We start from the raw sequence: 144,179 nt of genomic DNA, 5'->3' as shown, positions 1-144,179 counted from the left end.
GAGGAAGTCATGTTGGTTCTTAGGGCCTGATTGAGTTTAATAGTTTCCTTTCTAACTTTGTTCCTTTACTCACTTCTGCTTTATTCTCCTCTCCTTTATTCCCCTCTACTTTACTCTCTTCCCCTTAATTCTCCTCTCCTTTATTCTCCTCTCCTTTATTCTCCTCTACTTTATTCTCTTCTCCTGTCAGCCGTTTTCTATCACTTTTGTCCCTCAGTTTTCTGCCTGCTTCTCCTGACCTGCTCTGTGCCGTCAGACGGCCTGTCCAACATCTAATGGTGGCTCCAACTGAACATTGGGAAGGCCGAAGATATCGCCTTGGCCCCTGCCGTGAACTCTGCTGCTTTTCTGCTGACTCCATCCTCCCTCCCTGGCCACTCGCTCGGGCTGAACTAGACCGAGTAAAAACTTGGTCTTCCGTCCAATCCAAAGCTGAGCCTTGAATCCCACTTCCTCCCCATCATCAAGATGTCTACCTCTGCAACGCTGCCCGTCTCTGCCCGAATCTCAAGCCCCAGCACAGTGGAATCCCTTAACCATCAACATGTCAACTCTTGACTCAATTTCTCCACTGTCCTGCTTGTTGGCTTCCCATACAGGGAAACTATTTCATCTGGTGAGGAATCCAGTACAAGGGGGGCACAATCTCAAAATTAGAGTCAGGCCGTTCAGGGGTGATGTCAGGAAACACTTTTTTTACCTAGAAATCTAGAACAATCTCCCCCAGTAGGCTGTGGATGCTGGGAGTCAATTGAAGTTTTCAATACTGAGATTGATAGATTTTTGTAGGGTAAGGGTATTGAGGTATGGGGCAACGGGGGGGTCAGTGGGTAAATGAAGAAGGCCCACCACCACCTTCTCAGGGCAACTAGTGATGGGCAATAAATGCCGGCCTTGCCAGCCAGCGACACCAACATCCTGAGAATGAATAAAGAATATTTCACTCTGGTTACGTGAGCAAAACAATTGGTGCTTTTAAAATATATCTGCCTGTCTGCAACAACAACAACTTGCATTTACAAAGCGGCTTTAACGTTGTAAACATCCCAAACCCCAATGCCAGTGATTGACAAGCCTAGTGACGATGTAACCTGCATCATCTGCAGAAGATGAGAGGAACACAAGGCTCTTGTCCCGCCTCTCTGCTCAGGCAGGGACACTGCCCCTTTAAGAGACGCAAAGGGAAGGTCCGATGGGGCCAGTTTTTTTTTTTTTGCGGAGGGATTGCCCTCTGATCTACCGCCTGCAGTCAGCTGGGGCTGTGATGACCTATCACCGCATCCCTGCCCCCCACCAGCGCTGCCATCCATTCTCCCTCTCCCCTTGCCCCCCACTGGCCATCCCTCCATCACCCCCTCCCCCACCTCAGCCCCCCGCTATGTGTAAATTAAGGCAAGGACTTGGGGGCCTGGAGCGTGCGGCAGGCTTGACCGACCAGGTGGACTTTTCCTGCCCGTCAATTTTGTATATTGGTACGTGAGTTGGGATGGGATGGGGCACGGTATTTTTACTCTGTATCAGAGAGAGATCAGGGGTCCTTATGCCCTCCCCACCGCTTTCAGTTGCCCTGGGTACTGGGACTGCAAGGTGAGCACGGGGGACCCATTCCTTTTAGGCTTCTTCAGACATTGCAGGTTTCATCGGAATTGATCACTTGGTCAAAGCTCTCGTTGCAGCTGACAGCAAGAGTCTCTGATAGGCTCCGTCTCAGTTAGTGATTAAATTTACAATCAAATTACAAGCAGCAGTTTAAGTATTAATATTAATAAACTGCCTGAGTGGAGGACTGTGCATCACCTCACCGTGTTCATCAGGAGCAAAGGAACAACGAATGGCCCTTCAGTCCATCAAATGCTGCTCCACATCTAACCCGTGCTGTACCTGCCCTGGGAGTGTTTGATGGGACAGTGTGGAGGGAGCTTTACTCTGTATCTAAACGGTGTTTGATGGGACAGTGTGGAGGGAGCTTTACTCTGTATCTAAACCGTGAGGTACCTGCCCTGGGAGTGTTTGATGGGACAGTGTAGAGGGAGCTTTACTCTGTATCTGAACGGTGTTTGATGGGACAGTGTGGAGGGAGCTTTACTCTGTATCTAAACCGTGTTTGATGGGACAGTGCAGAGGGAGCCTTACTCTGTATCTAAACCATGCTGTACCTGGCTCTGGGAGGTTTGATGAGACAGTGTAGAATTACATAGAACGTACAGCACAGAAACAGGCCATTCGGCCCAACAGATCCATGTGGTGTTTATGATCCACATGGACCTCCTTCCTCTTTACTTCATCTCACCATATCCTTCTATTCCTTTCTCCTGCATGTGTTTATCTAGCTTCCCCTTAAATGCATCAATACTATTCGCCTCAACTACTCCTTGTGGGAGCGAGTTCCACATTCTCACCACTCTCTGGGTAAAGAAGTTTCTCCTGAATTCTCTATTGGATTTATTAGTGACTATCTTATATTTATGGCCCCTCGTTCTGGTCTCCCCCACAAGTCGACCCTATCAAACCCTTTCATAATCTTAAAAACCTCGATCAGTTCACCCCTCGGTCTCCTCTTTTCGAGAGAAAGGAGCCCCAGCCTGGTCGATCATTCTTGTTAGGAATAAACTCTCAGTTCTGGTATCATCCTTGTAAATCTTTTTGCACCCTCTCTAATGCCTCGATATCTTTTTTATAATATGGAGACCAGAACTGTGCACACTATTCTAAGTGTGGTCTAACCAAGATTCTATACAAGTTTAAAATAACTTCCCTGCATTTCAATTCTATCCCTCTAGAAATGAATCCCAGTGGTTGATTTGCCTTTTATATGGCCTTATTAACCTGTGTCGCAAGTTTTAGTGATTTGTTATCTGTACCCCCAGATCTCTTTGCTCCTCTACCCCATTTAGACTCTTAGGGCTCGATTTTCGCACCAGCGATCGGGTGCATTGGTTTAATTTTATTATTCGTTCATGGGATGTGGGTGTCCCTGAAGAGGACGGCATTTATTGCCCATCCCTAATTGCCCTTGAGAAGGTGGTGGTGAGCCGCCTTCTTGAACTGCTGCAGTCTGTGTGGTGACGGTTCTCCCACAGTGCTGTTAGGAAGGGAGTTCCAGCATTTTGACCCAGCGACGATGAAAGAACGGCGATACATTTCCAAGTCGGGATGGTGTGTGACTTGGAGGGGAATGTGCAGGTGGTGTTGTTCCCATGTACCTGCTGCCCTTGTCCTTCTAGGTGGTAGAGGTCGCGGGTTTGGGAGGTGCTGTCGAAGAAGCCTTGGCGAGTTGCTGCAGTGCATCCTGTGGATGGTACACACTGCAGCCACAGTGTGCCGGTGGTGAAGGGAGTGAATTTTTAGGGTGGTGGATGGGGTGCCAATCAAGCGGGCTGCTTTATCTTGGATGGTGTCGAGCTTCTTGAGTGTTGTTGGAGCTGCACTCATCCAAGCAAGTGGAAAGTATTCCATCACACTCCTGACTTGTGCCTTGTAGATGGTGGAAAGGCTTTGGGGAGTCAGGAGGTGAGTCACTCGCCGCAGAATACCCAGCCTCTGACCTGCTCTCGTAGCCATAGTATTTATATGGCTGGTCCAGTTAAGTTTCTGGTCAATGGTGACCCCCAGGATGTTGATGGTGGAGGATTCTGCGATGGTAATGCCGTTGAATGTCAAGGGGAGGTGGTTAGACTCTCTCTTGTTGGAGATGGTCATTGCCTGGCACTTATCTGGCGCGAATGTTACTTGCCACTTATGAGCCCAAGCCTGGATGTTGTCCAGGTCTTGCTGCATGCGAGCTCGGACTGCTTCATTATTTGAGGGGTTGCGAACGGAACTGAACACTGTGCAATCATCAGCGAACATCCCCATTTCTGACCTTATGTTGGAGGGAAGGTCATTGATGAAGCAGCTGAAGATGGTTGGGCCTAGGACACTGCCCTGAGGAACTCCTGCAGCAATGTCCTGGGGCTGAGATGATTGGCCTCCAACAACCACTACCATCTTCCTTTGTGCTAGGTATGACTCCAGCCACTGGAGAGTTTTCCCCCTGATTCCCATTGACTTCAATTTTACTAGGGCTCCTTGGTGCCACACTCAGTCAAATGCTGCCTTGATGTCAAGGGCAGTCACTCTCACCTCACCTCTGGAATTCAGCTCTTTTGTCCATGTTTGGACCAAGGCTGTAATGAGGTCTGGAGCCGAATGGTCCTGGCAGAACCCAAACTGAGATCGGTGAGCAGGTTATTGGTGAGTAAGTGCCGCTTGATAGCACTGTCGATAACACCTTGCATCACTTTGCTGATGGTTGAGAGTGGACTGATGGGGCGGTAATTGGCCGGATTGGATTTGTCCTGCTTTTTGTGGACAGGACATATCTGGGCAATTTTCCACATTGTCGGGTAGATGCCAGTGTTGCAGCTGTACTGGAACAGCTTGGCTAGAGGCGCAGCTAGTTCTGGAGCACAAGTCTTCAGCACTACAGCTGGGATGTTGTCGGGGCCCATAGCCTTTGCTGTATCCAGTGCACTCAGCCGTTTCTTGATATCACGTGGAGTGAATCGAATTGGCTGAAGACTAGCTTCTGTGATAGTGGGGATATCGGGAGGAGGCCGAGATGGATCATCCACTCGGTACTTCTGGCTGAAGATTGTTGCAAACGCTTCAGCCTTGTCTTTTGCACTCATGTGCTGGACTCCGCCATTATTGAGGATGGGGATGTTTGCAGAGCCTCCTCCTCCTGTTAGTTGTTTAATTGTCCACCACCATTCACGACTGGATATGGCAGGACTGCAGAGCTTTAATCTGATCCGTTGGTTGTGGAATCGCTTAGCTCTGTCTATAGCATGTTGCTTCCAATGTTTAGCATGCATGTAGTCCTGAGTTGTTGCTTCACCGGGTTGGCACCTCATTTTTAGGTACGCCTGGTGCTGCTCCTGGCATGCTCTTCTACACTCCACATTGAACCAGGGTTGATCCCCTGGCTTGTTGGTAATGGTAGAGTGAGGAATATGCCAGGCCATGACGTTACAGATTGTGCTGGAATACAATTCTGCTGCTGCTGATGGCCCACAGCACCTCATGGATGCCCAGTTTTGACCTGCCAGATCTGTTCTGAATCTATTCCATTTAGCACGGTGGTAGTGCCACACAACACGTTTCATGGTGTACTCGGTGCAAAGACGGGACTTCGTCTCCACGAGGACTGTGCGGTGGTCACTCCTACCAATACTGTCATGGGTTGACTGGGCATTGGTGGCGGGGGGGCTGCGAAAATCGGGGATTCCCGGGGTGGGTCAGGAGCCCGGCTCCAACCCACCCACTTCCGGGTTTCCCACTGACGCATTCACATGCGTGCGCAGCCCCCGCATATGGGACTCCCGCCTGCAATTAAAGCCGGCGGGGTGCCACTTAAAGTAATTGGACAGGTCCTTCAGGTTGTTTACAGACCTGATTGACCTGTTATTTTAGCAGGGAAGGGATTTTGCAACTGACTGAGACTGTTTCCCGTACTGGGGGAAACATTCCCAGTTCAAATGGACGTGTTGCAGCCATCAGCCTGTGGCAGCTGCAAAGTCCATTTGACAGGTGGGGGGGAGACCCTCACTCATTGCAGGAGGCCACTCTGTCACTTTGGACAAAGTTTGGCCTCCACCACCCTCCTCCTAACAATAAAATTCACCAACTTGCACACTTACCCCGGTGTCCAGAGACATGTACCTACCTTGCGGACCCCCTAGATGTACATCTTCCGGATGGGGGCCACCGTAGCTGCAGTCATGACCTCCTCGGAGGGCGAACAGCATCACCAGCCTCGCCGGCCACACCGTCCACCTCTGACACGTGGAGCTCCACAACACAGTGCTGTGACACATCCACCTTCACAGCAGGAGGGAGGGCAACCGCAGAGAGAGATGCGTCGCAGAGGGCACTACCCTCGCCACAGGGTCCACAGACCGAGGCTCAGCTTCCTGGACCTCTCTGAGCAGCAGTGCACACAGAGGCTCAGAGTCACTCGACATGTAGTCGTGGACATCTGCAGCCTCCTTCATGCCGAGCTGCTCCCAGCTGGCCCGAGCACCATCTTCTTACCTGTCGCTGTCAAAGTCACCACTGCCCTCAACAACTTCTCCTCCGCATCCTTACAGGGTGCCACCGGGGACATCGCCGATGTCTCTCAGTCGTCTGCACAAAAGAGCCCTGAAAATACACCTACAGCCACTCTGCAGTGACACAATGGGTGGCATCAGGTGTGGGTCTTCATTGTGATCCTCAGGAAAGGGCATTATTGCACAAACCAGACAAGATTCGCAAAGACATGGCAGTAGTGGTGCCAATATAATATGTAATGTGAGTTGGTCAGAAATTCAATAGAAGTAAAAACCATGACAAACCCTCAGACACCCTTGTGCATCCCCTTCATGCTCACGACACGTTTACCTTACGCTGCCTACTGCACATATGTGATGCATGTCCTGTGGCTGCAGCACAGGTAGTGGCAGGTTGAGTGAAGCTGACTGTGAAAGAGATGCACGAGAGGGTGAGTATGAGATAGAGCCATGAGATTGTATGAGGATTGGGTTGAGTGGTAGTGGTGGGATGAGTACTGGCGAGGTGAGTAAGTGCAGGTAAGATGAGGATGAAGTTTGAGTGGGTATGAGGGGTGATGCAATAGAGTAGTGTTGGCAGCGCAGAAGGAGATGTGGGGTGGGGGCGGTGATGTGGCAGACGGAGTGTAGGGGAATGAGTAAGTGTACTCACTTTGGCTGACCGACTGAGGTCATTGGAGTGCCTCCTGTACTGTATGCAGATGGGCGATATGTTGGTGGTGCAGTTGACCGCCTCTGCCACCTCGAGCCAGGCCTTCTTGGTGGCAGAGGCAGGCCGCTTCCTCCCGCCCGCCGGGGGGATGATCTCTGTCCTCCCCCTCCTCCTCACCCCATCCAATAAGAGCTGGAGTGAGGCATCATTAAACTGGGAGCAGCCTTCCCCCTGGGCTGCTCCATGCTGTCATTTTTCCTATTTGTTGCAGCATCTGTCAGTGGAGGACTGCCCCTTTAAATAGAGCTCCTCCAGCTGACAGACCTTACTGCGCATGCGCAGCCCGCCCGACGCGCAGATCAGCAGCGGGGAACCCGGAAGACCAGGTAAGTGGATCCAATCAGCCTGCGATTGCGTGCGGAGCAGACTGATTTCACCGGGAGCGTTACCCACGCGCCCAATAGATCATCCCCCCCGCCGCGAACCAGCCGCCCTGGTAATATCGGGCCCTTATTTTACAAGCAGTATGTGGCCTCATTTTTCCTACCAAAATGCACCACCTCACATTTATCTATTTTGAAATTCATTTGCCAATTACACGCCCATTCTGTAAGTTTATCAATGTCTTCCTGGATTTTGTCACAGTCCTCCTCAGTATTAACTATACCACCCAATTTGGTGTCGCTCGCAAATTTTGAAATTGTACTTCCGATTCCCGAGTCCAAATTGTTTTGTAAATGGTGAACAACAGTGGTCCCAGCACCGATCCCTGTGGAACATCACTTCCCACCTTTTGCCAGTCTGAGTAACTACCTTTACCCCAAGAGGGAGCTTTACTCTAACCCGTGCTGTACCTGCCGTGGGAGTGTTTGATGGGACAGTGTAGAGGGAGCTTTACTCTGTATCTAACCCGTGCTGTACCTGCCCTGGGAGTGTTTGATGGGACAGTGTAGAGGGAGGTTTGCTCTGTATCTAACCCGTGCTGTACCTGCCCTGGGAGTGTTTGATGGGACAGTGTAGAGGGAGCTTTACTCTGTATCTAACCCATGCTGTACCTACCCTGGGAGTGTTTGATGGGACAGTGTAGAGGGAGGTTTGCTCTGTATCTAACCCGTGCTGTACCTGCCCTGGGAGTGTTTGATGGGACAGTGTAGAGGGAGCTTTACTCTGTATCTAACCCATGCTGTACCTACCCTGGGAGTGTTTGATGGGACAGTGTAGAGGGAGGTTTGCTCTGTATCTAACCCGTGCTGTACCTGCCCTGGGAGTGTTTGATGGGACAGTGTAGAGGGAGCTTTACTCTGTATCTAACCCGTGCGGTACCTGCCCCGGGAGTGTTTGATGGGACAGTGTAGAGGGAGCTTTACTCTGTATCAAACCCGTGCTGTACCTGCCCTGGGAGTGTTTGATGGGACAGTGTTGTTATGAGGGGAAACTGCCCATTGTTCCGCACTAACATCCCTCTCCTTAATGAGTTTAAAACCTGGGCAAAAAAAACAGTAAAGTTGCCAACCTGAGGACTCCCAAACTGTGACAGAGGCATCTTAGACGGCCTTTGCTACCAGATCACAGGAACATAGGAACAGGAGGCCATTCAGCCCCTCGAGCCTGTTCTGCCATTCAATGAGATCATGGCTGATCTGTAACTCAACATTTACCCACCTTTGCTCTATATCCCTCGATACCCTCACCCTACAAAAATCTATCGATCTCAGTATTGAAAATTTCAATTGACCCCCAGGATCCACAGCCTTTTGGAGGAGAGAGTTCCAGATTTCCACTCTCCTTTATGGGAAAATGTGCTTCCTGATTTCACTCCTGGCTCTAATTTTAAGATGATGTCCCTCCTGTTCTGGATGTCCCCCCACCAGAGGAAATAGTTTCTCCGTATCTGCAGATTTTAGCAACGAGTTTATTGCTGGATGAGGGCCAGCTGGCCGAATCAAAGGGATTACATCATTTGCCCATAAAATGCTTAATCTTTTAATAGCAGCTGAACTAAGGCTTCTGGAGAGAGAGAGATTGATGTGAGAAGCTGCAGAACTCTCGGAGGGAAACAGCAGCTTCCCTTTTCACCAACTCCCCTCCTGCCTGTCATCGCTTTTATCTAAAGGTCAATAATTCTTTTGGAGTTATATTTCAATGTGAATAAGCACGATTTTATGATTAATGAAGCCAAGCTACCCACAGCGAACCTGGAGCTCATTATACTCTAGGTGCTGTGCATGGCTCGACACTGAAAATAAACCAGTTTCCTTTCATGTTGTAGTGCTGAGGTAACCAGCTCCAGTTAGCTCGACGGTGAAGGAGCTGGCTGCAGAATTATAATTTGCCCAGAGATCTCCCTGATGTGTCGTACGCACAAATTCAGGAGCAATCTGACAGTGACTGAGCCGAGTCACAAAGTAATTAATCTCCTACTGCCTTGGCACTCCAGGAATACAGGTCCCGATTGAAATCATAGAATCTTACAGTGCAGAAGGAGGCCATTTGGCCCATTGTGCCTGTGCCGGCTCTTTGAAAGAACTGCTCAACTTGTCCCACTCCCACCTGCCTTTTCCCCGTAGCCCTGCAATTTTTCCCTTTTCAAGTATTTATCCAGTTCCCTTTTGAAAGCTATTATTGAATCTGCTTCCACCACCCTTTCAGGCAGCGCATTCCAGATCACAACAACTCAAATAATGAAGCAGTCCGAGCCCGCATGCAGCAAGACCTGGACAACATCCAGGCTTGGGCTGATAACTGGAAAGTAACATTCGTGCCAGGCAATGACCATCTCCAACAAGAGAGAGTCTAACCACCTCCCCTTGACATTCAACGGCATTACCATCGCTGAATCCCCCACCATCAACATCCTGGGGGTCACCATTGACCAGAAAATTAACTGGACCAGCCATATAAATACTGTGGCTACAAGAGCAGGTCAGAGGCTGGGTATTCTGCAGGGAGTGACTCACTTCCTGACTCCCCAAAGCCTTTCCACCATCTACAAGGCACAAGTCAGGAGTGTGATGGAATACTCTCCACTTGCCTGGATGAGTGCAGCTCCAACAACACTCAAGAAGCTTGACACCATCCAGGACAAAGCAGCCCGCTTGATTGGCACCCCATCCACCACCCTAAACATTCACTCCCTTCACCACCGGTGCACTGTGGCTGCAGTATGTACCATCCACAGGATGCACTGCAGCAACTCGCCAAGGATTCTTCAACAGCACCTCCCAAACCTGCAACCTCTACCACCTAGAAGGACAAGAGCAGCAGGCACATGGGAACAACACCACCTGCACGTTCCCCTCCAAGTGACACATCATCCCGACTTGGAAATATATCGGCCGTTCCTTCATCGTCGCTGGGTCAAAATCCTGGATCTCCCTACCTAACAGCACTGTGGGAGAACCTTCACCACATGGACTGCAGCGGTTCAAGAAGGCGGCTCACCACCATCTTCTCAAGGGCAATTAGGGATGGGCAATAAATGCCGTCCTCGCCAGCGACGCCCACATCCCATGAACGAATAATAAAAAAAAAACATCTTGCTGTGTAAAAAAAAAATCCCCTCATCTCACTGCTGGTTCTTTTGCCTATTATCTGAAATTTGTGTCCTCTGGTTACCGAACATCCCACCAGTGGAAGCAATCTCTCCTTACATACTCTATCAAAACCCTTCATGATTTTGAACACCTCTATTAAATCTCCCCTTAACCTTCTCTGCTCTAAGGAGAACAATCTCAGCTTCTCCAGTCTCTCTACATAACTGAAGTCTCTCATCCCTGGTATCATTCTAGTAAATCTCCTCCGCACCCTCTCCAAGGCCTTGACATCCTTCCTAAAGTGTCGTGCCTAGAATTGGACACAGTACTCCAGCTGAGACCTAACCATTGTTTTATGAAGCATAACTTGCTTGCTTTTGTACTCTATGCCTCTGTTTAGAAAGGCAAGGATCCTGGTATAACTACAGGAAATGCTGCCAGTCGGCAGGAAGCCCATCAGCATCCAGGCAGAGAAAACACAGGATTTGAGCTCATCCAGCTGCCCGTATCCTAACTCGCAAGAAGTCCCGTTCATCCAGCACCCCTGGGCTCACTGACCTACATTAGCACCGGGTCTGGCAAGCCCTACAACCCTCCGAGATTTCTGAGCTCTTCCAAATGTGGCCACTTGCACATCCCCGATTTCCATCGCTCCACCATTGGCGGCCGTGCCTTCAGCTGCCTGGGCCCTAAGCTCTGGAATTCCCTCCCTAAAGCTCTGCCTCCCCAGATCTCTCTTCTCCTTTAAGATGCTCCTTAAAACCTACCTCTTTCATGATAAGGGGTCGGCCATTTAGGACCGAGATGAGAAAAAAGTTCTTCACTCAGAGGGATGTGAATCTTTGGAATTCTCTACCCCAGAGGGCTGTGGATGCTCAGTCATTGAGTATATTCAAGACTGAGATCGATAGATTTTTGGACTCTGAGGGAATCAAGAGATATGGGGAGAGGGCGTGAAGGTGGTGTTGAGGTTGAAGATCAAACATGTTCTTATTGAATGGCGGAACAGGCTCGAGGGGCCGAATGGCCTACTCCTGCTCCTATTTCTTACGTAAAGGCACTATAATAAATGCAAGTTATTGTTGTTGATAATGTTTCTTTTAATCTGTTTGAGACAGGGAGCTGAGTGTGAAAGAGATATTGACAGCACTGGTTGGCTCTGAAAATCGGAAATGCTGGTCTCCCATCTCCCTACGTAACTTGGGCAGGAGACAGTGGAACCCCCAGGGAAATGGCAGGAGGTGGGGAGAACTCGCACAGAATTTCAGGGCCCCTATGTCTTCCCAGGAACCTAGACCCTCTTAAAGTAGGGAATCAATATGTATTGATCAGTGGGGGGTGGTCATGATTGGGTAATTATGCATAGACTGGAGTGGGATTGTTGAGCCAAATGGTTTTGCCTCTTTCGGGATGTGGGCGTCGGTGGCGAGGCCGGCATTTATTGCCCATCCCTAGTTGCCCCTTGAGATGGTGGTGGGGAGCCGCCTTCTTCTTGAACCGCTGCAGTCCGTGTGGTGAAGGTTCTCCCACAGTGCTGTTAGGTCAGGAGTTCCAGGATTTTGATGAAGGAACGGCCTATATTTGTCCCAGTCGGGATGGTGTGTGACTTGGAGGGGAACGTGCAGGTGGTGTTGTTCCCATGTACCTGCTGCCCTTGTCCTTCTAGGTGGCGGAGGTCGCAGGTTTGGGAGGTGCTGTCGAAGAAGCCTTGGCGAGTTGCTGCAGTGCATCCTGTAACCATTTAGCCTGAAGCTGGGAACCCTCAGGTGAGAGTGAACCATGAAAGGAACACACTGCAGCCACGGTGCGCTTCCTTATCATGTTTTAAGTTTACACCCTTTGTCGGAACTGAGCGACTGGAAAATTGTGCACCAGTTACAATCAAATGAGGTTTTTTTCTGCTATCCTCAAGGGGAGGAAGTAGTTAAGTTTCAAGTGGTAATTTGAAGTCCTCCATTTGATTATTAAATTGTATTGCAGCTGAGAACAGCAGGTAATACTCCACTCAATGAAATATGCATGAAAGCTACTCTGTAACAATTTGCTTCTTTTTGTAGAATTGATATTCGGTTTGCTTTCTAATGAGATGTCATGGATGTTTTCCCCTCAGCTGTGGCTCAGTGGGAAGCACTCTCTCCCCTCTGAGTCAGAACGTTGTGGGTTCAAGCCCCACTCCAGAGATTTGAGCACAAAATCCAGGCTGGTGTTCCCAGTGCCAGTACTGAGGGAGTGCTACACTATCGGAGGTGCCGTATTTCGAATGAGGTGTTACACTGAGGCCCCGTCTGCAGGTGGAGGTAAAAGATCCTAAGGCCAGTATTTCGAAGAAGAGCAGGGGAGTTCTCCGTGGCGTCTTGGACCAATATTTATCCCTCAACCAATGTCACTAAAAAAATGATGATCTGGTCATTTGTTTCATTGCTGTTTGTGGGATCTTGCTGTGCACAAATTGGCTGCTGTGTTTCCTACATTACAACAGTGACCATACTTCAAAAAGTACTTCATTGGCTGTAAAGTCATCCTGAGGTTGTGAAAGGCGTTATATAAATGCAAGTACTTCCTTTCTTCCTCCCCCCCTCCCCCGGCCCATGTGCACCCGTTCAGCTTCAGGCCACTTGCATTGCATGGGGCTTCACCCACCCTGTGCCTACACTCCAACATTGGGTGCGTGCCCAGTGGGAGGAGGCAATTTGGAATTACTTGTTTGGAAATTCGACCAAAATGACAAGTGGGGGGTGAGGGGAATTGGGACCCCCCATTTCAGTGACGAGGCATTGGAAGTATTGCTACGAGAAGCACAGCTTAGGAGGGACTTTGAATTTCCATGGGATGGTCTCTGACTCAGCAAGACTGTCTGTTCAATGAGCAGGGCCATGGAATTCTGGAAATTTCTCTCCCAAAAGGCTGTGGTTGCTGGGGGTCAATTGGAGCTTTCATGACTGAGATCGATAGATTTTTGTTGGGTAAGAGATATAAAGCTAAGGCAGGTAAATAGAGTTGAGGTACAGATCATCCATGATCTAATAGGATGGTGGAACAGGCTTGAGGGGCTGAATGGTCTTTCTGTTCCTGTGGCAGTAGGTGGTTGATGGTCCTCAGTATACAGAGCACCTGGTTTCAGTGCCACAAGAAATTGAACGGGTTCACCAGTAGGGGCAGCTTCCTGGAACTCCTTACCTGACACCATCATGGGGACATCATCACCACACAGACTGCAGCGGTTCAAGGAGAAGGCCCAGGACCACCTTCTCAGGGCAACTAGGGATGGGCAATAAATGCCGGTCTTGCTAGCAATGCCCACATCCTGAGAACAAATAAAGGAAAGGACACAAGAGAGACATTCTAACGCTGGAGGCAGTGCAGAGTGGAGCCACTGGGCTGATCCCCAGGGTCAGGGGTCTGAGTTATGAAAAAAAACTGGAGAAACTTGGGCTTTTCTGGCTTTAGAGGAGGCGTCTGAGAGGTGATCTTATCGAGGATAGTTAAGGGAATGGAGAAAGTAAACCGGAAGGTTACTTTAAATTAAATTGCGAGAGTCGGACATACAAACATACGAAAATGACGGGCAGGAAAAGACCAGCTGGTCCATTAAACCTGCCCCACACTCTTGCCTGGAGCATCATGACTAGACACTGCTTCACTCCACCTGCACCCACCACCCAACCCCCACCCCCCCCAAAACTCTCCCTCCCCCAGCCATGTAATCTCCTGGAAGAGGAAAAAAAACAGAAATAGAAACCTAGGGCCAATAAGGAAAAAAAAAAATTGGAAAATTCCTCTCCGACCCCCCTCGGGCGATGGAAACCAGTCCAGGAGATCACATGGACCAAGTGTTATCTGTAAAGACACTTATCTTCTATATGATGTGATCTCTGCCCCAGTCAGGAACCGATCCAGCTCCCTCTTGAAGGCAGAGAATCAGCACCCACCTCACCAGCTGGGCAACACATTCCAGAGGCTCACTGCTCTCTGGGGAAAGAGGAATCGCCCAACACCCAGTCTATTCCTACTCTTCCATAGTTTAAACTCGTGCCCGCTGGTCCTCCCCAAGGGACAAGTGAACATAGGTTCAAATTTAAGACTCAGTAGGAAATATTTGATGCAAACAATGACCAACACTTGGAATGGACTCCTAGCTAGAGGAGTGGAGGTGAAAACCATGGAATTATTTAAGAAACAATTAGATGCTGGTATGGGGGAGCTTGAGGACCTAGGCCTGGAGTTTAGAAGAAGGAGATGTGATCTCAATGAAACATATAAGATTCTGTGGGGACTTGACAGGGTAGATGCTGAGAGGCTGTTTCCCCCCTGGCTGGAGAGTCTAGAACTAGGGGGCATAGTCTCAGGATAAGGGGTCGATCATTTAAGACTGAGATGAGGAGGAATTTCTTCACTCAGAGGATTGTGAATCTTTGGAATTCTCTACCCCAGGAGGCTGTAGATGCTCAATTGTTAAGAATGGGATATGGGGTTTGGGCGGGAAAATGGAGATGAGATCGAAGATCAGCCATGATCTGATTGAATGGTGGAGCAGGCTCGAGGGGCCACAAAAGAACATAAGACACAGGAGCAGGAGTAGGCCATATGGCCCCTCGAGCCTGCTCCGCCATTCAATCAGATCATGGCTGATCTTCGACCTCAACTCTACTTTCCTGCCCAATCCCCATATCCCTTGATTCCCTACAGTCGAAAAATCTATCGATCTCAGCCTTGAATATATTCAATGACAGGCCTCTGGGGTAGAGTATTCCAAAGATTCACAACCCTCTGAGTGAAGAAATTCCTCCTCATCTCAGTCTTGAATGGCCGGCCCCTTATCCTGAGACTATGCCCCCTAGTTCTAGACTCTTTAGCCGGGGGAAACAGTCTCTCAGCATCTACCCTGTCAAGCCCCCTCATAATATTATATGTTTCAGTGAGATCACCTCGCATTCTTCTAAACTCCAGAGAGCATAGGCCCATTTTACTCAACCTCTCTTCATTGGACAACCCTCTCATCCCGGTAATTAATCTAGTGAATCTTGGTTGCACCGCCTCCAAGGCAAGTATATCCTTCCTTAAATAAGGAGAACAAAACTGAACGCAGTACTCCAGATGAAGTCTCACTAAACTGTAGCAAGACTTCCTTACTCTTGTACTCCAAACCCCTTGCAATAAAGGCCAAGATGCCATTTACTTTCCTAATTGCCTGCTGTACCTACATACTAACTGTTTGTGTTTTGTATGGTCTACTCCTGCTTCTATTTCTTATGTTCTTATGACCTTGCTGAATGAAGGAATTAAGATGGGCTGAATGGCTTTCATCATCCATAATTATCCTGTGAATGTTCAGTCTCTTCTCCCTCCAGAAACAACTGAATTGTCTCTTGACCACGTTTATACAGACTGGGTCAATGTCCTTCTCCAGTAACTTATTTCATAATTCGATTACACTTTGAGAGAGAAAGTTCCCGATTACTTCCCTCTTTGTTCCTAACTTCCTAATTTTTGTTTTATTCATTCATGGGATGTGGGCGTCACTGGCATTGCCTGGCCCTAGTTACCCTGAGAAGGTGGTGGTGGGCCTTCTTGAACCGCTGGTGGCAGTTTGATACAACTGATTGTCTTGCTGGGCCACTTCAGAGGGTAGTTAAGAGTAAACCACATTGGTGTGGGACTGGAGTCACATATAGGCCCAGACCGGGTAAGGACGGCAGGTTTCCTTCCCTAAAGGACATCAGTGAACCAGTTGGGTTTTTACGACAATCCGACAGCTTCATGGTCACTTTTACTGACACCAGATTTTTATTTCCATTTTTTAAAAACTGAATTCAAATTCTGAAACTGCCACGGTGGGATTTGAACTGGATTATTAGTCCAGTTTTCAAGATATTGCCTCATCAACCCTGACGATCGATCCTTTAATTTATTCTCAGGTCTCAATCCTTCTACCAGAACCAGTGATACTGAAGTATTGTGTGGTAGAGATGCAGATTTGATCAGTATTCTTGGTTATTTATATTTAATTACAAAGAGAAATTATTCCATGTATAGATGGACTTTCAAAAGGCGCTTTTCATCAGGTGCAGCAGGTAATCCGGAAGGCAAATGGAATATTGGCCTTTATTTCTAGGGGGATGGAGTATAAAAGCAGGGAAGTCATGCTACAACTGTACAGGGTGCTGGTGAGACCACACCTGGAGTACCGCGTACAGTTCTGGTGCCCTTATTTAAGGAAGGACATACTTGCATTGGAGGCAGTTCAGAGAAGGTTCACTAGGTTGATTCCGGGTATGGAAGGGTTGTCTTATGAGGAAAGATTGAACAGGTTGGGTCTATACTCATTGGAGTTTAGAAGAATGAGAGGAGACCTTATTGAAACATACAAGATTCTGAGGGGACTTGATAGGGTAGATGCTGAGAGGATGTTACCCCTCATGGGGGAATCCAAAACTAGGGGGCATAGTCTCAGAATAAGGGGTTGCCCGTTTAAGGCAGATATGAGGAGGAATTTCTTCTCCCAGAGGGTCCTGAATATTTGGAATTCTTTACCCCAAAAAGCTGTGGAGGCTGAGTCATTGAATACATTCAAGACTGAGTTTGACAAATTTTTGATCAGCGAGGGAGTCAAAGGATATGGGGAAAAGGCGGGAAAGTGGAGTTGAGGTAAAAATCAGATCAGCCATGACCTCATTAAATGGCGGAGCAGGCTCGAGGGGCCGAATGGCCTACTCCTGCTGCTATCTCTTATGGTCTTACGATCACTTAAATGAACAAGTTAAATTTAATATTCTATGCCTCTATTTATAAAGAAAAGGATCCCATAAGCCTTTTTAACAGCCTTCTCAACTTGTCCTGCCACCTTCAAAAACTTGTGTATGTGCACCCCCAGGTCTCTCTGTTCCTGCACCCCCTTTAAAGTTGTGCCATTTAGTTAATATTGCCTCTCCTCATTCTTCCGAACAAAATGTATCACTTTGCACTTCTCTGAGTTAAATTTCATCTGCCATGTGTCTGCCCATTTCACTAGCCTCTCTACGTTCTCCTGAAGTCTGTTATTATCCTCCTCATTGTTTACTACCTTCCCGAGTTTTGTGTCATCTGCAAACTTTGAAATTATACCCTCTATACCCAAATCCAGGTCATTAATATGTATCAAAAAGAGCAGTGGTCCTAATACTGACCCCTGGGGAACATCACTGTATACTTCCTTCCAGCCTGATAAACAACCGTTCACTACTACTCTCTGCTTTCTGTCCCTTAGCCAATTTTGTATCCATGCTGCCACTGTCCCTTTAATCCCATGGGCTTTAATTTTGCTAACAAGTCTATTGTGTGATACTTTATCAAATGCCTTTTGAAAGTCCATTTACACAACATTAACTGTACTACCCTCATCAACCCTCTCTGTTCCTTCATTAAAGAACTCAATCAAGTTAGTCAAACATGATTTGCCTTTAACTAATCCGTGCTGACTTTCATTTATTAAACCAGATTTCTGTCCCAGATTACTTTCTCTAAAGGTTTTCCCACCACTGACGTTAGGCCAACTGGCCTGTAATTGCTGGGTTTATCCCTCTCCCCTTTTTTGAACAGGGGTGTAACATTTGCAGTCCTCTGGCACCACCCCCATATCTAAGGACGATTGGAAGATTGTGGCCAGAGCCTCCTCAATTTCCACCCTTACTTCCCTCAGTAACCTACGATGCATCCCTTCCGAACCGGGTGACTTTTCTACTTTGAGTACTGCCAACTTTTTAAGTACCTCTTAAATACCTAAGTATCCTGTATGTAACACTGTGGCCTGTATACTATCCTGTATATAACATTGTGACCTGTATACGATCCTGTATATAACACTGTGGCCTGCATGCTATCCTGTACATAACGCTGCGGCCTGTTTACTATCCTGTATATAACACTGTAGCCTGTACACTATCCTATCTATAACATTGTGACCTGTATACGATCCTGAATATAACACTGTGGCCTGTATATTATCCTATATAATATTGTGGCCTGTATACTATCCATCCAACCCAACAACAACAATATGCATTTATATAGCGCCTTTAATGTAGTAAAATGTTCCAAGGTGTTTCACAGGAGCGATTATCAAACTAAATTTGACACCGAGCCGCATAAGGAGATCTGAGGTAAGTTTTAAGCAATGTCTTAAAGGGGGAGAGAGAGGTGGAGAGGTTTAGGGAGGGAATTCCAGAGCTTAGGGCCTAGGCAGCTGAAGGCACAGCCACCAATGGTGGAATGATTAAAATCGGGGATGCTCAAGAGGCCAGAGTTGGAGGAGCGCAGAGATCTCGGAGGGTTGCAGGGCTGGAGGAGGTTATAGAGATAGGGAGGGGCGAGGGCCACGGAGGGATTTGAAAACAGGGATGAGAATTTTAAATTCGAGGCATTGCCGGACCGGGAGCCAATGTAGGTCAGCGAGCACAGGGGGGTGATGGGTGAACGGGACTTGGTGCGAGGATACGGGCAGCAGAGTTTTGGATGAGCTCAAGTTTACGGAGGGCAGAAGGTGAGAGGCCGGCCAGCAGAGCATTGGAATAGTCGAGTCTGGAGGTAATGAAGGCGTGGATTGTGCCCAATTGTGTCCACACACAGGGACTTCCCAGCAGACTCCATGCTGCACAGTGATCTGGACTCTGGCTGATCGCCGCCTCGTTAACCCAAAGGCATTGATTCTCAGTGTAACAACCTCTTTAGTTGAGATCAGCTAATCCAACACAGGCTAGGGGAGGAGAGGGAGGATTGAACACGCGACCTACCTGTCGGCACTGCTCAGCTACTCACTGTATAAACCAACAGTTTGTGAGGCACAAAATGCCGTGTATCAGAGTATTCGATTATTATATATTATACCTTCGTTAGACAACCCTTGTGCACAGCTCTGGTCTCCATATTACAAAGAGGATATAGGGGCACTGGAGAAGGTGCAAAAAGGATTTACAAGGATGATACCAGAACTGAGAAATTATACCTATCAGGGAAGACTGAACAGGCTGGGGCTCTTTTCTCCAGAAAAGAGAAGGCTGAGGGGTGACATGATAGAGGTCTTTAAAATTATGAAGGGGTTCAATAGGGTAGACGCAGAGAAGATGTTTCCACATGTGGGGGGAGACCAAAACTAGGGGTCATAAATACAAGATAGTCATCAATAAATCCAATAAAGAATTCAGGAGAAACTTCTTTACCCAGAGAGTGGTTAGAATGTGGAACTCGCTACCGCAAGGAGTAGTTGAGGTGAATAGCATAGATGCATTTAAGGGGAAGCTAGATAAACACATGAGGGAGAAAGGAATAGAAGGATATGCTGATAGGGTGAGATGAAGTAGGGAGGGAGGAGGCTCATGTGGAGCATAAACACCGGCATGGACCAGTTGGGCCAAATGGCCTGTTCCTGTGCTGTAAATTATATGTCATTCTATGTAATATTGTCCTGTCAAAAAGAGAATGATTCCCTGACAGCCATCTCATCGCTGCCGGCTGTTAAGGGAGTTCCTCAGTTGCTTTGTGGGCAGTCATTAGGCTGCGCTGGTTCAGACCCTGTCGGCAATACATCAGGAGGGAGAGCTGCCTGGGATAAAAGCTTGAAGTAATCATCAGTTCCCAAAAACTATACATTTTAAAAGAAAAATATACTTAAAAAGAAAAAATTTGCGGGGCTATGGGGAAAGAGCAGGGGGGAGTGGGACTAATTGGAGAGCTCTTTCAAAGAGCCGGCACAGGCACGACGGGCCGAATGGCCTCCTCCTGCGCTGTTTGATTCTACGATTCTAACTCTAAAGAAAACAATCTTTAGCTGACCTGGTCTCTCCCGGGCTGTTCCTAAATTGGGATCCACTCGATCAGGGAGGGGGAAATCATTTAGGAATCCCACTCCTGATCACCATTCAGTGACTCTTGATGGAACACGGACCTGTTTGGGCATTGGCTAAGGATAAGATGATGTTTGGCTGTGCTGCCCCCATGGTGGAATAGCCTGCCAACACTCCCTGTTAGGCTGACAGAATAAAGAACTACCCTGGGTACGGTAGTGTAGTGTTACTAAACTAGTATAAACTAAAAAATGCGATTTCAAATCCCACTGCGGCAGTTTGTAGAACTTGAATTCAGTTTAAAAAAAATCTGGAAATAAAAGTCTGTTATCAGTAAACGTGACCATAAAGCAATGGATTGTCATAAAAATCCATGCCCCTTTAGGGAAGGAAACCTATGGTCTGGGCCTATATGTGACTCCAGTCCTACACCCTCTGACATGGCCCAGTAAGTTACTCAGTTGTATCAAAACCACTACCAGTGGTTCAAGAAGGCAGCCCACCACCACCGTCTCATGGCAACTAGGGATGGATGATAAATGCTGACCTTGCCAATGACACCCACTTTCTGAATCTAAAAATAAAGATATTAATCAGTGTTCAGTCATAGGAGGGGGGATTGGGTGATGAGATAGTAGGAGGCCACACCACCTGCATTCTCCATCACAGCATGCCCAATCTTGGGGAGGATGAAGTGACCAGGCCTTTAACTCACCAAGAGGAAGGAATATTAGGAAGAGCCTTCCAAAGATCTCCGTCATACTTTCATTTATTTAAGTGCTCTTGGACACCTTCCATTTGCCCCCTGTGCCATAAGTACTCTAACATGCCAGTCATCATTACATTATTGTCCTCCAATATCTCCTTGAACTCCTTTTGGCGATGAAGGCCGTTGAGGGAAAAAGATTGATTAAAATTTCTGTCTAAATATTTACAACTTCATCAACATCACGCTCCTTTATCGCGGATTCTATTGGTTGTTTAACACATCATGATTACTACAGGTGTCAGCCTGTGGCTCCGTGGGTAGCACTCTCGCCTCTGAGTCATAAGCGTCGTGGGCTCAAGTCCCACTCCAGAGACTTGAGTATAAAATCCAGGCTGAGACTCCCAGTACAGTACTGAAGGAGTGTTGGACGTGTTGCCTTTTGGATGCAAAGTTAAACCATAGCCCTGCCTGCCCTCTCAGGTGGACATAAAAAATCCCATGGCTGCTATTCGGAACATAGGAACAGGAGTAGGCCATTCAGCCCCTTGTGTCTCCTCTGCCATTCGATCAGATCATGGCTGATCTGTGATCTAACTCCATATATCTGCCTTTGGCCCATATCCCTTAATACCTTTGGTTGCCAAAAAACTATCTATGAAGAAGAGCAAGGGAGTTCTCCCCAGTGTTGTGGGCCAATATTTATTCCTTAACCAACGTCACTAAACACAGATTAGCTGGTCGTTTTCTCATTGTTGTTTGTGGGATCTTGCTGTGCACAAATTGGTTGCCAAAGTGACTACATTTCAAAAGTACTTCATTGGCTGTAAAGCACTTTAGGGAGTCCTGAGGTGGTGAAAGGCGCTATATAAATGCAAGTCCGTTCTTCTTTTCTTTCAAGAGCAGGCTGAGGGAGTTTCGAAAGAAAGCTTTTGCGTTTCAGTAGGAAACTGTAAAAGAAAACCTGTAAATGCTGGAAATCTGAAATAATAACAGAAATTTAACGTGTGCGCATCCGGAAAGAAGGAAATGTTTTAGGTTTCAACCTTTGTCAGGAGGCGGTGGGGTGAGTCCGGGCCTCGGATTCTCCTCCCAGCGGTGGGTGTTCTGGTGGGAGGGGAACGTCCACCTACTACCGCAATCTCTCCGTGACCCAAACCCCTTTTCCTGGGTCGGGGAGGGGAGGTGGGTCATTTGGCATTCAGGGTGGTCTCTAGGGGAAGACCACCATCACTGAAAGGGAGCAGCACCAGAAGAGGCGGGAGTGGTGTTAAAGTGGGGGGGGGGGAATCATGGATTGAAAGGGATGTCCCACTGAAGGCCTCGGCCAGGGCTGGGTCTGCAGGGAGTAGATTTTTGGGGAGAACTAGGGGGAGAGGAGGCCGCTGCAAGGTTCTCCCCCCCCCTCTCCATGGTTGAGGAAGAGGGGACCTCAGGGCTGTTATCCCAGTTCTGGAAGAGGGGGGAGAGCTGCCACTACATCCTCCCTGGGGGTCCCGGGAAGCGGTGGTAATAGTGGGGGGATGGGCTGATGAGAGAGAAGACAGCTCATCCATAGTTCATTTCAGAGACGCTGGTAGCAATGAGGTGACATTGGCTCCCAGTCCAGCAACGCCTCGATTGTAAAATTCTCATCCTTGTGTTCCAATCCTTCCATGGCCTCGCCCCCTCCCAATCTCTGTAACCTCCTCCAGACCTACAACCCTCCGAGATCTCTGCACTCCTCTAATTCTGGCCTCTTGTGCATTCCCGATTTTTATCACTCCAACATTGGCGGCCGTGCCTTCAGATGCCTGGGCCCTAAGCTCTGGAACTCTCTCCCTAAACCTCTCCACCTCTCTCTCCTCCTTTAAGATGCTCCTTAAAACCTACCTCTTTGACTAAGCTTTTGGTCACCTGTCCTAATATCTCATGTGGCTCGGTGTCAATTTTTGCTTGATTACGCTTGTGTGAAGCGCCTTGGGACGTTTTCCTACATTGAAGGCACTATATAAATGCAGGTTGTCATTGTTTTATGGAACCGACCTCCTCCTGACCTGAATCCGAAATCAAATGATCGTCATCCGATCGTGTTCACTTGCATGAAGTAAAGCAGACTCCTAAACAGTGTAATTGTGCAATGATTAAGTGTTTACTAAAGTGCAGCTTTCGAACCAAAGAGCTATGAGCAGGGCACAAGCTGTTAAATCTTTGGCACCTCTGCCCTGTTATCAGACCTGCCTGTCAATTTCAACTCAGTTTCACTAATTCTAAATTGAAGGGGAGCTCAATTCTGTTGTTCAAACTGATGAACTGATTCCTGTCTGATGTTCTTGAACTGTCTGGGGACTGTCTGCACTGGAGGTGGGGGGCAGGGGGAGGGTGAAAAATGAATCTCTCATCACTGAAACCTCTCCTCAATTTGGGCCATGACGTTTTGTCTCTGTCTCCGCACTGCGGACTGGTTTTCCGGGAGATGCGTCTGTTTTTTTCCCTCTATTTCCCCCTGACTCGTCCCTGTTTCCTTCCCTTCTCACTAAGTCTCACTAGGGTCCAAACACCAGTACCAGAAAACAAACTCTTTGTTCAAGAGCCTAGGTCATCGGCGTCAACAGGATATTCGACCATAGGGATTATCATGATCCTCACCCCAATAGTGGGACCTGAGCACCATGTCAGTGGCACTGGCACAGAGGTCAGGTTACTTGACCAATTACAGGAGACCTGCAGATACATATACTGGGGGTCTTGGTAGAAAGACTTGCATTTATATAGCACCTTTCATGACCTCAGGATGTCCCAAAGCACCTCACAGCCAATGAAGTATTTTTAAAGTGTAGTCACTGTTGTAATGTAGGCAACGTGGCAGCCAATTTGTGCACAGCAAGATCCCACGAACAGCAATGCGAGAATGACCAGATCATCTGTTTCATTTAGTGATGTTGGTTGAGGGATAAATATTGGCCCAGGACACCGGGGAGAACTCCCCTGCTCTTCTTCAAAATAGTGGCCGTGGGATCTTTTACATCCACGTGAGAGGCAGATGGGCCCTCGGTTTAACGTCTCACCTGAAAGACGGCACCTCCGACAGTGCAGCACTCCCTCAGTACTGCATCTCGGGCAATTAAAAAAAAGAACAGCAAATTCTCAAAAGCAACCGATATTTGTACAGGAGCCTGATACACACACACATACACATATACACACCAGCACATACACATATACACACATACACACAAACAGACAGAAACACATGCAGATACAGTAACACGTATACACACAGAAACACATGCACACGCAGAAACACACACACATTTATATACACCTATACAAACACACATATACACACGTATAGCCACAAACATACACACAGAAACACACATATATGCAACACACATATAGATGCATATATACATACAGAAACAAACATACGCATACTCACAGAAACACACATACCTACACAAACACACACAGAAACACACATATACACACATACATATACCTATACAAATACAGACACACACAAAGGATCGGCCTAGTTCTCTTACTGGTCCGACCCACCAGCATATATCAGCATTGTGTAACAGTAACCGATATTACCAACTGTTTGCTATTAGATGCGGGCCTCCTTTAAATGAAAAGAACAGCTGAAATCCAAGACATCGGTTTTAGTTTTACACAAAGCACCGCAGTTTGCTTTAACCTCACTTCGCCCTGTTGTTGCAGAGTCGGACCGAGGAGACTGGCAGTAGATATACTGTACGTGTCTTGCTCTCTAACCTCGATGCGTTGGGTGGCCATTGACGCAGAACTGCCGATGGAGCTGGGATTTAAATAATGAATTGGGAGGGGAATCACGTGAGCCCTGAGTCTGAAAAATTCAACGTGTTTGCGAGATCAGGTCGCCTTCCCCAATCTCTCCAGCTTCAAAACCGACCCCGGCCAGTCCAGAAATGGGGCTTTTTGCTGGAATAAACCTGGGCCAGTGACTTTGGGGGTGAGTGTCAAAGGAATTTCCAAAACCATTATCATTTCGCTGTATTTCTGTTTCATTTGTGGATTACGACTCGGGCGAGCTGAACTCCGTCTGTTTTTTTAAAAAGAGCTTAAATTGTTATTGTAGAATATTGAAATGTCATTTGTTGGACGCCGTTGCATTGGTTCGGGGGATAAACAGCCCCGGTTTGGATTTACCTGCCGCCTTGTTATTGATCACGTAGATTTTCTCTGCGTGAATTGAACGAGGCTGCAACAAAAACCCTTTCAGTCCCACAGTAATATGTCGTCATGTTTTTTTCTAGCCATATTGCAGTTTCCAGCAATACTTCCAAAAAGATGGTTATAATTCTTCAATTATTGGGAAGAATTGAAAGATAATTTCATTAGAAAGCAGACAAAATAACATTTGGGGAATGTAATTGACGAGGCGAACACGATATTGCTAAGTTTGCAGTTACATTAGCAAATTGTTTCACTCGTCAGAAAATGTGGCGATTGATGAGGCTCCGTCCTGCACTCACTTTCTCTGATGAAGGGAGTCAGTCTCCCTACAGAGGGTATCATCTTCGGTGACATTTAGACTGGTCCGAACCTGTTTAAAGGCCCTCTTTGGGCGAATAAGGCTGCGGAGACTGGGCACACAAACACCTGGTTACTCCGGACCGATTACTGGGCGATTCCCCCCCGCCCTCACGCTCCATCGGCCAAGCGCTGTCCTTGGTGCTGAACGACGGAACGCCAATTAACTTTACTTGGACAAGAAATTGTTGGGGAGAGGAGGGTCCATCTATAATACCCGGTAGGACGCTAAGGTATTTCAATTTCTTTTAAAATTTTCTTTTACGAAGTGTTTTTGTTTTGAGTTTGCGTCTCATGGACCACACTGCGATATATGAACAGTAAAGGATGTTAATACCGCGAGTCTCCCCGGGATCTATTGCAGCCTCTCTCTATCTCTCTCTGTACTTTCTTCAATAATCACCCTCACTGTCATTCTAAATCTTTATCAACTGAATGGCCTCCTGTGATCCGGGGGAGAATAGTGTCTAAATGTTTGAAGATTGAGTCTGTTGATTTCTCCAAGGACTAAACTATGAACTGTCTCAGGTACTGAACCCTTGCACTGAACTAATTACAGACATAAAAGCCTTCCTTTGTAGCTATTCTGTATAAACCCAAACTCTATAAGAATATATATGTATATACATACATATATATGCACATACATATACACATATATGTATATATACACATATATACATACATATATATTTTTATAGAGTTTGGGTTTATACACAATAGCTACAAGGCAAGGCTCTATGTCTGTAGTTAGTTCAGTGCAAGGATTCAATGCCTGAGACCGTTCATTATATATATATATATATATATATATATGTGTATCCCCTCCTTTTACATTAAGGCTCTCTGATAGATACACATAGCCCATCAGTTTGCAAATGGAGCTGGAATTCTGTGTGAATGAAACATTTGAATTATAGGTTTGCGCCAGGCTAGATTATGTTTGTATTTTCCCTGCCTACTTCTCTCTCCGCATTATTCCCGAGTACTGATCGTATTTAGATCACTCATACTCTCTCAGTATCTCTTTTGCTCTCCCCCTTGCCCCCTGTATCTCACTAATGCCATCTTTATGCTGCATGAATCTGGATCACTTCATGTATCCCTCTTCCTGCCTTGATGCTTCAGAATCTCTTGTGGTTTTCAATGCAGATTATATTTTTAAAAGACTCTCTCCAGATCTTCTGACTAATCTCCATCAATTATCTCAGACATACTCTCCCTTATATGTATGGGAATTACTTTCACCCACCATGTATATATCCAGAGTGACCTGGCTTAGTGCTAGGTGACAGGTTTTATCCTTATGTGCCTGTTTCGTCTCTCTCCAGAATGCTACACCATCCCCCCCCCCAAACGAGCCTACCCATTATCAATGGGTGCTGATCCTGAATCTTGGTTCCATCCCATTGGGGATCACTTTACTGAACTGCCCCTTGGCTATTAAAGAAAGTTGGCACACAAGTCACAAGTCATCAATAACCACTTCAAACTAACTCGCATGTTCATTTGGGCGTGTCAATGCTTTTGGATATCTGTTGCAGTCAGTGACATAATCATGATTAGAAACATGTAACTCCTGATGAAGCAGAGAAAGTATTTGACACGCTTGTAAGTTTCCAGATTTTCTAATTGAAAATAGTTTCCATTTTTTTTTAAGTAGAGAAGGGCAGTAGGCTCACTTACTGATGGGCAAAGGGAGCAATGAAATTTCTGTTTCTGTTTTTTTAACCTCTCTCAGGAGATTCCATTGTTGTGTTGGGAGGGTGGGGGTGCTGCCCATCATTTTTGTATGTTCACGTTCCAAACAATTAAATGATAAGAACTGCAGAGGATCAGGTCCCTATTCTCTTTGAAGGGAAGAGTCTTTTGCAGCTGTACCTATGGATGAAGACCTATTATAGCTTCTATTGAAGCCCCCATCAGGCTTCAAAACTGACTGTTGGAAATGATCAAACTTTCTTGTTAGTTCTTGAGTTCTCTTTACCCCTTCCCTGATTTATTTCTGAATTTATTCAGTTGTTAATTATAGTTTTCTCCCTCTTTTGGGGGAATCAAGAGCAAGAGGGGCATAATCTTAAAATTGGAGCTAGGCCATTTAGGAGGGAAATCCGGAAGCACTTTTTCACACAAAGGTTTGCAGAAATCTGGAATTCTCTCCCCCAAAAGGCTGTGGATGCTGGGAGTCAAATTGAGCTTTCAAGACTGAGATTGAGATTTTTGTTAGGTGAGCATATCAAGGGATATGGAGCTAAGGTGTGTAAATACAGTTGAGAATCAGATCAGCCATGATCTAATTGAATGGCGGAGCAGGCTTGAGGGGCTGAATGGCCTCCGCCTGATCCTATTGTTACTATGTTCTTTATTCCTCTGAAGGTGTGAACGTTTACTTGGGGTATAGTTTCATGGGCAGAAGCAGTCCTCAGTTACCTTGCTTGAATGATCTTTCTTCATGCGTGATCTGGACAGTAAGCGGCAGGGAGTTACTTGGCCAAGGTTGGCAGTCCAGTCCCACTCACTCATTTTTCAGCAAGAGTTTCTGGATACCAATCAGGAGTGGGAATTCTGGCTTACTTTTTCCCACTTCCTAGGAGGATAGGAGATTATTTTGTTTCCCTATTTATTCTTGGACATGGGCAATGCTGGCAAGGCTGTATTTATTGTCCATCCCTAGCTGCCCTGAGAAGGTGGTAGTGACACCTCTTGAAGTACCGTAGTCCTTGTGCTGATGCTGCTTCCACTCAATGATGTTAGGTACACACTGCAGACACAGTACCCCAGTGATGGAGGGGGTGGATATTGTGACCAGCGGCAGGGGCGCCAATCAAGTTAACTGCTCTGTCTTGGATGGTGTCAAAACTTCTTGAGTACTATTGCAGCTTCACCCATTCAGGTGAGTGGTGAATATCCCAACACACCCCTGACCTCAGCCTTGCAGATGGTGAAGAGGTGTTGTAGGCTCGGGAGGTGAGCTACGCATCACAGAGCACCCAGCCTCTGCCCTGCTCTTGTAGCCAAAATGTTGATTTGGCTGGTCCAGTTAAGCTTCTAGTCAATGGTGACCCCCAAGTTTTGCTGGTGAGGGCTCATTGATGGTGATTTCTCTGTTAGAGGTGGTCATTACCTGGTGATTTTGTGGTGCGCATGCTACCTACCTTGTCGGGCCAAGTCTGCGTATTATCCAGATCCTGCTGTAGGCTGGTGTGGGCTGCTTCATTATTGGAGGAATTGTGAATGGAGCTGAACAGTTGTCAGCGAACAGCTCTACTCCTGACTTATGATCAAGGGAAGGTCATTGATGAAGCAGCTGAAGACGGTTGGGCCTTGGATGCTTCCCTAAGGAACTCCTGCAGCAATGTCCTGGGGCTCAGATGATTGGTCTCCAACAACTACAACCATCTTCCTTTGTGCCAGGTGTAACTCCAACCACTGACCCCTATTGCCCTCAGTTTTGCAAGGGATCCTTGGTGTCATACCTGGTCGAATGCTGCCTTGTTATCGAGGGCAGTTACTTTCACCTCTCCTCTGGCATTCAGCTATTGCACCCAGGCCTGGATCAAGGCTGCCAAGAGGTCTGGAGTCAAGTGGTTCTGGTGGAACCCAAACTGAGCATCAGTGAGAAGGTTATTGGTGAATAGGTATTGCTTAATGGCACTATTGATGATCCCTTCCATCACTTTATTGATGATTGGGTGGAGGTTGATAGGGCAGTCATTGGCCAAGTTAGATTTATGGATAGGACATACCTGGACAATCTTCGACATTGTGGGTTGGATGCCAGTGTCGTAGTTGTTCTGGAACAACTTGTCTAGAGGATTGGCCATCTCTGGCACACAGATCTTCAGCATTACAGCCAAGATGTTGTCAGAGCCCATTTCATACCAATCATTGGCCCCCATTCACCGCCATAGCTCCAATCAACTAACCTGGCACAGATCAGGAATTGGACTTTTAATCTTTTGGTCTCTCTGGATGCTGAAGGAAGGTAGATGATAGAGTTTTAATGATTTTTCTATTAAAACATAGTGGGCAGCTGAAGATAATGGGACATCAGTAATATTTGCAGCTGGCCTCATGAGGATGTTTAAAATGCTTCATTTTATTATATTACCTTTGTTTCATTACAGACTAATGATGCTTCACATAAACCATCCCATAACTTGTTTAAGGTCTGTACTAAAATGGAATTCATTTTTATAAATCTTGCATTTACCACAGACAACAAGAGAGTACAGGTTTATTTTAGAAGCATACAGCACAGAAGGAGGCCATTTGGCCCATCATGCCTGTGTCTGCTCTTTGAAAGAACAATCAAATTAATCCTACTCCCCCGCTCTTTCCCCATAGCCTTGCAAATTTTTCCTTTTCAAGTATATATCTAATTCCCTTCTTACTTGCATTTTGAAAAATAATTACAGTCTGGATATGTTGCTGTGCAATGTTAAGGTATAATTCCGTTCCCTGCCATTGATTCTATCCCCCTCCCTTACCAGTGTCTCAGGCTGAACCGGACTGTTCACAACCTTGACTCCGAGCTGAGATTCGGACCGCATATCCTCCCCATCATAAAGACCACCTACTTCCACCACCGTAATATCACCTGTTTCCACCCTGCCTCAGCCTACCTGATGCTGAAAACCTCATCCATACCTTTTTTACCTCTAGATTCGACTATTCCAATGCTCTCCTGGCCGGCCTCCTGCCTTGCATCCTCTGTGAACTTCACCTCATCCAAAACTCTGCTGCCCGTATCCTAACTCACACCAAGTCCTGTTCACCCATCACTCCCTGTGCTCGCTGACCTACATTGGTTCCCCGTCCACCAATGGCTAGATTTTAAAATTCTCATCCTTGTATTCAAATCCCTCCATGGCCTCGCCCCTCCCTATCTTTGTAACCTCCTTCAGCCTTACAACCCTCCAAGATCTCTGCACCACTCCAACTGTGGCCTCTTTTGCTTCCCCCGCTGCCTTCACCCCACCGTTGGTGGCCGAGCCTTCAGCCGTCTTGGTCCTAAACTCTGGAATTCCCTCCCCAAACCTCTCCGTTTCTCTACCTCTCTCTCTTCCTTTAAGAAGCTTCTTAAAGCCCAACTCTTTGACTGAGCTTTTGGCCACCTGTTCTAATATCTTCTTATGTGGCTCAGTGTCAAATTTTGTCTGATTACACTCCTACGTAGTGCCTTGGGACATTTTACTACATTAAACGCACTATGTAAATGCATGTTATTGAATTCTTAACATATTCGTATCAAATCTCTTTATCTACTGTTTTGAGGTAAATGGGTTAACATTTCCATTAAAAAATATCACACAGTAGTTCTAGGTTTAAATATAGTGTGATTCTGAGCTCCCAGTCGGGGAATTGGCCTCACAGGGAGTGTGGATCGGAGTTAAGGACACTATATCATGGCCCTGATTCTCTGACGCGGTCACCCAGTGAGAGCGGCTCCTCACTGAGAGCAGAGGAGTGCAAGAATCAATCCCCTCCTTTTAACTCTGCCTCTGTCCATCTCTTTCTGTTTGGTTATAATCCTGGACATTTTTTTTGGCGGGGGCCGGGGGATGGGGGGATAACTCTGCCCCATTGCGTGTTATTTGCAAGCCTTCACTTTCACCTCGATCGAGCCACTCTCCCTGGTGCTGAAACTGCTGCAGTCAATGTGCGACACTCCCAGTCCAGTACTGAGGGAGTGCTTCACTGTCAGAGGTGCTGTCTTGTGGACGGGACGTTAAACCGAGGCCCTGTCTGCCCTCTCGGGTGGACGATAAAGATCCCACGGCACGGAGTTCTCCCCGGTGTCCAGGTCCAATTTTTATCACTCAACCAACATCACTAAAACAGATGATCTGGCCATTATCAGATTGCTGTTTGTGGGAGCTTGCTGTGCATAAATTGGCTGCCGCGTTTCCTACATTACAACAGTGATTATACTTCAAATATGCTTCATTGTCTGTAAAGCGCTTTGGGATGTCCTGAGGTCGTGAATGACGCAATAGAAATGCAAGTTCTTTCTTTCTTTTCTTTCTTGACATGCAGCAAAGAAAACACAATCATTAAATATCAGGTTCAGACTCCAGCAAAAAACCTAATCCAGTGACAACACCAAACATGATCGGAAATTTAAAGCACATGCAATGTCCCATCTCCGCTCTATAAAAAAACAGAAAGGCAGGCAGGTCATGAGCAATATTTAACACATTGACAAAACCTGCCATAATTACACGTTTAAAGACCCAGAACCTAGGTGCAGTGTCACTTTATTGTAAACTGGCAAGCTGAGAATATTTGAATGACGCCATTATGTTCGGTATCTACAAATGCTTCGAAAGTGTATGCTGTTAGCTTCATGTCAACAACCACCCTGTTTTAGAAAGAAACAATACGCAATGGATTAACCGTGAGGGTTGAACTAGAAATATATCTTTAATCAGATTAATATGGGCAACTGGTTACAGATGAAGTGCTTTCAGCAATAGGTTTCTTGTAATTATATTTAAGAACATAAGACCATAAGAAGTAGGAGCTGTAGTAGGGTCCCTCGAGCCTGCTCCTCCATTCAATGAGATCATGGCTGATCTTCGACCTTATCTGTGGAACAATTAGAAACTGAATTCTCTGCCCCTCTTCGAGGGCAGTTTTTTTTTACAGTGGGGCAGATTTTCAACTTGCTTCCCCTGAGTAAAACTGGCATTCCGGATCAGCCGCCCGCTATAGAAACCATCTGATTTTCACTTCCAAATGGAAAGGACGGCCAATCCATAACGTAAGTTATACACCCAGGCAGCACGTTGGAAATCTACTCCAAAGTTTCCCAGGTGGTGACTGAGGGTTAAATCTATTTAGTGAGAGCATGAGTGAGCAGTACCCAGGTAATAATATCCCTTTGGAGAAGGTGCAGAGGAGCCTCACCAGAATGGTACCTGTTATGAGGGACTTCAGTTACAAGAAGTGACTGGAGATGCTGAGTTGTTCTCCTTAGAGCAGAGAAGGTTAAGGGGAGATTTAATAGACGTGTTCAAAAATATTAAGGGTTTTGATAGAGTAGTTAGGGAGAAACTGTTTCTACTGGCAGGAGGGTTGGTAACCAGAGGACACAGATTTCAGATAATTGGCAAAAGAGCTAGAGGGAAAATGAGGAGAATTTTTTTATGCAGCGAGTTGTTGTGATCTGGAACGCGCTGCCTGAAAGGGCGGTGGAAGCAGATTCAATAATAACTTTCAAAAGGGAATAAGATATATACTTGAAAAGGGGAAATTTGCAGGGCTATGGGGAAAGAGCAGGGAAGTGCAACTAATTGGATAGTTCTTTCAAAGAGCTGACACAAACAAGATGGGCCAAATGGCCTTCTTCTGTGCTGTAAGATTCTATGACTATAGACTCCATCTGGAGTACTGCATTCAGTTCTGGGCACCGCACCTCAGGAAGGATATATTGGCCTTGGAGTGGGTGCAGTGCAGATTCACCAGAATGATACTGGGGCTAAAAGGGTTAAATTATGAGGACAGGTTGCATAGTCTGGGCTGTTGAGTTTTATTCAAAACTAGGTTTGTATTCGCTTGAATATAGAAGATTAAGGAGTGATCTGATTGAGGCTCTTAAAATGATGAAAGGATTTGATAGGGTGGATAGAGAGAAACTATTTCCTCTGGTGGGGGGAGTCCAGAACAAGGGGGCATAACCTTAAAATTAGAGCTAGGCCGTTCAGGGTGATGTCAGGAAGCACTTCTTCACACAAAGGGGAGTTGAAATCTGGAACTCTCTCCCCCAAAAAGCAGTGAGTCTGTGGGTCAATTGAAAATGTCAAAACTGAGACTGATAGACTTTTGTTAGGCAAGGGTATTTGTTAGCCAAGGCGGGTAGATGGATTTAAGATACAAGATCAGCCAGGATCTAATTGGATGGTGGAACAGACTCGAGGGACTGAATGGCCTACTCCTGTTCCTGTGTTCCTATGAAATATACCTCAGGCAAACCACGTGTGTACTTGAATGGATAACAATGGTGTTACCCTCAGTGTCTTCTGAATTATGGTGAAACTTTTAATGTGGAAGGGTTCTTTACTGTAGCTTTTTGAGAATCCAATCAGGTCAGGTGTTAACCAGTCAGGTCATGTGTTAAACCTGTTACCGTAACAACAGTAGACGGTGCTACCTGTGATTGGTCAATGCTGTGTGGTTGGAGGTCGTTACATAAACCGGCTTCCTCCAGAAAGAGCCAAAGGCTTTAGGCGAATGAGAATCTAGAGTTGGGTCAGTGGGACCCTTGATGGAGGAAATGCCATCAAAAGGAAGATGAGCTAATCCTTGAATTAGTCAACGACATCCCCACAACCTACAAACTGTGACCCAGGTACAGTACAGAACGAATCAATGTAAGAGTGTCCATGAACAGTCCCAAAGTTTGTCAATGGAATAATTTATGAGAAATTTAGTTGGTCAGGCCATTTGTAGAAGTAACATCTCTGATTAATTGTTCATTACTTGCTGACAAAAGCCTGCCCCTCCTCACCTTGTGTTCCTCAAATTTGTGCATTGATTTTCAAGGGTTTTTTTCAAAACGTAAATTTTATTTACTTATTTAATTGAAGCTATTGGATCGCTCACATCAAAAACTGAGCCAACTGAGAGACTCCAGCCAACTTCATTGCACTCTCCAGTTCCCCCTCCCTAAATCCCTCCCTCTCTCTGCTTCTCCCTTCATCTTTAAAAACGTATCTTTTTGACCGTGGTTTCAGTCACCCTTCCTAACTCCCCTGCTGTAACTCAGTGTCTGTTTCTTTATCTATTTAATTTAGTTGAATTTTCTTTTTTTTTCTTTTCGCCCAACCTCCACCTCTCTCTGTAAAGTGGCCCAGGATGTTTTCTACATTAAAGGCACTATATAATTGCCAGTTTCTGTTGTTTAAAAAAATTTCTTTGAAACACTCGTTGTCATAAGAGTCTATTTTCTGAATTCAAGCTCCCGGTGTGGAGCATTGCTCACTGGGGGCATACATCAGGAGCTTAGTCATCATTTTCCAAAGGTCTCCAGTGCCTTTGGAATAGAAAATTGTAAATGTCACTCCATTATTTAAAAAAGGAGGAAGGGAGAAACCAGAAAACTACAGACCTGTCAGCTTAGCATCAGTTGTGGGGAAATTACTGGAATCTTACATCAGGGACAAAGTGACTGAGCACTTGAACAAATAAGAGCTAGTCAAAGAGAGTCAGCATGGATTTGGGAAGGATAAGTTGTGTCTGACTAATTTGGTTGCATTTTTTGAGGAGGTCGCTAGCATGGTTGATAGGGGACTGTCTATGGATATGCCCATATGGACTTCCAAAATGCATTTGATAAGGTTCCTTACAAGAACCTTATCATTAGCAAATGATTATTATTAGCAAAAATGAGAGTACACAGAATTGGAGGTAACCTTATGACATAAGTTGGTAATTGATTGTGCGGTAGGAGACAGTGAATAGGGATAAAGGGTTCATTCTCTGATTGGTGATATGTGACAAATGGTGTTCCCCAGTCTGTACTGGGGCCTCAACTTTTCACCATATATATCAATGATGAAGGAATAGAGTTGTATATCCAAGTTTGCTGTCGACACTAAGTTAGAGGCACAGTAGGTTGTGTAGATGGGTGCAGGAAGTTGCAACGGGATATAGACAGCCAAATGAATGGACCAAACTGTGGCAGATGGAGTTCAATGTGGGGAAATGTAAGGTCATCCACTTTGGATCCTAGAAACATAAATCAGAATATTTTCTTCATCGTGGCAGACTAGGAGCTATGGAGGAGCAAAGGGATTTGTGTGTCCTGGTACACAATTTAAAAAAAATTATTCTCATGATATGGGTTATCATGGCAAGGCTGGCATTTATTGCTCATCTGCAGTTGCCCTGAGTAACCGTACAACGGAGTGGCTTGCTAGGCCACTTCAGGGGGCAGATAAGAATCAACCATGTTGGTGTGGGACTGGAGTCATATACAGGCCAGACCGAGTAAGGACGGCAGGTTTCCTTCCCTAAAGGACATTAGTGAACCAGTTGGGTTTTTATGACAATCCAACAATCGGACACAATGGGCCGAATGGCCCCCTTCTGTGCTGTATCTTTTCTATGGTTCTATCAATTGATACCCACTTTTCATTTCCAATTTTTAAACTGAATTCAAATTCTCAAACTGCCATGGTGGGATTTGAACTCAGGTTTTGCATGGATTAAATCATCCTAGATCTTTGAATTAATAATCCAGTAACATAACTGCTACACTACTATACCCAGCAAAAAAAATCATTAAATCGCTAGTGCACAGGTACTAAAAGTAATTAAAAAAGCTAATGGAATGTTGGCCTTTATCTCAAAGGGGTTGTAATACAAAAGTGAGGAAGTGATGTTTCAGATATACACAGCCTTGGTCAGACCCCATCTGGATACTGGGTTCAGTTCTGGACACTGAATCTCAGGAAGGATATATTGGCCTCGGAGGGGGTGCAGCGCAGATTCACCAGCATGATACCGTGACTTAGAGGGTTCAATTATGAGGATAGGTTGTATAAACTTGGTTTGTATTCCCTCGAGTTTAGAAGGTTGAGGGATGATCTAATCGAGGTGTTTAAAATGATAAAGGGATTCAATAGGGTGGATATAGAGAAACATTATTTCCTCTGGTGGGGGAATTCAGAAAAAGGGGGCACAATCTTAAAATTAAAGCTAGGCCGTTCAGGAGTGAAATCAGGAAGCAATTTTTCACAGGAAGGTTAGTGGAAATCTGGGATCTTCTCCCCCAAAAGGCTGTGGAAGCTGGGGGTCAATTGGAATTTGGAAGACTGAGATCAATAGATTTTTGTTAGGTAAGGGTATCAAGGGATATGGAGCAACGATGGGTAAATGGAGTTGAGATACAGATCAGCACAGGAGGTGGAGGCACTTTGGGGAGTCAGGAGGTGAGGCACTTGCTGCAGAATACCCAGCCTCTGACCTGCCCTAGGCCCTAGTAGCCACGCCATTTACGTGGCTGGCCCAGTTGAATTTTTAGTCAATGGTGACCCCAGGATGTTGATGGTGGGGGAATTGGGTGATGGTAATGCCATTGAATGTTAAGGACAGGTGGTTAGGCTGACCCTGAATGACCTACTCCTGCTCCTATATTCCTGCTCCTGGGTGCTATCCAGTAGCCCAGATTGTGATTTTGTGTATGTGTGTGTGTGTATATATGTGTTGAAGTTGGGTGAGGCCTGGATCAGGCTTGACCATAACTCCCCACCCACCCCATTAATTACCAGGCCATGTTGCCCAGTTCCGTGCAGGGCAGAGAAGGTATAAACTTATAGAAAGTTGTCTGTGACTCATGATCGTGCTCTGCTCCAACACAGTTCCCAATGTAGCCATCAAATTGCAGTTGGGCTTTAGGAGACCGAGAGTACATGTTTTGATAAGGTTGTCACACACGCCAGCTATTAATAGGAGAATCCCAGGTTGTCCAATGTTATCTCAGATGATTATATTTAGTTAATTAATTCTGATATTCCAGCTCCCAGTGTACCTGTAGCTTTGTGCTAACACTGAATCTTTTCTGGGCCACGATCCTTGTGACTGAAGACTATTCATATAAAACTTTGTTGCTGCTATTTGTTTCTCTCAGTTCTCTTTCCGTATGTTTTTGGTTTTTGGTTCGTTCCTCCTCAGCTTCTGGAAAAATGTATTTTCTCCTCTGCGTTCCCCGAGGTGGGACTGAGCCCCGCAGAGCAAGGAAGCCCCGGGTCCCATTCCCAGTCTGTACTGACTCAACTCCACTCAGCCAGTCTCAGCACGTCTGCATCGGGGAAAGGGAAAGTCAGCCAGGGCTCATACTCCTGGTCGCTGTCCAATGACTCCAGCTGGAAGGTGCTCGTGTGAATATTGGTTGAAGTCAGGATTGGGCTCGGTTGTGATGGCCTCCATAGTCAAACAGCTCGCTGACAGTCACTGTCGAGGGTCACATGTGAAGACTGGTCACTTTGATGATGTACTGCAGGCCTGCCAGTGACTGAGCAACAATGGGGTGAATTCCATGATCTGGTATTCCTGGGGAGAAATGGGGCTTGGGGGGGTGGGTGGTGAGGGGAAGAAGTGGGGCTCGGGGGGAAATGTAGGGATTGGGGAGAGAAAGTGGGGCTCGGGAGGAGCTTAACTGGAGGGTAAGGGAGACAATTATTAAAACATGTTTGTTTTCCCTCCTTTCCATTCCTTAAAGGGCAGGCACCTGATTCTCCCCTTTGAAAATTGCTTCTAGGAATTCCAATCAAACAGTCCCAGAGTTCCTTCTCTCTCATTCCTTGCCCTGTGGCTATAAGAGGATAGTCCTATAGCTGAGGTCAGGAGCCTGGTATCAGTGTTTGGGGATCTTACAATTCCATAGCAGCCCCCAGAGTCTGTGTCAGCATCAGGACCCCTTAAGAAAGAGATTCTGACCATCAAAACCCTTTTAAAAAAGGGAACATCTCATCAAGTTCCCATAAGAAGGGAAGTATTAACATCACAAACTCAGTAGGGAAGGAATCTTCACATCAAGGTCCCTTTGAAAGAGTCAATCTTCTATTGACTGATGCTGAGAGTCTGCTTATAAAAGAGGTGATGATGGTGAGACAAAAGGTTCTGACGAAAGGTCTTTGACCTGAAACGTTAACTCTGTTTCTTTCTCCACAGACGCTGCCTCACTTGCTGAGCTTCTCCAGCATTTTCTGTTTTTATTTCAGATTTCCAGCATCCGCAGTATTTTGCTTTTGATGCTGGTGAGATCTCTCTGCTCTTTATAGTGCAGTGAATGGATATGATCACAATATGCACTCCCACACCCTCAGTGAGCATTGACACAATACACAAAGGCTCTCTGCCAGTGCCCATGGTTAATGTGCAGTCAATCACAACAAGAACTTGAGTCACTCAAGGGTGGGCTGCAGTGAATCCTCTGAATGCTCACACAAAAGCAGAGAGGCTGGTGACTCATGTAACTAACGCACACACAAACGCAAAAAGGCACATACATACACACAAACGCAAGTAGGCACACACATTCACAAACGCAAAAACGCACACGCACAAATGCACAAATACATGTCAAAAATGCGTACACAAACACACACAAAAGCAAAAACGCATACAAAGACAAACACAAAAATGCATATCCACAAATGCAAAAACATGCACACAAACACAAAAACACAAACACACACATATGCAAAAATGCACACACAAACAAACACAAATGCAAAAACACACACAAAGACAAACGCATAACCACAAATGCAAAAACATTCATGCAAACATAAAAATACATACACATAAAAACGTAAAAACCTAAAAACAAATACATATACACGCGCAAACGCAAAAATGCACACACAAATACACACAAATGTGTACACACAAGCGCAAATGCAAACGTGCACATGCACACACACACATACACATGCAGTGCACATAAATACACAGACTCATATGCACACACATAAACACAAGTAGTGTGGTACACACAGGATAAAGTGCAGTCTGAAGTGTGGTACACACAGGTACATGGGCTGCATCTTATTGTAATATATGACTCTTCTCTTTCTATAGGTTCCCTGAAGAAGTTGCAGGCCTAAAGAGCAGATCCAAAACCAACACATCACAGGACCCAGCATCACTCAGTCCATCGGTGGGGACTGTAGAGAGCACGAGCACAGGTACCTGCCCTGGGGCAGTTAGGGAGGCAGCACGAGCTCAGATCACTGGGTGAAGTTCAGAGTATGAGTGAGCAAGAAAGAAGAAAAAAAGAACTTGCTTTTATAATGCACCTTTCATGTCCTCAGGATGTCCTAAAGTGCTTCACAGTCAAAGAATTACTTTATGAAATCTGGTCAATGTTGTAATTTAGGCAAACGCGGCAGCCAATTTGCACACAGCAAGTTCCTACAGACAGCAATGAGATGAATGACTAGTAAATCTGATTGAGGGATGAATATTGGCCCCAGGACCCTGGGAAAACTCCCCTTCTCTTCTTCGAATAGTGTCATGGGATAGTTTACATCCACCTGAACAGGCGTACAGCTCCTTTATAATCATAGAATCACAGAATCATACAGCACTGAAGGAGGCCATTCGGCCCATCTTGCCTCTTTGAAAGAGCTATCCAATTTGCCCCATTCCCCTGCTTTTTCCCCATAGCGCTCCAATTTTTCCTTTTCAAGTATACCATCCAACTTCCTTTACTGTTGAATCTGCTTCCACCGCCCTTTCAGGCAGTGCGTTCCAGAGCATAACGACTCACTGTGTAAAAACATTTCTCCTCACCTCCCCTCTGGTTCTTTTGACAATTACCCTTAAATCTACGTCCTCTGGTTACCGACCCTCCTGCCAGTGGGAACTGTTTCTCCTGTTGTTATCTGGAGCGCGCTGCCTGAAAGGGTGGTGGAAGCAGATTCAATAAGAACTTTCAAAAAGGAATTGGATAAATACTTGAAGGAGAAAAATTTGCAGGGCTATGGGGAAAGGACGAGGGAGTGGGACTAATTGGGTAATTCTTTCAAAGAGCAAGCACAGGTGTGAAGGGCTGAATGGCCTCCTGTGCTAAATCATTCCATGATTCTATGTTATGAGATATGAGATCACGAGTAACAGCAGATGAACTCAGTTTATCTCAGGGGAATTCTCACCAGCCTGGCATCCATCCTTTAAGAACATAAGAACATAAGAAATAGGAGCAGGAGTAGGCCAATCGGCCCCTCGAGCCTGCTCCGCCATTTAATAAGATCATGGCTGATCTGATCCTAACCTCAAATCTAAATTCATGTCCAATTTCCTGCCTGCTCCCCATAACCCCTAATTCCCTTTACTTCTAGGAAACTGTCTATTTCTGTTTTAAATTTATTTAATGATGTAGCTTCCACAGCTTCCTGGGGCAGCAAATTCCACAGACCTACTACCCTCTGAGTGAAGAAGTTTCTCCTCATCTCAGTTTTGAAAGAGCAGCCCCTTATTCTAAGATTATGCCCCCTAGTTCTAGTTTCACCCATCCTTGGGAACATCCTTACTGCATCCACCCGATCAAGCCCCTTCACAATCTTATATGTTTCAATAAGATCGCCTCTCATTCTTCTGAACTCCAATGAGTAGAGTCCCAATCTACTCAACCTCTCCTCATATGTCCACCCCCTCATCCCCGGGATTAACCGAGTGAGCCTTCTTTGTACTGCCTCGAGAGCAAGTATGTCTTTTCTTAAGTATGGAGACCAAAACTGTATGCATTATTCCAGGTGCGGTCTCACCAATACCTTTCCTCCTCCTCTTCTTTGAAATAATAGAAAAATAATGGATTTCCCATTGGAATGCCCACATTGTAAATTCTAGGTGGCACAACTGAAAATATCTCAGCCAAAACTCTTGCCCCAGAACCTAGAAATATAACCAGACACAAAGAGAGCAGTGGAAATCCCCTGAGCCACAAACGCTTCTCAATTTACATCAGATTCCAACACCCACAGGTTATGGGTCTCCCTGTCAGAACATAAGAAATAGGAGCAGGAGTAGGCCATACGGCCCCTAGAGCCTCCGCTGCCATTCAAAAAAATCATGGCTGATCTTCTACCTCAACTCCACTTTTCCGCCCTCTCCACATATCCCTCGATTCCCTTAGTGTCCAAAAATCTATCGCTCTCAATCTTGAATATACTCAATGACTGAGCATCCACAGCCCTCTGGGGTAGAGAATTCCAAAGACTCACAACCCTCAGCGCTGAGTTGTTGTGCCTTTGAGGCCTGCTTGAATCTGGTTGGACTGATGCACTCCTGGTGAAAATCATGAGAGATTGTGCTTACAATTAGCTGCATGTCATTGATGTTGATGTGAATAATGTAATGAAGTGCTGGTCTGTTTTAATTGAGAGCTCCATTGGCCCGCACTCCATTGGTGTGACCCTGGTACATTATAAGTGAAGACTCAGTGCTCAGGTGCTGTGCCCACTATTCTAACCCCTCCTTCCCACCCCCCCCCCCCCGCCAAAAACAACTGCCCATCTCATGTCACCATAACCAGCGGTGGTGATTGGGATATACATAACACTGCTGAGTTGAACCCTTACCAAATACTGTGATAATGATGCTTAGATATCATCGGGTGTCAGCCGTGGCTCAGTGGGTAGCATGCTGGCCTCTGAGTCAGAATATCGTGGCTTCAAGCCCCACTCCAGAGACTTGAGCCCATAATCCAGGCTGACAATTCAGTGCAGTACTGAGGGAGTGCTGCACTGTTGGAGGTGCCGTCTTTCGGATGAGTCCCCATCTGCTCTCTCAGGTGGATGTAAATGATCCCATGGCCACTGAGTTGTCTCCGGTGTCCTGGGCCAATATTTATCCCTCAACTAACATCACTAAAATAGATTATCTGGTCATTTATCTCACTACTGTTTTGGGATCTTGCTGTGCACAAATTGACTGCCGCGTTTCCCTATGTTACAAGAGTGACTATTCAAAAGTACTTCATTGGCTGTAAAGCACTTTGGGATGTCCTGAAGTCGTGAAAGGAGCTATATAAATGTAAATCTTTAACTGCTCACCATTCCCACTTTCTACTCACCGTTGTGTACAATGCTGGTCTGGGAACTTTGGGATTAAGCAATGACATTGTACCATGTGACTTGTTGTGACTTGATGCAGGAAATGATCTGTCCGAAAACATGGGAATATCAGAGCCTTTATATAATTACAGAGCAGTTGCACAGGGCTCTAGTCTGACCTCCACGTGAGGACTGCGTCCAATTCTGGTCAGCAAGACACAAGGGAGACATTCAAGCACTGGAAGCAGTGCAGAGAGGAGCCACAAGGCTGATCCTCGGTGTCAGGGATCTGAGTTAAGAGGAAAGACTGGAGAAACTCGGGCATTTCAGTGTTTGAGAGGTGATCTTACAGAGGTATATAAGATGCTTGGCCAACCCTACTGAATTCTTTGAAGAAGTAACAGAAAGGGTAAACAAGAGTAATGTAGTAGATGTAATATATTTGGATTTTCAAAAGGCCTTCGATAAGGTACTGCATTGCAGACTCATGACTAAGGTCAGAGCATGTGGAGTCGGGACAGGTAGCAGAATGGATAGCAAGCTGGCTACAAAACAGAAACCAGAGAGTAGGGGTTAAGGGTAGCTACTCAGACTGGCAAAAAGTGGAAGTGGTGTTCCACAGGGATCAGTGCTGGGACCACTGCTGTTCACCATTTACATAAACGATTTGGACTCAGGATTCAGAAGTACAATTTCAAAATTTGTGGACGACACCAAATTGGGAGTATAGTTAATACTGAGGAAGAATGCGTTAAGATTTAAGAAGACATTAATAAACTTGCAGAATGGGTGTGAAATTGGCAAATGCATTTCAATGTAGATAAGTGTGAGGTGGTACATTTTGGTAGTAACAATAAGGAGGACACATACTGCTTGGATAATAAGAATCTAAATGGGGTTGAGGAGCAAAGGGATCTGGGGGTACAGATACACAAATCACTAAAAGTAGCGACGCAGGTTAATAAGGTCATAAAAAAAGCAAACCAAGCACTGGGGTTCATTTCTAGAAGGATAACATTGAAAAGCAGAGAAGTTATGTTAAAATTATATAGAACCTTGGTTAGACCACACTTGGAGTATTGAGAACAGTTCTGGTCTACGTATTATCAAAAGAATATTGAGGCATTAGAGAAGGTGCAAAACAGATTCACAAGGATAATAACAGAATTGAGAGGATATACGTATCAGGAAAGGCTGAACAGGCTGGGGCTCTTTTCTCTAGAAACGAGAAGACCGAGGAGTGACCTGATCGAGGTCTTTAAGATAATGTAAGGGTTTGATAGGGTAGACGTAGAGAAAATGTTTCCACTTGTGGGGTAAAACTAGAGGTCATCAATATAAAATAGTCACTAATAAATCCAATAGGGAATTCAGGAAAAACTTCTTTACCCAGAAAGTGGTGAGAACTTGGAACCACAACGAGTAGTTGAGGCAAATAGCATAGATGAATTTTAGGGGAAGCTGGATAAACACATGAGGGAGAAAGGAATAGAAGGCTGTACAGATAGTATTAGTTGAAATAGGGAGGGAGGAGGCTCGTGTGGAGAATAAATGCCAGCATGGACCAGTTGAGACCTGTTGAGCCGAATGGCCTGCTTCTGTGCTCTGGACTCAGTGTAAGTCAATATAAGGTAGGGGAAAAAGTTAACCCAGAACATTACTTTAGATGAAACTTTTGAAGTAGAACAAGGAGGTAAATACAGGTTCGAAGTTGCAAAAGTAACCTTAGGACTGATATCAGACGATTCCTCTTCATACACAAGGATCAACACATGGAATAGATTCCCAGATAAATTAATTGGAGGCAAAAATCGTGGAATCATTTAGGAAAGAAATGGATGCTGCAATGAGGGGCCTATAGGATCCCCCTGGATGGATGAACAAAGATGGGCCAAATGGAACATAGGAACAGGAGGAGGCAATTCAGCCCCTCAAACCTGTTCTGCCATTCTATTAGATCATAGCTGATCTGTATCTTAACTCCATTTACCTGCTTTTGCTCCATTAGCCTTAATGCCCTTACCTAACAAACATGGCCTTCCTCATCGTCAATTATCTTGCTATCTTGAGTCATGGATTGTGTTATTATCCGAATTTGCCTTTCACATTGGCCAAAAATGACCTGTTGCCCAACTATCAAACATATCAATTCAGATCTGGTCTTCTGTAGCAATTCCACCTCATTCCATTCGTTTCACCCTTTGTGGCATCACCTTACCCGCGATGACATGTCCACTTTGGTTCTCTTCCAATGTCTTCTCCTTCCTTCTGTGAAGGGACTTTGCATTATTGATGAGCTAAAGTATTTTTTTAATCATTATCCAGCTCAGAACTGTTAATGCAATCAGAGAGCGCGGGAGTGAAATGATTCCATGACTCGAATTCAATTCGTGTCACGTTATACCCTCTTTAGTTCAGACAACCATTGACGTCACTGCTCCTAGCTGACTTAACTGTTTCCATGTCAGGGTTCCGTAATGTAGGTCAGGATCCATGAGGTGTCATGTGTTTCCTTGTTCAGCAGATTCACTAGAGACTTGAGCGCTTTGTGTATTCTGATTAAAATGGATGACAGCACCAAAGGGAGATTAAAGAACGAATTTGCATTTATATGGTGCTTTATACGGCCTCAGGATGTCCCAAAGTGCCTTACAGCCAAATTAAGTACTTTTTTGAAGTGTAGTCACTGTTGTAATGAAGGAAACGTGGCAGCCAATTTGTGCACAGCAAGGTCCCACAAAAAGCAATGAGATAATGATCAGATAAGCTGTTTTTAGTAATGTTGGTTGAGGCGTAAATATTGATGAGGATACTGGGGAGAACTTCCCTGCTCTTCTTCGAAATCGTTCCAAGGGATCTTTTACATTCACCCGAGAGGGCAGACGGGGGCTTGGTTTAACATTTCATCAAAAAGACGGCACCTCCAACAGTCCAGCACTCCCTCAGCACTACACTGGGAGTATCAGCCTCGATTCTCTGCTCAAGTCCCTGGAGTTTCGATTTGATATCTGCTGCTCTTTCTTGCGATGACAGAGCAAACACATGCTGATCATTTCCCTCTCCGGTTTTCCCCCCTCCTCCATTAATGGTGCTGAGTCTTGCTGGGGTTGGGTTCCACCAATGCTGACTGCCCGCAGTACCATGCATTCTTAATGTGTAGGTAGGGCGATTTCTGGAGTGCAGCAGATTATGGGAATTGTAGCCGCCATTATTGATCGATTTCTAAGAGGATTCACTTGTCGGGCGACCAATGGCGGGAACGTGGGGGCGGGGAGGTCATGTGAAGAAACCTTGCGGAATAGAGTTGGCTACCCTAGCGAGGAGAGAGTTTGAACCTAGCCTGAACCCAATATCACCACGAGCTCACTATCCGGCAAGTGTCACTGGATAGTGATCAAGAGCAGGAGTCCCGGCTAATCTTTATAAACAATATGGTACAATTTTAAAGGGGGTGCAGGATGTGATAACAGGACACTTAGAAAATATCAAAGGGATTAAACAAGGTCAACATGGATTTATGAAAGGGAAATCGTGTTTGACAAACCTACTGGAGTTTTTTGAGGATGTAACTGGTAGAATAGATAAGGGAGAACCAGTGGATGTAGTTTATTTGGATTTTCAGAAGGTCTTTGATAAAGTCCCACATAAGAAGTTAGTGTGCAAAATTGAAGCATATGGGATTGGCAGTAATATACTGGCATGGATTGAAAATTGGTTAACAGAAAGGAAACAGAGAGTAGGAATAAATGGGTCTTTTTCAGGGTGGCAGGCAGTGACTAGTGGGGTACCGCAGGGATCAGTGCTTGGGCCCCAGCTATTCACAATATTTATCAATGATTTGGATGAGGGAACCAAATGTAAAATTTCCAAGTTTGCTGATGACACAAAACTAGGTGGGATTGTGAGTTGTGAGGAGGATGAAAAGAGGCTTCAATATGATTTGGACAAGTTGAGTGAGTGGGCAAATACATGGCAGATGCAGTATAATGTGGATAAATGTGAAGTTACCCACTTCGGAAGGAAAAACAGAAAGGCAGAGTATTATTTAAATGGTGATAGATTGGGAAATGTACAAAGGGACCTGGGTGTCCTTGTACACCAGTCACTGAAAGCAAACATGCAGGTGGAGCAAGCAGTTAGGAAGGCAAATGGTATGTTGGCCTTCATTGCAAGAGGATTTGAGTAGAGGAGCAAGGATGTCTTACTGCAGTTATACAGGGTCTTGGTGAGACCACACATGGAGTATTGTGTGCAGTTTTGGTCTCCTTACCTAAGAAAGGATATACTTGCCATAGAGGGAGTGCAGCGAAGGTTCACCAGACTGATTCCTGGGATGGCAGGACTGTCTTATGAGGAGAGAATGGGTCAACTCGGCCTGTATTCACTCGAGTTTAGAAGAATGAGAGGGGATCTCATTGAAACATATAAAATTCTGACAGGGCTAGACAGACTGGATTCAGAGAGGATGTTTCCCCTGGCTGGGGGGGTCTAGAACGAGGGGTCACAGTCTCAGGATACGGGGTAGGACATTTAGGACTGAGATGAGGAGAAGTTTTATACCTCCTCCCGTGCTGTAACCGTTCTATGATTCTATGATTCTATGATTCTGATTGAATAGCTCTTTCAAAGAGCCGGCACAGGCACGAGGGGCCGATTGGCCTCTTCCTGTGCAGTATGATTCTATGACTCTATGAATTCAATAATTCTGATCATTTGTGGGGCCGGCACCAGAAAGTTAAAAAACTGTTAAGCTGTTGGATTGTCATAAAAACCCAACTGTTTCACTAATGTCCTAGTGTCACTGGCCCTAATTGTGACTCCAGTCCCACATCAATGTTCTATGTAAAGTTGCTGTTGGATAAGAAAGCTCCCTTTAATATTGATGACTCAGTCCTGTGGTCGCTGTCTCTGAACACTGCCTAAATAATGCTGTTTTCAACTTGCTCTTTTGTCAGGTTCAACGACTTTCCAAAGGCCAACATTTACTTGGACTTCATTACAATGTTCCTAAAGGCACAGACGACCTTCCTGTGAATGATTCTCCGCTGAAGACCCTTCCAATCCCACTAAGACCTTCCAAGGCAACAGAAGTACCTCTCCTGCCCTCCGCTACGATGAGTGGATTCCTCTCGTACCTGGACCCCCGGCGGGTTCACTGGGGTGCTACCTGGGTGGCATTGCACTCGCGGATTCTTCGCACCAAACCCGTGGAATCTATGCTTGAAGACTCCACCCAGCACGGAACGGGTCACTCCAGACTGGCCCAGGTACTCACCACGGTCGATCTGGTGTCTCTCGGCGTTGGCAGCTGTGTAGGAACCGGCATGTACGTGGTATCGGGACTGGTGGCCAAGGAGATGGCGGGCCCCGGAGTGATTGTGTCTTTCATCATCGCAGCAGTGGCTTCCATTTTGTCAGGTAAGCGAGAGAAGGATGAAACATTCCCGTGTCTTTTCCACATCTCAGGTGGTAGGTTCACGGCCCGGTGTGGTACTGCGCCTCAGGAAGGCTAAGGGGAGATTTGATAGAGGTGTTCAAAATCATGAACAGTTTTGATAGGGTAAATAAGGGGAAACTGTTTCCACTGGCAGGTGGGTGAGTAACCAAAGGACACAGATTTAAGGTGATTGGCAAAAGAACAAGAGGCGATATGAAGAAAAAAATTTTTACACAGAGAGTTGTGATGATCTGGAATTCACTGCCTGAAAGGGCGGTGGAAGCAGATTCAATAGTAACTTTCAAAAGGAAATTGGATAAATACTTGAAAAGGAAAATATGGGACTAATTGAATAGCTCTCTTAGAGAGCCAGCACAAGCACAATGGGCCGAATGGCCTCCTTCTGTGCTGTTACATGTAAAACTAAACTTAAAAAAAAACTGAACTTAATTTAAGAAATTAAACAAGGCCAGTACTTGGTTCAACCTAAAAATAATTTGATTGGCATTATAGTAATCAATTAAATAAATAAAATAGTTATGACAGGGCAGGAGATGTGTTGCAGCTGCAATATGTGGGAGCTACTGGACAGTATCGTCCAGGGCGACTACATCTGCGGGAAGTGTCTGCAGCTCGAGGAACTTCGGCTCCGAGTTGAGGAGCTGGAGTCCGAGCTGCAGACATTGCGAGGCATCAGGGAGGGAGGAAGTTACCTGGACACTTTGATCCAGGAGGCAGTCACGCCCCTTAGACTAAATACTGTAGAATTGGCACATAGTCAGGGACAGGAGGGTGTGACTGCGAGTGAGGCAGGTACGGGGATCCAGGAGGCAGCATTGCAGGATCCTCAGTCCCTGCACTTGTCCAATAGATTCGAGGTTCTTGCAGCCCTTGTGGATGAGTGCAGGGACTGCAGGGAGGATGAGCAAACTGGCCACGGCACCGTGGTTCAGGGGGCCATTCAAGTGGGGGGAGTAAATAGGAATGTGGTTGTAGTAGGCGACAGTATAGTTAGAGGGATAGATACTGTTCTCTGCAGCCAAGAGCGAGAGTCCCGAAGGCTGTGTTGCCTACCTGGTGCCAGGGTTAAGGACATCTCCTCAGGGCTGGAGAGAAACCTGGAGTGGGAGGGGAAGGATCCAGTTGTCGTGGTCCACGTAGGTACCAACGACATAGGTAGGACTAAGAAAGAAGTTCTGCTGAGGGAGTTTGAGCAGCTAGGGACTAAATTAAAAAGCAGAACCACAAAGGTGATAATCTCCGGATTATTACCTGAGCCACGAGCAAATTGGCACAGGGTAAATCAGATCAGGGAGATGAATGCGTGGCTCAAAGATTGGTGTGGGAGAAGTGGGTTTTGATTCATGGGGCACTGGCACCAGTACTGGGGAAAGAGGGGGCTGTTCTGTTGGGACGGGCTTCACCTGAACCGTGCTGGGACCAGTGTTCTAGCAAACCGAATAACTAGGGCGATATAGAAAGCTTTAAGCTAAATAGAGGGGGGGAGGGCTCAGGTGGGGCGAAGTTTAGATTGATAAAGAGAAAAGACAAGGAAGTAGTACAGGAAAGTGATGGGGGTCATGATAAACAGAGTGTGTCAGGAAGGGACAGAGCGTACAAACATAAGAGTGCACTAGCAAATGGGGCCGGGGTAGGAAAGAATGGTAAAAAGACAAAATTAAAGGTTCTTTATCTGAATGTGCGCAGCATTCGTAATAAGATAGATGAATTGACGGCACAAATAGAAACAAATGGGTTTGATCTTGTGGACATTACAGAGACGTGGTTGCAAGGTGACCAAGGTTGGGAGCCAAATATTCAGGGTTATTTAACATTTTGGAAGGATAGGAAAAAAGGTAAAGGTGGTGGGGTAGCTCTGTTAATAAAGGTTGAAATTGGTATAATAGTGAGAAATGATCTTGGCTCAGAAGATCAAGATGTCGAATCAATTTGGGTGGAGGTAAGAAATAGCAAGGGAAAGAAATCACTGGTGGGAGTAGTATATCGGCCCCCTAACAGTAGCTACACTGTAGGGCAAAATATTAATCAGGAAATAAGGGGGCTTGTAAAAAAGGTAATACAATAATCATGGGCGATTTTAACTTTCACATAGATTGGACAAGTCAAATTGGCAAAAATAGCCCTGAGGAGGAGTTCATAGAGTGTATTAGGGACTGTTTCTTAGACCAATACATTGGGGAACCAACTAGGGAACAGGCCATTTTGTATCTAGTAATGTGTAATGAAACAGGATTAATTAATGATCTCAAAGTAAAAGATCCCTTGGGAAGCAGTGATCATAACATGATAGAATTTCACATCCAGTTTGAGAGCGAGGATCTTGGGTCTGAAAATACTGTATTAAACTTAAATAACGGCAATTATAAAGGAATGAGGGCGGAATTGGCGAAAGTGGACTGGGTAAACAGATTAGATGGTATGATGGTGGATAAGCAGTGGCAAATATTTAAAAAGCTATTTTATGACTCGCAACAAAAATATATCCCTGTGAGGAGGAAAGACTCCACAAAAAGGGTGAACTAACCATGGCTAACTAAGGAAGTCAAGGATGGTATCAGGTTAAAAGATAAAGCATACAACATGGCAAAGATTACTGGTAAGCCCGAAGATTGGGAAAACTTTAAAAACCAGCAAAGGATGACTAAAAGAATAATAAAGAGGGAGAAAATAAATTATGAGAATAAACTAGCAAGAAATATAAAAACTGACAGTAAAAGCTTCTACAAGTATATAAAAAGTAAGAGGGTAGCTAAAGTAAACATTAGTCCCTTAGAGGATGAGACTGGGGAAATAATAATGGAAAACAAAGAAATGGCAGAGGAATTGAACAGATATTTTGTATCTGTCTTCACAGTAGAAGACACTAATAACATACCAATAATAGTAGAAAATCAAGGGGCAAAGGGGAGGGAGGAACTAAAAACAATCATTATCACTAAAGAAAAAGCACTAGGTAAACTAATGGGTCTAAAGGCTGACAAGTCCACTGGACCTGATGGCTTGCATCCGAGGGTCTTAAAGGAAGTGGCTACAGAGATAGTGGATGCATTGGTTGTAATCTTCCAGAATTCACTAGATTCTGGAAAGGTCCCAGCAGATTGGAAAACTACAAACATAACACCCCTATTCAAGAAGGGAGTGAGACAGAAAGCAGGTAACTATAGACCAGTTAGCCTAACATCTGTCATTGGGGAAAATGCTAGAATCCATTATTAAGGAAGTAGTAGCAGAACATTTGGAGACTCATAATACAATCAAGGAGAGTCAACATGGTTTTATGAAGGGGAAATCATGTCTGACAAATTTATTAGAGTTCTTTGAGGAAGTAACAGGCAGGGTGAATAAAGAGGAATCAATGGATGCAGTATATTTGGATTTCGAAAAGGCATTTGATAAGGTGCCACATAAAAGATTACTACACAAGATAAGAGCTCATGGTGTTGGGGGTAATATACTGGCATGGATAGAGGATTGGCTAACTAACAGAAAACAAAGAGTCAGGATAAAAGGGTCATTTTCAAAATGGCAATGTGTAACTAGTGGGGTGCCACAGGGATCAGTGCTGGGGCCTCAACTATTTACAATATATATCAATGACTTGGATGAAGGAACAGAGTGTCTTGTGGCCAAATTTGCTGATGATACAAAGATAGGTGGAAAAGCAAGTTGCGATGAGGACACAAAGTGTGTGCAAAGGGATATTGACAGGTTAAGTGAATGGGCAAAAACTTGGCAGATGGAATTTAATGTGGGAAAATGTGAAGTCATCCACTTTGGGAGGAAAAATAAAAAAGCAAAATATTATTTGAATAGAGAAATAATACAAAATGCTGCGGTACAGAGGGATCTGGGTGTCCTCGTACATGAAATACAAAAAGTCAACATACAGGTGCATCCGGAAGGCAAACGGAACATTGGCCTTTATTTCTAGGGGGATGGAGCATAAAAGCAGGGAAGTCATGCTACAACTGTACAGGGTGCGGGTGAGACCACACCTGGAGTACTGCGTACAGTTCTGGTACCCTAATTTAAGGAAGGACATACTTGCATTGGAGGCAGTTCAGAGAAGGTTCACTAGGTTGATTCTGGGTATGGAATGGTTGCCTTATGAGGAAAGATTGAACAGGTTGGGTCTATACTCATTGGAGTTTAGAAGAATGAGAGGAGATCTTATTGAAACATACAAGATTCTGAGGGGACTCAATAGGGTAAATGCTGAGAGGATGTTACCCCTCATGGGGGAATCTAAAATTAGGGGGCATAGTCTCAGAATAAGGGGTCGTCCGTTTAAGACGGAAATGAGGAGGAATTTTTTCTCCCAGAGGGTCATGAATCTTTGGAATTCTTTACCCCAAAAAGCTGTGGAGGCTGAGTCATTGAATACATTCAAGGCTGAGTTAGACAAATTTGTGATCAGCGAGGGAGTCAAAGTATATGGGGCAAGAGCGGGAAAGTGGAGTTGAGGTAAAAATCAGATCAGCCATGATTTAATTAAATGGCGAAGCAGGCTCAAGGGGCCGAATGGCCTACTTCTGCTCCTATCTCTTATGGTCTTATGGTTAACATACTATGGTACGATCCCTTGAGTTGAATTACTTGACATCAGCTGGGGTGGCAGATCGGAACAGAAGGAGGCCATTCAGCCCTTCAAGGCTGTTCCATCATTCAATTAGATCCTGGCTGATCTGTACATCAACTCCATTTACCCACCTTTGCCCCATATCCCTTGATACCCTTACCCAACAAAAATCTATCGATCTCAGTCTTGAAAGCTCCAATTGACCCCCAGGGTCCACAGCATTTTTGGGGGAGCAAGTTCCAGATTTCCATTCACCGTAATATGAAAAAGTGCTTCCTGACATCACTCCTGAACGGCCTAGGTTTAATTTTAAGGTTATGCTTTCTTGTTCAGGATTCCCCACCGGGGGAAATAGTTTCTCTCTATTTACCCTATCAAATCCCTTTATCATTTTAAGCAACTTGATTAGATCACCTCTCAACTGTCTAAACTCAAAGGAAGACAAGACAAGTTTCTGCGAGCTGGGGTTTCGGCAAGGTCACATGGGTGGGGGAGGGGAGGGGGTGAGTCGGGGGGATTGAGGGGGGGAGTGTGGGGGGAGTGGGGAGGAGTGCAAGGGTGTGCGGGGGTGGAGTGCGTGGGGCGATTACGGGGGGGGAGTGCAGGGATGGAGTGCAGGGGGGGAAATGGGGGGGGGAGTGTGTGGGCGATTGCGGGGGGAGGAGTGGGGGCAGCAGAGGCTCAGACTTTCATTGTAGAGCCTACTGGACCCCCGCTGACCCCGTGAAGATAAGTTTAAAACCTTCAGTCCTCCCTCACCGGGTTTCACGGAGCATGACACCTGTGCCCTGCTCAGTCAGCCATTAAAATGCCATCAGGGTCCTGACGACATCATACCTGGACCCCTGATTTGCACCTTTTTTTTTATTTGTTCATGGGATGTGGGCGTCGCTGGCGAGGCCAGCATTTATTGCCCATCCCTAATTGCCCTTGAGAAGGTGGTGGTGAGCCGCCTTCTTGAGCCACTGCAGTCCGTGTGGTGAAGGTTCTCCCACAGTGCTGTTAGGAAGGGAGTTCCAGGATTTTGACCCAGCGACGATGAAGGAACGGCGATATATTTCCAAGTCAGGATGGTGTGCGACTTGGAGGGGAACGTGCGGGTGGTGTTGTTCCCATGTGCCTGCTGCTCTTGTCCTTCTAGGTGGTGGAGGTTGCGGGTTTGGGAGGTGCTGTCGAAGAAGCCTTGGCGAGTTGCTGCAGTGCATCCTGTGGATGGTACACACTGCAGCCACAGTGCGCCGGTGGTGAAGGGAGTGAATATTTAGGGTGGTGGATGGGGTGCCAATCAAGTGGGCTGCTTTGTCCTGGATGGTGTCGAGCTTCTTGAGTGTTGTTGGAGCTGCACTCATTCAGACAAGTGGAGAGTATTCCATCACACTCTTGACTTGTGCCTTGTTGATGGTGGAAAGGCTTTGGGGAGTCAGGAGATGAGTCACTCGCCACAGAATACCCAGCCTCTGACCTGTTCTTGCAGCCACAGTATTTATGTGGCTGGTGCAGTTAAGTTTCTGGTCAGTGGAGACCCCCAGGATGTTGATGGTGGGGGATTCGGCGATGGTAATGCGTTGAATGTCAAGGGGAGGTGGTTGGACTTTCTCTTGTTGGAGATGGCCATTGCCTGGCACTTGTCTGGTGCGAATGTTACTTGCCACTTATGAGCCCAAGCCTGGATGTTGTCCAGGTCTTGCTGCATGCGGGCATGGACTGTTTCATTTTCTGAGGGTTTGCGAATGGAACTGAACACTGTGCAATCATCAGCGAACATTCCCATTTCTGACCTTATGATGGAGGGAAGGTCATTGATGAAGCAGCTGAAGATGGTTGGGCCGAGGACACTGCCCTGAGGAACTCCTGCAGCAATGTCCTGGGGCTGAGATGATTGGCCTCCAACAACCACTACCATCTTCCTTTGTGCTGGGTATGACTCCAGCCACTGGAGAGTTTTCCCCCTGATTCCCATTGACTTCAATTTTACTAGGGCTCCTTGGTGCCACACTCGGTCAAATGCTGCCTTGATGTCAAGGGCAGTCACTCTCACCTCACCTCTGGAATTCAGCTCTTTTGTCCATGTTTGGACCAAGGCTGTAATGAGGTCTGGAGCCATGTGGTCCTGGAGGAACTGAAACTGAGCATGGGTGAGCAGGTTATTGGTGAGTAAGTGCCGCTTGATAGCACTGTCGACGACACCTTCCATCACTTTGCTGATGATTGAGAGTAGACTGATGGGATGGTAATTGGCCGGAATGGATTTGTCCTGCTTCTTGTGGACAGGACATAACTGGTCAATTTTCCACATTGTCGGGTAGATGCCAGTGTTGTAGCTACTGGAACAATTTGGCTAGAGGCGCGGCTAGTTCTGGAGCACAAGTCTTCAGCACTACAGCCGGGATGTTGTCAGGGCCCATAGCCTTTGCTGTATCCAGTGTACTCAGCCGTTTCACTAACCTGTTAGTGAGGCTTCCGCTTGAGTCTGGCAGGATCCTTGGACGCCTAAGAAAAGGCACCCAGCTAAATCGACATTATGGAGGAATCAAGTGGGAATTGAGCGGGAATGGGACGGGAACGGGGCAGGAATTGAGTGGGAACGGGGCAGGAATTGAGTGGGAACGGGGTTGGAATTGAACGGGAACGGGGTGGGAATTGAGCGGGAACGGGATGGTAAGTTTTCCTCGGGGGCCGCTCCTCCGCACTCCCACTAATTTCAGCACAAACCTCGTTGATGTGGCGACCCTCTGAAGTTACAGCAGAGGAGCGGAAGTAATCCAGAGGAAATTCACCCCCATCTGACTCCCTTCCCTCCCCCCTCCCCCTCCCCCACCACAATAACAGCATTTAAAAGTGAGTTGGATATTTGAAACGGAAGAAAACAAAAGGAGTCGGGACAAGAGCAAGAATCTGGGATCTGAGTGATCAGCTCCTGTTGACCAGTCCAGAGGGATCAATAGGCTCTGTCTGTGCTGTGAAAACTGATCCATGATTGGACCTCTGATTTATCGAAAAGCTACATGGTTCTGTTCTATTCGAAATGTTTTCCCTTCCTCGGACTGGAGGAGGGGCCTTTTCTCATGCACCCTCCCCCCACCCCCCCCCCCCCACTCCCTCCGTCCCTCCCAATTTCCCCACCAATTCTCGAATCCTTAGGGCTGAAATGGAACCCCTCTCACTGCTGGGAGTAGCAGTGACTCAGTAACACACCAGTCCCCGAGGCCCGTCCTCCTCTTCTCTTTTCACTTGGATGGTCATAATTTGATTGAGAGAAACATTCCATCCAGGAGAAAAGTCACAATCGTTGAATGTAACCTCATCGAATATGACACTAAAACGCTTGTCCTTAATCCTGAACCACACTACAAAATAGGAGTCTGTCAATGCTCTCCCTCTCTCTAATTGATGTATTTATAACATATCCAGTCTAGAAACCTGAATTATTGATACGCGTCATCTGTTCCATGTCCTATTAGGGCTTCTTTGTGACTCATGGGTTTTATTCATCGTGCGCTGTTATCTCTAGAAACAGTGACTCACTTTATTAATAACATGAAGTGCTCTGAGTCACACAAAGCAGGAAGGTCGAAGTTCTCATCTTCTGCCTGGGCTGAGTTACCTGGTGATGGGACTCAGTGCTTCTGGGCGAGAGATGGGTAAAATCAACCAAGGGGGTTCCTGCTCCTGATCCCCCGTTTCCTTCGCCCCACGATTGGCGGCCATGACTTCGATTTTAAAATTCTCATCCTTGTTTTCAAATCCCTCCATGGCCTCGCCCCCTTCCCTATCTCTGTAACCTCCTCCAGCCCTACAACCCTCCGAGATCTCTGCACTCCTCCAATTCCGGCCTCTTGCGCATTCCCGATTTTCATCGCTCCGCCATTGGCGGCCGTGCCTTCAGCTGCCTGGGCCCTAAGCTCTGGAATTCCCTCCCTAAACCTCTCTGCTTCTCTCTCCTCCTTTAAGTTGCTCCTTAAAACCTATTTCTTTGACCAAACTTTTGACTAATATCTCCTTATGTGGCTTGGTGTCACTTTTTTGTTTGTTAATCACTCCTGTGAAGCGCCTTGGGATGTTTTACTGTTAAAGGCGCTTTATAAATGCAAGTTGTTTTTATTATACAGTTAGCTCCTGCTGGAAAGACATTGATGAGGTTCAGGGCCAGGCTTCACTGTGTTGCTTTCTCCCCGTACAGTTTAGCTTCACAGATGATGAACGGATATTTGGGTGCAGAGTGGGTGGCTGACAAGCACCTTTGAAACTGTATCTCTGGAGTCTTCATGGGAAGGGGTAAAACTGGGGGAAGAGGAAAAAGCATATACTATGGTGAGTAAGAAGGAATAGTGCTGAGGAGCTTGTACTGTGCAGTAACTCTTCCCTCCCCCTCTGCTCTGGGCCCAAAAACTCTCAGGCCAGAATGTGTCCTATGTTAACCTTTGGTACTGTCCCTGACTTATAGCAGAGTCCTCAATGATGGCGGAGTCCAGCATGTGAGTGCAAAAGACAAGGCTGAAGCGTTTGCAACCATCTTCAGCCAGAAGTGCCGAGTGGATGATCCATCTCGGCCTCCTCCCGATATCCCCATCATCACGGAAGCCAGTCTTCAGCCAATTCGATTCACTCCACATGATATCAAGAAACGGCTGAGTGCACTGGATACAGCAAAGGCTATGGGCCCCGACAACATCCCAGCTGTAGTGCTGAAGACTTGTGCTCCAGAACTAGCTGCGCCTCTAGCCAAGCTGTTCCAGTACAACTACAACACTGGCATCTACCCGACAATGTGGAAAATTGCCCAGGTATGTCCTGTCCACAAAAAGCAGGACAAATCCAATCCGGCCAATTATTGCCCCATCAGTCTACTCTCAATCATCAGCAAAGTGATGGAAGGTGTCGTCGACAGTGCTATCAAGCAGCACTTACTCACCAATAACCTGCTCACCGATGCTCAGTTTGGGTTCCGCCAGGACCACTCGGCTCCCGACCTCATTACAGTCTTGGTCCAAACATGGACAAACAGCTGAATTCCAGAGGTGAGGTGAGAGTGACTGCCCTTGACATCAAGGCAGCATTTGACTGAGTGTGGCACCAAGGAGCCCTAGTAAAATTGAAGTCAATGGGAATCAGGGGGAAAACTCTCCAGTGGCTGGAGTCATACCTAGCACAAAGGAAGATGGCAGTGGTTGTTGGAGGCCAATCATCTCAACCCCAGGACATTGCTGCAGGAGTTCCTCAGGGCAGTGTCCTAGGCCCAACCATCTTCAGCTGCTTCATCAATGACCTTCCCTCCATCATATGGTCAGAAATGGGGATGTTCACTGATGATTGCACAGTGTTCAGTTCCATTCGCAACCCCTCAAAAAAATGAAGCAGTCCGAGCCCACATGCAGCAAGACCTGGACAACATCCAGGCTTGGGCTCATAAGTGGCAAGTAACATTCGCGCCAGATAAGTGCCAGGCAATGACCATCTCCAACAAGAGAGAGTCTAACCACCTCCCCTTGACATTCAACGCATTACCATCAACGAATCCCCCACCATCAACATCCTGGGGGTCACCATTGACCAGAAACTTAACTGGACCAGCCATATAAATACTGTGGCTACAAGAGCAGGTCAGAGGCTGGGTATTCTGTGGCGAGTGACTCACCTCCTGACTCCCCAAAGCCTTTCCACCATCTACAAGGCACAAGTCAGGACTGTGATGGAATACTCTCCACTTGCTTGGATGAGTGCAGCTCCAACAACACTCAAGAAGCTCAACACCATCCAGGATAAAGCAGCCCACTTGATTGGCACCCCATCCACCACCCTAAACATTCACTCCCTTCACCACTGGCGCACAGTGGCTGCAGTGTGTACCATCCACAGGATGCACTGCAGCAACTCGCCAAGGCTTCTTCGACAGCCCCTCCCAAACCCGCGACCTCTACCACCTAGAAGGACAAGAGCAGCAGGCACATGGGAACAACACCACCTGCACGTTCCCCTCCAAGTCACACACCATCCCGACTTGGAAATATATCGCCGTTCCTTCATCGTCGCTGGGTCAAAATCCTGGAACTCCCTTCCTAACAGCACTGTGGGAGAACCGTCACCACACGGACTGCAGCGGTTCAAGAAGGCGGCTCACCACCACCTTCTCGAGGGCAATTAGGGATGGGCAATAAATGCCGTCCTCTCCAGCGACGCCTACATCCTGTGAACGAATAAAAACAAATGAGTCTGGATTCTCAGTCCCCATGTGGATACTTCAGGTGTCAGCTTGGCTCAGTTGGTAGCACTCTCATCTCTGAGTCATTACATTCTGGGTTTAAACCCCTCCCTCCAGATTTGAGCATATGATAATGATGATGATGATGATAATGAAGATGGTTTGTCCATCGTTGTCGATGACGACAGCCTATGATTCACCTCCAATTTAATATGGGTTGTGGGTTCTCTTATGACTAAAGTCCAATTTTCGTGAGGAATGCTTTCCCCACACAAAAGACATCGGATGTCAGTTTGAACTAAGGGCTGACCTTTCATGATTTCTTTTGGGCTCTCTTTTGTTCGGCTAGCTTGATATGACTTGCTTCAATCTAGGCTGACCTTACAGAGGCAGTATTGAGGGAGCGCTGCATTGTTAGAGGTACCGTCTTTCAATGAGTCATTAAACCAAGGCCCCATCTAGCGGTGGTAAAAGGTCCCATTGTGCTAGTTGGAGAAGACAAGAAAGGTGTCCTGTGAAATTCCTCCCTCGGATTAACCAGTCATTCGCCTCCTTTACTGTTTGTGGGATCTTTCTCTGCGCAATTTGGCTGCTGCATTTACAACAGCGACTCCACTTCAGAGGTACTTTATTGGCTATAATGCACTTTGAAATGTTCTGAGATGCTGGTTGAGGTGCTATATAAATGGCAGACTGTCTTATCTTTAAAAAATGTTGTCAAACTTGCAGTCTTGTAAAAAAAAGAAAAGAAAAGAAAGAACTTGCATTTATATAGCGCCTTTCACGACCTCAGGACATCCCAAAGCACTTTACAGCCAATGAGTTACTTTTTGAAGTTTAGTCACTGTTGTAATGTAGGAAACGCCGCAGACAATTTGCACACAGCAAGATCCCACAAACAGCAATGTGATAATGAACAGATAATCTGTTTTAGTGATGTTGTTTGAGGGATTGGCCAGGACATTGGGGAGAACTCCCCTGCTCTTCTTCAAATAGTGGCCAGGGGATCTTTTATGTCCACCTGAGAGGGCAGACGGAGCCTTGATTTAACATCTCATCCGAAAGGCAACACTTGACAGTGCAGCACTCCCTCAGTACTGCACTGGGAGTGTCAGCCGAGATTTTGTGCTCAAGTCTCTGGAGTGGGGCTTGAAGCCACGACCTTCTGACTCAGAGGTGAAAGTGCGACCCACTGAGCCATGGCTGACACATTTGTGGCCCACTTAAGACCCATTATGGAATCCATGCCTGGCCATGAGTTGACATGCCGGCCAGAATTCCTGCAGTAACTCAGCCATTCCTTCCAACCCCCCCAAAAAATTGATGCCTGGGGAGTGGGTGGATGACACGCACGTGCCCCCACCCTTGCGACAGGATTCAGGGCCTCAAGTTGCATGGGTGAAAACTCAATAGCTTTGGGTTCGACCCTCAAATTCCTGGCCTGCTGTTGGTGGTCCCCTCTGCTTTACCCCCTCTGTTCAACACAGCAATTGTGGCCCCAAAAGTTTGGGACACTTTAGATGTATATTTTTGAGATGAAGCATTAATTTTACAGCAGTCATGACTGTCACTCTGAGCATCATAGTGTACAAACTGAAATCTCAAAGCAAAAAAGAAAATGGCTGAGCCAGGTAGCACTGGTTAAAGGCTAAACCGTCGTAATCAGACCAAAGCTTTCACTTAATGCTTTGTGTCCTTCATTCAGTTCCCAAATAGCTTCCATTGGCAGATGGCTTCTCTCTGTGTGAATGTGCAGCTCAGTTCCCATCTGCTCACTCAATATTGTCATGGCAACACGCACACACGCAAACTCTCACATACACGTACATGCACACATGTACATGTGCACACACACACATGCATGTATACACGCTCACACTCGCACACACACATGTACACACACGCACACATGCTCACATGCTCACATACGCACACAAGCACGCACACATGCACACACAAATGCACATGCACACACGTGCACAAACCCACACACATGCACACACAAACACACGTACAGACAAACACACGTGCACACAAACACACGCACACAAATGCACCGCACATACACGCACACAAACACACACGTACAGAAACACACATACACGCACACACGCACACAAACACACACGCGTAATTCTTTTCCTTTAGAGAACCCTCCCTGACCGCTAGCCTCCAACCTCTCTCTTTCCATCGCAACTCTTCGTGTCTCTCTATAGGATCGATATTTTGACACTCACTGGTCCGCTGAACTTCTCTTCCTTCCAAGCTGAGTCCTCGCTTTCTTGAAAGCAAGATTCCGCACCTTCTCCTCCTACTCTAACTCAATCTTCCCTGGGCCCTCAAACCTCTGGAACTCCTTACCTCCCTCGGTCTTCCCTTCTTCCTACAACGCTCAGGCTTTTTAATACCCCAGCTCAATGTCAACTAGGGTTTCCAACCCTCCAGGACTGGCCTGGAGTCTCCAGGAATTAAAGATTTATCTCCAGGACACTACTGTGAGTAAAACCGCAGGAGAAAAATCACTGGGGCATTAAAAAAAATTGTACGTTGTTTTCATTTTCTTTGAGCACGTTCATTTATTGGTTGTAAACATATTGGAGATGGGGAAATTGGCTGTTTGACTGCCAGTCAAGAATCATCCAATCGAGTAACAAAGTCTGTTCACTTTACACTTGGCGTGGGAAGGTGGAGCATTGCGAGGATGGACATGTTGTGTGTGACCAATGGCGGGAGTGTGGGGACGGGGTAGTTTGAAACGAAAGGTCATTTGATGAAACCTCCAGGAATACGTCCAACCAGACTTGGCAACCCTAGTGTCAGCTGATCACCATTTCCTCATCCCTTTCACTCTTGTTACCTCGGTGGTCTCCAGCACTGCGAGCTTTGGTTTCTCCACATTAGAAAAAAACCCCAAAGATTTTTTTTAGGGACTGTTTTATTCAACTGGTCACCTACCTGCATCTCGAAGAACTGGTGACAGATGATGGTGATTAACTCTGATCATAGTTCCTTGTCCGAGTGCCATTTGGCATCGTGCCACCTGTCAGATAGCAATAATGAAATAAGCATTGATTTGTGAGAAAGAAGTTGTGATACCTTCTGTGTCATGGTCTACGGGATCTTAGAACTCAAGAATCTTTAGGAACATGACCCAGGAACATCTCCTTGTAAAGGATCATAAACCCACCTACCCACTTCCTCAACATTTCCTTCAATCCAACTTTGTCCAATTGCTGCTCTATTTACATCGACTCTGTTCCAAAGAAAAACAAGCTCAGCTTCCTAAACTTCTCAGAACTTCAGTTCTTCACAGCTCGGATCATCTTTATTGCTCACCTCTAATTTGTTGCCCCTCCTTGAAGCCTCTCTTTCTAATTTAGGCATTTTCATTAATTATTAAAGTTTGAGAAAGTATTTCTTTGCTAATTAGCAGCACAGTAACCTGACACAATTGCACACTAATTTACTGAAGCACGTTTGCTGGAAATTGTTTTATAGATCAGGAAACCTGTTGCCTTTAGAATCACAGTGCAATTTCCCTGAATTTTTCTGCACTTCCAAGGTCAATTTTATGAGACATCTGTCCTAGCCCCATAGGACCATGTGCGTTTACAGCATAGAAGGAGGCCCTTCAGCCCATTGTGCCTGTGCTGGCTCTTCAAAATAGTCTAATTGACTGCTCTCTCCCCATAGCTCTCTATCAATCGAAAACTAATTCCACTGCCCCACTCTCTCCCCATAGCCCTGTATCAATCCCAAACTAATCCCACTGCCCCACGCTCTCCCCATAGCCCTGTATCAATCCCAAACTAATCCCACTGCTCCCCTCTCTCCCCATAGCCATGTATCAATCCCAAACTAATCCCACTGCCCCACTCTTTTCTGTAGTCAATTTGACTCTCTGTTTAATTGTTTGAGACTGACACAATATGGTTAATAGTCATATGACTTTATTTAGCACAAGCAAGAATCAATACATTACAGTATTTAAGGACTAGTTTACAAAGCACAATTGAGAATTATATAACCCCGTTGTCCTTTGGGTAGAAGCCGCGACCTAGTTCCCCGTACCTTCATGCACGTACTCTCGTTCCCGTTTACCTGCCTGGTACGTTATTTTCTGTCCCCTACACTTAACAAAGGCTCAGACTCCCCAGTTATACCACAAAAAACGGAACTGCGGCAAAATAAATCCAATCAGGTATTTTCCAAAATATTCCCCATAATTTACCCAATCATATAGACAACGTGTACTTGTCCAGAAGAGACAGTGCCTCGTGGCCCCCCCTTATCCTCCTTATCCTTAACACAACGTTCGTTAGTCCCTGCAGTTGATGAATCACCCTATAGGCCTCGAAGGTGACAGGAGTACTGGCTAGCTTCAACATTCCAGTATGTCTGAGGGAGTGGGGCTACCGTTATATTCCTCCCTTAGATTGCAATGACACGATTCTCATGGTTGTTAGTGCCTGCAGCTGCAGTAAGTTAATTTAAAAGCAGTCTATGTTATAGTACAGCAGTTTCAGCTAAAGTCTTGACTAATTGACTGAGTCTGGTCTGGTTCCCCTGTATACCTTAACCTATATTTCTTTAAACTCCCGATAGTTTTATATCAATCCCAAATTAATCCCACTGCCCCACTCTCTCCCCATAGCCCTGTATCAATCCCAAACTAATCCCACTGCCCCACTCTCTCCCCATAGCCCTGTATCAATCCCAAACTAATCCCACCGCCCCACTCTCTCCCCATAGCCCTGTATCAATCCCAAATTAATCCCACTGCCCCACTCTCTCCCCATAGCCCTGTATCAATCCCAAATTAATCCCACTGCCCCACTCTCTCCCCATAGCCCTGTATCAATCCCAAACTAATCCCACCGCCCCACTCTCTCCCCATAGCCCTGTATCAATCCCAAATTAATCCCACTGCCCCACTCTCTCCCCATAGCCCTGTATCAATCCCAAACTAATCCCACACCTCCCTTTGCTGATTTCTATCCACAGGTCCTTTCCCAGCTGGGAGTGTGGATAACATTCTGCGGGCGGGTCTAAAACCAGTTACCATGAGATTGATCATTAAGGATGTTTAGAAAGAAAGAACTTGCATTTTTATCGTGCCTTTCACATCCTCAGGATGTCCCAACGTACTTTACAGCCACTGAATTACTTTTAAAGTGTAGTTTCTGTAGTAATGTAGATGAACACTGCAGTCAAACAATGCACAGCAAGATCCCACAAACAATGAGATGAATGAGCAGATAATCTGTTTTAGTGATGTTTGTTGAGGGATAAATATTGCCCAGGACACCGGGGAGAACTCCCTTGCTCTTCCTCCAGTAGTGGCCGTGGGATCTTTTACGTCCATCTGAGAGAGCAGATGAGGCCTCGGTTTTATCTGAAAGATGGCCTCTCCGACAGTGCAGCACTCCCTCTGTACTGGCACTGGGAGTGTTGGCCTGGATTTTGTGCTCAAGTCTCCGGAGTGGGGCTCTAATCACTGATCTTCTGACTCAGAGGCGAGAGTGCTGCCCACCGAGCCACCCATTCGACTATAATTGAGGCAGGGAGCGCTAATAAGGTGCGAAACGTCAAAAACATCCACGGCTGAAATATTTTTTTAAAAATTGAATCTGTAGGGCTGATTCCCCTGATCTGATTCCCCTGGCACGATGCAGCATTCACAGGGAATGCCAGTCGAGAATCCTAGGCCCCTCAGTGGCACAATTTTCCAACCGTTAATTTAAATGCACCGCGGCCCGTGATTTTCTGACCAGCGCTCACTCCCCTCCGTACCCGGATCCCCGATCGAGTAATCAGCCCTCGTTCTTCCAATGGTGAAGAGTGGAAAACATCTTCAGTCTCCACTAACTCCTGCAATCTACAGGAGTTTTTTTTTAAACCCAAGCTTGGCCAACCTCCAACCTCTGCTCTGTGATCGAACCAGTACCGTTCCTCTCTTTATAAACGTGCTGGTGAACGGCCGCTGGTTCGTGAGCTGACTATCTCAATGGGAGGAATGACAAAAGCAAGAGGTAATTTTAGAATAGGTGAGAATGATGACCTGAAAGAAAGGAAGGAGGAGGAAACAGCAGCAAAAATAGTTCAAGGAGCTGAAAAGGAAGAAATCAGAAAGAAATTACATTAAAGGTAATGTGCGTGGGATGAAAATTAAAAAAACTGGTTCTCCCAGGGAGACAGGAGTTTCCCCCCTGGACCTGTCAGTGGACTAAAGGGTGAATAAAATCTGATTTTAGAATTACATAAAGTATACTGTTAATTTGGTGAGCATGATCTCAATGTTCAGTGTGACTCCTTTGTAGCACTGTGACTTATTGGAAAGAGCCAGAAATCCTATTTGGAAAAGTGAGGACTATAGCAGGCCTGTAATTGCAGAACGAACTGCATAAGATTAATAGAAAAAAATGGGTGATTACAATTAATACCCAGCAGCAGAAGAATTCCGCAGGAGTGATAAGAGAAACCACTTGAGACTCCATTTAGAAGCAGGAAGCATGACAGTTTTCACAATCACATCGTTCATATTGCACTGAGGATCCTAATTCCATTTTTGCCATCTGTGGGTGGCTTTTGCTGGTGGCTTACAGCGAACTGTGAGGCTGATTGAGCATGGCGGGGAGTGGGGGGGGGCGCAGCATCTCTGGGGGATTTGATTCTAAAGGTGTCAGTCGTGGCTCAGTAGGTAGCTCTCTCTCGCCTCTGAGTCAGACGGTTGTGGATTCAAGTCCCACTCCAGACACTTGAGCACATAATCCAGGCTGACACTCCCGGTGCCAGTATTGAGGGAGTGCTGCACTGTTGGAGATGCCGTCTTCCGGATGAGACGTTAATCCGAGGCCCCGTCTGCCCTTTCAGGTGGACGTAAAAGATCCCACGGCCACTATTTCGAAGAAGAGCAGAAGAGTTCTCCCCTGTGTACTGGCCAATATTTATCCCTCAACCAACGTCATTAATACAGATGATCTCATTGCTGTTTGTGGAACCTTGCTGTGCACAAATTGGCTGCTGTGTTTCCTGCATTACTATAGTGACTGCAATTCAAAAGTACTTTATTGGCTGTAAAGTGGTTTGGGACGTCCTGAGGTTGTGAAAGGTGCTGTATAAATGCAAGTCCGTTCTTTCTTTTATAGATTAACAACCCTGACCCTCCATATGCTCAATAGAGCAACGTAGAGAGAGCTCAAACTGCACTCTGGGGGATAGATCATCCTCTTAACATTATCTTCCAGTGTAAGATGTAAATTCAGTTTCCCCATTCTAAGGCACTCAGTCACGCGTAGAAATGATCACACTTGCACCAAGGCCTTCTGTGACGCCTGTTTTGTGCAGGTGGTAAATTAATGTGGAATTCACAACTAAGCTCAGCAGCTTAACAGACGGCAGTGAGACACGAGATCTCGACAATCTCTCACCTCCGTCTGGGCTAACAAAGTGTTCAGAGGCCGAGATGTCAGATCAACGCAGTACGCCAGCAATCTGAAAGAAAATAACAGAACAGAGAGTTAGAAGGCACGAGAGGAAGAGGGGGGAAGGAAGCAGAGGTCACAAAGAGGCTGTGCTCGATCGGGGTTCCAGCAAAGGATACGTCAAGTTTCTTTCACTCATATTAATTTATGATATCTTTTCGCGGGAAAGCTAGCTGGAGGGCAGAGGTCCGTAGTACAGGACACCTCCGAGGTTGTAAAGCGCAGGAGAGGAGCTGAGGTAAATCAAGCAGTGAGATAAGTTGGGAGAGGATGAGAAAAAAGGAGTTGGCAACCAACTCAGCATAGAATCACATCGAATCTACAGCGCAGAAACAGGCCATTCGGTCCGACTGGTCTATCAACACGAGCCTCTTCCAACTCTAATCACCTCTTCCCACCCTCCCCCCACCACCCATATCCCTGTATTCCCTTCTCTATTGCTTTTATATTCATGGAATCATAGAATCTTATCCCACAGAAGGAGGCCATTCGGCCCATTGTGCCTGTGCTGGCTTTTGCTCCCACATGCTGCTTTTTCTGATAAAGCCATTTTTGTACCACGCACTAAATTTTCTTATACAAAGTTTGACAATAAATGGCACAAGATTTACTGCCAAAATACTGCAGTGTTCGCTTTTGCAATGTAGAAGAAATTGCCGTGTCACATACTGGTTTATGTAGTCAAGGGAGCAAAATTGATAGACTTTTCTTTTCACTGGCTGTTCAGCGAGGTACTTTTTATTTTAAATGAATGCCAGTAAATTTTCAGCTTGTCATCAGCCCGAGGCAGAATATACTTCCACTTCTGTCGGGCACCCAACACAATTTTTTGTTTTTGGATGAATTTGTGTGTTTGGCAAGATGATGGATGTCAGTGCTGGGGAATGAGCGATCTCCAAGTATTGAGTATTCCCACGCAATGTATAATGTGGGATAGTTGCAGAGCGAAGCCCTTTCTGGGTTGCGGAGGGGGGGGGTGGTGGTTGCCAGAGACTCTACAATTATTTCTCTGAATGTCACCTCCCTTCCCATTCCCCCCGCCCCCCCACCGCAATCGCTGCCCCCATACCCAGGAATGCTGAGTCCCACCACTGCCAATCAGGCTGAGATCAGCAAACTCAGCTCAGTTTGAGGATGAGACCTGGGTTCTTGAAGGTTTGTATGGCTCAGCACCACACTCTTACCTGCTCGGTCATGGGGCAGGAGAGAGTCTCTATAATTATTTCAACATCAAGAACAACTTGCATTTATATAGCGCCTTTAACATAGTAAAACCTCCCAAGGCTCTTCATAGGAGCGTAATCAGAAAAATTTTGACACCGAGCCACATGAGGAGACATTAGGTATTAAGGAGCATCTTAAAGGAGGAGGGAGAAGCGGAGAGGGGAAGAGGTCTAAGGAGGGAATTCCAGAGCTTAGGGCCTGGACGGCTGAAGGCACGGCCGCCAATGGTGCGGCGAAGGGAATCGGGAATGTGCAAGAGGCCAGAATTGGAGGAACGCAGAGATCTCGGAGGGTTGTAGGGTTGGAGGAGGTTACAGAGATAGAGAGGGGCGAGGCCATGGAGGGATTTGAAAACAAGGATGAGAATTTTAAAATCGAGGCATCGCTAGACATTTCACATTTAATGGTTCAAATGGGGTGGCACGGAGGGGAGAGGGTGCAGTGTCGGCTGGACTTCAGGCTGGTAATTACCCAATTCGCTCCAGTCTGACACAAAGTCAGCAATACAGTGGATCCATTTTACTGATGCCTGCAGTTTGAAACATAACATGAGAACTCAAGTGCCACTTACATGGATTGACTTCAATGAACTGAGTATCAAAACAAACGTTTTGGGTGAATCTTTTAACGATGTGATAAGTATTAATTGCTGCTGTCAACCTCTCTGGCACTGAAAATTAACTATTATAAGTTTGAAGTCTCATTCAGAGAATCATAAAATCATAGAAGGAGGTCATTCGGCCCATCAAGCCGGTGTCGGCTCTTTGTAAGAACAATCCAGTTAGCCCCATTCGCCCACTCTTTCCCGTAGACCTGAAAATGTTTTCCCTTAAGTATTTATCCAAAGCCACAATTGAATCTGCTTCCACCACCCTTTCAGGCAGCACATTCCAGATCATAACTACTCACTGTGTATCATTCTTCGGTATGTGGCTGTCACTGGCAAGGCCGACATTTATTGTCCATCCCTAATTGCCCTTGAGAAGATGGTGGTGGGCCTTCTTCTTGAACCTGCTGCAGTCCGTGTGGTGAAGTTGCAAGTGGAGAGTATTCCATCACACTCCTGACTTGTGCCTTGTAGGCAGTGGAAAGGCTTTGGGGAGTCAGGGGGTGAGCCACTTGCCGCAGAATACCCAGCCTCTGACCTGCTCTAGTACCCACGGCATTTATATTTCTGTTCCAGTACTTGATGTAACACTTCTTAGCATTTTTAGATGTCTATCAGGGAAGGGAACATGCAATCCCTGTCCAGTCTGACCTTCTCGTGACTCCACATGTGGTTGGCTCTTAATACCCTCTGAAATGGCTTAGCAAGTCACTCAGTAAAAACAATTGCCATTGGCAACTAGGGATGGGCAATATATGCAGTCTTTCCAGTGTCAGTCACAACCTGACAACAGAATTTTAACAAGTCACTGGATAGTTATGAGGAGCGGGAATGTTGGCTGATTTTTCCCCCTTCCCAGCCCATGGACCCCGGCCCACTCTAGCACCCCAACTGTTGTTTTGGTTGCGATTACCCGAATGAGGTGATCTCACACTAATCACGCTACACAAACATTAATTAGGCCCCGATTTTAACTCCCCCCCGACTGCCAGAAACTGGGATGGGGTGGAGGGGCAGTAACCTGCCCCCTCTGATCCCGCAGCCTTCCTGCCCTATCCCGATCTTAACCTGCTCTTTTGAGCAGGATGCCTGCAGGAAGGTTTCTTTAAATATGCAGATCGAGTCCAATGATGTCATCTGCAATTTCAGTTGGACGCCTTGGTACTTTTTAATTTCTGAAACCGAATTCAAATTCTCAAACTACTGTGAGTGGGTTAACGAACCCATGTTCACTGGATCACTAGTCTAGTAACACAACCACTACACTACCATGAGTGCATGTGCAAATCAGCAGTATTGTTCGTGAACATGGAATCAACACTTCACCCCGAGTGCAGTATCATCCGCTGATATAATTCGACACACTCCGAGCTGTGGTTGATATAGTTTTATTGTGACAACACCCTTGGGATCAAACGTTGATGCCCGATTTAGCTCTGAGAAAGACAGTTCATCTGTCCAAACATCAGTGACTGCAATCTCCAGAGATTAACGCCATCAGCACATGCCATCCTGCTTCAAATAAAATCACAGAAGGAGAAAGACGAGACCCATTGCCTGCCTTGGTGGAATTATTCACCTCTTGAATTGCACACAGCGTTTTTAATGAGCACTCCGCCTAATGAAATAAAACCAGATAGCACTGTGTAGAGAGTATCACGGGCCTGGTGCCCATATCTCCTGGTGATGGATTTTATTTTTTGCTGACTCATTAGAACTGAAGACTTTATAGGAACAAGATAAGGTTGTTCAATCCAATAAGTCAGTAACATTTACACAGGGAATAATCCTTATCCTGCTGAATAAACAGGAACTCAATACAGTTACAAAAGAATAACCATATTATATTCGCTAAATTGGAAGAGAGGCAAGCCCCTTTATAGGAATTTTATCTTCAATGACCAGTTCTGATGAAGCATCTATACCTGAAATGTATCTTTTCTCCTTTCGGCTGCTAATGGATCTGTCATGTATTTCTAGCACTTTCCTTTCTTGCTTCAGATTTTCAGAATTTATAGTTTTTTTCCCTTTATCTTTGGTTTGGTCTGTTTTGGTTCTCGTTGTTTATCTTTGGGATTCAATGAATATTTACACAGACCTTCCCCTCAGGAGATTAAATGGCTGAGGTAGAGTCCACGATAGGGTAGATTGTACAAGGACTGTGGAAAGGGATTAAATGGGTGGTGTAGAGTACATGATAGGTTATTTAATAAAAATCATTCTCAGGATGTGGGTGTTGCTGGCAAGGCCGGCATTTATTGCCCATTTGATGCAACTGGTTGTCTTGCTAGGCCACTTCAGAGGGCAGTTAAGAGTCAACCACGTTGGTGTGGGACTGGAGTCACATATGGGCCCAGACTGGGTAAGGATGGCAGGTTTCCTTCCCCAAAGGACATCAGTGAACCAGTTGGATTTTTACGACAATCACTTTTACTGATACCAGCTTTTTATTTCCAGATTTTTGAGAACTGAATTCAAATTCTCCAACTGCTATGTTGGGATTTTAATTGACAATGTCTAGATTATTAATCCAGGCCTCTGGATTACTAGTCTAGTAACGTAACAACTACACTACTGTACACATGTCTTAGAGTTACAGTATACATGGGCTATGGAAGGAGATTAATGGGTGGGTTAGTGTCCATGATAGGGTAGAGTGTACATGGGCTGTGGGAGGAGATACAATGGGTGGGTAGAGTCCATGATAGGATAGAGTGTACATGGGCTGTGGGAGGAGATACAATGGGTGGGTAGAGTCCATGATAGGATAGAGTGTACATGGGCTGTGGGAGGAGATACAATGGGTGGGGTAGAGTCCATGATAGGATAGAGTGTACATGGGCTGTGGGAGGAGATACAGTGGGTAGGTAGAGTCCATGATAGGATAGAGTGTACATGGGCTGTGGGAGGAGATACAATGGGTGGGTAGAGTCCATGATAGGATAGAGTGTACATGGGCTGTGGGAGGAGATACAATGGGTGGGGTAGAGTCCACAATAGGGCAGATTGGACATAGTCTGAGGATGGAGTGGGCTTGAATCACCTTCTCGCATCCTGTGCTTTCTTATATTTAACCTTACAACTGCTGCCCCCCGTGTTCTCCTATATTTATGCCTGTATTTGCTCTTCTCTTTTGCAGGTGTGTGTTATGCTGAGTTTGGCGTGCGAGTGCCTAAAACCACCGGCTCTGCCTACACCTACAGTTATGTGACGGTCGGGGAATTTGTGGCATTTTTCATTGGCTGGAACCTGATTCTGGAGTATCTGATTGGCACAGCGGCTGGCGCCAGTGCTCTGAGCAGCATGTTTGACTCGCTGGCCAATCACACTATGAGTCATTGGATAGTGGACTACGTGGGCACTTTAAATGGACTAGGTAGGTCAGTACAAGCCCGGCTGGATTTAAGCAATAAGGAACGTCAGTCTCTAACAATGATTGACACTGGGATCCTGCTTCTTGGTTTTATGGTGTTAGCTCTGTGTAATTTTAATTACTAATTGTTTGTTCTCCCCTTAAGGCATTGACATATATTTAAAAGAAAGAAAGAACTTGCATTTATACAGCGCCTTTCATGACCTCGGGATGACCCGTAGCACTTTACAGCCAATTAAGTACTTTTAAAGTATGCTCACTGTGGTAATGTTGGGAAAAGTGACAGCAAGCTCCCATGAACAGCAATGAGATGAATGGTCAGATAATCTATTTTAGTGATGTTGGTTGAGGGATAAATATTGGCCAGGACACCGGGGAGAACTCCCCTGCTCTTAATCAAAATAGTCCCGTGGGATTTTTTACATCCACCTGAGAGGGCAGATGGGGCCTCAGTTTAATGTCTCATCCGAAAGGCTAAAACTATCCCCTTAAAGCTCTTAGGTTGGATATTGGGTAGATTCCCTTGTCACCGCCCCATCAATATGCCTTAACCCCAATCCCCCTACTGTACTAGCGTGACTTTTATATTTCTCCCTCTGTGCTTGAATGAAATTAGAATATTTATGTTAATTTTTGGTTTCAGTCCATACCCCTTAGGGACCACATTAGCACTAAACCGGATTCATTTAATGTTGGATCCCAACAGCAGCGGAGAGGGGAAACTTTCATCCCATCAGTCTGAAGTAGATTTGAACCCTGGTCCCAGAGTGAGCTACCCACTCTGCCACTGTGCCATTATCCAGTTTCAGTGCTAAGTGTTTCCTAGGACCTGGTGTTTGGTGTTGCTGGCACCCAGAGCTCGCTGAAAGTTTGCTGGAGTTGGTTCGGGCTAGTTGAAATGGCAGCTCGTTGGTCTCTGGTAACTCTTGTGACTGAGTGGTCCTGTTTCCTGTGGTTTCTTTGTACAGGGAAAGGGGAAGAGTCCTATCCTGATCTCCTGGCACTGTTCATCGCTGTCATTGTGACAGCCATCGTTTCCTTGGGGGTGAAGAATTCTGTGGGATTCAACAACGTGCTGAACATCATCAACTTGGCTGCCTGGGTCTTCATCATGTTCTCGGGTCTCTTCTTCATCAACAGCGCCAACTGGGATGAGGGAAGGTTTCTACCCTTTGGATGGTCTGGAGTGAGTAACAGCCCCTGCAGTTCTTTACTGGCCAATTCCATTCAGACTTAATGGGGATAAAATTGATCTTCACCAGGAGTGCAAAACAGGTGACAGTGCCTCCTACACCGCGACTGATTTTCTTTTCCATTGAAGTGAACGGAAAAGTAATTCGGACGCGATGTGTAACTGGCAAAGACCAATTTCACTCCCAAAATATTTTCTAGAAGCCCCCCTTCCCCCCCAAACCCCAATGGCTCAATGGGTAAATGGTGCCTCTCCTGATTATTATTATTTATATAGAAGAAGGATATATTAATGTTATTTTTCTCTGTCCAACCAACAGAAGATGAGTGATAAGAAAATGATTTGACTGTTGCAGATGCTTGCAGCGCCTCATCATCCAATTGATATCAATATTGTGTCTTTTTGCACAAACCTGAAATGGAATTATTTTAAGTGGTTTTCTGACAGTGTTTCTGTACCAGCCGTGGTCATTTGCTCGACAGCATTAATCCAGTGTTTTATAAATGGCACCCAAGTGTTTATGACAAAATGGATATTAACTTGGATGTATTCCAAAGAAGGCCTGCCTCAGTTCACAGTGCAGCTGTTTCCTTGGTTGTTCCTCATCACTCAGGACTCAGCTTTGAGCTGAGGTTTGGATCTGTACTAAAAGACTGATCAGTCCCAGGTCTCCGAAGGGCTATTAAAAGTTTGGCCAAAATGGTTTCCTTGCTGGCAGAGGCAAGGCGAGCAGCTGCCGTTATATTTGGAGGAGGAAAAAGACATGGGATGGGTAGAGACGGGCACTCTGTTCTTTTCACTTTGTGGGGTGAGGTGCAAGTAGTCCAGTGCCTGCACAGGGATATTTACGGTTGGAGATACAAACACCTCCACATGCAGATCTTTGGAAAAAGCCTAAAGTAGACTAGTTCCAGGGTTTTTTGATGTCATGGATCTGCTCCTGATCACTGTCAGGAACAGCAGTGAGTAATCGTTGAGAGAAACATCACAGCATTGGGAGTAATCAGAAGAGCAGTATTGGGAGCACAATGACTACACCATGGGGTAGACTCCACCCTGAATTAAAAATAATGACCGGTAAATCTGGAGCCGTTTTCTGGGCTCGATTCCATGATTTATACCCCAGCATATGAGGTACCTCACAAAATGTACCCTCGTGTTGAATTGCACTACCCGTGCGGAGCATTATTGTGATAAAATGGCACTTCGCTCTTTTGCATATGTTGAGAGGAAGGGGTTTGCTGAGCGCAGAACCCGTGAAGGTGGCATGTCTTTCTCATTCAGAGCCCGAAAGCTCCTGGCCATTCTGGCAGACTCTGGCCATTACTTTGTTGGTAGACCATCGGTTGGGACATGGTTACGCCATGTCCTGGCCTCAGGGCAAAGTTTCTGCAATGCCCTTGTTAGGTTGAAGCCTCCGTCTGCCCCTGCAAGGCTGCTGATAATGGGGGAGTATGCGTTCCCTGAGTCAGGAGTTCCCAGCCTCGGCCTTCAATTGGCACTCGATGTGAGGCCTGGGCCTCCAAAAAGATGAACGGCCAATTTTTAAAATTATGAATTATTACAAGCACCCCCTGAAAAAGCCAGCTGCTGGGGCCAGATACATCCCCAATCGGGGGGGGGGGGGAAACCTGGCACCCACCCCGCTCCCCCTCCCCAGCCCTGGCAAGCTTCAGCTGGTTCCTCGACTTTTCAGCAAGGGGAAAGAGGGGAAATGGCCCAGATGTGTCCCCGAATCACCAAACGCCAGTGGGCTGTGGATTTTTGGGATCATTTAAAGTATTTTGATGTGGATTTCAAAGTGCTTTACTGACTCAACTGGTACATTAGAAAGAAAGACTTGCATTTATATAGCGCCTCTCACAACCTCAGGACGTCCCAAAGCACTTTACAGTCAATGAAGTACTTTTGAAGTGTAGTCACTTTTGTAATGTAGGAAACGCGGCGGCCAATTTGCGCACAGCAAGGTCCCACAAACAGCAATGTAATAATGACCAGGTAATCTGTATTTAGGTGTCGGTTGAGAGATAAAGATTGGCCAGGACACCAGGGAGAACCCCCCTGCTCTTCTTTGAAAATAGTGGCCATGGGATCTCTCATGTCTGCCTGAGAGGGCAGACTGGGCCTTGGATTAACGTCCCATCCGAGAAACGGCACCTCCGACAGTGCAGCACTCCCTCAGCGGGCGTGTCAGCCTGGATTATGTGCTCAAGTCTCTGGAGTGGGACTCGAAACCACAAATTTCTAGCTCAGAGGCGAGAGTGCTGCCCACTGAGGCACGACTGACATATCCATTAAACCTGGATACATGATTTCAAGCAGGACGTGCCCAGTATATCTCACTTCTATAAAACGTATTCTTTCCCCTAATGATCTTTTATTTTACAATCTGCTGATTACAGGTCCTGCAGGGTGCGGCAACCTGTTTTTATGCATTCATCGGGTTCGATATAATCGCCACGACTGGGGAGGAAGCAAAGAGTCCGAACACTTCAATCCCCTACGCCATCACTGCCTCGCTGGTGATCTGCCTGACTGCATACGTGTCTGTGAGTGAAAAATAATCTTTTATCGTTAAATGTGGTTAGAATCATAGAATCATACATCACAGAAGGAGGCCATCCGGCCCATCGTGCCTGTGCCGGCTCTTTGAAAGACCGATCCAATTCGTCCCACTCCCCCTGCTCTTTCCCCATTGTCCTGCAAATTTTTCCTCATCAAGTATTTTTCCAATTCCTTTTTGAAAATTATTATTGAATCTGCTTCCACTGCCCAATCAGGCAGTGAATTCCAGATCATAACAACTCGCTGCTTAAAAAAAATGTTTCCTCATGTCGCCTCTGGTTCTTTTGCCAGCACTTTAAATCTGTGTCCTCTGGTTATCGACCCTTCTGCCACTGGAAACAGTTTCTTCCTATCTCCTCTATCAAAACCCCACACAATTTTGAACACCTCTATTAAATCTCCCCTTAACTTTCTCTGCTCTAAGGAGAACAATCTCAGCTTCTCCAGTCACTCCAGATAACTGAATCCCTGCCTCCCTGGTACCATTTTAGTGAATCTCTTCTCCACCCTCTCTAAGGTCTTCATGTCCTTCCTGAATTGGACACAATATTTCAGCTGAGGTCTAACCAGTGATTTATAAAGGTTTAGCATAACTTCCTTAATCTCCACTGCTTAAATAAATACAGATTCTGTGACTTAGATCCATGTAAATATACTGGCATAATCATCACTGGTCTTTTTTTTTGGAGGTTTATGAATCAAGACTCAACTTTGTTTTACTAGTTAGTAAATGCACTTCCCATTGTAGAACTGGGGCTGGGATGGTCCCAGGTTAGTTTGTTGATCTCAGTCAGAGTACCAGATGTTCTGCTACGATCGGCCTTAACACTCCTGGGTAGGGACAGTTAAAATTCAGCCAGCCTCCCTGCTCCTGATCGCAATCCATCGGGTGCATCTATGTGTAGATGGCAGGATCAGGTTTGGGCTCAGCTATGATGTGTCTCCATTGTAGGGGTTGCCAACCCTCCAGGATTGTCCTGGAGTCACCATGAATTGAAGATTAATCTCCAGGTCACTGTTGTGAGAAACATCTAGGGAGAAATATCACAGGGCATTAAACAAAATTGTGTTTTCTTCATTTTCTTTGAACATTTTTGTTCATTAGTTATAAAAAAAACTGGAGATGGGGGAAAAGAAAGGCTGTTTCGCTAACAGTCAAGATTCATCCAATTGGGTAACAGAGAGTCTGATACCTTTCCAACCTGCCGTGGGAAGGCAGTGGTCCTGGAAGATGGACCAATGATGGGTGTGTGGGGGCAGAAGGGTGGTTCGAGGCAGGAGGTCATGCAATGAAACCTCCAGGAATACATCCAACCAGAGTTGGCAACCCTTCGTCCATGGTCAAACAGCCTACTAACGATCGCCATCTAGGCTCGCACGTGAAGAATGAAGTGTGGGGCTTTACTCCAGGAAGAGTCAGGAGAAGAAGATAAAATGCTTTTGTTGTCGAGCAGCTCAGCGGAATGGCTGAGGCCTACAATGGATGAAACGATTCAAAAGAATAAAAGAGATGAGGTAAATTAAGAAGTACCAGCAAACTTGGGAAGGCAGTGAGAGGAAGGTGACAGGGAGATAAAAGAGCTCCACAATTCTAATGCCCTGGGAAAAAAATCATTAATTACTTGACAACCCAAATGTCTGCCAGCTCCGACATGTAAAATGAGGCGATATGGACAATCCAGCAGTTCATCTCTGCCCCCAGAAGAATAACCCCATTCCCTTGACAATTTCATTGGAACAGGAGGAGGCCATTCAGCCTCTCTAGCCTGTTCTACCATTCAATCAGATCATGACGGATCTGTACCTCAACTCCATCTATCCGCCTTTGCTCCATGTCCCTCGATACCCTTACCCAACAAAAAATCTTTCGATCTTGGTCTTGAAAGCTTCAATTGACCCCCAGTGTCCGCAGCCTTTTGGGGGACAGAGTTCCAGGTTTCCACTATTCTTTGTGTGAAAAGGTGCTTCCTGATTTCACTCCTTTACGGCCTGGCTCTAATTTTAAGGTTATGCCCCCTTGTTCTGGATTCCCCCACTAGAGGACATAGTTTCTCTGTATCTACCCTATCGAATCCTTTATCATTTTGAAGACCTCAATTAGATCACCAGCTTATGGATGAGACTTTCTGAATCTTAACCAAATATAAAAGAAGATTGTTAGACCCACATTCAGCTTCTCGAAGTTGTAAATAACTTTCCGCACGCTTTCTTTGGAATTCCAAGATTCCCTAATAAAATATCCATAGCCTTTGGATTTAGGTATGCATTAATATGTTTACGTCATGGGATTCCCAACATTATTGAGTCTGTTACCACACAATGAGTTATAGGTGAGGGAGCTGATGATGTTTTATGTTAGACAAATAATTGAAAGCCTTTTGCGTACACAGTGCACTCAACTTCCTCCCATGTGAATTTGCTGAAATTTTGTTTCTCAGTGAAAAGCCACCTGCATCGGCACTCTCCGTCCAGCCCCTGGCCCTGGTTCTATACTCTACCCACTCCTGGTCCAAATCTGGAGCCAGCTTCCCCGTTCCAGGCGTCCCTCCCACATTGTGCAGCTGCCTGCAGTGAGAGTTAGATGGCAGTGGCTTTCCTTGACTCCTCGCTTGGCCTTAGTCCTGGCCATTTGCCTCACCTCCTGCTATATCCAACAGTAGTCAGGCCTTGCCTACCCACTCCCTCCCGCCCCCTAGTGGCAGCTCCAGGCCTTGGCCTCCCCGCAGCCGCTAAATTCAAGCAACGGACAGCGCATGTTTATTGTGAAGACACTGGTTCGTGTGGGAGCAGAAATCCATAAGTGCCTTGTGTTCCCTCACACAAGTCTTCATGTGTCAGCCAAGACAGCGTGAGCAGTCTATTTAACCATGGGAAGCATCACATGCAAGCTTTAGCACTTTGCAGCAGAAGTCACTTGCAGCCACAGTATTTATATGATTCTATGATTCTATAGTGATTGGGAGTGGGACCCCTTACTGGTTTCCCCCTTTTCTAATCTCAGCACACTGAGGCCAACTATAATGTGCCCCATTGCTCCTCTAAGAACAGTGAACACGGAACAAGATTGAATGTGGGATTTTTTAAAATTCGTTCATGGGATGTGGGCGTCGCTGGCGAGGCCGGCATTTATTGCCCATCCCTAATTGCCCTCGAGAAGGTGGTGGTGAGCCGCTTTCTTGAACCGCGGCAGTCCGTGTGGTGACGGTTCTCCCACAGTGCTGTTAGGAAGGGAGTTCCAGGATTTTGACCCAGCGACAATGAAGGAACGGCGATATATTTCCAAGTCGGGATGGTGTGTGACTTGGAGGGGAACGTGCAGGTTGTGTTGTTCCCATGCGCCTGCTGCCCTTGTCCTTCTAGGTGGTAGAGGTCGCGGGTTTGGGAGGTGCTGTCGAAGAAGCCTTGGCGAGTTGCTGCAGTGCATCCTGTGGATGGTGCACACTGCAGCCACAGTGCGCCGGTGGTGAAGGGAGTGGATATTTAGGGTGGTGGATGGGGTGCCAATCAAGCGGGCTGCTTTATCTTGGATGGTGTCGAGCTTCTTGAGTGTTGTTGGAGCTGCACTCATCCAGGCAAGTGGAGAGTATTCCATCACACTCCTGACTTGTGCCTTGTAGATGGTGGAAAGGCTTTGGGGAGTCAGGAGGTGAGTCACTCGCCGCAGAATACCCAGCCTCTGACCTGCTCTCGTAGCCACAGTATTTATATGGCTGGTCCAGTTAAGTTTCTGGTCAATGGTGACCCCCAGGATGTTGATGGTGGAGGATTCTGCGATGGTAATGCCGTTGAATGTCAAGGGGAGGTGGTTAGACTCTCTCTTGTTGGAGATGGTCATTGCCTGGCACTTATCTGGCGCGAATGTTACTTGCCACTTATGAGCCCAAGCCTGGATGTTGTCCAGGTCTTGCTGCATGCAGGCTCGGACTGCTTCATTATCTGAGAGGTTGCGAATGGAACTGAACGCTGTGCAATCATCAGCGAACATCCCCATTTCTGACCTTATGATGGAGGGAAGGTCATTGATGAAGCAGCTGAAGATGGTTGGGCCTAGGACACTGCCCTGAGGAACTCCTGCAGCAATGCCCTGGGGCTGAGATGATTGGCCTCCAACAACCACTACCATCTTCCTTTGTGCTAGGTATGACTCCAGCCACTGGAGAGTTTTCCCCCTGATTCCCATTGACTTCAATTTTACTAGGGCTCCTTGGTGCCACACTCGGTCAAATGCTGCCTTGATGTCAAGGGCAGTCACTCTCACCTCACCTCTGGAATTCAGCTCTTTTGTCCATGTTTGGACCAAGGCTGTAATGAGGTCTGGAGCCGAGTGGTCCTGGCGGAACCCAAACTGAGCATCGGTGAGCAGGTTATTGGTGAGTAAGTGCCGCTTGATAGCACTGTCGACGACACCTTCCATCACTTTGCTGATGATTGAGAGTAGACTGATGGGGCGGTAATTGGCCGGATTGGATTTGTCCTGCTTTTTGTGGACAGGACATACCTGGGCAATTTTCCACATTGTCGGGTGGATGCCAGTGTTGTAGCTGTACTGGAACAGCTTGGCTAGAGGCGCAGCTAGTTCTGGAGCACAAGTCTTCAGCACTACAGCTGGGATGTTGTCAGGGCCCATAGCCTTTGCTGTATCCAGTGCACTCAGCCGTTTCTTGATATCACGTGGAGTGAATCGAATTGGCTGAAGACTGGCTTCCGTGATGGTGGGGATATCGGGAGGAGGCTGAGATGGATTATCCACTCGGCACTTCTGGCTGAAGATGGTTGCAAACGCTTCAGCCTTGTCTTTTGCACTCACGTGCTGGACTCCGCCATCATTGAGAATGGGGATGTTTGCAGAGCCTCCTCCTCCCGTTAGTTGTTTAATTGTCCACCACCATTCACGACTGGATGTGGCAGAACTGCAGAGCTTTAATCTGATCCGTTGGTTGTGGAATCGCTTAGCTCTGTCTATAGCATGTTGCTTCCGCTGTTTAGCATGCGTGTAGTCCTGAGTTGTAGCTTCACCAGGTTGGCACCTCATTTTTAGGTACGCCTGGTGCTGCTCCTGGCATGCTCTTCTACACTCCTCATTGAACCAGGGTTGATCCCCTGGCCATGAGGTTACAGATTGTGCTGGAATACAATTCTGCTGCTGCTGATGGCCCACAGCGCCTCATGGATGCCCAGTTACGAGCTGCTAGATCTGTTCTGAATCTATCCCATTTAGCACGGTGGTAGTGCCACACAACACATTGGATGGTGTCCTCAGTGCGAAGACGGGATTTCATCTCCACGAGGACTGTGCGGTGGTCACTCCTACCAATACTGTCATGGACAGCTGCATTTGCGACAAGTAGATTGGAGAGGACGAGGTCAAGTAGGTTTTTCCCTCGTGTTGGTTCGCTCACCACCCTCGTGTTGGTTCGCTCACCACCTGCCGCAGGCCAGTCTCGCAGCTATGTCCTTCAGGACTCGGCCAGCTCGGTCAGTCGTGGTGCTACCGAGCCACTCTTGGTGATGGACATTGAAGTCCCCCACCCAGAGTACATTTTGTGCCCTTGCTACCCTCAGTGCTTCCTCCAAGTGGTGTTCAACATGGAGGAGGACTGATTCATCAGCTGAGGGAGGACGGTAGGTGGTAATCAGCAGGAGGTTTCCTTGCCCATGTTTGACCTGATGCCATGAGATTTCATGGGGTCCAGAGTCAATGTTGAGGACTCCCAGGACCACTCCCTCCTGACTGTATATCACTGTACCGCCACCTCTGGTGGGTCTGTCCTGCCGGTGGGACAGGACATACCCAGGGATGGTGATGGAAGAGTCTGGGACATTGGCTGAAAGATATGATTCTGTGAGTATGGCTATGTCAGGCTGTTGCTTGACTCGTCTGTGGTACAGCTCTCCCAATTTTGGCACAAGTCCCCAGATGTTAGTAAGGAGGACCTTGCAGGGTCGACTGGGCTTGGTGTTTTGCCGTTGTCGTGTCCGGTGCCTAGTGGTCCGATGCCGGGTGGTCCGTCCGGTTTTATTCTTTTTCTGACTTTTCGTAGCGAGATTTTCCAACTGAGTGGCTTGCTAGGCCATTTCAGAGGGCAATTAAGAATCAACCACATTGCTGTGGGTCTGGAGTCACATCTCGGCCAGACCGGGTTAGGGTGGCAGGCTTCCTTCCCTGAAGGACATTAGTGAACCAGATGGGTTTTTACGACAATCCGGTAGTTTCATGGCCATCATTACTGATACTAGTATTTTAATTCCAGATTTTTTATTTAATTAATTGAATTTAATTAATTAATTGAATTTAAATTCGCCAGCTGCCGTGGCGGGATTTGAACTCATGACTCTGGATTTTAGTCCAGGTCTCTGGATTACTAGCCCAGTAACATAATCACTATGCTACCGTACCCTTGTCCTTCTATGATGTGGAGATGCCGGTGATGGACTGGGGTTAACAATTGTAAACAATTTTACAACACCAAGTTATAGTCCAACGATTTTATTTTTAATCCCACAAGCTTTCGGGGGCTTTCCCCTTCCTCAGGCAGTGTGGAGGAAGGGGAAAGCCCCTTCATCACCGGCGCACAGTGGCTGCAGTGTGTACCATCCACAGGATGCACTGCAGCAACTCGCCAAGGCTTCTTCGACAGCCCCTCCCAAACCCACGACTTCTAGGTGGTAGAGGTCGTGGGTTTGGGAGGGGCTGTCGAAGAAGCCTTGGCGAGTTGCTGCAGTGCATCCTGTGGATGGTACACACTGCAGCCACTGTGCGCCGGTGGTGAAGGGAGTGAATATTTAGGGTGGTGGATGGGGTGCCAATCAAGCGAGCTGCTTTGTCCTGGATGGTGTCGAGCTTCTTGAGTGTTGTTGGAGCTGCACTCATCCAGGCAAGTGGAGAGTATTCCATCACACTCCTGACTTGTGCCTTGTAGATGGTGGAAAGGCTCTGGGGAGTCAGGAGGTGAGTCACTCGCCACAGAATACCCAGCCTCTGACCTGCTCTTGTAGCCACAGTATTTATATATCTTGCTAGCCTGTGGGGGAGGGGCGGGGGGTGGTGGGTGTCGTCATTGCTGAGCCTTCGATGTGAGCCCCACCATTCCTAGGGTTGCATTACCTGACGAGTGTCCAACCTTAATACCCCAAGTGCCTCGAGTTAAGCAGAAAACTGAGACACGAGAGCTTCCCTGGCTGTTCCTGTTCAATGTTGCATTACGTTTATTTCTGTATTCATGATGCACTTTGCAGCAATATGCTCCATTTGAATTATTGCCAGGAGTCCCTCCAGCAATATGTGAGCAGATGGGATAGTGTGACAGACAAGTAATGGTAACAGAGATATCTGAATATGGATGTAAAGTCAAACCATCAAACAGATTGGGATAAACCCTAAAATAACACCTCCATTAAAAATAAATACTGTAATCATTAATTCAAAAGGAGTCAAAGAAACTTATCTAATCAACGTTAAGTCCAAGTTGGAGAAGTTAAAAATGAGTAAACTCAGAGTGAGAATGGGAGTAAGGTGGAAGGTGAGGGGGCTTTGATTTGTAAAGTTACCAAAGAAGGTTGTTGAGGTGGGCAGTATAAATTGGTCCAAGAAACCACTGATGCATTTCTGGAGAAGGAAAGGATTGAGAGATATGGTGAGAAGGTGGGTGGGTGGGATTGAGGGATATGGTGAGAAGGTGGGTGGGTGGGATTGAGGGATATGGTGAGAAGGTGGGTAGGTGGGATTGAGTGATATGGGGAGAAGGTGGGTGGGTGGGATTGAGGGATATGGTGAGAAGGTGGGTGGGTGGGATTGAGGGATATGGTGAGAAGGTGGGTGGGAGGGATTGAGGGATATGGTGAGAAGGTGGGTGGATGGGATTGAGGGATATGGTGAGAAGGTGGGTGGGTGGGATTGAGGGATATGGTGAGAAGGTGGGTGGGTGGGATTGAGGGATATGGTGAGAAGGTGGGTGGGTGGGATTGAGGGATATGGTGAGAAGGTGGGTGGGTGGGATTGAGGGATATGGGGAGAAGGTGGGTAGGTGGGATTGAGGGATGTGGTGAGAAGGTGGGTAGGTGGGATTGAGGGATATGGTGAGTAGGTGGACAGATAGGGTTGAGGGGGATATGGTGAGAATGTGGGAAAATGGGATTGATTTATGAAAAGGACAAAGGCTTATTGGGTCTAATGGCCATTTCTTTTGACAGTTTCAGAGATGCTGATCTTTATTGGAGGTTTGTAGTTATTCTGAAGATTTATGCCTTTTCTTTTCTATGTAATGTGAATGGTGTAGGGAATTCCAGTGACGGTCAAAATAGAAAGAAGAAGGAGAGAACTTGCATTTATATAATGTCTTTACATGACCTCAGGATGTCCCAAAGCGCTTTATAGCCAATGAAGTACTTTTGAAGTGCAATTCCTAATGTAATGTTTGTACAGCAAGATCCCACACAGAAAATAAGGCGATTGACTAGTATCATAGTCTAGGATACAACAACCAAAGGCAGGATTTGAACTCTCAACATCCATGGTTATCATTCAGTACCCACTACCACAAGGCTAATATATCCATCCTCGATCTATAATATAATGTATGCTATCAAATTATAGAATGTATGGAGTAGAATCAGGAAGCACTTTTTCACATAAAGGGCAGTGGAAACCTGGAACTCTCTCTTCCCCCAAAAGGCTGTGGATGCTGGGGGTCAATTGAAATTTTTAATACTGAGAACGATAGCTTTTCATTTCAGGTCGATGACCTTTCATCATGTGAGGAGATGTTAGAGATGAACAGCTTTTAAGCAAGTACAGCTCTGTTCATCTCTAACATCTTCCAGTTCTGATGAAAGGTCATCGACCCGAAATGTTAACTCTGTTTCTCTCTCCACAGATGCTGCCTGACCTGCTGAGTGTTTTTCAGCATTTTCTGTTCTTATTTCAGATTTCCAGCAGCCGCAGTATTTTGCTTTTGTTGACGGTCTTTTGTTGGGTAAGGATATCTAGGGAAATGGAGCATAGGCGGGAAATAGAGTCAAGGTATAGATCAGCCATGATCTAATTGAATGGTGGAATAGGCTCGAGGGGCTGAATGGCCTACTCTTGTTTCTATGTAGCATACCACAGTACACACTATGTAATACACTGTACAGTATAAGGTGCAAAAAACATTTACTAGGATGATACCAGAACTGAGAGGTTATAACTATCAGGAAAGACTGAACAGGCTGCAGCTCTTTTCTCTCGAAAAGAGAAGGCTAAAATTCTGAAGGGGTTCGATAGGGTAGACGTAGAGAAGATGCTTCCACTTGTGGGGGGAGACCAAAACTAGTGGCCATAAATATAAGATAGTCACTAATAAATCCAATAAAGAATTCAGGAGAAACTTCTTTCCCAGAGAGTGGTTAGAATGTGGAACTCGCTCCCACAAGGAGCAGTTGAGGCGAATAGCATAGATGCATTTAAGGAGAAGCTAGATAAACACATGAGGGAGAAAGGAATAGAAGGTAATGCTGATGGGGTTAGATGGAGTCGGGTTGGGAGGGGTCTTGTGTGGAGCATAAACGCCGGCATAGACGAATTGGCCGAATGGCCAGTTTGTGTGCTGTAAGTTTCTATGTAATTCTGTGTATGTTGGTAAGTGTTAATCAATCTGTATTACTGACGGTATAATGTGTCACTCCTTCCTCCACTAGGTCAGTATTATCCTGACACTGATGGTGCCTTACTACGCCATCGACACTGAATCTCCACTCATGGAGATGTTTGTGCTGCACGGATTCCACGCCGCTAAGTACATTGTCGCTATCGGCTCGGTGGCGGGACTGACGGTCAGTCTGCTGGGCTCCCTCTTCCCGATGCCCAGGGTGATTTACGCCATGGCCGATGATGGTCTACTCTTCAGGTTGGTATCTTTCCTCCCACCCTGCTCAAGGTCCAGGGGCTCGTAACTGTGAAGTCAAAACGGTTTGGAGATTTCTTCCGGTCGGGGATGGGGCGAGAGTTCTTTGGCCCCACTGAAGCCCTTTCCCCTCCGCCTTATCAGCTCTCTCGTCATGGGGATCGAGTTGTGTCGCAGACAAGCCCAGTAGGCCTGAGCGCCCGCCGGCCTTTGCGATCCTGGGCAAAGAGCCTGGATCCTGCCTGGCAGGAACCTCCGCTGGAGGGTGTGGCAGGTGGCCACGCCACCATGGGCACATCTCGGGCAGCTGTTGATGCCAAGTCCATATATACTTTTAAATGGGAATTAGATTGTTGCTTAAAAAGAGGAATGTTAAATGTTATGGGGAGCCAGCAGGGGAGTGGGATTAGACTATGCAATTCAAGTGGGGAGAAAACCAGTACAGTCGATGAATCATAGAATCGTAGAATGGTTACGGCACAGAAAGAGGCCATTCGGCCCATCGTGCCTGCGCCGGCACTCTGCAAGAGCAATCCAGCTAGTCCCACACTACCGGTCTTTCCCTGTAGCCCTGCAAATATTTCTGCTTCAGGTACCTATCTAATTCCTTTTTGAAAGCCACAATTGATCCTGCTTCCACCATCCTTTCAGGCAGTGCATTCCAGATCCTAAACACTCGCTGTGTAAAGAAGTTTTCCCTCATGTCGCCTTTGGTTCTTTTGCCAATCACCTTAAACCTGTGTCCTCTGGTTCGCGACCCTTCTGCCAGTGGTAACAGTTTTTCTTTATTTACTCTGTCCAGACCCTTCATGATTTTGAACACCTCCATCAAATCTCCTCTCAACCTTCTCTGCTCCAAGGAGAACAATCCCAGCTCTTCTAGTCTATCCACATAACTGAAGTCCCTCATTCCTGGAACCATTCTAGTAAATCTTTTCTGCACCCTCTCTAAGGTCTTGACATCCTTCCTAAAGTGCGGTGCTCAGAATTGGAAACAATACAGCAATTGTGGCTGAACCAATGTTTTATAAAGGTTCACCATAACTTCCTTGCTTTTGTACTCTATGCCTCTATTTATAAAGCCCAGGATCCCGTATGCTTTCTTAACCTGCCCTGTCACTATCCTCCTCACTGTTCACTACACTTCCAAGTTGTGTGTCATCTGCAAATTTTGAAATTGTGCCCTGTACACCCAAGTCTAAGTCATTAATATATATCAAGAAAAGCAGTGGTCCCAGCACCGACCCCTGGGGAACACCACTGTACACCTCCCTCCAGTCCAAAAAAGAACCGTTCACCACTGCTCTCTATTTCCTATTACTTAGCCAATTCTGCATCCATGCTGCCACTGCCCCTTTTATTCCATGGGCTTCAATTTTATTGACAAGCCTATTATGTGGCACTTTACAAACACCTTTTGGAAGTCCATATACACATCAACCACATTGCCCTCATCGACCCTCTCTGTTACCTCATCAAAAAACTTAATCAAGTTAGTCAAACACAAGTTGCCTTTAACAAATCTGAGCTGGCTTTCCCTTATTAATCCACACTTGTCCACTTGACTGTTAATTTTGTCCCAGATTATTGTTTCTAAAAGCTTCCCCACCACCGAGGTTAAACTGACTGCCTGTAGTTGCCGGGTTTATCTTTACATCCTTTTTTGAACAAGGGTGTAACATTTGTAATCCTGCAGTCCTCCAGCACCATCCCTGTGTCTAAGGATGTTTGGAAGATTATGGCCAGTACCTCCGCAATTTCCACCCTTACTTCTGTAATGTGTTCCGTTCCCTTCTGCCTCACACCGGATCTTGGACCTCGGAATTACAAGAACAAAATTGCACACGACAAACAGGCTTTTGCTCAACCCAAACTTGATCATTTATTTGACCAACAAAACCCCAGTACAAACCCTTCTTTGATTTAACTGAAATTTACAATCACCCATGCGGCTAGTCGTTACCGAAGCTGATCGTAGGCCTGGACCTGGAAATGACCAGTTTCCGTCCTTCTTCCCTTGACTGCAGCCTCCGCAGTACAAACCCCTTAGTGGTTTGCCTGGAACTTACAATCACCCACGTGGCTGGTCGTTACCGATGTTGATTGTAGGCCTGGATCTGGAGGTGACTGGTCACCGTCCGTCTTCACTTGACTGCAGCCTCCACGTGCTGCTGTTGTACCTCCTTAAAGTGTTCCAGTCATGCAAACCCCCACCTGGGCCTCATCCGTGGTTTCAGCGATCAATCTGTTGGATGGCTTGACATTCACACCTCTTCATCTGGGCATCTGAATGATTCAAATCTCCTTCGTTGTGCAGAGCTGTGAGGTCGAGAGACAATTCCTTATCTCCTCCCCGTGAGCTGCACAGTATCAGGACAATGCGGTATTCCTCACTGTGATGGGCCCTTGGCTCACAGCATTGTTTAGGTGTGAAAGGCCTTCCATTCTTGTCCGATGTGGAGATGCCGGTGATGGACTGGGGTTGACAATTGTAAACAATTTTACAATACCAAGTTATAGTCCAGCAATTTTATTTTAAATTCACAAGCTCCTGAACATTTACCTGACGAAGGAGGAAGCCTCCGAAAGCTTGTGAATTTAAAATAAAATTGCTGGACTATAACTTGGTGTTGTAAAATTGTTTACAATTCTTGTCCGAGACTGAGCACGGCTCAGAGACTCAGTTTGATTAGACATTGTCTCGATGATAATGTGTCTTCACCAAGATGTGGAGATGCCGGTGATGGACTGGGGTTAACAATTGTAAACAATTTTACAACACCAAGTTATAGTCCAACGATTTTATTTTTAATCCCACATGGATGCACCGCCTGAGGAAGGGGAAAGCCCCCGAAAGCTTGTGGGATTAAAAATAAAATCGTTGGACTATAACTTGGTGTTGTAAAATTGTTTACAATTGTCTTCACCAAGGGATCATTGTTTGATGTAAATGAGTCTCCGAACCTGATCATGGACTGGAGTCTCTTTGACTGGCACCTGGGGTTAACTGTTTCATATCTCGCAGCCTGTTTCACGTCTTGCAGTTTTACAGTGTTTTTACAGTATTTTCCATATTTGTTGTCTTACACTTTCCTCAGCAACCTAGGATGCATCCCATTTGGACCTGGTGACTTATCTATTTTAACTTCAGCCAGCCTTTCTAATACCTCCTTTTAATCAATTTTTATCCCAAACAGTATCTCAACTATCTCCTGTTTTACTGTGGCTTTGGCCGTATCTTCTTCCTTGGTAAAGACAGATGCAAAGTGCTCATTTGGTACCTCTGCCTCCATGAGTAGATCTCCTTTTTAGTCCCTAATCGGCCCCACCTCTTCTCATACTACCCGTTTACTATTTATATGCCGAGAGAAGACATTTCGATTCCCTTTTATGTTGGCTGCCAGTCTATCTCATGCTCTCTTTTTGCCCCTCTTATTTCCTTTTTTACTTTCCCTCTGAACTTTCCATACTCAGCCTGGTTCTTTCTAGTATTAACAACCTGACATCTGTCATCTGCCCCCTTTTTCTGCTTCATCTTGCTCTCTATCTCTTTCGTCATCCAGGGAGGTCTGGCTTTGGTTGTCCTACCCTTCCCCCTTGTGGGAATGTATCTAGACCGTACCCAAACCATCTCTTATTTAAAGGATTGAATGGCCTTTTTCTGCACTGGAGTATTGGCATCATGAATAGAAACAGTGCACCTCGAGGGTGTGATTCCACTGGAGTAGAACTTCATGACATCACATAAGGGGAGGTCCCAGACAAAATGTCTACCCACGGCTGTAAGTAGCAGTTCAGCATGGTAACAGAGGGGCAACGGAGAGGAAGTTGCAAGCGGGTAGATATCTACTGTTATAACATTGCGTGGCCGTGAGCAATTTAGTATCTCCTTTAAAGGGATCAGCCTATAATTCAAAGGGATACGTCTGTAGCCAATATCTTGATGATGTAAACTTCAGCTCAACCAAATTCTGCTGCCCATATCCTAATTCACACCTGGCCCCGTTCACCCATCACCCACTGTGCTCGCTGATCTACATTGGCTCCCGGTCCTACAACGCCTCCATTTTGAAATTCTCATCCTTGTTTTAAATCCCTCCATGGCCTCGCCCCTCCCTATCTCTGTAACCTCCTCCAGCCCTACAACCCTCCGAGAGCTCTGTACTCCTTCAATCCCGGCCTCTTGTGCATCCCCGATTTTTATTGCTCCACCATTGGCGGCCGTGCCTTCAGCTGCCTGGGCCCTAAGCTCTGGCATTCCCTCCCTAAACCTCTCTGCCTCTCTGCTTCTCTCTGCTCCTTTAAGATGCTCCTTAAAATCTACCTCTTTGACCAAGCTTTCATCTGTCCTCATATCTCCTTAATGTGGCTTGGTGTCAAATGTTTGTTGGATAATCGCTCCTGTGCAGTGCCTTGGGAGTGTTTTGCTGCCTTAAAGTCGCTATATAAATGGGAGTTGTTATTGATGTGTGACCACAAGGAGTAGTTGAGGCGAATAGCATAGATGCATTTAAGGGGAAGCTAGATAAACACATGAGGGAGAAAGGAATAGAAGATTATGCAGATAGGGTGAGATGAAGTAGGGAGGGAGGAGGCTCGTGTGGAGCATAAACACCGGCATAGACCAGTTGGGCCTGTTTCTGTGCTGTAAGTTCTATGTAATTCTTTAACAGTGCTGTAATGTTTACGGTTTATGGTTGTCTAGGTTTTTTGCCCATGTCAGTACCTACACTGAGACCCCAGTTGTGGCCTGCATTGTTTCGGGATTCCTGGCCGGGCTGCTGTCCCTGCTGGTCAGCTTACGGGATCTGATTGAAATGATGTCCATCGGTACGCTCCTGGCCTACACCCTGGTATCAGTGTGCGTCCTGCTCCTGCGCTACCAGCCCGAGAGCGACATCGACTGCTTCGTCAAGTTCCTGTCGGAGGAAGGCACCAAGAAGAAGGAAGGGGTGTTGGCCGAGTGTGAGAAGGAGGCCAGCTCGCCGGTGAGCGAGGGTGAAGAGTACACGGGGCCGGGGAAGAACACGTGTGGAGCGAAGAACCTGCCGTCTCTGGGAGACAACGAGATGCTGATTGGGAAGCCAGACAAGTCCAGTTATAGCGTGAACCATCCCAACTACGGCACCGTTGACATGAGCACAGGAATAGAGGCAGACGAGTCTGAGAACATCTACTTAATAAAGCTCAAGAAGCTGATTGGACCTCGCTATTACACCATGAGGATTCGGCTTGGCCTGCCCGGCAAGATGGATCGTCCCACCACCGTCACCGGCCGCACGGTCACCACATGCGTCATGCTACTCTTTGTCCTGATGTTTGTCTTCTGCTCCTTCGTCATCTTCGGGGAGGACTACGTCTACGATCGGAGCTGGTGGGCAGTCCTCCTGGTCATCCTGATGGCACTGCTGATCTGTGCACTGGTCTTCGTCATCCTACAGCAGCCTGAGAACCCCAAGAAGTTGCCCTACATGGCACCTTGCGTCCCCTTCGTGCCTGCATTTGCCATGTTGGTAAATATGTACCTCATGTTGAAGCTCTCCACTATAACTTGGATCCGCTTTGCTGTCTGGTGCTTTGTGGGTAAGTGCAGATTAAATGCTTGGTTGAACACTGTAAAGTAGGAAGATTTTGTTGTTGCTGGAATTGGGCCAATGCCACAATTTCAAAACTCTCATCCTTGTTTCCACATCCCTCCATGGCCTCGCCCCTCCCTATCCTTGTAACCTCCTCCAGCCCTACAACCCTCCGAGATCGCTGCGCTCCTCCAATTCTCGGCCTATTGCGCATCCCTGATTTCCTTTGCCTCGCCATTGGCAGTCGTGCCTGCAGCTGCCTGGGCCTCAAGCTCTGGAATTCCCTCGCTAAACCTCTCCACCTCTCTCTCCTCCTTTAAGACGCTCCTTAAAACCTACCTCTTTTGACCAAGCTTTTGGTCACCTGTCCTAATATCGCCTTACGCAGCTCGGTGTCAATTTTTGTCTGATAATCGCTCTTGTGATGCGTCTTGGGACGTTTTTACTATGTTAAAGGCGCTATATAAAGGCAAGTTGTTGTTTGAATAAAACTCACGAGCCCTGACTTAAATACGCTATGAATCAATTCGATCCAATTGATCCATCTTGCCGGGCAGGCCAAGCCGAGTCCTCGTGGTGTAGTATAGAGGTCCAGTATAAAAATTCATTAGAAAAAGGAATAGTGCCAGAGGACTGGTGGACAGCTAATGTGATTCCTGTATTTAAAAAGGGAGATAGAACAAGTCCAGGGAACTATAGACCAGTTAGCTTAATGTTGGTGGTAGGAATGATAATGGAATCCTTACTCAAAGATGTAATAGAAAAACATCTAGAAACCGATAATGTAATAAAGAATAGTCAGCACGGATTTCAAAAGGGAAGATCATGCTTGACCAATCTTATTGAATTCTTTGAAGAAGTAACAGAAAGAGTAGACAAGGGTAATGTAGTAGATGTAATATATTTGGATTTTCAAAAGGCCTTCAATAAGATACCGCATAGTAGACTCATGTCTAAGGTCAGAGGATGTGGAGTCAGGGACAAGTAGCAGAATGGATAGCAAGCTGGCTACAAAACAGAAAACAGAGAGTAGGGGTTAAGGGTAGCTACTCAGACTAGCAAAAGGCGGGAAGTGATGTTCCACAGGGATCGGTGCTGGGACCACTGTTGTTCATCATTTACATAAATGATTTGGACTTGGGAATCGGAAGTACAATTTCAAAATTTGTGGACAACACCAAATTGCGGGGTATAGTTAATAACGGGGAGGACTACGACAAAATACAGGAAGACATTAATAAACTTGCAGAATGGGTGTGTAATTGGCAAATGAATTTCAATATAGATAAGTGTGAGGTGGTATATTTTGATAGCAAGAATAAGGAGGCCACATACTGCTTGGAAAATAAGAGTCTAAATGGGATAGAGGAGCAAAGGGATCTGGGGGTACAGATACACAAATCACTGAAAGTAGCGACACAGGTTAATAAGGTCATAAAAAGCAAACCAAGCACTGGGGTTCATTCCTAGAGGGATAGAATTGAAAAGCAGAGAAGTTATGTTAAATTTATATAGAACCTTGGTTAGACCACACTTGGAGTACTGTAAACAGTTCTGGTCTCCGTATTATAAAAATGATATAGAGGCACTAGAGAAGGTGCAAAAATGATTTACTAGGATGATACCAGAACTGAGAGGTTATCAGGAAAGACTGAACAGGCTGGGGCTCTTTTCTCTAGAAAAGAGAAGACTAAGGGGTGACCTGATAGAGGTCTTTAAGATTATGACAGGGTTTAATAGGGTAGACGTAGAGAAGATGTTCCCACTTGTGGGGAGACCAAAACTAGGTACAAGTGAGCATCTCAAAGCGCCTCACATAGTGAATTACTTCGAAGTGTCACTTAGGCAATGCCCGACCTGATTGTACTCTTCCAGGAGAACTCGAGGGGGTGATATCTTGAGCGGGGGGTCGGGGGGGAGGGCAGGCACAGAAAGGGTAATGAATGACTTTTAACCGTTGAGGTTGTACCCTTATAATCTGAACATTACCTGGAGTAGCGGCTCTACTGGCCTTCCCCCAGACTCCTAACTGTGACATGATCAGTTAAGAGGCACCTGGGTTTGTAAGATCCCTGGACAGTCTATCCAGGAGTCCTGGCTCTCCAGAGCGAAAATACTGGTGCTGAATGATTGGTGCACTGGGAAGTTTCTGGGCACAAGTTCAGTTCCTCGGCACACTTCTGCGACGCGGGTAACGAATATAGTCACTAATAAATCCAATAGGTAATTCAGGAGAAACTTCTTTACCCAGAGAGTGGCGAGAATGTGGAACTCGCTCCCACAAGGAGTAGTTGAGGCGAATCGCATGGATGCATTTAAGGGGAAGCCAGATAAACACATGAAGAAGATAAGAATAGAAGGATATGCTGATAGGATTAGATGAAGTAGGGACAGAGGAGGCTCCTGTGGAGCATAAACACCGGCACAAACCCTGTTGGGCCAACTGGCCTGTTTCTGTGCTGTACATTCTAAGTGATTCTGTGTAATTAGTGCTAACCAGGCAGGAATGTCATAGCGTTTATTGTTTAAAACCTAAACAAATTTACTCTTGATTGGAGGGCTCTGACTGATTTCCCCCCTCCCTCCGCCCCGATGTGATTGCACTAGAGAGGGTGCAGAGGAGATTAACGAGGATGTTGCCAGGACTGGAGAATTTTAACTATGAGGAAAGATTGGATCGGCTGGGCTTGTTTTCTTTGGAACAGAGGAGGCTGAGGGGAGATTTAATTGAGGTGTATAAAATAATGAGGGGCCCAGATAGAGTGGATAGGAAGGACCTATGTCCCTTAGCAGAGAGGTCAATAATCAGGGGGCATAGATTTAAAGTAATTGGTAGAAGGGGAGCTGAGGAGAATTTTTTTCACCGAGAGGGTGGTGGGGGTCTGGAACTCACTGCCTGAAAGGGTGGGAGAGGCAGAAACCCTCATTGCATTTAAAAAGTACTTGGATGTGCACTTGAAGTGCCGTAACCTACAGGGCTACGGACCAAGTGCTGGAAAGTGGGATTAGGCTGGATAGAGCTTTTTCGGAAGGCACAGATACGATGGGCCGAATGGCCTCCTTCTAAGCCTTAAATTTTTATGATTCTATGATTCTCTCAATTGTAATTAGAACAGTGGAGGATTAAGGGCTCGGAGGCACAGTCAGTTTGCACAATGCCCTTTGGGCGAATCCAAGTGAGACTGATGGTTTTCTTTCCACTGCATCCTAAATAAAGTGAGCATGGGACAGTCTCAGCTCAGTTCCTTGTGAAGATTGGCCAATAAGAGAGTGAGGAGAGATGTGAGCAGAAATTTCTTTACACAGGGAGCTGTTGGAACGAGGAATGCTTTGTCACAGGGAGTAATTGAGGCAGATAACATTGCATCTTCTAGGGGACAATTGGATAAATATTTGAAGCTGAGCAAGATACAGGGCCTTGGGGAGAGAGCGGGGCAAGGGGATTAACTTTGGATTGCTCTAGCAAGGAGCTGGGACAGACACGATGGACCGAATGGCCTCATTCTGTTCTGTAAATGCTGATAGTTCTATGGTCCTATGGGTCATAATAAAAAAAATCTGCCCAAAATGTGACACAAATTGCCAATCTCACCAACAGAGGCCTTAAGGATAGCTGGTGTGGCAAACACTAATGTTACACTGGTGCAGTGAGGGTGTTCTTCGAAGGTTAAGCTTCACCCATTTTCTATGGGGAGAGAAGAGGGTGTGTTACTCTGCGTCTAACCTGCGCTATACCTGCCCTGGGAATTCCCAATGCCAACACTGGGGGGTACAAATTTAACCTTGTTATGGCCGTTTTATGGGTGTAAAATGGACACAGTGCAGGCTGATTTTGTGGACCAATATCCCATGCCCAAAGACTTCCAACCCAATATTGGGTCAGGCCATTTTTCAGGGGTCCCTGGGAGCTGCCTAAAAAAGGTGTTAGGCCCCTTAAATATATCAATGAGAGGCTTAAGGCCTGAGTTAGAATCATAGACTCTTACAGCACAAATGGTAGCCATTAGGCCAATTGTGCCTGTGAAAGTGCTGTCCAATTTAATCCCACAGCCCAGCTGTTTTCCCAGAACCCTGCAAATTAGTCCTCTTGAAGTACACGTCCAATTGCCTTTTGAAAGTCCCTTTGGAATCTGCTTCTACCTCCCTTTCAGATAGTGCGTTCCACATCTTAACAACGCTTTGTGTGAAAAAACTTCTCCTCATTTCCCCTCTAGTTTCTTTGCCAATTATTTTAAATCTATGGCCTCTGGTTACTGAACTGGAGGAAACAGTTTGTCCCTATTTGCTCTATCAAAACCCCTTATAATTTGGAACACCTCTATTAAATCTCCCCTTAACCTTCTCTGCTGTAAGGAGAACAATCCCAGCTTCTCCAATCCCTCTACATGGCTGAAGTCCTTCATCCCTGGTATCATCCTGGTAAACCTCCTCTGTACCTTCTCCAAGCCCTTGACATCCTTCCTAAAGTGTGGTGCCCAGAATTGGACTCAATACTCCAGCTGGGGCCTAACCAGTGATTGAATTGAGTTTTACGCCCCCCTCGGGGATATTGAGTAGTGATGAGCAGGAGTAGCAGGAGCAGGAGTAGCAGGAGCAGGAGTAGGATCAGGAGCAGGAGTAGGATCAGGAGCAGGAGTAGGATCAGGAGCAGAAGCAGCAGCAGAAACAGGAGTAGGATCAGGAGGATCAGGAGTCGGATCAGGACCAGAAGCAGGAGTAGGATCAGGAGCAGGAGCAGGAGTAGGATCAGGAGCAGGAGCAGCACCTGCTGTGCTTGGGATTCTTCAGCAGCCGAAGTAAGTTTAAAAAAAATTAAAATTCAGACATCGTTGCTATGGAGCCAGGAGGAGAGCAGGAGTCCTCCCCCGACACCACAGTACTTGCGATCACGTCTCTCTGTTTTCACTCCACCCCCCCCGGGACTTGTCTTTGGGCCGCTGCAGGTCAGGTAAGCAGTTCCGACAATCATCCTGGGAGAGCTGCCCGAGGAGATGCGACAGGAGCCAACAACTTGTCTGAATAATGTTAACGATGCCCGAGGCCCAATTTCAGGCAGGTTTCAGGCCTCCCGGTTTGCGTGCTCCGTAAAGGGGCCTAAAAGAATTTCCACCCCGGGTGTCCAAAATGGAAAGAGTGTTCTCTCCCCAGCACTGAATATTGATGGGTACACAAAATCTCCCCCCACAAAATACAGGGCTTGAAGTTACACCATGGTGCAATAGTCTAACAACGGTCAGTGCGTTTGTCTGAAATTCTCTCTCTGTGCTTTAACACTTTTTAAAGTAAAACTATGAGTAGACAATTTACTCCAGACATCTCAATCACCTCCAGTCTCATCCAACTCCTGCCGAGACAGAAGGAACGGCAAAGCATAGACCTGATGCCATTGCGCCACCACTGCTCTAAGGACCCTTTTTGAAAAAGAGATAAAGGACGACCGAAAATCAAAGATGGATTTTATTCCAAAAAGCACAGACAGAGGGGTCCCAGAAACAAGGTGCTGTTTATAGGCTGGAAATTTCCAAAACTGGACTTTTGACTTGATTATTTTCCTCCCTTCTTAAAAGCCCACGAGTCCTTCGTTGTTTCCAAGGCATGTCCCCTGTGTGTCCTACCTATTCCGACAGATCCATCCAGTTTTCACTAGATGAAAGGCCAAGGTTCATAATACAGGAGAGCGCCAGAAAAGGACAGGAAAGAAAACCAGGAAGTAATGGTTAGAGAAGAATCTTTGGAGCAGAGAAGATTAAGAGGAAATTTAATGGAGGTGTTCAAAATAAAGAGGGGTTTTAATAAAGTAGATAGGGAGAAAATGTTTCCACTCATGGGAGGGTCAGTAAGCAGTGGACACAGATTTAAGATAATTGGCAAAGGAACCAGAGGGGAGATGAGGAGATTATTTTAATGCATTCCAGAGCTTAGGGCCCAGGCAGCAGAAGGCACGGCCGCCAATGGTGGAGTGATGAAAATCGGGGATGTGCGAGATGCCAGAATTGGAGGAGTGCAGAGATCTCGGAGGGATGTAGGGCTGGAGGTGGTTACAGAGACAGGGAGGGGCGAGATCAAGGCGGGATTTGAAAACAAGGATGGAGAATTTTAAAATCGAGGCCTTGTCGGGGCCACCAATAAGACTGGCAAGAGTTGCCCAGGAGTTTCCAGACACGCACGCACTCAGATATTGTCATTGTTTCACCAGGTTTGCTCATTTATTTTGGATACGGAATTTGGAACAGCAGTCTGGAAATCGGAGCGCGGCAGGAAGCCCTGAGCCAGAGCACGTACCAGCGCTACGACGTGGACGACAGCTTGGTGGTGGACGAGAGCTTCCCCTACCCCGAGGAGGAGTGCAGCCGGCGCCGGGGAGAGGAAGATTGGCCGTCGGCAGAGCAGACCGGGTACCAGACCCAACAGGCCATGCCTGACCTTGTGGGAAATCACAGGACCTACAATAACAAACCCAAAAGCAAAGGGAAGTATGTTGAGAAATCTGAGGCACTGATTGCAAATGACGAGCTAGATTATTCCCCAGAGTAAAGATACTGACCCTCGTACCCTTGGGCTAGAATCTTGGATATGATCATTTCTTAAAAAATAAAAATGCAGTTGTGTGACATAAAAAGGCAATATGCAGCTTATTGGAGATTTTTTTTTTCCAAACTTCATTCCGTTCGCTTATTAAAGGGGGCGTCATTTTCATGAATAAATATTTGGCAAACTTTTATTCTTCAGGAGAGGGTCAGAATTGTGCATGATTGCAGTTACTACAATGTCATGGGCAGATGAGGTAATGACATGTTTCCGTGTGATTCACATTGTTGTGTTGTTTCGTGTGTTTTTTTGCGAGCACGTGAAGGGGTTTGTCAGATATTTAACGCAGTGCCCCTTTAATCAGCAGCTCGAGTCGAAAAGCTTTCTCTTCTTAAAACCCCAAAATACACTCCACCCAAATTATAACACAACCCCCGAGAGCCATTTGACACATTATAACGAGGCGTGATTGTGAATATTCTATAATAACTTTAAAATTAACACGAGAAAGGTCAGAAGCAAAGGGCAACTTGCCTTATACTGGACAGTGTTATAACGGAGAGCGTGTGTAACCAGATAGATTGTGTGTCAGCAGAATGAGAGGGTACATTTTGATCAGATACATTCATGACTTGGGACGGCTGGGGTTTCAAGTTAAGACCTGATAATAGACTGCAGTCTCACAAATGTTTCTGCATCTGTGGGGTAGATCGCATAATAATAATAATAAAAAAAAACAAATTAAACCTACCCTGCAGTGTGGTAATGAATTATACAGACCCAGAGCCTCCTGGGTTCAATCCATAGTTGGCGCTGAGGTAACCGACCTTAATCAGAGTGGTGAATGAGCCAGAGGGGGCATTAGCCTCAGTGGGCCAGGTTAGACAAGAGACAATATTAAAAAGAACACAGCTAAAGACCCTGCTGGCTAACCACTGGCCCCTGCTGTGCACGTGCTCTGTGGAAGGGCTTGTCTGTGATGCTGCCCACAGTTGAATAGCCTGCTGACCCGCGCTGTCTAGGCTCAAGTACAAAGAATGATGGAGGCGGAGGAGGAGGAGGAGGAGGAGGTTAGAAACTGTAGCCCAGCAAGAGTCACCACTTTGAGGGGAGAAAAATAAGGGAATGCTGATAATGTGCAGACACGTTCAATGCACAAAAGTCTGGGGTCAATGACATTGGATTTAATGCCTTTCACTGATTTTACAGGTGAAAGTCTTTTAGATAACTTACCATTACAGTTTGTTTCATAAACAAATACTTCCTTGATGGTAATAATGCTTGCGGCCTTTTCCTCAGGGCTGCAGGGCACACAGTTCAAATATGAATTATTTTTGTGAGCAAAGGTGACACAGCTTACATTATAAGAGGCTTATTTTCATTTCTCTGTAGTTTTCTATCAAAATTTATACATGACCTGCCCAGGTTTTTGAAGCTAGAGTGAAAAACACACTACCCTTCCTTTAGAAATTGGGATGTAGATATAGTCAGGAAGTCTAGTTCCATCACTTCCTTTCTGACACATAAATTACCCAGCTAAAGGTCATGTATTTTTTTAAGACCCTTAAATTGCATTATCTGTACGGCAAAATAAAGTTTATTTACACAATGGAAAAAAAATCGCTATAACCAAACTGCCTGTCTACCACAGGAAGTGATGAAACAGAAATTCCTGGGGACTATCAGCTCTGAGGAAAAGTTTAGTTCTGTCATACTAGACTTCAAAAAAAGTCAGTAGTCTTCTTGAAACCAATGGTTTACATAATTCAGATCCATTTTTTTCTCATTGGAAGATTTATTTTTAACTACAAAGCCATTTGTTTTAGTAGTGGGGAAGGGGGGGAGTGCTAATAATGGCAAAGAATAGAAGCCATGATGTGGAGATGCCGGTGATGGACTGGGGTTGACAATTGTAAACAATTTTACAACACCAAGTTATAGTCCAACAATTTTATTTTAAAATCCACAAGCTTTCGGAGGCTTCCTCCTTCCTCAGGTGAATGTGGAAATCACATTTCCACGTTCACCTGAGGAAGGAGGAAGCCTCCGAAAGCTTGTGGATTTTAAAATAAAATTGTTGGACTATAACTTGGTGTTGTAAAATTGTTTACAAGAATAGAAGCGTGAAGTTCAGAAAAAAACAGTAAGCTGAATATTGCTTGTTTAACATCAAAAAATGCTTGTAACTTGAAGAACTTGGACCATTTCTCAGTGTGATAAAGAGCAGGGAACTTGCAAATGATGGGTTGGATATTAAATGATGTCCTTTGTAGTTTTAAGCTGGATGTGAGCAAGTGGCTCCCATTGGAGATCTGGTCGCATCGCATTTGAATATTGAAGCCAGATTGGCTGACAGTGTCCACTGAGGGCAGCCAATCCTGATTGACGATAGTTCAATGATGTTCATTGGTGATGTGTGATGTCATTGGTATGAATTGCAGGCAAAATGAGAGTGAAGTTATTAAAATAGGGTGAATAAAGGGGCAGAGATGTGTAAATAATTAATGAATGATTGAAATAAGTGCCCCCCCACCCCTGCTTTAGGAATATGGAGCAATTCAGTGGAATATACTTCCCCTTTAATTTACTATTTGCATATTGCCTTGCCTTTCTATGGGAGTAACACTATCTGTGCTAAAATAATACTATTGTGCAGACAAAAAATGTTTCTAAAAGGGGCATGTCAGGTCTGAATTCCTGGCTCACTCTTGCTTCTTGCATATGAATGTACATTATTGTGGCCTCAAAGCATTGACTTTAATCGGAGTCTAAATTTTTAGCAGATGTTACCTGCTAAATTAACTCTCTTTCATGAATTGACTTGCTAGAACGCATGCACGTGCAGTGTCTTTCCAATAAATATTTGAAATATGTTTCTTGTTATTGAGATGTATATCTATATTCATCTGTATTTTTTCAAAATCAGTGCACATTTTGTAATGTTTCAACTGCATGCAATGCCCGGAACCGAGAGGAACAAGAGAAACGAAAATTTGCTTTCTATGATGTCCTTCTGGCTTTTTTCTATTCATTTTTGGGTTATGGGCATCACTGGCAGGGCTGGCATTTATTGCCCATCTCTAGTTGCCGGTGAGCCACCTTCTTGAACCACTGGTAGTAGTTTGATACAACTGAGTGTCTTGCTGGGTCACTTCAGAGGGCAGCTAAGAGTCAACCATGTTGATGTGGGACTGCAGTCACATGTAGGCCCAGACCAGGTAAGGACAGCAGGTTTCCTTCACCTAAAGGTGAACCTGTTGGATTTTTATCACAACCCAACAGCTTTAGGGTCACTTTTACTGGTGCCAGCTTTTTATTTCCACATTTTATTTTAACCAAATTCTCAAACTGCCATGGTGGGATTTGAACTTTTGTTAGTTTCTGGATTACTAGTTCAGTAATTTAAACACCACACTTTCATACCCACTGCTTCTGTCTGTGTGATCAGTTGGAGAGGGACAGAGGCAACAAGCTAACTGTACAATGAAATCGATATTTGTTACGGAGCAACAGGCCACTTCATTAAATGTAGCCGGACCTTTTATTCCTCATTATTTCGTCATTGTTGAGAAAAGTAAAATGTCGAGACCCAAAGTGCAAGTAACACCATTAAAGTTGTACAGAGCTTTGGGTGGACAAATTCCTCTGATTGTTGGCTGTCGTTAGCAAATCCACAAAGATTTGTCTGACTGGTGTTTCCTCGTGTGAATTATGATTTATGATTTCGTTACAAGTAGCAGTGCTCAAGTTGCTGGATTCTTTCAGTTGACCTGGAATGCACAGCTTTTGGGGGAGAGAGTTCTAGATTTCCACTCCCCTTTGTGTGAAGAAATGCTTCCTGATTTCACCCCTGAACGGCCTGGCTCTAATTTTAAGATTGTGACCCCTTGTTCTGGATTCCCTCACCAGAGGAAATAGTTTCCAGCCTATTGAATCCCTTTATCATTTTAAACACCTCAATTAGATCATGCCTCAACCTTCTAAACTCGAGGGAATACAAACCAAGTTTATACAACCTGTCCTCATAATTTAACCCTCTAAGCCCCGGTATCATGCTGGTGAATCTGGGCTGCACCCCCTCCAAGGCCAATATATCCTTCCTGAGGTGCATTGCCCAAAACTGAAGGCAGTACAACAGATGGGGTCTGACCAAGGCTCTGTATAGCTGAAGCATAACTCCACAGATATAAAACTGTGCACTATGAGACTGTATTGTTAAACACAAGAATTAATTTGGTGAAAAGCACCACGTGTTTCAAGGGAGGGGAGGACAGGGGAGGAGGAACCGAATGGAAATTAGCACATCAAAGTAGCATATGGAATATGATTTTTATAATGGAGAAAAAGTGCTTAGAAAATCTTGGAAAGAGAGAAGGAACATGTGTTACTTTAGTCAGAATGACATCCTTCTATGAGCGACGTAACAATGCATATTGACGCCATTTACAGCATTGCGTCCTGCGTTAACAAATAAATGGTGGGGTGGGGGAGCAAAAATCCACTGACTCCTGCTGGAAAGTGTGGAAATCAGGTGGGGACATGATCAGGCTTGGCAGCGAAGACCTCCATGGTTGAATAGACTGGTAGTACATGAAGAAGTTACCAGAGGGCTACCAGTGCCCATGCAACTGGCCCCCAGCATTTTCTTTAATTCATTCTCGAGATGTGGGTGTCGCTGGCACGGCCGGCATTTATTGCCCATCCCTAGTTGCCCTTGAGAAGGTGGTGCTGGGCCTTCTTCTTAAACCACTGCAGTCCGTGTGGTGAAGGGAATTCCAGGATTTTGACCCAGCGACGATGAAAGAATGGTGATATATTTCCAAATCGGGATGGTTTTTGACTCAGAGGTGAACTTGGAGGTGATGGTGTTCTCGTGCACCTGCTGCCCCTTGTCCTTCTAGGTTGTGGAGGCCACGGGTTTGAGAGGTGAGTTGGTGCCTTCAGGAGAGGAGGAGAAAAACTGGGGGAGGGCAGGGGATCTCACTGATTTGCATGGTTGATAGGTGGGAACAAGGCAGCATCTCAATACTCTTGCAACTAATGTACCTCAATACCCTTAATGGTCAGGATTGGTTGTAATCACAAACAGTATTTCTCTTGCTATATTCACTCAATTTTGTATGCTGCATGTCAGCTGTGTGCTAATGTTGATCCGATATATTTTTTTCTTGTTGCCTGTGAGTGAGTGGTTTGTAACCTAATGCCCTAGAATGCCAGCAATAGCGAGTCTTCCACAGTGACTGCCTGTACACCTCGCCAACATATCTTTTTGATCTAGTCCAAGGGTCAGCTACAAGAAGCAGTGACTGCGCGTCTCTGCTTAAAATAGATGGATTAACTCCTTCATTAAACCTCGAATCACGCATGAATGCGATGCCACATAGCGCAAACCCAATTGTGCTGTAATCTCTCAAAAAAAATACATACCATAGGAAATGGAGACCTCCTCAGAGAAAGCAGTGGATGAATGTTAACTACCAGCCTGGGAATGGACAAACAGAGGTCAGAAGCTAAATTCTGTTCCTTCCCATTTGCCGTCAAGTTTCACTCAATACTTGTCACCCACAGTGTTTAACAGCAGTCCCTGCTTGTTAACAGTTTCAACACAAACTCTTACCCATGTACCGTTTAACCCTGTAAATTGCCCTCTTGTCTTAATTCTTTGGTCTGAGTTGAAGTGTAGTACTATTGATTTTGATTTTCCGGGAATAATTTTGTTTATTTTTCTGTATATTTTGAATTTCTGGTATGGAATTGCTGTATATTTGTAACAAGTATGTACACTGTGATTTGTTTTGGTGTGTTGTGTCCCACCGCTGCACTTGTACCAAAGCCTTGCAGAAAGAAAAGATTTATTGCAGAAACATTCAATGGAGTGATTCATTTATTGAATTTTTGTTATAATTCATGCTGATCTGTGCAAGATAAATACTGAGATTTGCAACTAACATGGTCTTGTATTATCTTATGTGTGTATATGTGTGTGTATATATATATAATATAAAAGTATCTTATATAATATATGTGTATATTTATATAGGCTACCAATTAGTCTAAGAGCAGGAGTAGGCCATTGCAGCCCCTCCAGCCTGTTCCATCATTCAATCAGATCATGGCTGAGCTGTACCTCAACTCCATTTACCCGTCTTAGCTCCATATCCTTTGATACCCTTCCACGTCAAAAGTCGATCGATCTCAGTCTTGAAAGCATCAATTGACCCCCAGCATCCACAGCCTTTTTGGGGGAGAGAGTTCCAGATTTCCACTCCCCTTTGTGTGAAAAAGTGCTTCCTGACATCACCCCTGAACGGCCGAGCTCTAATTTTAAGATTATGCCCCCTTGTTCTGGATTTCCCCACCAGAGGAAATCGTTTTTCTCAATCCAACCCGTCAAATCCCTTTATCATTGTAAACACTTCAATTACATCACTCCTCAACCGTCTAAACTTGAGGGAATAAAAGCAAAATACTGCAGATGCTGGAAATCTGAAATAAAAACAGAAAATGCTGAAAACACTCAGGCAGCATCTGTGGCGAGACAAACAGGGTTAACGTGAACCATGACCTTTCCTTAGGCTTCCTTCTGTGCTGAAATTTACATTCTTTCCAATTGAGCTGTGTCCCGCCCTCACCCAGTATTCATACATACACTCTTCCAGCGAGGGCCACTGGGTAGCAATGAGGTGTTAGACCTACTGGTCAGTGTAGCTTTATTGGGTGGTGCCTTTACCTAGTGAAGAATTGGGTGAGAGCCTTGTATTGTGATGATAGGACCACGGTGAAGCTACCCTGCCGCGGTGGAAAAAGCTTCCGGAAAAGATTTTCCTCCCATTTGATAGAGGGGAAAGACGCAGTGAAGGTTTTTTTTTATGATGATGATATGATGTAGGATATATATATCAATCTGATTTTACATCATTGTGTCGTTTGTAAACAAAACCAAAAAAGGTCTCCCATTGACTCACTCTCCCACTCTCACCTCTGAATCAGAAAGCCATGGGTTCAAGCTTAACTCTAGGACTTTGGCACTTGAAACTAGACTGGTACTCCAATGCAGTACTGAGGAAGTGCTGCACTGTCGGAGGTGCCACCTTTTGGATGAGACATTAAACCAGGGCCCCGTCTGCCCTCTCAGGTGGATATAAACAATCCCATGGCACTATTCATAGAAGAGCAGGAGGGTTCTCCCCTGTGTCCTGGGCCAATATTTATCCCTCAACTGACATCACTAAAACTGATTATCTGGTCATTATCTCATTGTTGTTTGTAGCTCATTGCTCTGAATGAAATCGCACCCACATTTGCAAATAAAATGGCAGGGTCTACACTTCTAAGGAATTTATCGTGTGTGAAGCACTTTGGGACATCCTGAGATACAATAATTTGCAATATATTTGCAATTTCTTTTGTAAAAATATGGTATAGAGACTCCAGTGAACACTCGGCATGAGGGAAATTGAGTCACATCTAGAAGCTTAATGTTAATTATTTTGAGACACTCTTACCACAACTTACAACTGTTTGCTCCACATATGGCTTTCCTGCTCACTATTCCATACCTGCTCAGTATTTAAACCACAAGTAGAGTCTTTCTGTTCAAGTCACTGTTGTTTTATAGGAAACACAGCAACTAAATTGCACATAGCAAGGTCCCACAACCAGTGATAAGATAAATGACCAGTTAATCTGGTGTGGTGACATTGGTTGAGAGATAAATATTGGTCCAGGACACCTCCCCTGCTCTTCTTTGAAATAGTGCTACTGGATATCTTATGTCCACCTGAGAGAGCAGATAGGGTTAATGTCTCATCCAAAAGATGGCACCTCTAACAGTGCAGTACTCCCTCAGTATTAGCACTAGGAGTGTCAGCCTAGATTAAGTGCTCAAGTCCTGGAATGGGGCTTAAACCCATGACCTTCTGACTTGACAGGTGAGAGTACTACCACTGAGCCAAGGCTGTATTAATACAAGCTCTTCCAGTTCTTTTATACACTGGACTCTGCAAGCAGTTGTACAATGTGGCGTCTCACCACTGATTGCCAATGGCTGGTTTTAGGAATTGCTGTATCCCAATGTATCGGGGGCAGTGAGCAGAGGACAGAAACTTTCCCACAGGGGACATGAGTAGACATTTTTTTATGCAGTAAGTTTGTTATGATCTGGAATGCATCCCTTTTGTAGCTCTCTATTGACTGAAATCTTCACGACAATGGGTTCATTCTCTGTACACCACCAGCAGCTATATAATAATCTTGAATAAAAACAGAAAATGCTGGAAACGCTCAGCAAGTCTGGCAGCTTCTGTGGAACGAGAAACAGAGTTAATGTTTCAGGTCGATGACCTTTCGTCAGAACTGGAAGATGTTAGAGATGAACAGAGCTGTACTTGCTTAAAAGCTGTTCATCTCTAACATCTTAGATGCTGAGTGTTTCCAGCATTCTCCGCTTTTATTTTAGATTCCCAGCATCCGCAGTATTTTGTTTTGGTAATAATCTTGAGTATAGTTAATAACGGCATTCATTTCACAGCTTGGGAACACCCCAGGGAATCAGTAATGAAGGAGGCAGCCTATGCAGAATGCGGTTGTAATTACATTTTGTTTTTATGAGTGATCGCAGGAACGCCTCGAGTTGTGAAAATGAACTAATTAGTGCTGCTGTTTTAACGAGGAATAGAGCAATGCCTCATCATTCGAGGTTGTGACAAGCAGTAAGTTAGGGAGTTGTCCAGGAGAGTATGATGTCGCAATGAGATTAAGGAAAACAGGGCCTCGTCTTTTAATGCCAGTGTTTTTAATCTGTGTATATGCTGTAATAGAACTTTGAGGAATCTTAAGTAAGGTAAGGTAACGAGAGACTTAATTGAAGCGTTGAACTCTTTGAGGGATTGTCAGATGTGCAGCCAGATGATTTCAGAAAAGCAGGTGGAGAGAACCCATTCTAGAATGTTCTCAATGCTTCCTGAACCCAAGGTACTATAAAGAAAGAACTTGCATTTATATACCACAACCTCAGGATGTCCCAAAGCACTACTTTTGAAGTGTAGTCACTCTTCGAATGCAGCAGCCCATTTCCACACAGCAAGGTCCCATAAACACTAATGAGACAGATAATGTGTTTTGGTGGCATTGATGGAGAGATAAACTCTTGCTTTTCTTCAAATAGTGCCAAGGAATTATTTTGTATTCACCTGAACAGGGAGATGGGGCCTTGGTTTAAAGTCTCATCTGAAAGACAGCACAGCACTCCATCAGTAATTGCATTAGGAGGGTCAGCCTGGATTATGGGCTCAAGGCCTGGAATAAGACTTGAACTCACAACCTTCTGATATCAGAGGCAAGAGTGCTACTCACTGAGCCAAACTGATAATTTAGTGCACATAATATGGAGTGAAATAAGTCCCTTCGAAGCATCAAGCTCATTCCTCTCACAGGTCAATGTACAATTCGCAGTGTTGCAGACTTTACCCAATTTATTTTGTCTCTGCAGGAGCTATAACTTCTTGGGGGTCTGTGAAGGTGATTTTATTAAAGTCTGGAATATCCAAGATTGCAAGCTCCAAAATTCGACCCTGCCTAGTCGGTTTCTGTGGATGATATTTCCATGGCCCCCACCACTGAACAGCCCCCCATGTTCGTTAGGGCAGTCCATCATGAAAGGGTTAACCAATAACCAGCGCTGCACCATTTCAAAAGCCTGGGTTGTGTCAACAAAGTAATTTCTTCCCAATAAAAAGCCGCTCAATTCAGTGAGCCTCTCTTCCTCATGTTCTCAAAGCATGAAGTCCTTTTGACAATGAAATGAAACAATTAGCCCCAATCCTCTGAAACGTTGCCCCACCAATCACTTACACGGGGTTAACTGACCGAGCAGGTTTTAAAAAATTTATTATATAACCATACATCCAGTGAGCAGATTATATATGGAAAAAAAATTACATTTTCAATGCAAACCGTAAATCACCTGTGAAAAGTGATATCTTCAGATTCTGTTCGCATTACCTTGATTCTTATCTACATGTTGCAAAGTTTATGGACCACTTTCATAGACAATAACATTCCTACCATGAAGAATAATTGATCATCTTCCAGCGTCAGTTTGGTCAGTTGTAACTAACTGCTGCTTTGCAAACCAGTAAAGCTCTCCTTTCAGTCTAACTATCACTCTGGGGCCTTCACTGATATTTTACTTGTTCACCTACAATCAACAGTGTAAATCTTTTGTTTTCATTTATTTACAATACATTTGTCGCTAACTGACAGTCCACAGATCGCTACCTACCACCACTCCCCCCCGACCCTAACTTCCTCCTCCCCCCACCCCTCTTCCCACCCCAAGTAGTAGATAGGTGGAACAGTCTGCTGGGAAAAGCAATATCAAATTAACTTCTTTCAAAAATGAACTGCGTAAATTTCTGATTGGGAACAGGATTGAAGATCATGTAGACTGATCGTTCTCCTGTAATGGAGGCGGAGGTTCAGCAACAGTTGTGCTCTTCAGATGAAGTGGGGTTAGAGGGCGGTGGGATAATTGGACCACGGCACGAGGATGGGATTCAGTCCCCCATTAGCAAGTCATACACTCTGACCTTATTTTTATATTTCTATTATAAATTCCTATGTCCACATTTATAATGGAAACTGCCTATGTAAACTTTAGACTATGCAGCCTATTTTTCTTGCCCATTGAATCTTACAGCATAGAAGCAGGCCATTCAGCCCATCGTGCCTGTGCCGGCTCTTTGAAAGAGCTATCCAATTAGTCCCACTCCCCCCTCTTTCCACATAGCCCTGCTAATTTTTCCTTTTCAAGTATTTATCCAATTCTCTTTTGAAAGTTATTATTGAATCTGTTCCCACCGCCCTTTCAGGCAGTGCATTCCAGATCAGAACAACTCGCTGCAAAAAAAAATCTCCTCAACTCTCCCCCTGGTTCTTTTGCCAATTACCTTAAATCTGTGTCCTCTGGTTACCAACCCTCCTCCCAGTGGAAACAGTTTCTCCTTATTTACTCTCTCAAAACATCTCGTAATTTTGAAAACCTCTACCTTTCTCTGTTCTAAGGAGAACAAACCCAGCTTCTCCAGTCTCTCCACGTAATTGAAGTCCTGCATCCCTGGTACTATTCTAGTAAATCTCCCCTACAACCTCTCTGATGCCTTGACATCCTTCCTAAAGTGTGGGGCCAAGAATTGGACACAATACTCTAACTGAGATCTAACCAATGACTCTTATATATTTATGTGAAAATGCACCAAACACAAGTAGCGTGACTCAACTTCGACTAAACAGTCAAAAGATCTGATAAAAAGCTCCAAACCTAGTCAATCAGAAATGCTGTCTCCATGGGCACTTTTAGATCCGGGAAACATCGGTACAGATATCGGGGGCATAGTGCTTTCTCCTCCTTGTGCTGTCAACTCTCCGAAACATTGGGCGACAACTTTATATTCTGGAAGCAATTAATCAGAATCCTAAAGCCATAAATGGTTGACATTTTTAGTACTTTTCTTTCCCTCATCCAACTTGGACACATTTATAAAATCAAGGGAATGTGTTGCTACAGAAACACGGGGCAAATTTTCGACTTCACTTCCTGCAGGTTAATCTAGTGAAGTGGATCGCCTGTCATGTGATATCGCTCGATTGAAAATCAAGCGGGTTCTATAAAGGAGGGGCAATCTATTCCGCCAGATTATCGCCCAGGAACACACGCCCTTTGATTTCAATCAATTTCTTTACTGATTAGCAAAAACTGAGTAACTCTTGTTGTGTTTGGTGTATTTTCACACAAATATATGTAACCTCAAAAATGAACTTAACAAGAAAGGAAATCTGCATAGCCTAAAGGAGAAACAATGCATGATGTGAGAGAATTGCAAGGGAACAATGTCCCATCTCAGTACGTTCGACCAACCCCACCTGACCCCTACTCACCGTGTCCCCCAATCACATCCAATTCTCTTGACCCAATTTACACCATCCACTTCAATGTCCTCCCCTGGTAACTTGTACAACAACTCGATTACCCTTTGGATGAATAAGTTCTACTTAACTTCCCTTCTTACTCCTAATGTCCAAGAAAATGTTAACCAATCTTTTAAATTTTGACCATGCAGCAGTCTTGGGTTCAGGTTTCCAGCCCTGCTCTATTTCCTCGTGAGCCCATCAATCTCGATTGTTCCCGTACTCTGTTTTGATGCTCCGCTGTACTTAAACATCATTTGCAAAGTAGCTCGTACAGAATGGAATTAAAGGGCAAGGTGTGCATGCAGCCTACAGGGAGCTGACTCTACGCAAGGATCATCTGAATATTATCAGATTTTATTCAGCTTTGAAAATCAGTCCTGAATTGATGGGGATCGAGACCATATTTGAATCACTAACCTGCGCTCTGCCTGTTATACTCTGCTTGTAAGGTAAGTCCAGCTTAGATCAGTAACCAATCAATAACTATTTATCTTTGTTCTGTCTCAAACCCATAACCTGACACAGTTAAGCAGTTCCAGTCTGGCTTCTGATTCTGCAGGTTTGATGCACATGGACTGTACAATTTTCATTACTTCTCACTGAGGCAAGAGTTGATGAGTTTCTTAATTTAACTCGATCCATTCAAAGACCAACAATAAAAATCATAAATGAGGGTTGCTTTCTGTCCAACACAAAGTATAACTTCAGTCTCGATTCTCTTCAGAGTCAGGAGAGAGTGCATCAAAGGTTGACATTTGCCATGGGTTTTATCAGTCCCTTGACCCGAGATCTGTCGGGCTCCTGCATGTTGTGCACTTGCTTCTTAGACGTGTGCACTCTTGGCATGTGTCGGGTTAGTGGTGGAGGAGGAGCCTTGTGACGCGTAGTAATAGCGGTTCTCTTGGTGCTGTGGTGAAGGCCCAGTGCAGCAGGCAATCACCGCTCCCCCGAAGAGGCAAAGCACGGTGCCAATCCAACCCACGAAGAGCGAGTAGCCGAAGTTGAAGAGGTATTCTTCCTGGTGGACTCCCACGGGGAACCAGATGGTAGCGACTGCGGCACAGAGTGCTGTAAGATACAAATGAAAGAAAGAACTTGCATTTCTATAGCACTTTTCACAACCTCAGGACATCCCAAAGCGCTTTACAGAGAATTAATTACTTTTGAAGTGTTGTCACTGTTGTAATGTAGGAAACGTGGCAGCCAATTTATGCACAGCAAGATCCCACAAACAGCAATGTGATAATGACCAGGTAATCTGTGTTTAGTGATGTTGGTTGAGGGATAAATATTGGCCCAGGACACTAGGGTGAACTCCTCTGCTCTTCTTCCAATAGTGCCGTGGAATCTTTTACATCTACATGGAGAGCAGATGGGGCCTTGGTTTGACGTCTTATCTGAAAGACAGCACCTCCAACAGCACAGCACTCCTTGAGTACTGCACTGGAGTGTCAGCTTAGATTACATGCTCAAGTCTCTGGAGTGAGGCTTGAACGCACAACCTTCTGACTCAGTGGCGAGAGTGTTACCCACTGTGCCACGGCTGACATAAATACAGGTCAAGTTAGGACCAAGTGAAGGGACATCCATCTCATGCCCAGTGTCCACGCTCGCTTCAAACATCCACAGACTGGGAACCAGTATCGTAAGTAATGGAAGACACATGTGAGAGACTGCTCCTTAGACGATGGAACCAGGACAGTCTGCCCTAAATTAAGGACCATTGGAGATGCTCATGATCTCTGGCCAAGGTTTCTCTGAGTGAAGTTGCCAAATCTGTGCCAAACTCGTGACAGTTTTGTGACTCGGATTGACAGCCACATGGATTAAGAATGCTCTGCACTGATTTCACGTAGAGGCCTTAGAGCTGTCAGAGAACCAACCTTCACTCTTTCATTCTGCTCTGGATTCAAACTCAGATTGCAGAGAAAGAAATTGGGTGTGTTACCTCATAGCGGAACCCGACCCCTTCTCACAGAGATCTGGGGGGGTGAAACTGGTCTTTGGCAGTGGCACGAACCAGGCGCTAGTGAATCGACTGCCCATTTTACACCCTGCCTTATCTTCTTTTCCAAGGATAAGGTCAATGGGAAAGAAAATCGGAGTTGGGGTTGGGGAGAGGGGGGAGGGAGATATGTGGCTGGGGGGGGACTGGGGAGAGAGGGTGGGGAGAGGAGAGGGGGGGCTTGTAAAACAGACGGCCGATTTGTTATCACCCGTTTTGCGCTTATACCACAGACCAATTTCGCCTTCCTTTTCTCCCTTCAGCTGGGAGAGGGCTTGTCCATAACCAGAAACTGTCAGGGTGTGGGAGGGTTTCATCTGTCACTATCGACTGGGTGGGATTTATATCGTTCCTTCTGATAACAAACCACAATGGCAGTCTAGCCATTTGCTTCTTACCTAACAATATGAGAAGAACGGCACCCAGCAAGGACCGCTTGTATTTGGAAGTTTGGGATTCAGTTCCGAGGCGCATACACGGTAACGCCGTGAGTACCAGGAGAATGGCGGGCAGTCCCAGGATGGAGGCAGTGATCATCAGGGCCCGGCTGGTCTGCAGGTAGGCTGCACGAGGAAAAAGAAGACACTATTTAAGCACCCGTTATAGGGGTGGTGGAGACGATTGACACAAGAGCAATGGAGACAACTATGCTTTAGCTCACCGATGATTTGAAGAGAGGCTAAGGAAGCTGAAACTGTTCTTAATGGGGGAAAAAAGAAAGAAAGAATCAGAGATCCATAGAATTTTACAGCAACAAAGGTGGTTATTTGGTGCATTGTGTGTGTGCCATCTCTCTGAAAGACCTACCCTCTTCAGTCCCATTCCCCTGCTCTTTCCCCATTTGACCCATTGTGCATGTGCCCTCTGAAAGAGCCAACCCCCTATTCCCAATTCCCAATCCCTTTCCCCATTTGGTCCATCAAACCTGTGCTGGCTTTCAGAAAGATCAATTCCTTTAGTCCCCATACCCCTGCCCTTCCCCATTTGGCCCATGCTTCCTGTGCCCTCTCTTTGAAAGATCCATCCCATTAGTCCCATTCCCCTCCCCTTTCCCCATACCCTTTTAAATTTTTCTTTTTCAAATATTTATCTACTTTCCTTTTTAAAGCTATTCTGGATTCTGCATCCACCACTGTTTCCGGTCAGGCATTCCATATCCCAGCAACACTCAGTGTGAAAAAAATTCACCTAACCTCCCCCTTTGCTCTTTAGTGATGATCTTAAATTGATGCCGTCTAATTACCGATTCTCCAACAAATGGAAACAAATTTCCCAAGTTACTTTATCAAAACCCCTCATAATTTGTAACACCTCGAAGAGATCTCCTCTCAACCTTCGTTCTAATGAAAAGAGCCCCAGTTTCTCTAGTCTCTCCTCATCTCTGGTATCTCAGTGAATCTCTTCGACATCCTCACCATGGCCTTGACATCCTTCCTAAAGCAGGGCGACCAGAATAATATAACTGTAGCCTAGCTAATTTTTAAAATAGTGAATCAACAAAATAATGTGGAGAGATTTTCTTCTTTCCAATCCCCTCCTTCTTCTTCTGAAGGCAATGTTGCAGGCTGGGGGATGGTTAAATAGTTGCCAGCCATCCTCTGACGCTTCACCCAAGTTTTTAATTCATTCTGGGGACGTGGGCGTCGCTGGCAAGGCCAGCATTTATTACCCATCCCTAGTTGCTCTGAGAAGGTGGTAATACAACTAAATGGGTTTTCAGGAGGGTCTTAAAGGAAGAAAAATTGGTGGAGAGATTTAGGGAGGGAATTCCAGAGCATGGGGCCTAGACAGCTGAAGGCACAACCACCAATGGTTAGGTGAAGGAAGGGGTGGATAGGAGGCCAGAATGAAAGGAATGGCAAGTTCAGGGGTGCGTTGGGGGGAGGGGAGTTGAGGCTGACGCTAGGGACGACCCTTATGGCCTCTCTCTGCACTGCTTCCAGTGCCCTTGGTTGAGTGATCAGTCAGGGTTCTCACTCTTTATCTCTATCCAGTGGCTTTTACTGGAAAATGTGAGCATTGGGCGAGAACAGGATTGGGTTTGACTGGGGGACCTCTCCATGTATAAATAGCATCTTACACGTCATGACAATCCACGCTCAGATATGAAGGGCGGTCCAACTGGCTGATGTACTGGGGAGTGGGGGGGCACGTGCCTGTGGAGCTGTTCCCCAGTAAGAATCTGGACCATCATTGGAAAAGGGGAGGGAAGTACGGAGGAAAAAAAACAAATTAATCTCTCATCCTGACAGTATTTGCACCCAATAGGGCCATCGATTCAGTAAAACCAGTCGAAAATCAGCCATGTTATACAGGGTCTTGGTGAGACCACATCTGGAATATTGTGTGCAGTTTTGGTCTCCTTATCTGAGGAGGGATGTCCTTGCCATGGAGGGAGTGCAACGAAGATTTACCAGACTGATTCCTGGGATGGCAGGACTGACGTATGTGGAGAGATTGGGTCGACTAGGCCTATATTCACTCGAGTTTAGAAGAATGGGAGATGATCTCATCGAAACATATAAAATTCTAACAGGACTAGACAGACTAGATGCAGGGAGGATGTTCCCGATGGCTGGGGAGTCCAGAACCAGGGGTCACAGTCTCAGGATACGGGGTACGCCATTTAGAACTGAGATGAGGAGAAATTTCTTCACTCAGAGGGTGGTGAACCTGTGGAATTCTCTACCACAGAAGGCAGTGGAGGCCAAGTCATTAGATGTATTCAAGAAGGAGATAGATATATTTCTTAATGCTAAAGGGATCAAGGGATATGGAGAAAAATCGGGAACAGGGTACTGAGTTAGATGATCAGCCATGATCATTTTGAATGGCGGATTAGGCCTGAAGGGCCGAATGACCTACTCTTGCTCCTATTTTCTATGTTTCTATGTTCTGATTGAACGGCGGAGCAGGCTCGAGGGGCCGTATGGCCTACTCCTGCTCCTATTTCTTATGTTCTTAAATCATCAGCGATTCACCTCCCAGGGGCTGAGTGCTATTTAACTCTTTTTGACGTAAGTGTTTTGAGGTTTGTCGGTCCTGCCCTGGATGTGTAGAAGGAAGGCAGGTCATAGCAGGAGAGGAAATCCCAGGATTGTCTGACTCATGCAGTTCCAGCGCACTTCCTGTTAGTTGAGCATACAGAAACATAGGATATGACTAACCAGGCTCGAGGATTTAAAATGCTGACTGTGATTGTGTTTAAGGAGGCAGTATGATCCCCGGGGGGCAGGTTCCATTTGCATATGTCACTAACTTATCCTTAATATCGGGGGGGGGGGGGGGAGTCGGAGGCACTTTGGGGAGGGGCTGGGTCATTGTAACAATCTTGGACCCAGGGGTGTATGTGGGACAGAGGGTCAGACACTGGCCTTTCATTTCTACGGTCTGCTTTATAATCCTGATGGGATGAGGCACGAATTCTGTGTTCAAGGAGAGCCAGGGTCCGACTCGCACTTGCTGGGAGTATTTCACTCCACTGGAACTATTCGACGGCAGAATTACCCGTGAAATCCTCCCGTCTCTGCTGGATGTGAGGTGCCCTGTGTAACTTCAGCTTCAGCTTTCTCCCCAACACAAAATTGACCCCAACTCATAGAATCATACTACACAGAAATAAGCCATTTGGCCCGTGTGCCAGCTCTTTGAAAGAGCTGTCCAATTAGTCCCACTCCCCCCTGCTCTTTCCCCATAGCCCTGCAAAGTTTTCCTTTTCAAGTATTTATCCAATTTTTAAAAAAAGTTATTATTGAATCTGCCTCCACTGCCCTTTCAGGCAGCGCATTCCAGATCATAACAACTCGCTGCGTAAAGAACATTTTCTTCATCTCCCCTCTGGTTCTTTTGCCAATTATCTTAAATCTGTGTCCTCTGGTTACCGACCCTCCTGTCACTGGAAACAGTTTCTCCTTACATACTCTATCAAAACCCTTCATGATTTTGAACACCTCTATTAAATCTCCCCTTAACCCTCTCTGCTCTAAGGAGAACAATCCCAGCTTCTCCAGTCTCTTTCAGCACTAGTTGGCAATCTCATTGAGAGGTCAAATGATGCTGGTTTAGGCTAGTGTTGTCCAGTAGAAATCGTTGACTAGCCACAGGTGCGATTATGGTGACACCGTTTTAGCCGCATGCGCTAAATGAACCTTGGTAAAGCCCCTAAACCAGGAGCTGGAGGAAAACGCTGGCTGCAAAGTAAAGGGGAAGAGAGGTTGGTGTAGACAGACTCTGCTCTAAACACTGAGGCTCAAGTAGTCCCCATAGATGGGGGGCTGCCCTTTCCCTTTCAGCCCCGTTTCACTCTGTTCTCAGCAAGAGGAAGGATGGCCAAGTCTGAAAAGGGAAATATCAGCTCTTGCACCAGATACAAGGAGCTCGATTTTCCCGGGAAATTGTGGGTGCGTTGGGGAAATCCCATTGGGGTTCGGAGCCCGATCTTTCCCTCTCCCCCCGGTCTTCCCCTCTCCCCCCGGTCTTCCCCTCTCCCCCCGGTCTTCCCCTCTCCCCCCGGTCTTCCCCTTCCCCCCGATCTTCCACTTTCCCCCCAATCTTCCAATCTCCCCCCAATCTTCCAATCTCCCCTCCCCCCGATCTTCTGTTCCAGTGCAGAATGACGTCTCGCTCTTTCTCTTTCTCTCCCCCCCGCCTGTCAATTAGGCTGGCTGCCGGATACGAAACCCGGAGAGGACGTTAATCACCATCAATTACAATGCGATCGCAACGGAAACAGTAAGTTTAGTTTATTCGGGTTTGCCACGCGCACCTTCAACCCCCGCTGCCAACCTGCCACCATTTCAAAACTGAGCCCTAGGTCTCAGTGCTCAATGTTTGCAGTGAAATTGTGTTGGGAGGGATGGGGGGAGAGGAGGAACGAAGAATAAACTCGTAACTATACAGTGCCTTTTGTGACCTCAGGGCGTCTCAACACCCTTCACAACCAATGAAGTAGTTTTGTTGTAATGTAGGGAAAGAGACAGAGAGAGAGAGAGAGAGAAGCAGAAGAGATAGAAACATAGAAAGACAAAGAGAGACAGAAAAAGGGAGCGAGATAGAAAGAGGGAGAGAGAGAAAAAAGGAGACAGAGAGAGACAGAGAGAAAGAGACAAAGAAAGGGAGAGAGAGAGATAGAAAAAGGGACAGAGAGAGAAAAAGAGAGGGATAGAGAGACAGGGAGAGAGGAAGAGAGACAAGCAGAGAGACAGAAAGGGGCAGAGAAACAAGCAAAGAGAGACAGACTGAAATGAAGAGGGAGAGCAAGTCAGCCAGACAGACAGATGGTGAACACGTTTGACCCATGCACTGTAATATGAAAACCAGCAATAATAATAAAACACACCTGATCTTCACATTGTTCCTGCCTTGATTACAATGACAGCTCGTATAACAGTTTTAATTAAAGGGGCATTGTGTTTGTTAAACTTCTTTTCTTGTTGCAGGGGAGAAGTGCCCAGAATTTTCATCTCATGCCAACAGCATAATGGCATATTGACTTAATTGTTTACTTGCAAGCAAACAAGCAAAAAAAAAAGTTTGCCAAACATTTTTTTGTTTTGTGAAGGCATTGCCCCTTTAAGCCACTTCTGTTTGCCTCATTTCCTCCATCTGTACAGAGCAGAAACCCAGCTGCTCGCACTCTTTCACGGATTAAACAGCAGCAGCTGCAAAAACATTGAAGGGAACCGCAGTCCTCTCACACAGACAGACAGTCAGTGCATAGTGTCATCATTACCTTGAACCACAGATACACCCGCTGGAATAATAACTCGCAACTGGAACGAATTGAAAGGGTCGAGAGTTATTACTTTATCTGTACACGGTAACTCCATAACAGAACTGTGGTTGCAGAAGTTTGTTGAAAGCAGTGTTCGTGCTTTCCATGTGTAGCTGGTCCGTCCTTTGTGAACAGAATGGTGGCTTTTAGTGGCAAAAAAAAATAGAGACCAGAGGGAATGTGTCACATTGATAATTGTGGCTCAAACCCACGACCTCTTGCCTACTAAGTCAGGAGGTCGTGGGTTTGAGACCCACTCCAGAGACTTGTAGCACATAATCCAGGCTGACACTCCCAGTGCCAGTACTGAGGGAGTGCTGCATTGTTGGAGATGCCGTCTTTTGGATGAGTCGTTAAACCGAGGCCCCGTCTGAGCTTTCAAGTGGATGTAAAAGATCCCATGACAATATTTCGAAGAAGAGCAGGGGAGTTATCCTCAGTGTCCTGGGCCAATATCTATCCCTCAAACAACATCACTAAAGTGTTATCTGGTCATTATCACATTGCTGTTTGTGGGATCTTGCTGTGCGCAAATTGGCTGCTGCGTTTCCTACATTACAACAGTGACTACACTTCATAAATACTTCTTTGGCTGTAAAGGGCTTTGGGATATCCTGAGGTCATGAAAGGCACTATATAAACGCAAATCTTTCTTCCTTTCTTTTTTCAATCACAGACACAGGCCATTCGGCCCACCTGGTCTATGCTAGTGTTTATACTCCACAGGAGGGGGAGCCTCCTCCCCCTTCAATTACCTCTTCCCACCCTGCCCACATGTCCTTCTATTCCCTTCTCCCTCAGGTAAGCACTCAGCTGCCCCATAAATGCAACAATGCTTCAACCACTCTATGTGGTAGCAAGTTCCACATTCTCACCACTCTCTGGGGAAAGAAATTCCATGTAAATTCTTTATTTGACGTGTTAGTGGCTATCGCGTGTTTAAGCCCCATTGTTCAGGACTCACCCGATACACTATATGTTTTGTGTTGGTTTGACACAGCCTTGGTTTCGCTGGGGTGTAGAGCAGGGCGTGTCTCTGCAGGTTCATGATGTGGAGATGCCGGTGATGGACTGGGGTTGACAATTGTAAACAATTTTACAACACCAAGTTATAGTCCAGCAATTTTATTTTAAATTCACAAGCTTTCGGAGGTTCCCCTGAGGAAGGAGGAAGCCTCCGAAAGCTTGTGAATTTAAAATAAAATCGCTGGACTATAACTTGGTGTTGTAAAATTGTTTACAACTGTAGGTTCAGGCAGAGGATCAGTAGAAGCAGAATGTGATTGTAATCGACAACATTATACACACGGACACGCACACACACACACACACACACAGACACACACACGGACACGCACACACACACAGACACACACACGGACACGCACACACACACAGACACACACACGGACGCGCACACACACACACAGACACACACACGGACACGCACACACACACACACGGACACGCACACACACACAGACACACACACGGACACACACACAGACACACACACGGACACGCACACACACACACAGACACACACACGGACACGCACACACACACACACAGACACACACACGGACATGCACACACACACACAGACACACACACGGACACGCACACACACACACAGACACACACACGGACACGCACACACACACAGACGCACACACGGACACACACACACACACAGACACACACACATGGACATGCACACACACACAGACATGCACACACACACGGACACGCACACACACACATGCACACACACGCACACACACTCACACAGACACACACACAGACTTTACACATTACACAGACACACATGCACAGACATTACACACACACACACACACAAACAGCGAGAACTACAGCTTGGGCAAAACAAACTCTACAGAGATTAAAATCAAAGGCTAAAAATCTCCCAGCTGGGTTACGGAACCTCGTTTAACTTCAAACTTTTGTCTCTGTTACGATAGGAAGATTTTACTGAAATTCAGACACGGTGGGGGCGAATTCCCATTTTTATCCACCTGGCGGAACACGGGCGATAACAGAACGGGCGCTTTACACCTGTCCGATTTATATCCCGTCTGATTTACACCCGCCCACTTTACGCCCGCCCGATTTACACCCCCCCCCGATTTACACCCCCCAATTTACGCCTCCTGATTTACACCCCCCGATTTACACCCCTCCTGATTTACACCCCCTGATTTACACCCTCTCGATTTACACCCCCCCCCCCGATTTACACCCTTCCAATTTACACTCACCCGATTTACACCCTCCTGATTTACACCCTCCTGATTTACACCCGTCCGTTTTACGCCCGCATGTTTTACACCCGTCTGAATTGCACCCGTCCAATGATGTCATCGATCTGCTAACGCCCATTTTCTGCCTGATGTTGAAAGTGAACAATCACTCCCAGGAGTGAAACTTTGAACCTGTGGTTTTTTTCTTTTCTCTCTCACTAGTTTTCACGGCGACAGGATAACTTGCATTTATACCGTGTTTTTATTTAGAAACATGTCTGAAGAGGCTTCACAGAGGTTTTATTAAAAAAAAGAGCGCTGAGCCAAAGAAGGAGGAATTAGAAGGACGGGCAATGACCAAACATTGGTCAAAGAGGTGTCTGATTACACTTCTGCGAAGTGTCTTGGGATGTTTTTTTACGTTAAAGGCGCCCTATAAACAAAAGTTGTTTTAAGGAGGGCCTTAAAGGAGCAGAGAGAGGCGGAGAGGGTTTGGGAGAGAATTGCAGACCTGGGCGGCTGAAGGCTGCCAGTGGTGGGGCGAAAGGAGGGGAGTTGCACAAGAGGTCAGAGTTCGAACAGAGAGTTCAGAAAGGTGGGTGGGGGGGGCCGGCGGGGGTTATAGAGATAGGGAGGGGCGAGGTCATGAAGAGATTTGAACACAAGGACGAGAATTTTAAATTTGGAGGCCTTGGAGGACTGGAAACCAGTGCTGGTCGGTGAGCACAGGGCTGATGTGTGAACGGGACTTAAATCCGACAGCAGTGTTTTGAATGAACTGAGATTTACACATCGTAGAAGATAGGAATCATTGGAATAGTCGAGTCTGGAGGTAAGGAAGGCATGGGTGCGAGTTTCAATGGCGGATGAGCTGAGGCAGGGCAGAGATGGGTGATGTTTCCGGGGTGGAAGTGGGCGGTCTTTGCGATGGAGAGAATAGGGGGTTGGAAGCTCAGCTCAGGATTGAATCGGACGCTGCGAATGGCAAAAGTCTGTGACTCTGGCCAGGGAGCAAATTGTGACTCCTCCAGTACTGGATCTCGGACAAGCAGTCTGACAGCACAGAGGCAGTGGAGAGAACACAAAGGCAGTGGAGAGGTCGCGAGGGGCGGTGGAGAGGTCGCAGGGGGTGATGGAGAGGTCGCGAGGGGTGGTGGAGAGGTTGAGCTGGGTTGCATTGTATGGAAGCTGACCCCATATCTTCAGATAATGTCGCCAAGGGGCAGCATGTAGAAGAGGAAGAGGAGGTGGCCAAGAATAGATCCTTGGGGGACTCCGGAGGTTATGGTGCAGGAGCGGAAAGAGGTGTCATTGCTGGAGATGCTCTGGCTAAAATCATTTAGGTAAGAAAGGAACCAAGCGAGTGCAGTCCCATTGAGCTGGACACTGGAGGAAAGGCATTGGAGGAGGATGGAGTGGTTAATCATATCAAAGGCTACAGAGAGGCCAAGGAGGACAAGTAGAGATAATGCATCACAGTGATCGACATTCGTGACTTTGGTCAGTACCATTTCAGTGCTGAGGGAAGGGTGTAAACCTGATTGGAATGGTTCAAACATGGAGCTGCGGGAATGATAGGCACGGATTTGAGTTGCAACCGCACATTAAAGGATTTTGAAGAGGAAAGGCAGGTTGGAGGTGCGGTGTGAGTTTGCAGGGACAGAAGATTTTATCCAGGACAGGGGTGATGACGATGATTTTGAAAGTGACCGGGACAGTACTGAGGAGAGGGAACCATTTACAATGTCAGCTAGCATGGGGAGTCAGAAATGGATATTGGGTGGTCATCAGTTTAGTGGGAATAGGGTCAAGAGAGCAGGGGGTGGGTCTCATGGATGGAATGAGCTCAGAGAAAGCATGGAGGGAAATGGGACAAAACCTGGAGAGAGACTGGGGCACAGGGCTAGGGCAGGGGGTCCCCGAGGGGGGAGGTGTGGCTTGGTGGGCAAAGGGAAGCAGCAAAGGCAGCTGAACGGATGGTCTGAATCTTGGTGACAAAGAAGTCCACGAGCTCCTCAGCACTTGTTGTTGGCGGTGAGGGTGGAGGGGGAGAGGGGATTTAAGGAGACGGTTGGTAGTGTAGAAGGAGAAGTCGGGAGTTATCTTTCTCTGCAGGATGATCCAGGAATAGTGAGCAATATTGGCAGAGGATGGTGAGGCCTGATAGCTTTTGACGTGGTCCAGCTAAAACTGGTGATGGATGGATGGCAACAACAACAGTCATCCACCAGATACGCTCAAGTCTGTGCCACTCGGATTTGAGGCAGCGATGATAGGGGCCATCCCAGGGGGATTGACCAGGGTGGAAGACAGTAAAGGTCTGTTTGCCAACAAAGGCATAAAAGGTGGAGGTGAGGCTGTGGTTGAGGAGATCAACAGATGCAGAAATATCACAGTGAATGGAGGGTCAAATGCTAGACAGTTGGATGTTTGAAAGTACATTTGTAAGCAACTTGGGGTGGGGGAGTTTTTGCCTGCGATGGATGCAGAAGGAAGTGGGGGTTGGAAGGGGATGGGGGGATGTTGTTGGATACAAGGAAGTGGTTAAAGATGGTCCTGTCTGTGATCGTGACCATGGGAGTAGAGAGGTCACAGGGGTGGCAAGGTGTCTCTGTATATTGGGAGGAGAATTTATATGGAGGGAGAAGTTTGGGAAAGACAGGAGGGCAGTGAGCTCAGACGAGAGAGAGCAAGGGGAGCTGAGGTGGAGATTGACGTCACCGAGGATGAGGAGTCACTCAGTGCAGAGGATGAGGGAGGAAAGGAGGGAGGATACCTCAGGGAGTACTGGAATGGGGGACAGTAGACAACGAGGATTTTAAAGGTACAGCGAGAGAGGTGGAACAAGGTGAGGTGCTCGAAGAAGAGGAGTGGGGGGGAGAGACTAGGGTGTGACTTGGTGACGCCCTCTCCATTGCCAATTATTGAGATACCAATTCTATTTGGACTAATACAATATTCTGTCTATTTTGCCCAAACAAAAGAAAGGAATTTGATCTGCTTGTAACGTGATTTAGCAGCACGGTCTGTAATGAGAAATCTCAGGGAGAATCACACAGCCATAGACTCACTTGATGGAGGTCCTTTCTCGCAAAGTCAAAAATTGGCCGTGGGCAGGTTAGGGGCAGGGCATGGCTGGGATCAGGATTGGGATGGGGATGTGGATGGGATTGGGATGGGATGGGGATGGGGATGGCATCAGGATGGGATGGGATTGGGATGGGATTACGATGGAATGGGATGGGGATGGGGATGAAATGGGGATGGAATGGGATCAGGATGGGATGGAGTTGGGATGGTATGGGGATGGGATAGGGATGAGGATGGGATGGGATAGGATGGAATATGATCAGGATGGGGATAGGGATGGGATTGGGATGGGGTTGGGATGGGATGGAATGGGGATGGGATGGGATGGAATAGGGTCGGGATGGGGATGGGGTTGGGATTGGGATGGGGATGGGATGGGATGGAATAGGGCCGGGATGGGGATGGGGATGGGATGGAATGGGGATGGGATGGGATGGAATAGGGTCGGGATGGGGATGGGGATGGGGGTGGGATTGGGATTGGGATTGGGATCGGGAATTGAGTTGTTTGATGCTGTTGAAAATTCATTGGAAACCTTGATAACTGCAATCGCTCCCATTTTCTCACTGAGACAGAGGGAGAAGCAGAAAAATGGACTTCTGTTTGAAAAAGCAGAACTTTGGCACTGAGTTTACAATTTTGAAATCTCCAGAATTCCCACTAAAATCCTAACCGGCAGCAAACCCAATTCGACAGAAAATAGATTGTGAAGGAAAGAACTTGCATTTATATATCATCTTTCTTAAACTCAGGACGTCCTAAAGTGCTTTAAAGCCAATGAAATACTTTTTGAAGTGTAGTCACTGTTGTAATGTGAAATGCAGTAGCCAATTTGCACACAGCAAGATCCCACAAACAGCAATGAGATAAATGACCAGATAATCTGTTTTTGGTCGTTGTCTGGTGTTGGATGAGGGATAAATATCGGGCCCAGGACACCGGGGAGAACTCCCCTGCTCTTCTTCAAATAGTGACCATGGGATCTTTTACATCCACCTGAGAGGGCAGACGGGGCCTCGGTTTAATGTCTCATCCGATAGATGGCACTTCTGACAGTGCAGCACTCCCTCAGTACCGCACTGGGAGTGTCCACCTGCATTAAGTGCTCGAGTCTCTGGAGTGGGCTTTGATCTCACAAGCTCATGACGCAGAGGTGAGACTGCTACCCACTGAGCCATGGCAGAATCTTAATGGGGCAAAATTGCACGACCTGATCGGTGGGGAGTGATTAAAAATGTTTAGAAAGAAAGAAGGATAAATCATTTTTTATTGTTCAATTCTGGGTTAGTGCCCATGAGGAGATTACAGGCTTCTCTTTAGGCAATGCTAAGCCTGGCACCCTCGTACAGTCACTGACTTGGAATTAGGATTCAAATAGAGAGTAATGATCTTGACATTACTCGTGTGTAGATTGGAACATGAACGATTAAGGGACACGTTTGCATTGAATGCTGCACCCTGTATTTTAACCCTTTAAAGATAAAATGGGTTAATATATCAGGTAAAATCATGGAATATCAGACAAAGGCACTGAGTTAGTCTCTGTATTCTGTAGGTTTAAAGACAATGTTGGAAAGCAATCGGGAAAGTAAAGAACCAGATGTTGAGGGCATAAAATTAAATTAGAGTTGGAACTAAATAAGGGAGAAACGAGAAGAGGGAGGAAGGAGAAAAGGAATAATGGAATAAAGTAAAGAAAATTCCACCAAAAAACACATTAAATAGAAGGAAATTGAGAGCGAGTAGGAAAATTATTAAATAAATGAAGATGAGGAAATGAAGGTGAAGGGAATTAATTTTAAAAATTTTAAAGGAAATGGGGAATTAAAGAGAGAGAGAGAGTGCGAGAGAGGATAACATGAGACTAAGGTAGATGTAGGAGTTACCTGGCATTCGCAGGATGTCCGACAGAGTCTTGCAGTGGTAGGCTCCAGTCGATCGGTAACATTCAGTCCACAGCCCCTGAAGTTTCAACTCACCAAAGTGACGGCAATCGGCCCCCCCGGTGGAGCAGCTCTGAACCCACTCCTTGGTGCTGGTGGCGATCAGAATGCCAATCCAGCCCAGGCAGCTCAGCACGAAGCCCAGTAAATGCAGGCACACAGAAGGCATCCTGTCTTCGAGCAACCGAGCAAGTCACCAGCATAAAAAAAAATCAAAATAGTTCGGACAGATTCTGTTCCTTCTGTGAAATATAAAAAATACTCAAAAATAAAAATACTCAACACCGTCTCTAAGATCTCTCAGAAACAAGGGATCCCAAAATAAAAAATCTGCCCGTGTGCTTCCAAGAGAAAGCCCTCTCTTTTGTTTTCTGTTTCCTTGTTAGAAAAAAAATCGAGGAATCTTTAAGCAGTGCACTCTCGCAGAAAGTGAGGCTGCACGCAACACCAAACTCTGGGAAAATCTGGGCTGAAACGTCTTCCAACCAATCAAGACTACAGAAATCATCCGAGGGGCGGGGGGCGGGGGAGCGGTGGGGGGAGATTTTATCAACCAATCGGTGAAGAGAAAAAAATGTTTGGGAATTTTTTCTCTCACTGTCTGTTTCCAGTTATAGAGAACAAGCCTGTTAAATGGAATTCTGAATCACAGGAGTGTTGGTTAATATAATATAATCTGCAGCGTCTTGAGTTTTACTGAAAGAAAGACTTGCATTTCTATAGCGCCTTTCACAACTTCAGGACGTCCCAAAGCGATTTACAGCCAATTAGGTACTTTTGAAGTGTAATATAGGAAACGCAGCAGCCAATTTGCACACAGTAAGGTCCCACAAACAGCATAACAACCAAATAACATTTTTAAAGATGTTGGTTGATCGTTAAATATTGTGAAGGATACTAGGGAGAGCTCCCCTGCTCTTCTTCAAAATAGAGCCATGGGATCTTTTACATCCACCTGAGAGGGCAGATGGGGCCTCAGTTTAACATTTCATCTGAAAGACGGCACCTCCGACAGTGCAGCACTCCCTCAGTACTGCACTGGGTGTGTCAGCCTAGATTATGGAGCTCAAGTCTCTGGAGTGGGAATCTTCTGAATCAGAGGCAAAAGTGCTACCCACTGAGCCACGGCTGATTGCACAGAACACTGTCACCTCCAACTGCACAGTGGGCATTCAGATCATAGTTATACTGCCACTCTGCTGGCCTCAGTTGTTTATGAGATTCTGAAGCCAGGTCTGGGTGTTACTTTGTGTGACGCAGAGAGTGGAACTGTCAGGAGGGCAGGTTCACTCGAGCCCTTACATGTTGGGTAACCATAAGCCGCCTTGTAAACAACACGTTTACAATTTCGCTATCAATTTTGCCACGAGGAAATCCTCCCCCTAACTGCTCCTCGCTCGGCAGTGCAAAAGGACAAAGCGGAGCGATCGAGTGTGTACTGTGCCAGTGGGTAACTCTCTCACCTCTGAGTCAGAAGGTTGTGGATTCAAGTCTCACTTCAGAGACTTGTGCATGTAATGCAGGCTGACACTCCAGTGCAGTACTGAGGGAGTGCTGCTCTTTCAGAGGTGCCGTCTTTCAGAGGAGATGTTAAGACCCCATCTAACCTCTCAGATGAATGTTAAAGATCCCATGGCACTGTTTGAAGATCAGGTAGAGTGCTCCCTGGCATTCTGGCCAACATTTAACCCTCAACCAAGACCATTAGAAACAGATTAACTGGCCAGTCATCTCATTGCTGTTTGTGGGATCTTTCTGTGTGCAAAATGCCTACTGCTTTTTTCTACATTACAAGTCAAACATGTGAAGCCCTCAGACATTTCTGAGATGTGATAAGGTAATGTATGAATGTAACTTTCTCTTTAATTTATAAAATGTTTATTTTTAATCGGTTTAGTTTCAGACAACTTCCACAATTGCACAATCAGCAAACAGTCTCCTGATAATCCTGCTGCGATATAATGTGTCACTCCCTGAACCATCTCGTCTTGGCCGTCTGGGGATGGAGAGATGAGTGAGGAATTCTTGCTCAACTTGTCTCCTGAAGGCTTTTGTCACCCTCTAATGTTGGATCTTTGTACTGCACCACGAGCAGCAGAGACATGCTGCTTGTTTTGCCTGCCATGGGGCTCCTGTTTAGAGGCAGAGAGATCTGTCTGCATTTCTCACACTGATGTACCCAGCCATGACAATCTGCTGCATTTAATATGGAGACTCGATGTCTCAGTGAAGTTGCCCTGTGTGAATCTTCTCGCTGGTTGGCCATTCACCCATCACCCCCGGTGCTCGCTGACCTACATTGGCTCCCGGTCCGGCAACGCCTCGATTGTAAAATTCTCATCCTTGTGTTCAAATCCCTCCATGACCCTCGCCCCCTCCCTATCTCTGTAACCTCCTCCAGACCTACAACCCTCCGAGATCTCAGCGCTCCTCCAATTCTGGCCTCTTGTGCATCCCCAATTTTCATCGCTCCACCATTGGCGGCCGTGCCTTCAGATGCCTGGGCCCTAAGCCCTTCCCTAAATCTCTCCACCTCTCTCTCCTCCTTTAGGACGCTCCTTAAAACCTACCCCTATGACTAAGCTTTTGGTCACCAGTCCTAATATCTCCTTATGTGGCTCGGTGTCAAATTTTGTTTGATAATCGCTCCTGTGAAGCGCCTTGGGATGTTTTACTACGTTAAAGGCGCTATATAAATGCAGCTGGTTGTTGTTGTTATTGTTTTTGTAGTATTTCGGGAGGTTTCAGCACATGACAGAGGGGGTTGGGGAGGTTGATCGATGGGTGAGGAGGGTGGGGGAGGAGTGGGGGGTGTGAGCTGTGGGTGAAGAGGTTGGGGGGAGGAGTGGGGGGTGTGAGCAGTGGGTGAGGAGGGTGTGGGGAGGAGGAGTGGGGGGAGGAGTGGGGGGGGTGTGAGTGGTGGGTGAGGGGGAGGAGTGGGGGGTGTGAGTGGTGGGTGAGGGGGGAGGAGGAGTGGAGGTGTGAGCGGTGGGTGAGGGGGAGGAGTGGGGGCTGTGAGCATTGGGTGAGGAGGGTGTGGGGAGGAGGAGTGGGGGGAGGAGTGGGGGGTGTGAGTGGTGGGTGAGGGGGGAGGAGTGGGGGGTGTGAGCGGTGGGTGAGGGGGGAGGAGGAGTGGGGGGTGTGAGCGGTGGGTGAGGGGGGAGGAGTGGGGGGTGTGAGTGGTGGGTGAGGGGGGGAGGAGGAGTGGAGGTGTGAGCGGTGGGTGAGGGGGAGGAGTGGGGGCTGTGAGCATTGGGTGAGGAGGGTGTGGGGAGGAGGAGTGGGGGGAGGAGTGGGGGGGGTGAGCGGTGGGTGAGGGGGAGGAGTGGGGGGGTGAGCGGTGGGTGAGGGGGAGGAGTGGGGGGGTGAGCGGTGGGTGAGGGGGGAGGAGGAGTGGGGGGGTGAGCGGTGGGTGAGGGGGGAGGAGTGGGGGGTGTGAGTGGTGGGTGAGGGGGGGAGGAGGAGTGGAGGTGTGAGCGGTGGGTGAGGAGGGTGTGGGGGGGAGGAGTGGGGGGAGGAGTCGGGGGGGGGTGTGAGCGATGGGTGAGGTGAGGAGGAGTCTCAGGTGTCAGCGGTGGGTGAGCCTCTGAGCTTTTAGTTCAGTCACAGTTCCAACTCTTCCCGAGAACAAATCAGTTCCTTCCAGGAAAAGATTACAGGATTTACACCCTGATCTTATAACACGTTACTGTAGTGGTTACGTTGCTGAGCTAGTAACTCAGAGGCCTAGACTAGTAATCTAGGTTAAACATGATTGACGCTTAACTGCCCTCTGAAGTGGCCTAGCAATCACTCAGTTATACCAAACCACTAGCGGTTTAAGAAGGCGGCTGACCACCACCTTCTCAGGGCAAGTCGGTAATAAATGCCGTCCATGCCAGCGATGCCCACATCCCGAGAATGGCCCCTGGAAATCAGGCAGTGTTTTTTTATAACAAAGTTCTCACTGTGCACAATGTCCCAAAATACAGCTTCAATAGTAACCCAGTGACTGCTGTGACATCACCCTGTGTGATACTGACTTCTAGTAACCTTTGTCCATATTTGGACAACAGAAAGCACATCATCTGGGGACTAAGCATCCTCGCAGATCTATTCCAATTTTGACAACAGTTTCAAATGCCAGGGGTATAAGGTTGATGTGGGTCTGGAGTCACATATAGGCTGTGGTAAGAATGAGTCGGTTTCCTTCCGTAGTTTGGTTTTTCACAACAATGGAACAGTTTCATAGTCACTATTATTTCCAGATATTGTAAATCGAATTCAAATTCTTAAATGGCCAGGGTAGGATTCGAACATCACGCTTTCTAGATTCTATTAGTTTAGTAACGTGACCATTGCGCCACTGTACCATTTCTCACCGGAATAATTAAACGTACAGCACCAAGGGGCAATTGTACTCATTGTAAACTCTCTGTGAAAGATCAGTGGGGGAATTTATGAAGTCTGGCTGGTTCTGGGCAGGTTCAGAAAACATTCTCACGATCAACAGTAAATTTTGGCTCGATTCCACCTTCGGATCTGTGTGTAGAAAGTTTAACAGCACGTCCAAGTTTTGTGTTGCGCAGAAACTTTTTGAGTAAGCGCGTTGTCGTCCTCTAGCGACCATATTCGGTAATTACGAGCTGACCCTGAATTAAATGAATCTCAGACCCACAGGTCTGAGCTGCTAAGACTGTATGAACAGACAGGAACTGCATCATTGTGACTGTAGGGTGCCCTGGTCAATATTTATCCCTCAAATGCACCTTTTGTGGCTGATCAAAAGAATACCTGCTTTGCCTTGGTGTTACTGTGGCTCCATGGTTATCGTGGTCACACTGGGTTTCTTTTTAATTGGGGTTTCTGTAGAAGCAGGAGATCGACTAGTGCAGAATGGTACTGAGGCAAAGGCAGACTTATAATTAAAGTTTCACTTGGTGGAATAGCAATTATATGTAACAAGAATAAAACTATGGCCAAGACAATAGAGTAAGGAGTTTGTACCGGACTATGGAAAAAAAGCTTATTAAATAAAGAAAACAAAATTTATTGATAAGGGATAAGTCAATTAAATTCTTCTTTTGTAGAGTTGTATTTTAACTTTTATAATTATGCAATGCAAAATTATATGAATTATGGAGGCAGTGAATGAAATGTATAAAACTGTCTGCTTGTAATGAGTATTTGGATTTGTAAAGGCTTAAGATATTGAGCTCAGAACTGTGACACGTTTGAGTCCCTCAACTAAACCAAAATGGTTCAGTTGTAAATATTGCCTTTTAAGTTTATGTTTAAGTACTATTACATGTACTGTAAGCTTAATAAATCTGTGATATCTTATATTCAGTGTTTAAGAACCTTATTAATTTGAGGAGTAAATTATAAATAAGAACTCCCCCTCTACCAGTGGTGATTGACCAGCAACTCATGGTCAGAGTTAGGAGACTTTTCAAACTAAAACATTAGATGAAAATTGATCAATCTCCAGAGTAGTAACACAAAATGGTTAAATAAGCAGCTTTATATTAGACTGTGGGGTACACTGTTCTCTACCTGAATATAAGGTTTTGAACAAAAAATAAATGACACAATTTGAACTTGAAACATAGACATGTCCGAAAATGACAGTACACTGTACAGAAGCGGGAAGATTTAAATATATCTAGTTATATAGTGGGCAATCGTTTTGTCCAATGTACTGAAAATACCTTTGATATCGTTTTCTGAAAATAAACATAAGCTTTTAAAAGTTTTTTGAAACATGACAAAAAATGGTGTAAAATGAAGCTATCATTAATTGATACAAGTTGGAAAGCTGAACCCTGCGGGACAGGTGGAGGCCAGGTTTTACCCCGGCCTGTCTACTAATCGCAGTTGGCGCTACAACAAGACAGAAAGTAATGACTTGCATTTATATGGCACCTTTCTTGAACTCAGAATTTTCCAAAATGCTTTACAGCTATTAATCACTTTTGAATTGTTGTCACGTTGTAATGTGGGAAACATGGCAGCCAATTTCTGCATGGTAAGATCCCACAAACAGCAATGAGATATATCACCAGATATTCTGTTTTTGGTGGAGCTGGTTGATGGATACATGCTGACTGGGACAATGGGTGAACACACTGATCTTCCTCCACTTAACCAGGCAGATATGCCCTCCTTTTAATGTCTTATACAACAGTCCTTACCTTTGACCTTTTACCTATCTACACTCCCTGTGTAACGCCCTGAAGTGTGAGCCTAGTTTAAGTGCAGGAATCCTGGACAGGAGCTTCAACCCAGGACCGTGTGACTCAGAGCCAAGAATGGTACCTGTGAGCCAAGATTGCTCTTTCAAGGGAGCTACAATTGACTTTGGTGCCCTAAGATGGACACCTAAAGACTTAGCCGAGGATTTCCTCCAGTTAATCGGCCTTCCAAAAATCCCTGTTGGACAATCCGGGAGTGGATGTTGGGAGAGGAAACGATGGTGTTTGATTATGAAATCCATTTACCGAAGGAGAAAAGTAAAAGTAAATTTACTCAGCCAGTTGCTAAGATCTGGAATTCACTTCCTGAAAGGGCGGTGGAAGCAGATTCAAAAGTAGCTTTCAAAAAGGAATTGGATAAATATTTGGATTTTGTGGAAACAGAAGGGGGAGTGGGACTAACTGTTTCAAAGAACCAGCACAGGCACGATGGGCAGAATGGTCTTCTTCTATGCTGTATGATTCTATCATTTAAAAAATGCAAAGCCATAATAAATATTGAGTCAAAGTGACTTTGTGAAGCTAATACTTAGAGTGAGGGCCTGTTATTGATCACATTAAACGGCAAACCCGGTGTAGAACCGTGCTAACCGGGAGCGGTGGATTGGAAATCAGGGTCTTCTCATTCTACGGCACGACGCGATCTCCATCACTCGGAGTTTTTTTAGTCATTCTGTACACGTTGACATATTTGTCTTTGTTTCTGTAAACAAGATCAGAGTCAAAATACTGAGACAGAGTCTGGTAACCTGAACTGATCAAGTTGCGATTGATCCACATTGTGGAGGCGAAATAAATGATAGTCCTTTCGTTACTGAGGTGTTGAAGTGTCTTTAGGATTAAAGGAACGCTTGCACGAGAATACATGATATCCCCACCCAGGATGAAGTCGTAATCTGAGGGAAAGAGAGTGTGGTCATCACCCCAGGAGAGGGCACAGACTTTGACCCGAGGTCTGCAGGAAGAGGGAATGTTGACAGAGACGTTTCGTTCTATTCGCTTCAGAAGCTCCGGTTTGTCTGTAATGGTCACGTCTCCACCTGAAACAAGAAACAGAACGACCCGTCTCCGTTACTGGTGTCCCGGGAAAAGCAGCTACATCCTAAACTCTGGCCCCAGGGAGCATTCACGGGAGGAGAAGGACAATGTACGGGTCGGTAACATAGTTAGAAGGTGACCCGTGAGGGGTGATTCCTGGGTCGTGCTGGTCCAGGTGTAGAACCGTGCTAACCGGGAGCGATGAATTGGATGTCAGGGTCCCTCATGACTGGTCTTTCATCCATTTAAATTAATCTTTGCAAAATCAGGTACTGGTTTCCCCATCGGCGGTCCCTGAGATGGCAGTTCATTACCGGGAGCACCGATCAACATGGGAACAGAAGGAGGCCATTCAGGCCCTCGAGCGTGTACCGCCATTCAGTGAGATCATGCCTGATCTGTATCTTAACTCCATTTACCCGCTTTGGTCCCCTAACCCTTGACACCCTTACCCAACAAAAATCGAACAATCTCAGGTTTGAAATTTTCAATTGACCCCCAGCCTCAACAGCTTTTTGGGGGAGAGAGTTCAAGATTTCCAATCCCCTTTGTGTGAAGAAGTGCTTCCTGACATCATCTCTGAATGGCCTAGCTCTAATTTTAAGGTTCTGCCCCCTTGTTCTGGACTCTCCCACCAGAGGAAATAGTTTCTCTCTATCTACCCCCTCAAATCCTTTAATCAACTTAAACACTTCAATTCGATCACCCCTTAATCTTCGATAATAAATAGAATACAAGCAACTCATTATTTAACCCTTTTAGCCCTGTTATCATTCTGCACGGCACCCCCTCCAAAGCCAATATATCCTTCCTGAGGTGCGGTGCCCAGAACTGAGCCCAATACTTCAGATGGGGTCTAAGTCGAGTTTTATATAGCTGTAACATAACTTCCACCTCTTTGTATTCCAGCCCCCTTGAGATAAAGGCCAACATTCCATTAGCGTTTTAAATTATTTTTTGTACCTGTCCACTAATTTTTAGTGATTTCCGAACTTGGACCCCTAAATCTCTCTCTTCCTCCACAGTTTCTAGCTGGCAAAATCCATGTGCCGTGATTGATAATATTATAAGGGTCATTAATACACCAAACATCGCCCACGTATTAGTTGTTCATTAGTTCCATTTATTTTCTCCTGCTTCAGAGAGTTATGCCTTGCTGCTCCCGATCATACACAAAGTCCCTTTTACTCACCTAGAAGGACAGTTAAAATGCCCAAAATTCCTGTGCCTGCACCCAGTTCAATCACTTTCCTCTGCGAAAATCTCATCCTCTGTTCCTCAAAGTATTGACACAAACCAAGAGCCTTTAAAAAGAACAACACAGCTATGTTACAAATGCTGCACATAGGTGGTCCTACCAAGAAATGCAGCAACGAAACAGCAGCAATCCTCCCTCCCCTGCACAGCTGGGGAGCTGGGGTGGAGAGTGCTGCACAGAGCGGTGCTGTCAAATGCCATTTTCAGCCACTTTTCAGTGTCAGCCATGGCTCAGTGGCAGCACTCGTGCCTCTCAGTCCGATGGTCATGGGTTCAAGCCCTACTCCAGAGACTTGAGCACAAACTCTAGAATGAGGCTCCCAGTGCAATACTGAAGGAGTGCTGCATTGACAGAGGTGCCGTCTTTTGGATGAGACACTAAATAGAGGTCCCACCTGCCCTCTCAGGTGGATGTAGCATTATTTCGAGGAAGAGCAGGAGAATTCTTCCCAGTGTCCTGGCCAATATTCATCCCTCCAACATCACTAAAAAAAACAGATTTTCTGGTCATTATCACATTGCTGTTTGTGGGATCTTGCTGTTTGCAAATTAGATGCCACAGTTCCTACATTACAACAATGACTACACTTCAAAAGTCCTTCATTGGCTGTAGAGCACTTTGGGAAGCCCTGAGGTCATGAATGACGCTATAGAAATACAAGTCTTTCTTTACTTTTTTCATGGAAACCCAGGCCCCATGTAATATCTGTGGCCTGGAAGAAACCATTTCTCCATCATATTTACTGTGTGAACGTTTTCAGACCCTGTTTCATTATTTAGGGGGCTGATGCTCAACTCCTGGCTCCATTTCAACCTAATGGTTGATCTTGATCTTTGATCTTTGGCCACTTGCCACATTTCTTTGGTTGGTGGGGGGGTGGGGGCGAGGGGGTGGCAGTGGGGAGAAGGTAGATGGGGGGAGAGTTGTGCAGCTCGGTGGACTTTCTCGTGGGTCTGCTCCTGGGCCTGGCCAAAGTTGCTATCCATGATTCCAGGTTGCATGTGCTCCCCGAGGAGGGTCACTCAGACTGCCTGTATTGCTGCCACAGTCCTGTGCGAACCCAGGTGGCCCTGGTGAGGGATTGTGGGGTGTCCACCAGTACGCTTGAGGTCTCCCGCGACCGATGGGCACTGCAGGACGTTAACTGCATCAGAATGGTGATTTAGGGACAGTTCATTTTGAGCATCCTTTTGTTTAATGGAACTATTCCTGCTTTAGTCGTGGTGTCCTTCTCCTGAGGGAACACTTGTAGAGCCGTTTCTTGCCTTGGCGACACTGGGCTACCTAGTGCCACCGTTTCTTGGTTCAGTTAACATAGTCCCACAACAGCATCATTGAGCATTGGCACCAATAGTTCAGACACCTCCCTGCAGTTGAAAAGTCACACAGAGCCAGTTGTGGGGGGCCCTTTCCCTATCACCACCCAATTGCTGGTTCAGACCAGCGAACAGGTTTCAATGAATGAGTGAATCTCCTACAATGTTGCACCTGGTTAGTCAGTGGAAATTATGGGCCAGATCAGCCCCTATCTATTTCTTGAGGGCCCAGTGCATCGCCATCTCCCCCATTTCCCAGTGGGCAGGACCAGCGGCCTCATATGCAATCATTCACATGTGGGCAGACATATGCAAATTGGATTTAAATGAAGGAAACATGGCCTCTACCCTGTCACCCATGATTTGACCCAATTAAATGCTGGATACTGGTCCCACCTATTAGGCCCCAGAGTCTAGTGCTCAAAGATCAGCGGAGGGGACACCTCAGAAAGAATTAGCAAGTGTCCCGTGCTCACCCACTCAGAGAGCGGCTGTTCCAGACCCCAGCAAGAGCACCAAAAAGTTAGAAGAGAGAAGAGAGTCTACAACTAGGGGGCATAGTCTCAGGATAAGGGGTCGGCCATTTAAGACTGAGATGAGGAGGAATTTCTTCACTCAGAGGGTTGTGAATCTTTGGAATTCTCTACCCCAGAGGGCTGTGGATGCTCAGTCATTGAATATATTCAAGGCTGAGATAGATAGATTTTTGGACTCTAGGGGAATCAGGGGCTATGGGGATTGGGTGGGAAAGTGGATTTGAGGTCGAAGATCATCCATGAACTGATTGAATGGCGGAGCAGGCTCGAGGGGCCGTATGGTCGACTCCTGTTCTTATGTTCTCAGAAAAATTCCAAGCAGCTGGGCAGCAGCCATCTTCTTACAGCAAGCACCAATGGAGTCAATAGAAATAATAGTTAACAGTAGTCAGCATGGATTCAAAAGGGGAGATCCTATCTGACCAAACTCCTCAATTGATTCAAGGAAGTGACAATGCAACTGGACTGTGGTAAACCCTATGACATGCTGGACCTCGAATTCCAAGGTTCAACATGAAAGGTTATTAATTAAACTCAAAGCTGCCACATTTAGGGTAAATCTGGGAAACGAATAAGTAACGGACTGAAGGGTAGGAAACATTGCTTACTAGTTGGAGGACTTATGTGAAAGCAGGAGGAGGTACTTCGTGGGGTGACTCAGTACTGGGATCACTCCTGTTCCTAATTTACGTAAATGACATGGATTCAGAAACTCAATGCAAAGTGGTCAAATTTGCAGATAATACCAAGTTAGGAGGGGACGTGGAATTGGAGGAGGCAGCTCAGAAAGCGCTGAATAAGTTGGTCAAAATATGCAGGTGGGAAGAACAGTGGCTTGTGAAATTTGATACAGGTAATCATAACATGCTACACAATGGAAAGAAAAATAGGCAGCGTGCATATTCCATGAATGGCGCTGAGATAGCTAAGTGTGAGGCTGAGAGAAACCTACGAATCTTAGTAGATACTGCATTAAAATGTCCAACCAATGCAGAACAGCAATCAACAAAGTCAATTAGCCGTTGATGTACAGTAGGAGAAAGAGTCAGAGAAAGTTGTGATCAAACTATACGGCATCCCGTTCTGGTCGACAAGAGACGAGGGAGACATTCAAGTGCTGAGGGCAGTGCAGAGAGGAACCAAGACACTGATCCCCAGTGTCAGGGGTCTGAGTTATGAAGAACACTTGGAGAGACTTGGGCTATTGATTTTGGAATGGAGCCTTTGAGAGATGATTTTATAGAGGTTTATTCAACGTTAAGGGGAAATAAAGTTAACCCAGAATATTGCTTGGAATTAAATTGGAGGAGTAGAACAAGAAGCCATAGGTTGACAATAGGAAAATGTAATTTTAAGACTGATATAAGGAAATTGTTCTTTACACAAAAGTGATCAATATGTGGAATAAACTTCCACATATTGTAGCGGAGGCAAAATATTTAAGAAATATCTTGTTGCTATTATGATCTGGAGTGCGCAGCCTGAAATGGTGGTGGACGTAGATTCAGTAGTAACTTTCAAAAGGGCATTGGATCTCTACTTAAAAAGGAAAACGTTGCAGGGCTATGGGGAAAGAGCAGGAGAGTGGGATTAATTGCTAGTTCTTTCAGTGAGCTGGCATAGGCTGAAATAACTCCTCTGCTGTATCGTTCTATGATGCTAAATCAATGGAATCATTTAAGAAATGATTGGATACTATAATGGGTGATAGTAGGATCGCTCTGGATGGCTGAATTAAGATGGGTTAAATGGCCTTCCTTGTCTGTAATGATCTTGTCAACAGGCATTCTTCCAGCCTGCTTTTTGGAGGTTGAAGTGTCATCATGTGGAGGAACTAAGAACTGCAGGCATGGCCATGGCCATTCCAATTACCACTATAATGATGTCGTGGGAGCGTCACACTGTTACTAAGGCGAGGATTATATACATGTAATCTACAATATATTAAATCCTTATATCAGCATGGATTTTCTGTCATTGTTTCTGTTGTGAATTCCTTATAGTGAACACATTTATAATGGAATCTACCTGTGTAAACTTGGCGTGCCGTAAATACATCCTCCCTCCAGTGGAGGCACTTTAGACCAGCTCATGCCCCAAAGCAACTGCTGGTGATTTACTGAGTTTCAAAGCAAACCTAAGTAGCACTCAGTGATGGTAAAAAATTTGCCAGCACAAGTGAAGTAACATTATTAATGCACCCAATTAACTCCTGCTGAGCCCCCACATATGACAAGAGCAAACAGACATGAACTTACAGCATCCCAGACCATAGTTCCAAACCCTAGCTCAGACGGTGGCTTCACACCGATTTCTAAAACGAAACCACACGCTCGATAGAAAACTTTGTAAGTGAAATCATCGTCCCCTTGGACAATGTGAGAAGGCATTTCTTTCAGCAGGGCTGTCATCTTCTTCTCCCAAATTAAGCTGGATTTCCCTTGGACTCCGCTAAATCCCTGGTAGATCCTGGTAAATTTCTGGTAGATCCTCGTAAATCTCTGGTAGATCCCGGTAGATCTCTGGTCGGCCTGCTTGAATTTTCACTTGTTTCCGGCTATATAAAAATAAATTTTTGAAAATCGTGATTTGGAACGGTTGGAATCTTCATTTCTTCTTTTTAAAAATATTGAGCTCAGCAACTCGTCACAGTTTAGGCACATTGGGGTAGACACTGATCTCGGGCGATTGTGCAAAATAGGCGGTATCGAATGGGCCGCCTGTTATACGCCCCTCCTGATATTCGTTTCTATTGATGGTTACATTCCATATCCAATTAGAGGGTGAGAAGGTTGGTTCTCAAACAAGCGTACTGAGCTTGAATAAAGGAGACTATGATGGTATGAGAGCGGAATTGATTAAAGTGGACTGGGAAAATAGATTAAAGGGAAAGACGGTACATGAGCAGAGGTGTTCATTCAAGGAGTTATTTTACAACTTTCAAAAAATATATATTCCACTGAGGAAAAAAGGGTGTAAAAGAAATGACAGCCATCCGTGGCTAAGTAAAGAAATTAAGGATAGTATCCGACTAAAAACAAGGACATATAAGGTAGCCAAACTTAGTGGGAGGATAGAAGATTGGGAAGTCTTCAAAAGACAGCAAAAAGTAACTCAAGGATTGATTAAGAAAGGGAAGATAGATTATGAAAATAAATTAGCAAAAAATATAAAAACAGATAGCAAGAGTTTCTACAGTTATATAAAAAGAAAAAGGGTGGCTAAGGCAAATGTAGGTCCCTTAGAGGATGAGACCGGGAAATTAATGGTGGGAAACATGGAGATGGCAAAAATGCCGAACAAATATTTTGTTTCAGTCTTTACAGTAGAGGACAATAAGAATATCCCATCACTGGACAAACAGGGGGCTCTAGGGTGGGAGGAGCTTAATACGATTAAAATCACTAAGGAATTGGTACTCAGTAAATTAATGGGACTCAAGGCAGATAAATCCCCTGGACCTGATGGCTTACATCCTAGGGTCTTGAGGGAAGTGGCAGTAGGGATTGTGGATGCTTTGGTAATAATTTTTCAAAATTCTCTGGACTCGGCAAAGGTCCCGGCATATTGGAAAACTGTTAATGTAACACCCTTATTTAAAAAGGGTAGTAGGCAGAAGGCTGGAAATTATAGACCAGTTAGCCTAACATCTGTGATGTGTAAAATTTTGGAGTCTATTATTAAGGAGACAGTAGCGGAACATTTGGATAAACATAATTTAATAGGACAAAGTCAGCATGGCTTTACGAAGGGGAAGTCATGTCTGACAAATTTGCTTGAGTTCTTTGAGGATATAACGTACAGGGTGGATAAAGGGGAACCAGTGGACGTAGTGTATTTGGACTTCCGGAAGGCATTCGACAAGGTGCCACATAAAACATTATTGATCAAGATAAAGAATCACTGGATTGGGGGTAATATTCTGGCATGGGTGGAGGATTGGTTATCTAACAGGAAGCAGAGAGTTGGGATAAATGGTTCATTCTCGGACTGGCAACCAGTAGCCAGTGGTGTTCCGCAGGGGTCGGTGCTGGGTCCCCAACTCTTTACAATCTATATTAACGATTTGGAGGAGGGGACCGAGTGTAACATATCAAAGTTTGCAGATGATACAAAGATGGGAGGGAAAGTAGAGGGTGAGGAGGACATAAAAAACCTACAAGGGGATATAGACAGGCTGGGTGAGTGGGTGGAGATTTGGCAGATGCAATACAATATTGGAAAATGTGAGGTTATGCACTTTGACAGGAAAATCAGAGAGCAAGTTATTATCTTAATGGCGAGAAACTGGAAAGTACTGCAGTACAAAGGGATCTGGGGGTCCTAGTGCAAGAAAATCAAAACGTTAGTATGCAGGTACAGCAGGTGATCAAGAAGGCCAACGGAATGTTGGCTTTTATTGCTAGGGGGATAGAATATAAAAACAGGGAGGTATTGCTGCAGTTATATAAGGTATTGGTGAGACCGCACCTGGAATACTGCATACAGTTTTGGTGTCCATACTTAAGAAAAGACATACTTGCTCTCGAGGCAGTACAAAGAAGGTTCACTCGGTTAATCCCGGGGATGAGGGGGTGGACATATGAGGAGAGGTTGAGTAGATTGGGACTCTACTCATTGGAGTTCAGAAGAATGAGAGGCGATCTTATTGAAACATATAAGATTGTGAAGGGGCTTGATCGGGTGGATGCGGTAAAGATGTTCCCAAGGATGGGTGAAACTAGAACTAGGGGGCATAATCATAGAATAAGGGGCTGCTCTTTCAAAACTGAGATGAGGAGAAACTTCTTCACTCAGAGGGTAGTAGGTCTGTGGAATTTGCTGCCCCAGGAAGCTGTGGAAGCTACATCATTAAATAAATTTAAAACAGAAATCGACAGTTTCCTAGAAGTAAAGGGAATTAGGGGTTACGGGGAGCGGGCAGGAAATTGGACATGAATTTAGATTTGAGGTTAGGATCAGATCAGCCATGATCTTATTGAATGGTGGAGCAAGCTCGAGGGGCCAATTGGCCTACCCCTGCTCCTATTTCTTATGTTCTTATGAAGACAATGGGACTGAATATCCGGCGGGTGGTTTAACAGGCGGTCAGTGCGACAGCACCCGTGTGGTACCACCCCTGCCCAAAACAAATTTCTACCCCAATGGCTTTACTGGATAATGAATAATAACATTGAATAAAGTCACACAACAGCAATAGACTGATACGCTTACAAACATTGATCTTAGAAACAGCGACATTTAAAGCTGTGGGAAGTGTAACCTTTCCAAAGAAACTTGTACATTTTGGTCCATACAGAACGTTTTGTTTTGCCATAAAAAAGTAACTGTTGCAAGAAATAAAAATCACATTTACCACTGAATAAAGTAAATTACATTTAGTAATGAACAACCTTAAATGTCGACCTTGCCGTGCTGAAATTGCCTTACATTTTGCAGAAGACATTGGGGGAAAAAAAAATTGGATAAGGGCCATTTTTGGGTGCGGGTAGCGTGATCTGCTATTACCCTGCGCCCAGTGAATCCTGCGCAGGCAACCCAAGAGTTTCAGCTGGCCCAAGGACTCACCTGCAATCAGAGTTCCGTTCCGGGCCTTGCACATGGAATCAATGGAATTCGCACTTTCCACCAGGAGGGGGATCCCAATCTCTTAAAGGGAGAATGTTTCTTCGGAATCTCTTAAAGGTAGTTAGTACCTGTTATTTGCTGAAAATAATAGCCTGCTGTCTGCACGGAGTCTGAACGGAGATCAGACATCACACACATAAAACACAGATGCAGGTCCCATCCCTATGATTACACACTGAAGGGTTATGTTAAAACATTGCATAAAGGTTGCACACTACTAAATCCCACATCCTCCAATCTGCACGCCAGGCCTCACCAATCTGCCGATCTGAGTTGGTACCAGGCCTGCGAGAGTGCGCACACCAAGATTCTCTGCTGATGCACTTGAGACCTTGCTGCAAGAGGTGGAGAGAAGGAGGGACATCCTATATCCGCGGTTGCGGAGTGGGGGGGGTGAGGTGCAAGAGGCCCTCCAGACATATATCCAAAAGGCAGTGGGAGGCAGCGAGAGACGAAGTCAATGCCAGGTTCACAGCATCATGAACATGGATGCTGTGCAGGAAGAAGTTCAATGCTTTGACATGAGTGGTCAAGGTGAGTGAGGTCAACTGTCAAGTGGTGTCTCATACCAACTGCACCACACACCACACCCCCATCACCCACATACCAAGAAACTCTTTCCATCAGTACTCAACCCTTCTAACCAGATGTTTCCTCTCACCCTTACACATTACCACTGTTTCGAGCCGCCCACCCACAACTCACAGGCCACATACATTGGCAGCTATTCAGCCATGACAGGCACATCACCCAGGCACAAGTCCTGCTTTCTTGCAGGAAAAGGTGGCGCATATCAGGAGGCAGCAAGTGGCAGTGGCATTTAGTCCCTCGAGCCTGTTCTACCATTCAATGAGATCATGGTGGACCTGTGACCTAACTCCATATACCCGCCTTAGCCCCATATCCATTAATACCCTTGGTTCACAGAAATCTATCAATCTCAGATTTAACATTCACAATTGAGCTAACATCAACTGTCATCTGCAGAAGAGTGTTCCAAATGTCTCCCACCCTTTGCATGTAAAAGCATTTCCTAACTTCACTCCTGCATGTCCTGGCTATAAATGTTAGGCGACATCCCTGCGTCCTCGTATTCAAGTCTAGGAGACCTCCAAAAACAGTTACAAATGTCTCGGCAGCCAGAAGCAATAATCCAGCCACTAACCTGTAAATCCTGCACTGGTGGGGGTCCTCCATGCACTCTCAGACACGTTCAGATGGTCGGGGTTAAGACAATGCGTTGAGTTGAGCGTTAAGTCCCAAAATGGTGTCTATCACTTTAAATCAGCGCTGCACACTGATTGAAGCCATTTTCTCCCTACTTTACATGATTCTAGCGTTCGTTATCTGCGCCTGCGCTAACTCCTATACCAAGATGGCGTCCGGCGCATGTCACGTTGGAAACGTGCGTGAGCATCCAAGACGCCATCTTGGATGTCAGAGAGGCTGTGTATTGCTGAAAGAACGGGCGCTACAAGGCCAATTTAACGCCCATAATGCCTAAGAGTCCACCATCAGACGACTGGCAACTTCTAGATAGCTAACTGGTCAGTGGCATGATAAGCTTTGGTAAAAAAAATCAAATACATTACACTGATTCATGTATCCAGCGATCTTAACATCTCCACATTGTAACATCCAATTTTTCTCTTAAATGATTCCAGGGTTTTTCCCTCTATCCAGAAGTTTATTCCACACATGGATCCTGGTATCTACCCTAATGTTACCCTTTTCTAGCTTGATCCTATGTCCCTAAGGTCTACTCCTACAGCTTAATTGAAAATAATATATTCAGAACCTCTCTGGCCACAGGGGATGTGCCAGAGGACTGGAGAACCACTAATGTAGTACCATTATTCAAGAAGGGGAGTAGGGAAAAACCGGGGAACTACAGGCCAGTGAGCCTAACATCAGTGGTAGGAAAATTATTGGAAAAAATTCTGAAGGACCAAATTAGTCTCCACTTGGAGAAGCAAGGATTAATCAGGGATAGTCAACATGGCTTTGTCAAGGGAAGATCATGTCTGACTAATTTGATTGAATTTTTTGAGGGGGTGACTAGGCGTGTGGATGAGGGTAATGCAGTGGATGTGGTATACATGGATTTCAGTAAGGCCTTCGATAAAGTCAAGAAGGTACGAGCCCATGGAATCCAGGGTGCCTTGGCACTTTGGATACAAAACTGGCTTAGTGGCAGAAGGCAGAGGGTGATGGTCGAAGGTTCTTTTTGTGACTGGAAGCCTGTGGCCAGTGGGGTACCACAGGGATCGGTGCTGGGTCCCTTGCTGTTTGTGGTCTACATTAACGACTTGGATATGAATGTAAAAGGTATGATCAGTAAGTTCGCTGATGATACAAAAATTGGTAGGGTGGTAAATAGCGAGGAGGATAGCCTCAGTCTGCAGGACGATATAGATGGGTTGGTCAGATGGGCGGAACAGTGGCAAATGGAATTTAACCCGGAAAAGTGCGAGGTGATGCACTTTGGAGGGACTAACAAGGCAAGGGAATACACAATGAATGGGAGGACCCTGGGCAAGACAGAGGGTCAGAGGGATCTTGGTGTGCAAGTTCACAGATCCCTGAAGGCGGCGGAACAGGTAGATAAGGTGGTAAAGAAGGCATATGGGATACTTGCCTTTATTAGCCGAGGCATAGAATATAAGAGCAAGGAGGTTATGATGGAGCTGTATAAAACACTGGTTAGGCCACAGCTGGAGTACTGTGTGCAGTTCTGGTCGCCACACTACAGGAAGGATGTGATCGCTTTGGAGAGGGTGCAGAGGAGATTCACCAGGATGTTACCAGGGCTGGAGCGCTTCAGCTATGAAGAGAGACTGGGAAGATTGGGTTTGTTTTCCTTGGAGCAGAGGAGGCTGAGGGGGGACATGATTGAGGTGTACAAAATTATGAGGGGCACAGATAGGATGGATACTAAGGAGCTTTTTCCCTTCGTTGAGGGTTCTATAACAAGGGGACATAGATTCAAGGTAAAAGGCGGGAGGTTTAGAGGGGATTTGAGAAAGAACTTTTTCACCCAGAGGGTGGTTGGAGTCTGGAACTCACTGCCTGAAAAGGTTGTGGAGGCAGGAACCCTCACAATATTCAAGAAGCATTTGGATGAGCACTTGAAATGCCATAGCATACAAGGCTACGGACCAAATGCTGGAATATGGGATTAGAGTAGACAGGGCTTGATGGCCGGCGCGGACACGATGGGCCGAAGGGCCTCTATCCGTGCCTTATAACTCTCTCTCTCTCTCTCTCTAATATTTCAGGTTAATAAACCTCTATAAGATCACCTCTCAGGTACCTCTTTCCAGGTTGAAAAGTCCAAATCTGTCCAATGTTTTACTCATAAGTCTTATCCCTCACACTGGGGAGCAGCCTCTCCACTGCCTCCCGTGCTTGAATGTCTCTCTTGATTTTGGCGACCAGATCTGGACATATTATTTAAGGTCTGACTGGAGTACGATACAGTTTAATCATTACTTCCTCTGATATAATGTACTGTTTTGGGTAGGTTCAGCAGCCTATTGTCTTTGTTGATTGCTGCTTTGCATTAGTTGGCCATGATTAGTGTTGATTCCATGAAGACTCCTGGGTCTCTTTCAGTTTTATCCTTTGCTATTTCAATGCCATTCATGGAGTATGCATGTCATCTACTTTTCCTCTGTCCCTACTAAATCCCGTCTGCCATTGTTCCTCACACTTACATATTGCATCCAACTCATTCTATAATTTCTGAGCTGCCTCTCCCAATTCTACTTCCTCTATTAGTTTGGTGTCATTTGAAAATGTGGCCACTTTGCATTGAGTTTCCGAATTCAGGTCATTTATGTAATTTAGAAATAGCAGTTGTCCCAGTACTGAGTGCACAGCGACTCCCCTCAGTATTCCATCCCACTCCAATGTAAATCCTCTTGTTCTTTCCTAGCCTTTATCCAGTTTCTTATTCATTCATTTGGTTTACATTGAATCTCCACAGCTTTGAATTTAATTAAAAGCCTTTTGTGTTGAAGTTTATTAAAAGCCTTTTTGGAAATCGTGATACATTGGGTTTAACACAGTCCACTTAGGCTGTTGTCACTTCATCAAAGGTATTGAGCAGGCCGGTCAGGCAGAATTTTCCCCTTCTGAATCTACGCCGACTGCAGTTAACTAGGTTATTAATGTACAGTTAATCCTGAAATTTATTCTTGTCTTCTGCCCTACTGTCTGTCTCATCTAGGATCCTACTCCCTCCTTGCTCTCTACCCCCACCCCCCCACCACCATGCACCCCACACCTTTCTCATTTAAATGATTTCTACTGCTGTTGTAATGTTTCTCAAAGGCTCTTTGTCCCTACTTGATATAACTGTAGACCGTCTCTCTTGATCCTGTCACCTTTATTCCGGAAGGATTCCCACTTATTTCTGCAGGTAAAATTGCTGTTCTCACAAATACTGCCAACCAGTTATTTACCTCCTCAATTATTTTGGAGAACTCCCCTCCCTTCCCAAATACTGGGAGTATACCACAGAATATTACTCTATCTTTG

General features: G+C 45.9%; 3 protein-coding genes across 3 annotated transcripts; 1 reads left to right on the top strand and 2 right to left on the bottom strand.

Moving 5' to 3' along the window:
• The first annotated feature begins 47,034 nt into the window (after positions 1–47,034).
• On the top strand, positions 47,035–96,592 carry LOC137330965 (solute carrier family 7 member 14-like). The gene is made up of 7 exons (XM_067994542.1): positions 47,035–47,338; positions 70,611–70,847; positions 71,813–72,030; positions 74,439–74,585; positions 84,277–84,485; positions 89,188–90,065; positions 96,255–96,592. The coding sequence occupies exons 1-7, from the start codon at positions 47,035–47,037 to the stop codon at positions 96,590–96,592; spliced, it is 2,331 nt and encodes a 776-aa protein (XP_067850643.1).
• A 10,316-nt stretch (positions 96,593–106,908) lies between these two features.
• LOC137331225 (claudin-11-like) lies at positions 106,909–124,079 on the bottom strand. Its single transcript, XM_067994863.1, has 3 exons — positions 123,572–124,079; positions 110,960–111,124; positions 106,909–109,624 (listed from the first exon to the last, which is right to left on the bottom strand). The coding sequence occupies exons 1-3, from the start codon at positions 123,795–123,797 to the stop codon at positions 109,380–109,382; spliced, it is 636 nt and encodes a 211-aa protein (XP_067850964.1). The 5' UTR covers positions 123,798–124,079; the 3' UTR covers positions 106,909–109,379.
• Positions 124,080–130,488: 6,409 nt separating this feature from the next.
• LOC137331729 (EEF1A lysine methyltransferase 3-like) lies at positions 130,489–136,420 on the bottom strand. The gene is made up of 3 exons (XM_067995716.1): positions 136,268–136,420; positions 132,092–132,203; positions 130,489–130,901 (listed from the first exon to the last, which is right to left on the bottom strand). Exons 1-3 carry the CDS (start codon positions 136,418–136,420, stop codon positions 130,489–130,491), a joined length of 678 nt encoding a protein of 225 aa, XP_067851817.1.
• Positions 136,421–144,179: the final 7,759 nt, after the last annotated feature.

Source organism: Heptranchias perlo, chromosome 13 (genome assembly GCF_035084215.1).
Source record: "Heptranchias perlo isolate sHepPer1 chromosome 13, sHepPer1.hap1, whole genome shotgun sequence".
NCBI classification, from domain to species: Eukaryota; Metazoa; Chordata; class Chondrichthyes; order Hexanchiformes; family Hexanchidae; genus Heptranchias; species Heptranchias perlo.
The sequence above is the reverse complement of the archived record's forward strand: the minus strand, read 5'-3'. Positions and strand labels throughout refer to the sequence as shown.

Excerpts from the sequence above, each read along its gene's own strand:
- LOC137330965 (XM_067994542.1), top strand. The coding sequence starts at position 47,035 with ATGAGTGGATTCCTCTCGTACCTGGACCCCCGGCGGGTTCACTGGGGT. Across the intron at positions 47,339-70,610 it reads AGTGGCTTCCATTTTGTCAG|GTGTGTGTTATGCTGAGTTT; the intron begins GTAAGCGAGAGA and ends TCTCTTTTGCAG. Across the intron at positions 72,031-74,438 it reads TACCCTTTGGATGGTCTGGA|GTCCTGCAGGGTGCGGCAAC; the intron begins GTGAGTAACAGC and ends TGCTGATTACAG.
- LOC137331225 (XM_067994863.1), bottom strand. The coding sequence starts at position 123,797 with ATGCCTTCTGTGTGCCTGCATTTACTGGGCTTCGTGCTGAGCTGCCTG. Across the intron at positions 111,125-123,571 it reads GGACATCCTGCGAATGCCAG|CCTACCTGCAGACCAGCCGG; the intron begins GTAACTCCTACA and ends TTCCTCGTGCAG. Across the intron at positions 109,625-110,959 it reads CGTTCTTCTCATATTGTTAG|CACTCTGTGCCGCAGTCGCT; the intron begins GTAAGAAGCAAA and ends TGTATCTTACAG.
- LOC137331729 (XM_067995716.1), bottom strand. The coding sequence starts at position 136,420 with ATGACAGCCCTGCTGAAAGAAATGCCTTCTCACATTGTCCAAGGGGAC. Across the intron at positions 132,204-136,267 it reads GAACTATGGTCTGGGATGCT|GCTCTTGGTTTGTGTCAATA; the intron begins GTAAGTTCATGT and ends TTCTTTTTAAAG. Across the intron at positions 130,902-132,091 it reads CATTTTAACTGTCCTTCTAG|GTGGAGACGTGACCATTACA; the intron begins GTGAGTAAAAGG and ends TTCTTGTTTCAG.